We start from the raw sequence: 116,587 nt of genomic DNA on the forward strand, positions 1-116,587 counted from the left end.
TCACCGTAAACCAGCTGCTAACCCAAATCCATAACTGTTTGACTAACACTTTCTACAACTCCCCAAACCTACATTAATCCTTTACTAACAAATTACTTAATCCTCACTTGTTCGATACCCACTCTGAAGACTGCTCCATAACATATCCAATATCCTAACCCATCCCACAAAGTTCTTCCTTGCACGTTCCCAAACTAACTCTGAACCTAACTTTAACATGTATTTTAACCCTAACAGATTTCACAATAGCACTCTAATACATTACACATACTCTAGACCCTAACACATATGGTTAAAAATAGCCTAACACATACTCTGTAAACCATACATGTAACCTTACATGTACCCTGAATGTACCCTAGAATTCTCTAACCCCGACCTTAACATATACCCTAACATGTACTCTAACAAGCACTCTAAAAAACTGTAACCCTAACACACATCCAAACATATACTCTAATACAAGCTCTAAACACTTACATGTATCCTACAAGTACTCTAACATGTACTTCAAGTATTACATGTACCCTGAAGTGTGTACAACACAGGTAACCTTACATATACCCCAAATGTATAAGTACCCAAACATGTACTCTATAAACCTAACCTTAGCCTGACCCATTCCATAATCCAAATGTTAATCCCTTCCATAACTCCTAACTTCACCATATCCCTAACCCATTCTCTAACTAATCCATTATCATATGGTAACATTGACCCTAACACTAACTTAGCTCTTCATACAAACCTGCTCTGTTTGGCTAATTGAAAACCCAGCACCTGATCTAACCTAGTTCTGATCCATAACAAAAAATTTAATTCTAACTTCCACCCTGAGTAGCCCTAAAACACCCAAACTTAACCCTGCCCTTAGCATCAACAACCCTACACCTATAACCAATTCCTCAACAATTCTTTCATAATCTTATGCCTCTCATAGCTTTGGGAAGTTGGTCAAAGCTCCTGAATGTGTTAGGTACACACTTTGTGAATGGATTTGAATTAGCTCACAGCATAGGACAGAGGGCAGGGTTGGGACCTAGAGTCATCAAAGTTGTTCTGACAAGTAACAACTTACAAGCAGGAAGGAGTAGGCCTCCCTTCCTCACAAATGCCTTCACCCCTTCTCCAGGTAACATAAGCACAGATGAAAGCACGGTAGACATGAGGATGCAGACCTAAGTTGGGTCTCAGTCTGCCAAAGCATACATTGAGTTGTAGAGCAAGATTCTACATGCATAATTCAAAGTGTGTGAACTCTCCCCAGCTTCTCCTGACACTCAGTACATTTTCTCCTCAAAGTGCCTACAGGCAGAGGCAGGCAACCAGCAACAAAGGATAGGCATCCAGGAGCCCTGTCACAGACAAGGGGGACCTGGTATGTCTGACAAGGAAAAGAAAAAGGCTAGGTTATGCCTTCTGCTTCCCTCAAAAAATCCTTATCAGAATGTGGATATGACTCCAGTCTACAGAAACTGACTGGCTTCTAATGCATAAAATGGAGAGCTTAGTGTTGAGATGTTGCCCTAGCCTGTGAAGAGCCCTGAACATAGTATCACCAGAATTCAACAAAGCAAATTGAAATACCTTGGAATGCCTGACAAAATGTCTGTAAGGTGTATGTAATGAAAACAAACATGTGTCACACATCCTCTCACCCCCTAACCACCATACCTTATGCAGGACATAGCTGAAAGCTCAGTAAAGACTCGGTGACATGGATACAGGCCTGGGATGAGCCTAATGTGGTCAAATTTGTTCTGACAGGTATCAACTTACCAAGCAGGAAGGGAGAGGCTTCACCTCGTTCTCCAGGCCCAAGTGTAGACATGAAAGGATAGATGAAAACTTGATGCAGACTCCGAGAAATGCCAGCGGCAAGAGCAAGTTCTGATGGGATCCGATCCGTCCAGACCATCCCACAGTAGTCTATACACCATGAACCTATATTCGTGATTCCAAGCTTCCAGGATCTCCCCATTTTATCCTGACACTCTGCGTGTTTTCTTCTCAAAATGCCTATAGTCAGAGAAAGACAACATGCACCAAAGTCTGAAAATCATGGAAAACAGCTCCGGACACCTAGACAGCTCCGGACGCCTGGCTCAGGGCCTAAACGCACCGAAGTCACCTCAGGAAGGGCACAAATGACACACCGGGAGAGGCAGGCCGCACTGCTCCACCCTGTGCCCCTCCAGCACCACCCCAGGCCCCGTACGCACCTGGCCGGAGGCCGCTCGTCCTCCGCAGCCGCCTCACGGTCCGCTCAGCTCCGCTCGTCCTCCGCAGCCACCTCACGGTCCGCTCAGCTCCGCTCGTCCTCCGCAGCCGCCTCACGGTCCGCTCAGCTCCGCTCGTCCTCCACAGACAAGCTGACCGCGCAGAGCCCGCGTTCTTCCAGGCGCTTCCCCCGTAGAAAAGCCGCTGGCGCCTGACAGGACCGGGTCGGAAGCCCAGCCCGCCACAAGACCACAGCTCCTCAGGCCCGCACGTCACCGCGCGCGCGCTCGGAGGAAGGAGCTGCCCGCGGCCTCAGAAAGAACCGAACCAGACTAGTCCAGCCCTCCGGCCCGCCCCCGCCCTGCTCACTTCCTCTCTCCTGCCCCGCCCCTCACGCGCTCTGCCCCACAAGCCCCGCCCATATCCTGCTCACTCCCAATCTAGTTCTGCCCTTCCCATGCTCTATCCCCCCGAAGTCCCGCCCCTGGACCACTCACTTCCTCTCTCTAGTCCCGCCCTTACCCCCTCCTGCACAAGCTCCGCCCTGCTCCCCACAGGCCCCGCCCTGCTCCTGCAAAGCGCCGCAGGCTCCGCCCCGCTCCCCACAGGCCCCGCCCTAGCCCGGCAGAGCCCCGCAGGCCCCGCCCTGCTCCTGCAAAGCGCCGCTGACTCCGTCCAGCTCCCCACAGCCCCCGCCTTGTCAGGCAGAGCCCCGCAGGCCCCGCCCTGCTCCTGCAAAGCGCCGCTGGCTCCGTCCAGCTCCCCACAGACCTCACCTGGTCCGGCAGAGCCCCGCAGGCCCCGCCCTGCTCCCGCCCCCCCTGCTCCTGCAAAGCGCCGCTGGCTCCGCCCCCTCCCCACAGGCCCCGCCCTGCTCCTGCAAAGCGCCGCAGGCTCCGCCCCGCTCCCCACAGGCCCCGCCCTAGCCCGGCAGAGCCCCGCAGGCCCCGCCCTGCTCCTGCAAAGCGCTGCTGGCTCCGCCCCCTCCCCACAGGCCCCGCCCTGCTCCCAGCCCCCCCTGCCCCTGCAAAGCACCGCTGGCTCCACTCCACTCCCCACAGGCCCCGCCCTGCCCCTGCAAAGCGCCCCTGGCTCCACTCCCCACAGGCCCCGCTTGGTCCGGGAAAGCCCAGCAGGCCCCGCCCTGCTTCCGGCCCCGCCCTGGTCCTACAAAGCCGGAAGACCCCGCCCCGCAGGCCCCGCCCTGGTCCCCGCAGAGGCCCCGCCCACCCTGCGCTGAGAGGCGACCCAGCAGCAGGCAGCCAACCAATGGTGGCGGGCCAGCGCTGCAGGGTGCGCTGGTGGTGGTCATGGGAGTCCGCAGCGGGTCCGCGGCCAATCTCGGAGGAGGAGTGGCAGAGGGGGAGGAGGCGGGGTTAAAGCCAGCGCCCGTGGGCGGGGCCAGCAGGGTGGGCTGCGGGGCGGGGCCGGGATTTCCCGCCAAGGTGGTGGTGCTTGTGAGGCTTGGAGGCGCAGGGTGTGGTGGGCGGGGCCGGGATTTCCCGCCAAGGTGGTGGTGCTTGTGAGGCTTGGAGGCGCAGGGTGTAGCACGCAGGCAGGGCCTGGATTTCCTGTGGGGCGGGGCCGGGGAGGGGAGGAGATGCGGGGGCGGGGCTTGTGGAGAGGGGCGGGGCTAGGAGTTCCCGGGCGCGGTGGCCCGGGCAGTGCATCGGCAGTGGCGGGAAGTCAGAGGCGCCAGGGCCCACGGGCGGAGCACTGGACAGGCCAGCACCGCCTGCTTTCGAGACCCTACAGGAAAAAAGAAAAGCACAAATAAGTCCCGAACCCGCGTGATCCGACCCCGTACTGGAACTCAGCACACCCGTGCGGGAGGGGGGGGGGGAGGAGTCCGTGTCTGTGCAGGGGTGAAGGGAGGGGTACTGGGGTCAGGAGGAGGGCTCAGGTGGAGGAGGGCTCAGATGGAGGAGGGATCAGGTGGAGGGAGGTCAGGTGGAGGAGGGTCAGGTGGAAGAGGGATCAGGTGGAGGGAGGTCAGGTGGAGGAGGGTCAGGTGGAGGAGGGATCAGGTGGAGGGAGGTCAGATGGAGGAGGGTCAGGTGGAGGGGGGTCAGGTGGAGGAGGGATCAGGTGGAGGGAGGTCAGGTGGAGGAGGGTCAGGTGAAGGGAGGTCAGGTGAAGGGAGGTCAGGTGGAGGGAAGTCAGGTGGAGGAGGGATCAGGTGGAGGAGGAATCAGGTGAAGGGAAGTCAGGTGGAGGGAGGTCAGGTGGAGGAGGGTTCAGGTGGAGGGGGTCAGATGGAGGGAGGTTAGGTGGAGGAGGGATCAGGTGGAGGAGGGCTCAGGTGGAGGGGGTCAGGAGGAGGGGTCACGAGATAGGGGTCAGATGGACAGGGGATGGTAGAAGAGGGCAGGATCCCCTCCTCTGAGCCCAGGGGCATTTAGGGACAGGGATGAGTGGCCGTGGGGTGGTCAGAACTTGAAGACAAGGGACCAGGCAGGGGCTGAGATCAAAGGCGGCAGCAGAGATGTCTCCTAGACTTAGGGGACAGGGTGTCCTGGGGTTCAGGTCTCCTAGACCTGAGGGTCAAGGTCTCCTGGGGTCAGGGTCTCCTAGAGGACAGGGTCTCCTGGGGGACAGAGTCTCCTAGGCCTGGGGTCAGGGTCTCCTGGAGGTCAAGGTCTTTCTGGGGTTTCATGAATGTTCCTGGGTCATCTTCAGCGGCCTGAGGTCTGGAGTCAGTGTCTGCCCAAAGAGCAGCAGAGGCTGAGAGTGGGTACAGCAGGTGGCTGGCATGTGGCATGTGCTGGGGACCCAACCCTGTGCCTCAGGCTGCCCAGGATTCCTCCCAGATGACAGCTGCTGGGTATGGGGGGGGAGGTGCTAAGTGTCCCCATGGAGGGTCTGACTGCTAAGTATCCCCACAGTGAGCCTGAGTGCTGAGTGTCCCTGTGGTGGCTGAGTGCTGAGTGTCCCCACAGTGAGCCTGAGTGCTGAGTGTCCCTGTGGTGGCTTAGTGTCCCCACAGTGGGCCTGAGTGCTGAGTGTCCCCACAGTGGGCCTGAGTGCTGAGTGTCCCTGTGGTGGCTTAGTGTCCCCACAGTGGGCCTGAGTGCTGAGTGTCCCTGTGGTGGCTGACTGTCCCCACGGCAGGCCTGAGTGCTGAGGCACCCTTACTACACCCAAACACCAACTTCTTTCGTAATGCATACCCTAACATGTACCCTTAATATATACCACAACACATACCTAAACCATAACACATGCCCTAACTGTAACACAAACCCTGCCACATACTATAAATTTTACCTTACCCTAATACATACCATAACATACACTCTAAACACTAACATGTATCATAGCAGTAACTGTTATGTGAACTTTGAACCATACAGTTACTCTTACACATACCCTAGCATGTACCCCAAACACTCTAATGTATACCCTAACCGAAGATAAAAATTAAAAGATACGCTAACATTTACCCTAGACATAACATGTACCCTAACCCTATCATATACTGTAGACCTTACATATACCCTAAGTACCCTAAACTTATGGCAACACACATCCTAACATGTTGCCTAACCGAAATCATAACCATAACCATGAGACATACCCAAACATGTTCCCGAAATCTAACACATTAATGTGTCTCCTAACAAGTACTCTATCATGTACTATAAGCCATACATGTACCAGTATATTTACCCTAACATGTGCCAAACATACCATGTATCCTAGTATGTACCCAAAACACTTATTCATATCCTAACAAGTACTCTAGCACATACTCAAAACCATACAGGAACCCTTACATGCACCATAACATGTACCCCAGAGTAAACTAATATACACCCTAATATGTGTCCTAGCTTTAACATGTATCTTAACCATAACAGATTTCCCAATAGTATTTTCACTCTAACACACCAAACATGCTTTAGACACTAACACATATGGTAACAAGAACCCTAACATATACTCTAACTCATACAGGTAACCCTTACATGTACCCTGAATGTAACCTAACATACTCTAACCAAAACCTTAATCCTGACCTTAACATATACCCTAACATGTACCCTAGCCACTAACACATGCTCTAACAAGCATCCTAACCCATACTCTAATAAATACATGTGCCCATACATGTACTCTAACATGTACCTCCAACATACCCTAACATGTTCCTTAACCCTAAGATATACCCTAATATACACCCTAATATGCCCTAACAAATATTTTAATCTAAACAGGTACCCCAATGGGTACCGCCAATGTACCACAGCACATATCCTAACATGTGCCCTAACCCTAACAGTAACCATAACCCTACCCCAATTGAGTACCCTAACACTAACACATTCTGTAACATACCCTAATGTGTGCTCTAACCCTAACCCAGACCATAACACCAACAAATCCCTTATCAGTTATCCTAACTCTAACATATACCCTAACATGTACCCCAACACATATCCTAACACATACCCCAATACATAACAGATATATTAACAAAATGTACTGTAAACTATAGTTACCCTTACATGTACCCTAACTCATACCTTAACACAAAAACTAACCCAAACCTTAATACCCTTACACATGCCCTAAGGCAAACGCCAACATGTATACTAACGTGTACCTTAACCACTAATACATACGATAACAAGTACTCTTACACATACGGATACCCCCACATGCACCCTAATACGTACCCAAATGAACCTTAACACTAACTGAAACTCCAACCCGAAGTAATACCCTAATACATGCCCTAACTGTAAAGCATACCCTAGCCATGTACCCTAATCCTAACACATCATCTAAACCCATATCCTAATTAGTTCCCTAGAACATACTCAAAACCATGCAGGTGCCCTTACAAGCACTCTAACCCCAAATGTAATCTAACATATTCCCTAACACATGTGTTAACTTTAACAAAACCATAAACCTTATACAATGAAACATGTCCTAAACCTAACACATACCCCATCACATATCCTAACATGAACCATTAACATTAGCACATATCTTGATATGTAGCCTAACTATGAACACATACTCTAAATGATACATGTGCCTAACATGTACTCCAAATGTATGGCATAACAGTAGCCTATAACTTGCCATGATCCTAACATGTATCCTGACATGTTCTCTAACATATATACATATCCTATCTCTGGCCCATACTAACTCCCTAATTTGTAAACCTAACCATAACCCATACCTTGACATGTACCATAACTAACACATATCTTACCATGTACCTTAAAATGTGCTCTAACCTCAAAATATTATTTCAACATTAACATGTATTCTAACAAGCACCCTAACAGTACTCAAAACCACCCTTACATGCACCCTAACATGTACCCCAAATGCACCCTAACAAATACTCTAACATGCCTTAGCCCTAACAGGTACCTTAACCCTGTCATTTCCTACGCTAACATGTACTCTAAATCATAGCAATACCATTACATGCCCTGTAACATGTACCCCAAACCTACCCCAATGCATGCCCTAACATGTGTGCCAAAACCTAACACCCTAACATGCACCTCAAACCCAAACACTATCTTAACGTGTTCCCTAACATGTACCCCACCATACATCCTAACTCTGACCCATACTCACATCCTAGCATGTGCCCTAACCCAACTCATACCCTAATATGTACCCCAAGCTACTCACCAATCTTATGTCTCATTCTAAGCCATCTACTAACCCCAACCCATACATAACTGCACAACTAACACTTTCTGCAATCCTACCCTAACAAGTTCACTAATCGTCACCTGTTCCATAATCAACTTTGAAGACTATTCCATATCCATACCACATCCATAACCCCAACCCATCCCACAGAGTTCTTCCTCACACATTCCCTAACCCTAAACCTTTCCTGGACCCTTACTCTAACATTTCCTCAAGTGCATCCCCAACATCACCCTTTGTCTACCATATTCCCTACACCCTTTCCTGACCTTAAGCCTGACCTATTCCATAATCCAAATGCTAGCCCTAACCTCACCAGATCGATAACTTTAACCCATAATCCTAACACTGACAATGACCCTGACTCTGACCCTAACCCACAACCCTAACCCATACCCTAGCACATGCTCCAACATGTACCCTATCAGTTATCCTAACACATACCTTTACTCTAAAACCCTAAACTGTAACACATACCCTAATAAGTACCATAACAAATATAGTAAACAGTGTCACATTCTATCAAGTACCCTAACAAGTACTGTAAACCATACAGGTACATTTACATACACCCTATGATCTACCTCAAATTCACTTTAACACATACCCTAACACTTGCCCTTAACCCAAACTATAACCCTAATATACACTATAGCATATACCTTAACCCTAAAAATACCCAAACTCTAACACAAACCCTGACATATACCATAAACTTCATCCTAACTCAAACACATGCCATAACATATACTCTAAACACTAAAATGTGTGGTAACAACTACTCTTACATGCACTCTAATACATGCCCAAACATACCCTAATACATAACCTTAACCCTAAGCCAAACCCTAACAAGTACTCTAACATATACCCTACTGATTAACACAGACCCTAACCATTATCATGTACTGTAAAGCTTACATATACCCTAACAAGTACCCTAAACTTATCCCAACATACTTCCTAACATGTTGCCTAACCCAAACCATAACTGTAACCTTAACACATACCCAAACACATACTCTAACACACACTCTAAACATTTACATGTATCCTAACAAGTACTCTAACATGTACTTCAAGTCATACATGTACCCGAACATGTGACAAAACATACCCTGTTTGCTAGCATGTACTCTAAACACTAACTCATACCCTAACAAGGACCCTAACACTTATTCAAAACCATGCAAATACCCTTAAATACACTCAAACTTGTACCCAAAAGTAACCCAATGTACACCCTAATATGTGCCCTGACTTTAACATGTCTTTTAACCCTAAAAGATTTCCCAATAGTACTCTAACACATTAAACATACTCTAGACACACATACTCTAACAAATACCCTAACACATACTCTATAAAGCATACATGTACCCTGAATGTACCTAACATACTCTAACTCTGACCTTTACATATACCCCAAATACCTTGACCCGTACTCTAAAAAATAAATGTACCCTAACACGTGACTCAAACATATCCTAACATGTACCTTAACCCTAACATGTACCCTAACATGCACCTTAACATCCCCTAACAAGTACTGTAAACCACACAAGTATCCTTACATGCACCCTAACATGTACCCTCAATGTTCCCTAACATATAGCCTAACATGTGCTATAGTCTTAACATGAACCTTCACCCTAACGAATCCCCTGTGAAATATGCTAACTCTAATACATACCATAATATGTGCTCTAACACACACTCTAACATGTACCGTAACCCTAACAAATCCCCTATCAAGTACCCTAACTCTAACACATACCCTAACATGGACTCAAACACATACCCTAATACGTGCCATTACTTTAACATGTATGTTAAACCTAACAGATTCCCAATATACTGTAATACACTAAACATGCTCTGGACACGAACCCATATGGTAACAAGTACCAATTCACATATTCTATAAACTGTACGTGTACTCTGAATGTACCCTAACAAACTGTAACTTAACATGTACCCTAAACGTAGCACATCCCCTAATAAATACTCTAAATTCTAATACATTGTCTAAACCATACAGGTAACCTTATGTGTACTCCAAATGTGTAACCTGACACAGGCCCTAGTCCTGACACATAAATGTACCCTAAAATATTCCCTAACATATACCTCATCACACACCCTAACTGTGACCCATACTCACACCCTAACATGTACCCTGACTGACATCCATACGCCAGCATGTACCCTAACTCTAACACCCTATGTACCTCAACCCTAAAATTTGTGGTAAACATTAACATGTACCCTAACAAGTACCCTAACGTGTACTCTAAGTGAGCCTTACATGCACCCTAACATGTACCCAAAATGCTCCAGTGCTCTGCTTTTCCACAAGCCCTGCCCCTGGGCTGCACACTTCCCTGCTCTAGGCAGAAGGTGCTCTAGGCAGGTGCACTATCCATGGAGGACACTGGGTGCAGTGAGGGCTGCTTCCCACCAGAGGGCGCTCTAGGTATGCACACTGTCCTCCTCACCACCAGGGGTTGCAGTGACCACTGCTTCCCACCAGAGGGCACTCTAGCTGTGTGCACCGTCCTCCTCAGGACCCCGGGGCCTCCCACAATCTCCGCCCCTGGCCTGCTCACTTCTCCTTTGCCACACCCCTCCTGTGCTCTGCCTCCCCACAAGCCCTGCCTCTGGACTCGTTCTTGCCCCACCCCTATCACTCTCTGCCCCTCCACAAGCCCCGCCTCTGGACCGTTCACTTCCATGCTCTGTTCCTCCCACAAACTAGAGGGTGCAGTGAGCACTGATTCCCACCAGAGGGCGCTCTAGGCTTGCATACTGTCCTCCTCCTCTCAAGACCTGGAGTACATTAAGGGCTGATTCCCACCAGAGGGCGCACTAAGCAGGTGAGCTCCCTGCTGCTCTCCTCGGGACCCAGGGTGCAGTGAGAGCTGATTCCCCCAGAAGGTGTCTAGGCAGGCTCATCGTTATCTTCTCCTGAAGACAGGGTGAGGGGGGTGGGGTGCAGTGAGGCTGCTTCCCACCAGAGGGCGCTCTGGGTGTGTGCACCGTCCTTCTCAGGACCAGAGGGTGCAGTGAACACTGATTCCCACCAGAGGGCGCTCTGGGTGTGTGCGCTGTCCTCCTCTTCTCAGGTCCAGGGGGTGCAGTGACCACTGATTCTCACCACATGGTGCTCTAGGTGTGCACATCATCCTCCTAGGACCCCAGGGCCTCCCACTAGCCCCTCCCCTGAACCCCTCACTTCTGCTCCCTTGCCACACCCCTCCTGTGCTCTGCTCTTCCACAAGACCGGCCCTTGGACCGCTCACTTCCAAGCTCTTGCCCCTCCCTTCTCATGCTCTGTCCCTCCACAAGCCCCCATTGATCTGCTCTTTTGCATGCTTGCCCCATCCCTCTCAAGCTTTGACCCTCCACAAGCTCTGCCTCACTTCCAGGCTCTTGCCCCTCCCCTTTAGTGCTCTGCCAGTCCACAAGCCCCGCCCCTGGGCTGCTCACTTCTGGGCTCTTGCCCACCTTTCTCAAGCTCTGCTCCGCCCACAAAACCTGAGGGTGCAGTGAGCACTGATTCTGGCCAGAGGGCGCTCTAGATGTGGAGCCTTCCTGGTGTGGGGCCTGCCTGGTGTGGGGCATGGTGTGGGACCTGCCTGGTGTGGGGCCTGCCTGGTGTGGGGCCTGCCTGGCGTGGGGCCTGCCTGGCGTGGGGCCTGCTTGGTGTAAGGCATGCCTGGTGTGGGGCATGCTTGGTGTGGATACTGTCTGGTGTGGGGCCTGGCATGGGGCCTCCCTGGTGTGGGGCCTGCCTGGTGTGGGGCCTGCTACAGGGCCTGTCTGGTGTGGGGCCTGCCTGGTGTGGGGCCTGGAGTAGGGCCTGGCATGGGGTCTGGTGTGGGACCTTCTTGATGTTGGGCCTGGCATGGGGCCTGGCGTGGGACTTGCCTGGTGTGGGGCCTGCCTGGTGTGGGACCTGGCATGGGGTCTGGTGTGGGGCTTGCTTGATGTGAGGCCTGGCATGGGGTCTGGTGTGGGGCCTGGCATGGGGCCTGGTTTGGGGCCGGCCTAGCGTGGGACCTGCCTGGTGTGGGGCCTGGTGTGGGACCTGCCTGGTGTGGGGCCTGCTTGATGTGGGGCCTGGCATGGGGTCTAGTGTGGGGCCTGGTATAGGGCCTGCCTGGTGTGGGGCCTGCCTAGTGTGGGGCCTGGTATGGGGCCTGGCATGGGGCCAAGTATGTTACCTGGTGTGGAGCATGGTATGAGGCTTGCCTGGTGTGGGGCCTGGCTTGGGGCATGGTATGGGACCTGCCTGGTGTGAAGCCCGGCATGGGACCTGCCTGGTGTGGGGCCTGGTGTGGGTCCTGCTTGGTGTGGGGCTTGGTGTGAGGTCTGCTTGGTATGGGGCCTGGCATGGACCCTGGCATGAGGCCTGGCGTGGGGCCTAGTGTGTGACCTGGAGTGGGGCATGGTGTGGGTCCTGGTATGGGGCCTGGAATGGGGCCTGGAGTGGGGCCTGCCTGGTGTGAGGCCTGCCTGGTGTGGGGCCTGGTATGGGGCCTGGCGTGTGGCCTGGTGTGGGGCCTGCCTGGCGTGTGGCCTGGTGTGGGGCCTGCGTGGTGTGGGACCTGGTATGGGACCTGGTGTGGGACCTGCCTGGTATGAGGCCTGGTGTGGGCCCTGCCTGGTGTGGGGCCTGCCTAGCGTGGGGCCTGGTGTGGGTCCTGGTGTGTGGCCTGCCTGGTATGGGGCTTGGCGTGGGCCCTGGCGTGAGGACTAGAGTGTGACCTGGCATGGGGCATGCTGTGAGACCTGGTGTGGGGCCTGCCTGGTGTGGGGCCTGGCGTGGGGAATGGTTTGGGGCCTGCTTGGTGTGGGGCATGGCATGGGGCCTGGTTTGGTGCCGGCCTAGCGTGGGACCTGCCTGGTGTGGGGCCTGGTGTGGAGCATGGTGTGGGGCCTGCCTGGTGTAGGGCCTAGTATGGGGCCTGGCGTGGGGCATGGTGTGGGGGCTGCCTGGTGTGGGGTCTGCCTGGTGTGAGGCCCGTTGTGGGACCTGGTATGGGGCCTGGTGTGGGGGCCTGCCTTGTGTGGGTTCTGGTATGGGGCCTGGCATGAGGCCTGGTGTGGGACCTGCCTGGTGTGGGGCTTAGTGTGGGGCCTGCCTGGTGTGGGGCCTGGTATGGGGCTCCCTGGTGTGGGGCCTGCCTGGTGTGGGGCCTGGTATGGGGCTCCCTGGTGTGGGGCCTGCCTGGTGTGGGGCCAGGCATGGGACCAGCCTGGTGAGGGGCCTACCAAGTGTGGGGCAGACCCGGCACTCACCACTCCAAGTTTCTGAACTCGTCCCATTCTCTCACTGCAGCACCTGAGGTCAAGGGCAGTCTCGGGAGAACAAAGAATCAGCATCCTGCAGGCCCTCCACTGCTGAGCGGGATCTGGAGTATGGCTGAGAAGAAAAAGAAAAAGCCATCTCAACCACACTGTCTGCTCCCACCTTCTGCTACCAGACCCAGCTCCTAAGGAGACAGAACTCAGGCCAGGCCCGAGGCAGTGATGGTTTACTCCTAATAACCCTGCCAGTGAGAGAGTCCTCCAGGCACAGAGAAAGATAACAAAGGAGTTTTACTAATGGGTCTGCAACTACTGCGTCCTGAGCTCTGTCAGAACTAGGAGCAGCTGCAACCTACAAGGCTTTTGTTTTCTCCTTCCCACAGGTGTCAGCTCTCTGCAGGCCCCTCAGCTCCTCAGGCTCTCTGCCTCTCTGCCGGCCCCTCAGCGGAGCCCCGCCGGACTGAGGAGACCCTGCGCCGGCCTGAGGAGCCGAGGCCCGCCGGCCTGAGGAGACCCTGCGCCGGCCCCTCAGCCGAGCCCCGCCGGCCTGAGGAGACCCTGCGCCGGCCTGAGGAGACCCCGCGCCGGCCTGAGGAGACCCCGCGCCGGCCTGAGGAGACCCCGCGCCGGCCTGAGGAGACCCTGCGCCGGCCTGAAAAGACCCTGCGCCGGCCCGAGGAGACCCCGCGCCGGCCCGAGGAGTCCCCGCGCCGGCCTGAGGAGTCCCCGCGCCGGCCTGAGGAGACCCCGCGCCGGCCTGAGGAGACCCTGCGCCGGCCTGAGGAGACCCTGCGCCGGCCTGAGGAGACCCTCGCCGGCCCCTCCGCTGGTCCCTCAGCCCAGCCTCTCCCGCCTCAGGAACCCCTCTGCCAGGCCCTTCCGCATAGCCGGATCCCATACCACACTTCTCTCCTGAGCAGCTCCACAAACCCAGCCAAGCGCCGCTCACTTCCTGTCCTGCTCTGCTCCACAAACCCCGCCCTACGCCGCTCACTTCCTGTCCCTAACCCCGCCCCTCTCCTGCTGAGCTCCGCAGACCCCGCCCTGCGCCACTGACTTCCTCTCCCTAACCCCGCCCCTCTCCTGCTCGGCTCCGCAGACCCTGCCCTGTGCCGCTCACTTCCTCTCCCTAACCCCGCCCCTCTCCTGCTCTGCTCCGCAGACCCCGCCCTGCGCTGCTCACTTCCTCTCCCTAACCCCGCCCCTCTCCTGCTCGGCTCCACAGACCCCTCCCTGTGCCGCTCACTTCCTCTCCCTAACTCTGCCCCTCTCCCTAACCCCGCCCCTCTCCTGCTCGGCCTCGCAGACCCCGCCCTGCGCCGCTCACTTCCTCTCCCTAACCCCGCCCCTCTCCTGCTCGGGCCCCACAGACCCCGCCCTGCGCCACTCACTTCCTCTCCCTAACCCCGCCCCTCTCCTGCTCGGGCCCCACAGACCCCGCCCTGCGCCGCTCACTTCCTCTCCCTAACCCCGCCCCTCTCCTGCTCGGCTCCACAGACCCCGCCCTGCGCCACTCACTTCCTCTCCCTAACCCCGCCCCTCTCCTTCTCGGCTCCACAGGCCCCGCCCAGTGCTGCTCACTTCCTCTCCCTAACCCTGCCCCTCTCCTGCTCGGCCCCCACAGACCCCGCCCTGCGCCGCTCACTTCCTCTCCCTAACTCTGCCCCTCTCCTTCTCAGCTCCACAGACCCCGCCCTGCGCTGCTCACTTCCTCTCCCTAACCCCGCCCCTCCCCTGCTCGGCTACGCAAACCCCGCCCTGTGCTGCTCACTTCCTCTCCCTAACCCCGCCCCTCTTCTGCTCGGCCCCCACAGACCCCGCCCTGCGCTGCTCACTTCCTCTCCCTAACCCCGCCCCTGTCCTGCTCGGCTCCAGAGACCCCGCCCTGTGCTGCTCACTTCCTCTCCCTAACCCCGCCCCTCTCCTGCTCTGCTCCACAGACCCCGCCCTGCGCTGCTCACTTCCTCTCCCTAACCCCGCCCCTCTCCTGCTCGGCTCCAGAGACCCCGCCCTGTGCTGCTCACTTCCTCTCCCTAACCCCGCCCCTCTCCTGCTCTGCTCCACAGACCCCGCCCTGCGCCGCTCACTTCCTCTCCCTAACCCCGCCCCTCTCCTCTGCTCTTCCCACAAACCGAGAGGGTGCAGTGACCACTGATTCCCACCAGATGGTGCTCTAGGTGTGCGCACCATGCTCCCTTTCTCAGGACTAGAGGGTGCAGTGACCACTGATTCCCACCAGATGGTGCTCTAGATGTGTACATGATCCTCCTCATCTCAGGACCAGAGAGGTGCAGTGACCACTGCTTCCCACCAGATGGTGCTCTAGTTATGCACACTGTCCTCAGGACCCTTGGCCTCCCACAAGCCCCGTCCCTGGACCATTCACTTCCCGCTCCTGCCCCACCCCTGCAGTGCTCCACTCCTCCTCCTAGCCTGTAGCTGCAGCTACTTCTGCCCAGGACACTGCAAAACTTGAAGCCCTGATGAAGTGTCCCAAAGCCTCAGTGCCAAAGACAGACTAGCCTGTTTGGTCCTGCTGCAAACTTGAGCGTCCGAACCCCAGAGCAGTCTTGTCCCAGTGTTATGGAGAAAAGAGTCCACCACTCAGACAGCCTCACGTAAAAAGATGACTTTATTGGGGAAGTGGAGAGCTAACCGGCCAGGGACACAGCACAGATTCAGGAGCTGAAACTGAGACCCCGAACTACCCACAAGCTAGGGTTTTTAAAGGCAACATCCACATGGTCCAGCCTGGCCACACACAGGTAGCCAACGGGATTGTAACACCACATAAGGGTTGCATGTTTATGTCCGTGGCTGGTGGGTTACAGTCCGACTCCTAGGAACTGTTTGAACTAACCTATCATTCTGGCTTGAATTGGCAAGCAAATTTGGGGTACCCACACAAAGCAAGTGGATATTCTTACTCTTCGGGTTTGTATATTCCGGAAACATGATGTCATATGCCCCTGCATCCTTGAAGCTGGGGGCTGTTACAAAGACAGCTACAGGAGCTTTACTACAGAGATAGCTACAGGAGGATACACAATGTGCACACCGAGGCATCAATTCCCTTGAAGCAGGAGGCAATCGATCACAGGGTGGGATGCACAACTTTGCACCTCAGGCACGGTTCTAATTGGGCAGGGTATGACATAGGGCATAAGTCTGTGTGAAATATGTTCTAAGGTCTCCCTTCATGGCCTCTCTTTGTTTTTAGTAAAGGATCAATTTCTCGGCTTAGTTTTCCTCACACAGTCTGGGACCTTAACAGTCTAGGAGACCCTTCACCCTACACCATCTCTCAGTGAATCCTCACAGTGTCAGCTCAAGCCAGCAGTCAGGGCCTGCAGTGATCTGCTGGGTGCCAGGAAGGAGATGGGGCCCCATCAATAGGGAGGTCAAATGGGGAGGTAGAGGCTGCCGGCAGAGGCAGGAACATTGTAATGGGCTGTGTTCCCAAAGTTCATATACGGACGCTCTCATCACCCGGCACCTGTGAATGTGACCTTACATGGAAATGGACTCTTGGCAGGAGATCAACTCCACTTCCTGTTGTTATTGTCCCCCTAAAAGGGTCCCAGAAATGCACCCAGGGATGATTCTCTGTAGAGGGATGATCACTCTGCTCTCACAGGTTTAGCAGCTGAGAGAAGACCCAGAACTCACCATGCCTTGTACCTCCTCAGGGAATGTGGCCCAGAAGACACTGATTCCGTGCTGCTGGACTTCAGAGCTGTGAACACAGATCTCTAAACCACCCAGTCTGCAGTGGTGTGTCAGAGCCACACTAGGGAAATAACACACAAGTGTTCCACTCTTTCCACATGCTCTCCAGACCACAGTGCCTCCTCCAAGTTCACGCAAAGGGTTTTATGGAAAGCAGGGCCCTTCACGGGACATAGCCATGGCCAAGTGGTCACTTGCATCTGTCTGGCATCTGTGGCCTCAGCTCTCCACCTCCTGGGACTAGTGGGGAAATTAGGCCAAGAAACAGAGGTATGATGTTCTGAAGCTGGTGAGCCTCTATCCTACTGATGTTGTATCCACAGGATATTGGCGCTTGGGTCATCTGCACTTGGAACAGCCAAGACGTCCCTTGTAAACTCAGGAAGGTTCGTGAGGAGGCTTTTCCAGCTGGTCATGGCATTTTGCCAGTGTCCACCGAGCCCAGGCTGGCCCTTTACAGGGGGGAGGGTGGAACAGGCTGTGTATTCACACCTTGGTTCTCAGAGAAGTCTGGGGCAAAGCCACAGGGGGAAAAGAGAAGAAAGAGGCTGGGTGTCAGGATGCTAAGGTTAGGGACCCTCCCCACGGGGCTGAGGACTGACCAGGGGCCTCCTGCGCCATCAACATGAGGGCCTCTGACCAGTGTGGAGTGACCCTTCTCAGGAGCCCAGGCCCAGCAACAGTCAGCAACAGGGGCTTTCATCACTTTTCTCAAAGTGGACAAGAAGCAGCTTCCCAAGTCAGTTCTGGACTTCTCAGGACAGCCGCTGCCTGCCCAGAATGGAGAGAGAAAAATGCTCCAGGAGTCCCCAAGCAGCCCATGGCTCTGACTGTGACCCTTTCTTGGGTGACTGGGCTATGCTGACATAGGAAAGACCACGGCAAAGTCTGGGATGGGTTCAGGGTCCTGCATGGTTCTGGTTAGCTGGAAATGGACCCGTGGCTCACGTGGTAGAGCTGTAGCCTTTAGTACAGGCCCAAGTTCAAACCCCAGTACAGGCACAAGACATATACTAAAAACTGAAATGCTAAAAAAAAACAAAAAATCAAATATCAAATAAACACAGATGTAACTTTTTCATTGAATATTTAGTCAACTGTCTCCAAACTGATCATTGATTTAACACATTGATCAAAGTCCTAGCAATTTTGGACAGGGAAGACAAACTTATTTAACATATAAATGGAAAGGAAGAAAAAGTAAAATAACTTCAGCAGTACTGAGACTTGAACTTCTTAGACCAGAGCTCCACAGCTCAAGCCATACCTCCAGCCCTTACAATCACTAAAATAATAATGAAAAAGAATAAAGTGGGAGTAACTCATTCCACCTAATTTTAAGGTTTACAACAAACCAAAAATGATACTTCTGGCAAACAGACACTCTACCAATGGAGAGGCAGCAGCTCATTTCAGTTGAGGTTTGAAAACATTTCTAAGTACTGTATGTTAAAGAAACTCCAACTACAATAAATAGGAATCACACTAAAAGTGGTTACTGACTAGTGGTTAGTCCATAAGCTTCAGGGGAAAAAAAGTGAGCTTGATGCCAGTACTTTATGCATAAAATACTAGCTAATCAGGAAGCTAAGATCTGAGAATTGCAGGATAGGCCAGCCTCGTAGACAAATCCTCAAGACTCTCATTAACTAGCAAAAGAAAGTAAGCAAGGGTGTGGCTCAACTAGTACAGAGCCAGCTGTGTGCAAGAACTAAAAGCAAGCTAAAGTCCAGGGCCACAAGTTCAAACCTCAGTACCTAACAGCACACACATACACCCACAAAAAGCCTCTGCACAAGGTTTTTTATATGTAGTGCAGGGAGAGAGAGAATGCATGTACTGTGGAATCCTAAAAGACCTACACTGGCAATCCCACAAGGCTGAAGGATGGCTCAAGTGTACAGCATTTATTGTCAACCATATTCTTTACCCTCACTCTCTACAACTAGCCAAAGTATGCAAAGCCTATCTTTATAAATGTCTCACATTAAATACCTTATTTCCTTCTCAAACACTACAACTTTTTAAAAAGCCTCAAAGTGGCCTCAAATTCATGCTTTAATGCACTGATGCAAGAAAACTTCCCACTGATGAGATGAACAATGTGAAACCCACCTCATGCTCCACCTGGGATGTACATTCTCTACACTCTTTAAGCATTAAGTCTTTCCCTCCTTTAAACCCCAAATGAATGTCAGCCCCTTCATGAAAGTCATCTGGTGATCTTCATGTAAATGTAATCTCTTCTACCTCTTAAGCTCCCAGAAAAATGCTTGTAAGTATTCAACAGATCTTTAACATTCGTTTTCCTAACTACAATTCTGTGCAGAATGAACTTTTTTTTTAAGGGTTAGGATCTTTTAAGGCACCTCACTGGGTGCCACTGGCTCATGGCTGTAACCCTAGCTACTCAGGAGGCTGAGGACTGTGGCTCAAAGCCATCTTGAGAAGGGCAGTCTGAGACTTTAAACTCCAACTGAAAGTGGAACTGTGGCTTAAGTGGTAGAGTAGTAGCCCTGAGCAAAAAAATGTTAGGGACTGTGACCAAACCACAAGACTGCATTAAAAAGGGGGGTGCTAATGCCGGGCGCTGGTGGCTCATGCCTGTAATCCTAGCTACTCAGGAGGCTGAGATCTGAGGATCGCGGTTCAAAGCCAGCCCGGGCAGGAGAGACTGTGAGACTCCTATCTCCAATAAACCACAAGAAAACCGGAAGTGGCGCTATAGCTCAAGTGGTAGAGCGCTCGCCTTGAGCTGAAGAGCTGAGGGACAGCGCCCAGGCCCAGAGTTCAAGTCCCACTACCGACCAAAAAAAAAAAAAAAGGGGGGTGCTAATCTGCTGAAACCAGTTTTACATGCTTTTGCCCATCCTGAGGCTTGAACTCAGGGCCTGGGCGCTGTCCCTGAGCTTCTTTTGCTCAAGGCTAGCACTCTATCACTTGAGCCACAGCACCACTTCTGTTTTTTTCTGTTTATGTGGTGCTGAGGAATTGAACCCAGGGCTTCATGCATGCACTCTACCACTAAGCCACATTCCCAGCCCTTAAATGCACTTTTATGTAACAGACTTTAAGCTTTTTTGCTATTTTGTTCCAACAACAAAAGGCTTTGATCCATAATTCTAAATGTATCTGATTTGACACTTTTCCAGGAATATAAAAATTTTAAAGCCTTCCTCTAAGTCTAAAGGTAAATTTGATACTTCATACTAGTAACTTCCATTCAGGTCTCTGAAAATACTTGATTCTACAGTGTTTCATTATGGCCAAGTAACAAAACAGTATTGTTTCAATACAAATAGATTTGGTAAAGTTTTCTTTCTTGTGAAATATCATTGTAATACATACTAACTCTCTTAAATGTGACTCTGACTTCTTTAAAATATCTTGTATCTCCTCTCAAACTCCAGGGTAAACAGGGAGGCATTATCTGAAAAAGATTAGAAAGCTCAATACAAAAATTTTTTTTTAACAGATTCATCACAACTAGTGGTAGAAACAAGACCAATATCCAGGATGAAAAACTACAATGCACTGAAGAAACAAGCTTTAACACATACCTTCAGTTTCAAATATCTTTATTTAAAAAATTACCAGCAGGATTTGGGAGAAACTTCAAGAGTGATATGCACCATTACTTTCACACACAAACATCCTTCCAGAGCCATGTATATTTTCACACAAATTCTGTCAGTTAAATCTCAAAATTAATCCAAGAAAAAGCATTATTTTCCAATTATATAAACTGAAGCAAGAAATGCTCACAAGCTAAGTTTTGTTTGATGTGGCTTTTGTTGTTGTTGGAAGGGTCTGTCTTTTTTGTGGTGGTCCTGAGGCTTGAACTCACAGCCTGGGCACTGTCCCTGAGCCTCTCTATGTTCAAGGCTAGCACTCTACCATGAACCACTTCCAGCTTTTTGTGGTGCTGAGGAATCGAACCCAAGGTTTCACGCATGCCAGGCAAGCGCTCTGCCCCTGAGCCACCTTCCCAGGCCCTCCCTGAGCTTGTCGTGTTCAAAGCCAGAGCGCTACCGCTGAAGCCACAGCTCCATGTCCAGCATTCTCTCCGGCTAATTGCAGGAAGGAAATCCCGGGGTCCCCTGCCTGGGCTGGTTGCGGGTCAAGGATCGCAGGGGTGCGCCACGTGCACCTGGCCACAAAGCTGGTTTGACCAAAGACTTCAAACGGATGGTAAGGGGTTCGAAGCCACGGCTTCTCTGTAAACCCGACTCCGAGTCTTATTTCCATTGTATTTGAACTTAGTTCCATTTATCTCATCCTGCCGCGGTGGAATCGAGACTCGGCCTGAACCGCGTGGAGCTTTTTCCACCGTGAGACCCCAGGGCTGCTCCCGGCCAGGGCGGCGCGAGGAGCGGAACGCAGGCCGGGGCTGCTGCGCGGGGCAGGGCGGCAGGAGGAGCGGAACGCAGGCCGGGCCGGGGCTGCTGCGCGGGGCAGGGCGGCAGGAGGAGCGGAACGCAGGCCGGGGCTGCTCGGCGCGAGGAGCGGAACGCAGGCCGGGGCTGCTCGGCGCGAGGAGCGGAACGCAGGCCGGGCCGGGGCTGCTGCGCGGGGCAGGGCGGCAGGAGGAGCGGAACGCAGGCCGGGGCTGCTCGGCGCGAGGAGCGGAACGCAGGCCGGGGCTGCTCGGCGCGAGGAGCGGAACGCAGGCCGGGGCTGCTCGGCGCGAGGAGCGGAACGCAGGCCGGGCCGGGGCTGCTGCGCGGGGCAGGGCGGCGCGAGGAGCGGAACGCAGGCCGGGCCGGGGCTGCTGCGCGGGGCAGGGCGGCCCAGGGGGGAGGACCCACCCTCACAGAGCTGGGGGAGGCGCGGCTCCCCCACCGAGCAGCGCGGACAGACGGACAGACGGGGGTTAGGACCCCCAAACGCCAGCACACGCACACACACACACCGCACACGCACACGCTCACTCACATCACTCAGACTCACATCACACACTCACATTCACTCTCACACATCACACTCACGCACACACACTCGCACTCTACCACACTCGCACACTCGCACTCACACGCACGCACGCTCTCACTCACTCTCGCACTCACACTCACGCACGCTCTCACTCACACTCACGCACGCTCACTCACTCTCGCACTCTCACGCACGCTCTCCACACTCTCGCACTCTCACTCACGCACGCTCTCACTCTCACACTCACGCACGCTCTCCACACTCTCGCACTCTCACTCACGCACGCTCTCACTCTCGCACTCTCACTCACGCACGCTCTCACTCTCTCGCACTCACACGCACGCACGCTCTCACTCTCACACTCTCGCACTCACACTCACGCACGCTCTCACTCTCGCACACTCACACTCGCTTGCGCACTCACGCACACACACTCACACTCGCGCACGGCTAGGACAGCGCCGTCCGCTAGTGTCACGCAAGCTCTTTCCAGTGACCTCGCGGTGGATTCTGGGAACCGAAGGGACGGAGGTCACGGGGCGGGGCGGGGCGGGGCGGGGGCGTCCCGTGTTCATACAGGTCAGGGGTCACCCGGGTCCAACCGGAAACCAGCTCCGCACGCGCGGGGCGGCCGGCGGCGCCCGTCCCGCACCCGGCTCCCCGCGGCGGCGCCCGTCCCGCACCCCACACCCCGCTCCCCACACCCCGCGGCGGCGCCCGTCCCGCTCCCCGCTCCCCGCGGCGGCGCCCGTCCCGCACCCCACACCCCGCTCCCCACACCCCGCGGCGGCGCCCGTCCCGCTCCCCGCTCCCTGCGGCGACGCCCGTCTCTGAGACGATTCCCACACCGCCCCGCCCCGCCCCGCCCCGCCCCGCCCGGAGGGCGGGGGAGCACCGCGGCGGGCGGAGGGCGGCGGGCGGCGCGCGGTAACGGCTCCGCTTCTCGCGACACCTCGGCGATGACGCAGGCACGTGACCCCTGCGCCTCGGCGGCGAGCGCGGGAGCCAATCGCGGGCGGCGAGGGGACGACCCGGCAGCGAGCGCGCCGGCCACGCCGCGGTCCCGCGGCGGCTGCGGACCGGCTTCCGGGTGGGGCCGAGCCGGGGGCTCCGGCGTCCGGGGCCGCCGAGAGCGCCCCAGCGCCGTCCGGGCCGCGGTGCGGGCGGGAGGCCCCGGCCTCCGCGGGGCGGTCCTCACGGCCTCCGCGGGGCGGTCCTCACGGCCTCCGCGGGGCGGTCCTGACGCCCCCCTCCCCCGCACCGTCGCCCTGGTCCCCGGGTGCGCCCCGCCCCGCCCCGCCCGCCGAGAGCCGATCGCCCGCGCCTGGGGGACCGGAGGAGGCGTCCGGAGTTCCTACAGAGGACGGGTGCGTTCAAAGGACGGGCGGGGGGGGGGGGGGGACGGAGGAGGAGGGGGACGGAGCAGGAGGGGGGGACGGAGGAGGAGGGGGACGGAGCAGGAGGGGGGGACGGAGGAGGAGGGACGGAGGAGGAGGGGGGACGGAGGAGGGGGGACGGAGGAGGAGGGGGGATGGAGGAGGGGGGACGGAGGGGGGGGACGGAGGAGGAGGGGGGACGGAGGAGGAGGGGGGACGGAGGAGGAGTGGGGACGGAGGAGGGGGGACGGAGGAGGAGGGGGGACGGAGGGGGGGGACGGAGGAGGAGGGGGGACGGAGGAGGAGGGGGGACGGAGGAGGGGGGACGGAGGAGGAGGGGGGATGGAGGAGGGGGGACGGAGGGGGGGGACGGAGGAGGAGGGGGGACGGAGGAGGAGGGGGGACGGAGGAGGGGGGACGGAGGAGGAGGGGGGACGGAGGAGGGGGGACGGAGGAGGAGGGGGGACGGAGGAGGGGGGACGGAGGAAGAGGGGGGACGGAGGAGGAGGGGGGACGGAGGAGGGGGGATGGAGGAGGAGGGGGGACGGAGGGGGTGTACTGTTAGTAGAGTTAGCATAGCATAGACGTGTGTAACTGTGATAGTTACTGGGTAACACATACGTCCCCACAGAACAGCCACCGTGTAGTCTTTAGAACCCTGTGATAGAGACTGTGTAACAGGTGTAACTGTGACAGTTACTATATAACTATGTAACCGTATCTGATGTATATAACCACAGTACAGTTACTATATAATATATAATATATAACCATATAATAGTTACTATGCAATACATATAAGTTACTATATAACATGTATCTATACAGCTACTTTATAATATATATAACCATATAATAGTTACTATGTAACATATGTAACTATATGATAGTTACTATATAATATATAACTATAACAATTACTATACAATGTATATAGCTGTACAGCTACTGTATAATATATATAACCATGTAATAGTTACTATATAACATATGTAGATGATAGTTACTATATAACAGTTACTATCTAATTGCGCGTGAACTTCATTTATTGACATCCATGAAGTGCTTATTGAACTAATGTATGATCACCTCAGGAATCAGTTGGAGAATAAAAGCAAAAGTGGAAATCCAGTTGACCTGACAGAGCAGGAAGCAGTTACAGTGGGGTCTCTGAGTAGACTGAGGAGGTGGGCAGGACATTGAAACCCTTTGTGCATCCCTTCTTTACAGCTGCTGTACCCAGAGAGGTTAGAGGCCTCCAGCAAAAGTGGTAAGGCTTTAACCAAGTCGAATGCTGCCACTCACCCTCACCCATTCTTGAGGATTGAATCCGAGGCCTCCCACTGGCTAGGCAAACACAATCCTGGAACCGTGGTGCAAACCTTTTGTTTTTGAGAGAAGGTCTGGTTCACTTTGCCTGAGCTGACATTGAATTCCGGATCCTCCTTACTCCACATCCCTAATGACAGATTACAGACATGCACCACCACCCCTGGCATAATACTACAGATATTTCTTCATACCTGTTGTGTACAGGTGACACATAAACGTAATGGTGCCTGTCATTAAGTATGTAATCTTTTAAACACAAACTTAATGGGTAAAAAGGACAAATGATTGCACCATTTAAAAGACAAAACAGGGCTGGGAAGGTGGCTCAGTGGTAGAGTGCTTGCCTTGCATGCATGAGGCCCTGGGTTTGATTCCGCAGCACCCCATAAGCAGAAAAAAGCCGGAAGTGGTGCTGCCAGGGCCTCATGCATGCTAAGCAAGCATTCTACCATTAAGTCACCTTCCCAGCCCTCAAACATCACTCTTAACATAAAACCATCGTATCCAAACCATTAACAGTGTAAAAAATAAACATAAAAAGAGCTGGATCACAAGGATCCACATACTTACCTCTATCAGTTCCAGTATTTAATATTTAACAATTATCATGACAAAACCACCAGAATTTAGATACTCTGTGTGTGCAAGATTGTTATATACTCTGAAGATTAAACCTCTTATCATTTTGCTAAAAAAAAATTTGTGTTTTCAGATCTTGATGAACAAAGCAGACGTAATTCATCTCTAGAAGTCTACCTTAGCATAGAAAAAAAATTTAGTTAGAATAGTAAAAATGGAAAAAGAGAAAATAAATCATGATGAAAAAACAGATGCAGAAAATTCACCGGACTTTTCTGACCACTTTAACCAACTTGAACTGTTGAAAACACATGGACACCTCATTCCCACTGGTACTCAAAGTCTCTGGCTAGGCAATTCTGATGAAGATGAGGAACAAGATGAAAAAAGCGAAGAGTGGTATCAATTGCAAGAAAAAAAAATGGAGAAGGATCCAAGCAAATTGCTTCTTTGGGCTGCCGAAAATAATCGGGTAACATTTTTTTTTTAAGAAGGCAAGGACCATTACATAGTAGGAGAGCCATTGGTTTTATAGCTAGATCTTTTCCCCAACCCATTTGAATCATATCTTCAGGTTACCCAATTTTTGAACCTCTAGTTTCTTGTCTTTGAAGTTGCCATCACAATATTTGCCTGTTTATTAAGGTTAATGAGAATCGAACGAAGCGAAGTACAAAAAAGCACACATTAAGGTACCTTATTATTTAAGGTTAATTACGAAGCTCATAAGCAGTGTCATGTATTTTTAAATCCTTTATATGTCAAATCAGTTGTAACTAATCATTATTTTCTAGTTAAGTGTCATTTAAGATACAGAGAATGTTAACACTAAATACCAGTCCTCACATATCCCTACAAGGAAAATAAAAGCATTTTACATTTTGTAGACCTTTTTAATGTGCACTGCAATGTACTAGAGGTTCATAGATCAAACTGAAAACCACTTCCTAAAAACATGTTTATACAGTTGTGTTTCAAAGGAATTGAGCCCTTTAATCCCTGAATTTTCTTGTTCTTATTCTTCTGTTAAGAATAGTTTCAGTGGGGCACTGGTGGCTCACACCTGTAATCCTAACTACTCAGGAGACTGAGATCTGAGGATTACAGTTCAAAGCCAACTTGGGCAGGAAAGTTCATGAAACTCTTCAATAAACCACCAGAAAACCGGAAGTGGCATTGTAGCTCACGTGGTAGAGGGCTAGCCTTGAGCTGAAGAGCTGAGGGACAGCACTCAGGCCCAGAGTTCAAGCCCCATAACTGACAAAAAAAAAAGTTTCATTTTTTTTTTTAACTTTTATTTGCCATGTATATTGGTATAGTAATCCAGTCCTTTCATAAAACATGAATCACTTTTTTTGCAGAGGAAGTTTGAAAATTATTATAGTTATAATCTATATTGGTTCTCTCTGGGCAATACTTTGGGAAATAGGCCCTAATTGAACCTTAAATAAATATATGGTTTGATATTAGATAATCACACTCAAAAATGACTGACACATGTTCATTATGAAGTTACTTGTCCTCTTCTCCCAGTACAAAAACCATAAATTGTTTTTATTTTAAAGTCATCTGATAAAAAATTTGGGGGATTTGGTTTGTTTGTTTTTACTTGAGTCTAAAGCCACAAGACAGTTTAATTTTATTTGCTTTGAGTTGAAATGTGTGTGTGTGTGTGTGTGTGTGTGTGTGTGTGTGTGTGTGTGTGTGTGTGTATATATATATATATATACATACATACATATGTATTTGTGTATCTTTCTTTCTCAGCTTACTACAGTGCAGAGACTACTTTCTGAAAAGGCCGCTCATGTGAATACTAGGGATGACGATGAGTATACTCCTCTTCATCGGGCAGCCTACAGTGGACACTTAGACATTGTCCGTGAGTTGGTGGCCCAAGGGGCAGATATTCATGCAATAACTGTAGATGGCTGGACAGCCCTGCACAGTGCTTGTAAGTGGAATAACACCAGAGTGGCTTCCTTCTTACTTCAGCATGATGCAGATATCAATGCCCAAACTAAAGGCCTCTTGACCCCCTTGCATCTTGCCGCTGGGAATAGAGATAGCAAAGATACTCTGGAACTCCTTCTGATGAACCGCTATATCAAACCAGGTCTGAGGAACAACTTGGAAGAAACTGCCTTTGATATTGCCAGAAGGACAAGCATTTATCACTACCTCTTTGAAGTTGTGGAAAGCTGTACAAATTCTTCTCCCAAGTCTTAATGGTTCGGTTAATTTTCTTAAGTTTCCAAAATGCCAGTACATCATTTTTGTAAGATACAAAATATTTTCACAATACAAAGTAGACATCAATGTCTTACTGTAAAAATATGGGTTCTTATGGTATTCTTCCAAGTGAATTGCCTGTCTTTGATGTCCAAATATGTTCAAGAGTTGTTTGTGTACTTTTTTTTTTTTTTGGATCTGGTCGTAGGGCCTGAACCCTGGGCCTGGGCGCTGCCCCTCAGCTCTTCAGCTCAAGGCTAGCGCTCTACCACTTGATGGGTACATCTTTAATGATTTCTGCAGTCTGATTTTTTTTTAATTAAGAATAATTTTATCTGTTAAAATGAGTACTACAGAAACTAAAGATATTTCTGGTGCTGCTCTGAAAAAAAGTATAATTTAAAATAATATTCTGTATCTTGGGTCTTTAGTGAATATTTAGTGTATTGGCATATATGTTTATCAGACAGGATAATTCAGAATTTAAAACTCTTTTTAAATGTAGTGATGCAGTTATCTATCTTCTTTATGTTGCTTTCATTTTCTACCAGAAAACTAAATATTATTAGTGACTGTGATAGTGTTTTCCCTACTACAATCGTGAACAGTCTGGTCAACCTACATGGTCCTTCCTTATTCTTACAGTAAGTTAATACGACCTTTTAGACATGTAAAAAATTATGCCTTGGTCTAGGAGGTATAGCTCTCCAGCTGGTTTTAACTACCAGTTCATGCTAGGTTGAACACTGCTGGTAGACTTGAGTTTCAAGAAAGGTTGGTTTTCTAAAGTTCTCATTTTCTACAACCCTTGGAAAGGCAAAATGACAAGGCATAAGGAATTCTAAGTGAGAGAATGGTTATATGGGGACGAAACCAAGTAACTTAAGCTTTCTTGGATAGTAACCAAAAGCATGTGTGTGTGTTTTTTTTTTCAAGAAAAATAAAGGTTTTTACACACACACAGAAGACATGAATTCTTTTCTGTAACTGTATAACTTTGTTGAGTCCATAGCATATTTACTCAACCCTTATGTATTTATTCAATATCTACTCTTTCTGGCTTGTAAATGCAGTTTCCCATTGTTTATATGGCCACTCACTCTGTGACTATTCCCAAAAGGTCTCTGCTTAACCTCTCAACACTAAAACTAAAGGTAAACAAACCTTTCTTCAATATACATTTTAAACGTCTAATTCAGTTTGTCTATTGAGTCAATCATCATAGACTAAATCATAGTGATATTTAACCAATATTTGAGGTGGTTTCTTTTTGTTAAAACAAGCTGTTATTTCAAAACCAAAAGCTAAATGGTGATGAAAGAACTGAATCATTGGGACAAACAATCTCAAGAAGTTAGGAGAACTTCATTTATTTTGTGATCTGCTGCTAGGACATTTCTCAGTTTCATAGAATCAATATCTCATACAAAGATTTTGTCAGAATATGAAAGATTGCTTTCTGTTTAACTTGACACAAAGAAGAGATACTAAATGACAGAGACAGCTGGCAAATAAGTGAGGGTAGAATAGGTCCCATCTATCCAATGACGTTGCTGAACAAGGTTGCCTTGTGGACTGCATCCATGGTTTTGAGTAAACTTTGCACTTAACTTTAGATCCAAAGGAGCCTCCTTATGTCTGATTGACAGGTGAGTCCTCTTGTATTTTAAGCCTTAGCCCTCAAAAATGCTAAAGAACAAAATTCATATATGAAAAATTCCTTCTCCTGGAGGGGAGAATTTGTATTGTTTGCTCTCTTTATGCTTTCTTTGGTATTTACTAGATTAGTCTATCCACAGAAGGCATTCACTAATGCTGCTTTTGTCTTTATACCATTCAGACCATTTTCACCTTTTTTTAAAAATGTGTACCAGTACAGAGCTTAAACTCAAGGCCTCAAGCTCTTGCTTACCTTTTTCACTCAAAGCTGATGCTGTACTTGAGCCATACCTTTGTTGTCTGTTTTCATAGGAAATTTTTAGTAATGGAAAAAATGAGAACGTTTTAGTGCTATCAATAAAAGAAAATTAGGAGCCAGGTGTCAGTGGCTCAAGCCTGTAATCCTAGCTACTCAGGAGACTGAGATCTGAGGTCACAGTTCAAAGGCAGCCCAGGCAGGAAAGTCCATGAGACTTCTTATTTCCATAAACCACCAGAGAACCAGAAGTGGTGCTGTGGCTCAAGCATTAGAGCACTCACCTTGAGCTGAAGAGTGCAGGGACAGTGACCAGGCCCAGAATTGAAGCCCCATGACCGCCAAAAAAAAAAAAAAAGAGGAGCCTATCTCAGATTTTTCCCAAACAGAATTTAATAACTCATGAAGAATATGTAAACTGATGGCAGAGACCAATTCTGGGAAAAAGATAATAGCTCTACAGTCAGAATCATATAAATACCTGAATAAGAATCGTATGACTAATTTAGGGTGTTGAAATCTAGGAATTGCTGTTTGAAGCCAGCTCAGATAAATCCCAAAGATTCTTATTTCCAGATGCCCCCAAGTCCCCACTCCCTCAAAGAAGAAGAAAAAAGATCATTTGGGGTGTGTACCAGCAAAAAATACTAGTATTCGAATTTACTTTGATTTGCTGTTGCAGTGTGTGTGTATGCACCAGTCCTGGCGCTTGAACTCAGGGCCTAGGCACTGTCCCTGAGCTTCTTTGTTCAAGGCTAGTGCTGTACCACTTGAGCTTCAGCTCCACTTTCTGCTTTTTGATGGTTGATTAGAGTAAGAGTCTCTTGGACTCCTGCCTGGGCTGGCTTGAAACCAACAGTAATCCTCAGATCTCAGCCTCCTGGGTAGCTAGGATTACAAGTGAAAGCCACCAGTGTCCAGTTGCATTTTAAAAAATTTTAAGTTTAAAAGTATGTAATCACTACCAGAAGAATCAAAAGCAAGTGAAGGTATTAGGATCCTTTCATCATTCCTTTGATTTTATTTTATACCCTTGGGTAGTAGGCACGTTGGAGTCCATCCACACTGGTGACATTTGACGCCAAGTAATTTAATGGGGGTTGGAGGAAGCAGCATTCCTGGAACCTCACTCACTAGATGCCAGCGGCACCTCTCAGTCTCTCCCAGTTGTGACAACCAAGAACTTGTGCAGATATTGGTAACTGGCTTTTGCTGTACAGGATCAAAAGTCTGTAAGGCAACAGACTATACTTTCATAATTTTTAACTAGTATGCAAGTTTTAATAAAGCCATGGTTTTCTTAGACTTTGATGGGCCTTTAAATTTTTTCTGCTGGGTGCTGGTGGCTCATGCCTGTCATTCTAGCTACTCAGGAGTCTGAGATCTGAGGATCGGAGTTCAAACCCAGCCTGGGCAGTAATCTCCAATTAACCCCCAGAAAACTGGAAGTGGCACTGTGGGTCAAGTGGTAGAGCGTTTGCCTTGAGCACAAAGAGGCTCAGGGACAGTGCCCAGGCCCAGAGTTCAAGACCCACAACTGACCAAAAAAAAAGTATTCTACTTTAGACTTTTAATATTACTTTAATATTAAAGACATTCAAAAAGTTGTGCTTAAACATACAATTAGAAAAAGAGAGCTCTCCAGTAGTTAAGATGTTGTTTGGAAGAAAAAAACCATTACCCAGGGCCTCTAGGAAATTTTCCCTTACGTCACGAATATTTCAGAGAATTCTCGTTTCTATCAGTCAGTGGAGAGAACAGCCATCCTGACTTTTTCAATACTTGCATCCTTACAAATGTCAGGTTTTTACCTCATTGCTGAGTGAAACTGCAATGCGGCTGAAGGGGAGGGAAGCCAGCCACCAGCAACAGAACTCGGGGCCTGGGCGCCCCGCGCCGCTCCGGCTTGCTGGTGGTTGGTTGGGGATGGGAGCCCGGGCTTTCCAGCCCGGGCTTTGAACCGCGTCCTCGGAGCGCAGCCTCCGGAGGAGCGGGATGGCAGGCGTGGGCTCGCCATCAAATGCAAGACGCCCGCCCCACCTCGCCGCTCCGGCCGTCTGCTCCTCAGTCCCCGAAGACTGCCCACGCCTGCCATCCCAGCTCCTCCGAGGCTGCGCTCCGGGGACGCGGTTCAAAGCCAGCCGGGGCGGGAAGTCCGTGAGACTCATCGCCAAAGAACCTCCAGGAAACGCGGTCGAGCGCTGGCCTGGCGCTGAGGCGCTGAGTTCAAGACCCACGAAACTACCGACTGCCGCGGGTCCACATCTGAAAGCATGTCTCGGTTCCTCCCCTCGTTCTGCGCTCCGGACGGACTTCCACGCCGCTCCGCACACGAGGTGCCTGCCGCGGAAACGGGTAGGAAAGCAACTGACGGGAGGCCGGAAGGACGTCCCACCTGGGAGGGAGGGGCGGGGAAGGCTCGGGGGCGGGGCTCCCGAGGGGCGGGGCTCCCGAGGGGCAAGACTTCCGGAGAGGCTCTTGAGGCCGGGCTGGAGGGGGGGGGAGGGCTCGGGGGCGGGGCTCCCGAGGGGCGGGGCTCCGGGAGCCGCCGCTGGGCGGGGAGCGTTCTGGTCACTATGACAACTAGAGGCGTCGCGTTCCGGCAGCCTGCGGAGCCTAGGCCGGGACCCCGCGGCCCCCAGGCACCGAGCGGCATGAGGCTCCAGGAGGCCTCCGCGGCGGCGGCCGAGGCCGCGGCAGGGCCCGAAGCGGGCAGCGACGGGGAGCAGCGCGGGCCGCGGGCGGCGCTGGGAGGCGGGGCCCGAGCGGAGCCGGGCGGCGCCCCGGAGCCCCACAAGCCGTGTGAGTTGGGCTCCGCCTCAGGCCGCGGAGAGGCGCGGGCGGGCTGGGGCGCGGACGGTCGCCGGAGCCGGGCTGCGCTGCGGCTCGGATCGGCGGAGGGGCGGGCGCGGGGCGGTGAGCAGCGGCTTGTGTGAGAGACCGCGCGTGCGCCGCCGTGCACTCGTGTGCACGCATCCCCACACGCACAGGGCACAGACGCGGGGGTGAACCCGCGCACGCACGGCCGCGTCGCCTCGCCCTCACACACGGTCCCGACCCGGGACGATGCGCAGACCAGAGGAGAAGCAGTGCGGACACTCACACGCCGCGCTGTCTCGATCGCGCGTGGGCTCGGAGTCTCCGTCCCCCGCCTCATCCCGGCGCGCAGCTCCTGCACACCGCACACCCGCGGCGGAGAGGAGCCTCGAAGTCCCCGGCGCTCCCAGCGCCTCCCTGTCTCTGCGGAGGGGCCGGGGTTCGAGGCTCGGCCCGGGCAGAAGCTCTCAGCATCTGCGCCCTGAGAGCCCCCCCCGCAGGGACACCGCCCCCCGACCTTTGCCCCCCCCGCAGGGACACCTCCCACCCGGGACCCCGCGGCCCAGCACCGCCGCCCCAGCCCGGGGCGAGGACCGGCCGCGCGGCCCCCTGAGCCCGCGCCCGGAGCTCCCGCCGCCCGCCCCGAACCAACTCCCCGAAGGCGAGAGGTGGACCCCGGCGTGTCACACTCGGGAGGGGCCAGGAAACACTGGCGTTAGTAGCTGGGGTCAGAGGGCAATTAGGAAGCTTTGGTGCCCCCCCCCCCCCGCGGCCCGGAGCCGAGCCGCCCGCGGGGCTCCCCGGAGTCACGCCGGGGCCTCTTGAGCACCCCACTTCATCAAGGAGCGAATTCAGCCTTCGACCTGCAGGGCGGGAACTGCAGTCTGACCTGACGACGCACAACTCCTGGTAGGAGCTCCCTCGGTACCGGTACCGAGCAGACAGGCAGTGGTGACGTCGTGGTGCAGCCACCCCCTCTCCCCTGCTCAGGTCTCCTGAACCTGGACTGATCAGGTTTGATCAGAAATTTTCAATCTTGTACTTGCATGTTTGATCTGTTTGACACTAAGTACAAGTTATTGAATCTAGCCCCATCAATACTATCCTATAGATCTTCACACTTTGTTGTATGAATAGAAGCAGCAGCTTGCGTCCTGATTCTGCAACATAACCTTTCACTCACAATGTTTTAAAACACGTTCAAGTAAGTATAATGACAAGAAGATGGGGATGAAGTAAGAAACCAATTTTGTTAATGCCTTTACAGGGAAAAAATTTCTGTATTGTGAGCCACATAAGAGAATTAAGGAAGTACTGGAAGAAGAACTTTATATTAAGAGAGATGAGTGCCACATTAAAAATCCACCTGCAGGTAATCTCAATGACAAGTATATTTGTGAAATAAATGTGGAATTGTCTACTTAATCACAGGGTGATTACTTATTACAAAACTTGACCGGGCAATGATGGCTCACACCTGTAATCCTAGCTTACTCAGGAGGCTGAGATCTGAGGATCATGGTTCGAAGCCAGTCCAGACAGAAAAGTCCTCTTGAGACCCGTCTACAATTGACCACTCAAAAACCAGAAGTGGAATCATGGCTCAAAGTGGTAGAGTGCTACTTGAGCAAAAGAGCTCAGGGACAGCGCCTAGGTCCTGAGTTCAAGCCACGTCACCAACAAAACAAAAGAACATAATTATCAAAATAAAAAGTGAATTCTTGAGAAATTCTTTAACCATTCTGTGATTGTTCTGCCTGTGTCCAAATAAGCACTAAAGAAAAAAGAACTCCATCCTAATGATCTGTGTATTAACTAGCAAGTTTAGCCAGGTGCACTGGCTTGTACTGTAATTGTAACTCTCAGAAAACAGCCTGGGCAAAAGTTAACAAGACCTCATTTCAACTGATAAGCTGGAAATGGTAGCATGTATCTGTTATACCACGAAGGCATAAATTGGAGGACTGAGGTCCAGTCCTGAGGACTGGAAGCATGAAACTTTATTAGAAAAATATCTAAAGAAGGGGCTGGGAAGGTGCCTCAGTGGTAGAGTGCTTGCCTTGCATGCATGAGGCCCTGGGTTCGATTCCTCAGAACCATATAAGCAGAAAAAGCTGGAAGTAGCGCTATGGCTCAAGTGGTAGAGTGCTAGCATTAAGCTGAAGAGCTGAGGGACAGCACTCACACCCAGAGTTCAGGCCCCACGACCGACCCAAAAAAAAAAAAAAATCTAAAGAAAAAAAAAGAGGTGAAACATGGTTTAAGAGTAAAATGGCTACCTAACAAACATGAGTTCAAAGCACAATATAGTTGTATACCCAGTTAACAAAGCCCATTTTGTGCCTTCATCTTACTCCTTCTTACAAAAAAATCTGGCTAATAAAATAGCCAGATTTTCTCCGTATCTTCCGAGAAAGTTTTAGTCTATTTTAACTCTATGAATAAATACAGAATGAGCTACTAAATTTCTGTCATGAAACCGAGTCTACATATACTATTTTTCTGGTGTTTAAAAAAATGAGCATTATGATTATTGTAATACTACTAGGTATATGTTGTATCTGTGCCTGTCACGTGTTGTACCTTTCTAATACATTTGATTGTGACACAGCCTGAGAGGTAGGAAATGGGTCATTTTTCTATGCAACCTTTTTCAAATATGCTTCATATACAGTCAGCTGGGTTTTTACAAGACCCACCAGAGGGCACTCAAACACACTATTTTATTCTAGAAAACTGAATGCCAAAACTAGATCCTTTGAAAGAGCTATCCTATTTAGAAAAAAATAGAATGAAATAGAAATTTCTCTTTTTCTCTGTCTGGCTAGAAAGCCCAACTCCTTAGCCAAAATAGGGAACCTGTACACAAAAAGAGTAAAAACTTTGTTCCTTCATTCATTGCAGTTCACCTTTTATTCCCATTATTCAGGAAAATTGTTCTTTTCCAGATTGCAAATAACTTTCTTCTCAGTGATTTCCTCCATCATATTCACATCTCTGTAGCATTGGACACAAATTCCCTCAAGTTGACCTTTAGGTCACCAGGCTACTTTGTCCTGGTTTTCATTTTACCTCTTTGGCCACCCTCTCTACATGTTCTTGGATGACTTTATCCCCTCCTGGCCTTTACAATGTGAAGAACTTGATCAGGCCGTTTTCTCTATCTAAACTCAACTCCTTGAGTGGTCAGATTCATCTACATTGTGATAATGACTCCAAAGTGTGTTATCTCTTGCCTTTGCTTTTTTCAAGCCCCTAAAAGCCTACTTGGCTTTTCACTTAGACGTCTGATAGACACCACAGTTAACAAATTTACAATAGAGCTCTAATTCTGTACCCCAGACTTCTAAATACCCACTCTTCCACAGGCCTTCTCCATATCAAGAAATACCATCTCTCGGGGGCTGGGAAGGTGGCTCAGTGGTAGAGCGCTTGCCTTGAGCTGAAGAGCTGAGGGACAGCACCCAGGCCCAGAGTTCAGGCCCCACAACCGGACCCCCCCCCCAAAAAAAGAAAGAAATACCATCTCTCTCATGTGTTGGATTAGGAGAAACTCTTCAAAGGCAAATCCTCAGACTCTATATCCAGTCCATCCACTGGTTAGTCCCGTTGATGTTCAGCATGTGAAATATTTTCTGACTTCTAGCTGCCCCATCGCCTAGGCTTTCGGGCTTCTCAAAGGCTAAGCAACAGTTCAGATAGTAGTTACTATAGACTGGTTGCCTGCATCTCCCCACTTCATCTTGGTGTGTATGTGCTGGTACTAGGACTTGAACTCACAGCCTGTCACTCTTGCTTGGTTCTCTTCAGTAAAGGCTGATGTTTTCAGATTTGTCTACGGGGGCTCAGACCCCTGAGCAGCTAGGATGTGTGAGACACAGACATCTGGGCTTCCCTTAGTTTTTCTTTCTATCTCTTGGAATGAACGAGGAGGGAGCACAGTTTCTCTGAAAAGAAGCAGCTGTCTCAATGGGTATCTATGCTTCTTTCTAGACCTTTTTTTTTTCTTTTCGTTTCTAGACGGTTTTTAGGGAAATTGAATATATCACCTCCTCTAACATCTTCATCCAAATATCATATCCTGCAAAAAAATAAAATAAAATAAAAAAACAGTGATGATTTTCTACCTCTGAATGTATTTCAATGATTTCTGTATTTTTTTCAGGTTAAAATCTGCAGAGATTATAGTAGTCTTAAATTTGATTAATGAAGCTTGTTTCTTTCCCCTTATACATTTCCTTTTGCAATGAATGTAAATAATATACTAATCAATCCATTCATTTGTGTGTATAACTTAATACATGAAAACATAATTTTAGACTGGTTTATTTAATGCTAATTTAGAAAACACAAGATGTTACTAAACAAGTATAGACAATTTTGTTATTTGCTATTGCTTTTGGTGATGTTTTGTACACCTAAGTATGCAAAGAATTTACTAGACACCAACTGATATGTCAAGATAATTTTAGAGCTTAGGAATCACCAAACATGAACTACAATTACTTAGTTTTTTTACCCTGGTCCTTTCTGAAAATGTTTACACAAGAGAAGCGTAGAAGATATGGCTCTAAACTGGCTTTTGAAGCTCTTATATTCATTACTGGAGTCCACAGACACAAATTACGGTTTTGTAACTTTTATATCTATAATAAAAACATACCTGGAAAGGTTTTGGAGGAGAAGGGGTTGGAGGCATAAGAGGACAGAGATAGGAATTTCTAGCAAATTCTAGGAAAAGATTTGATTGCTTTGTCTTTGCCTCTCTCCTGTGCCTGCTACCCTTTACTTTTTTAAGCTAGGCATATCTGCTTTGAGGTCTTCCTGGCTCTGCTCTTTCCTTTGTCTTTCTTCCACCTTCTGAGATGTGCCTGGCCCAATCTGAGGGAGTATGGTTTCTCTGCAAAGAAGCAGGTGTCACAATGGAAAATCTGCTGCCTACTAGATAGACCTCTTTTTCTCCAATCTAATATATCACCTTTTGTTAACGCTTTCAACAAACATCCTATCAAGTAAAAGTAGTGCCATTTCTCTCCAGCAATCTCACTGAGTTTTCCAGCAACAAATACGTATGCATATCTAGACTGGCTTTACAGTTTTTAATGAATTTCTTAACACTGGGATTTGTGTTCAGGTATTTTCTCTATTTGGCTATGACTAAATTTGACCAGTACAATTATGCCATAGTCTGCAGAGCTATGCTTGCAGATTTTAAACTGTACCAGGTCTTCCCATAGTGTGAAACAAATCTGTTTATTCCTTTGGTCTCTTGTATACTGTGGTGTGCAGGGGATGTCTAAAAATGTTTGTGGGCACCTGATTTGGACAATCTATTGCTAGGGGCTGGGGAACAGCCAATACTACTCTAAACAGGAAAAGGAAAATGGCTTGAATGACAAGACAGGATTTAAGTTACATATGAAGAACAGCTTCAACTTTGTAACGTCTTGACTAGAGGAGATTGAGGAGTTTTCCTTGAAGGCCTCTGGAAGGAAGAAACTAATCTTTTACTCTACTCCCAAGTGAGAAGGGAGAGGCAAGTGTTGACACTGACACAGGCTCAGTAATGGAATCCAAATTCATTCATGGAAAGAAAAGCCACTGCCCCATAAAAATAAAGACAGCTATTTATTAAGCCCAAAGCACTTCATATGTATTTTATTCACATCCTAAATTAATCTGTCAAGGTGGATAGTATATCACCTGGGCACTGGTGGCTCATGCTTGCAATCCTAGCTACTCAGGAGGCTGAGATCTGAGGATTGCAGTTTGAAGCCAGCCCAGGCAAAAAAGCCTGTGAGACTCTTATCTCCAACAAATCAATCCCCCACCCCCACCCCCACCCCAAAAAAACACACATGAGTGGAGGGGTGGCTCATTGATAGAGTACTAGCCTTGAGTGAAAGGAGCTCAAGGGCAGGGCTATGCCCTGAGTTCAAGCCTGAGAACCAACACACACACACACAGATAGTATCTCTATTTAAAAATAAGGAAAACAGACAGTTTCCCAAACACAGACTTGCCCAAAACGGAGGTAGTAGAACTGAGACTGAAAATCCTATTTTGCTTTGAACTAAAGGCTATGATCTTACTCATCACATGATGTGACAATTTGTTAGGGCAGAGGTATAAAGTGTCAGTACCAATGCCAATGTACAGCTATGATCTATGACAGTTGCCATTAAAATTTGCAGGCTAAAGTCAGCGCCAGGGACTCACACCTGTAATTCTAGCTGCTCAGGAGGCTGAAATTGGAGGATCAAGGTTCAAAGTAACCAGCCCAGGCTGGTAGAAAATCCATGAGACACTTATTTCTAATTAATCACCAAAAATCCAGAAATGGAGCTGTGATTCCAGTGATAAGAGCTCCAGCCTGAGGCAGAAAAGCTAAAGCTAAGTGAAAGTACCCGGTCCCTGAGTTCAAGCCCCAGTTCTGACACCAAAAACGTTTTCTGCAAGCTAAAAGACTAGAAAAACAACTTATGGTAACTAATCTGAATTCACTAACTTATTTAAAATTGGTTGTAGTTTTTCTTCAAAGAAGTTCTTAAAATGGTGACTGACTTGAAAGATCAAAGCACAGTGACTTTCAGGGTAGAGAGGTTAACTCAATGCAAATCATTACTAAGCTTTATTATAGTTTCAGGACTTAGGATCTAGATTTTATCCTGTATCATTGTATAAGTAACACTTTCCAACTGCTGTGGTGTTTTAAATATAGGAACTTGTGATTTGGCTATTGCTTCCTTCATGGAGGGATTAAATAGCATCTAGTTTCTGGCTCTCAGAGGAGTCTTGGGTTTGTGGAAATATTTACAATTACTTGAAGAATTAAACTAAACTACATAAAGTCTTTGTATTAACTCTGGTTCCTTCCTGATACTTTTCTGTTATAAATATATATATATATATATATATTCTAATATTATTGACTCTTCATGTATTTGTTTAAGATCAAGCTAAATTATATAGGGGCATTCTTTTTATTTAATTGAATGGGAATAATTGAATGCATACAATGGAATAAATGATGAAGACTTTGAGTGGTTTAAGACAAACACCTGCCCAAATAACTTGAAAAAAATCACTAAGTACCTACTTTAGAAACACTTTGTATTAAAAAAAAAAAAGAACACATTAATACTATCATCTTTCTTTTGCAAATGTTGACAGTGGCCCTGGAGGGGATTTGGAGCATTAAGAGGAACCTCCCTGTGGGAGGCTTGAAGCAAGGACTGCCCAGCAGAAACACTTTACTGCCACAAGCCAAGTACTATTCAAGGCATGGAGGGCTGAGAAGTAAGACATAATGCTTCTGATTTCAATGGAGGCCTCTGAGATTACTGCAAACATTTAAAAACCAGTGGTATATGTTCTGTTTAAAAACCTCAACCAAAGTCCAATCACTTTTTTTTTTTTTTTGTCGGTCGTGGGGCTTGAACTCTGGGCCTGGGCGCTATCCCTCAGCTCTTCAGCTCAAGGCGAGCACTTTACCACTTGAGCTACCGCGCCACTTCCGGTTTTCTGGTGGTTTATTGGAGACAGGAGTCTCACGGTCTCTCCTTCCCGGGCTGGCTTTGAACCATGATCCTCAGATTTCAGCCTCCTGAGTAGCTAGGATTACAGGCGTGAGCCACCAGCGCCCGGCTTTCCAATCACCTTTTGATTCATTTCTCCTAGGCTACTCTTTGGTCATCCACATTAAATCACTGTGGAAGTCAAATGGTGACAGTTGAGCTAACCAGTATACCCTTATGGATACAAAAGAAGCCATACTCAGATTTGTACTCTTGACTTTTTCATGTATTTCTTTTTTTTTTTTTTTTTTTTTTGGGTCCGGTCATGGGGCCTGGCCTGGGTGCTGTCCCTCAGCAATTCAGCTCAAGGCTAGCGCTCTACCACTTGAGCCACAGCGCCACTTCCGGCTTTTTTTTTTCTGCTTATGTGGTGCTGAGGAATCGAACCCAGGGACTCAAGCATGCAAGGCAAGCGTTCTACCACTGAGCCACCTTCCCACCCCTTTTTTCATGTATTTCTTAGCCACAAAAACTTTCTAGCATACAGTTAGCCTTTGAAGGGAGGAATCCTGCACTGTCCTTTGTTCTAGATGGATGATCAATGTTTACCCATGAAGGTGAGGAAAAGGAGGTGAAATAATTAAGGAAGAACAAGACAAGTACTTTGCTTGGCTCCCTTGGTTTCATTTTATTCTAAGTAAGTGACCGCTAGTCTGGGGATATATCCTTTGCAACAGACTTAAACTTTGGAACAAAGCACTCCACTTCACACTGTCACAGAGAATTTTTTTCCAGAAACATGTATAGCAGAATGTGAGGAAGGAGCAGATCTCAACATGAAGCATAATAACCAGATAATGTAGAGACATGCAAATGTGTGCATGAGTCCTGGAAATCAGCCTACAACTGGTGGGTGGTCTTGAGTGAACAGAAAGAAGCTTGCCAAAGCCAAGAATGGGCACTCTTAACCAAGTTATGAGTCATAATGGCAAACGCTATCTAGTGTTTCTTATTCTAGATTCTTCATCTATCTATATCTATCTATCTATAGATAGATAGATATAGATATATAGTACATATTATTGTATTTAATCATTACAACAATCACATGAAATAGATGTGATTTGTTTTATGGGAAGAGATCTTGAGGCATAGCAAAGCTGAACAATTTACCCATAGTTTTGTAGTGTAAAAATGTATATGGTTTGGCTACTAATTATACAGCATACAAGCACAGAGGTGAAAGCCAGTGGATCTACCATCTTCATTATGTGAATTATGACAAGTTATGTATAGACAGCTTAGAACTAACATTTTAAAGAGAAGTTTACTGTGGGTCACAGTATTTTCAGGAATGTATGCCATGTGATGTGCTTCAGTTAGATACTTTAATTAAGACTTTTTTCCTATTCACTTGTGATTTATTTTTTATTTTCAATAAGTATTATAACCATATGGCTCTTCTAGTTCCTAATATAAACTTAAGGTTTACATGTAGAGTCATGATCATCCAGTTGGAGTTTTTGAGCATGTTTTGGCTTGAACTACAAAGTATCCTCTGCCCTCATCATATTAACAATCTTCATTCATTTGCTTTTATCATTTTCTTCTTATTCTTTGACACTTAACAAACTAAACAGAAAAACAAAAGTCATCTACCCAGGAAAAAGTTTGAAGGTATCTATAAGCCATGTGTATATCTTATCAAAGTTCAGCCTTTGATTTGAAGGTCTGAGGGTCTGTGTTTATATATCAGTGCCCAGATGCTGCTGATACTGCTGTTTTGGAGACTTCACTGCAGTATATAACATTCCCTGCCACGGGACAGATTAAATTCTAGATTAAAATGAGATTGCGATTAAAGAGTATGTCCCTTTTACTTATCTGTTCACATATTCTTTTTTCACCCTAGGATAAGTTGAATACAATTTTCCATTGAGAAGGAGCTATTTATTCCTCATGTCTGAAGAACAAGGAAGAAACCTAAGCATTTTTCTCAATTTATAATGAGCAAAAATATGTTATTAGTCTCTAATATTTCTAAATTAATCCAAATTAATGAAAAAAACTATTAAAGTTTTCTAAGTACCTGAAAACAATGAAGAAAAATATCATGCTTTTAAGTTTTCATAGTTGGGATACATTGGACTTCTAATTCAGCTTATTTTATTAAATATGTAAAACAATAATGAAACAAAGACTGTCTATTGAGTCTTTATTTTAAAGTAAACATCATAAACCTCAACCTTTTATTATATGTGCTAACTAACTTTAAAAAACACACAAAGATAATGATTAATAAAAGGGGTTGAGCGGGGCGCTGGTGGCTCACGCCTGTAATCCTAGCTACTCAGGAGGCTGAGATCTGAGGATCATGGTTCAAAGCCAGCCCGGGCAGGAGAGACCGTGAGACTCCTATCTCCAATAAACCACCAGAAAACCGGAAGTGGCGCTGTAGCTCAAGTGGTAGAGCGCTCGCCTTGAGCTGAAGAGCTGAGGGACAGCGCTCAGGCCCAGAGTTCAAGCCCCACGACTGACAAAATAAATAAATAAATAAATAAAAGGGGTTGAATCAGAGACAATAATTTTTATGCCATTTTTATACCAAGTAGAGCTCATCATTTATCTAGAATATGTTTACTAAATAGTAAGGAGCCAGAAAGTTTTGTAACGAACATTGGTATATTTAATGATACTTCTTGGTTTAAAATAAAAAGAATCACCCCAAATTCAAAATAATTCATTTGCCATATCGAAAAATTACAAAATGAAAAAAGATAAAGAAGAATATCTGCCAGGTGCCGGTGGCTCACAACTGTAATCCTAGCAACACAAGAGTCTGAGATTGAAGATCAGTTTGAAGCCAGCACGGGTAGAAAAGTCCCCATGAGACTCATCTTCAGTTAATCACTGTAACACCAGAAATGGTGCTATGGTTCAAAGTGGTAGAGCACTAGCCTGGAGCAAAAGAGTTCAGGAACAGCACCCAGGTCCTGAGTCCAAGCCCCATGACTGACAAAAAAAAAGCCATACTGTTAAACCAGACTGAATATACCATTTCGATTATATTCACACTAGATGAAATCCTACACAGAGGCCACCAATATGTTTATGGAACATCACTGCTACTTCAAAACCAGTGTTATAAACCAATGACTAAAACTGAGTAATTAAATCTCAAATTTATTGGGAATATAATACCAAAACTGCCCAGAGTTAGGATAAAGGATTTACTATTCCTCCAAGCCTAAAATCTTATGCTGCCAAAATTTTTATCAATTTTTTACATGTATTTTACTCAAAAAAGTGCAAGTGGGTGAAGAATATTGACTTCATCCATTAGAAACAATATTCTGTTCCTACTTGAGTTCCAGTGTGACTTTATAAACATATTAAGGATTTTTTGCCCCTCAGTTCCACTCTACTTTTGACTCTAGTCTTGTTTATTAAACAAGCTCTCCTTGTGTACTTTCAGACTTGCTGCCTGGAATGGCTGGTGTGAATCACGGCCTCTCATGCTAACAAGGACAGACCACATGACACAGTTTCCTGGCTAAGGTTTCTGTCCTTATTTCATTCTGGCTCCTGGCTGCTTTCATAGTTAAATGTTGTTACTCATTGTCCTGTTGTCTTTTTCCCAAAGTGAATAAATGCACAGGATTATTCATGCCAGCATTATTTTTAGTAATGAATAATCAAACCACCTAGAGAAGGTGGTTTTGTTTTTTTTTTTGGTCAGTCCTGGGGCTTGAACTCTGGGCCTGGGCGCTGTCCTTGAGCTCTTCAGCTCAATATAAGTGCTCTCCATTTGAGCCACAATGCTACTTCCGGTTTTCTGGTAGTTTATTGGAAATAAGAGTCTCCAGGACTTTCCTGCCTGGGCTGGCTTTGAACCATGATCCTCAGAGCTCAGCCTCCTGAGTAGCTAGGATTACAGGGTAAGCCACCAGTGCCCAGCTGAGAGAAGATGATTTTTTAAAAAATACTATATAAGATGTAACTATTTTATTTTGCTACTTAAACATTTTTAAATAAAAACTTTAAAATCAGAATTACAAGATACTTCTTTAAAATTATGAAAATATATAGTAATTTAAGAGACTGGAGGCACAGATCAATTGGGAGAACCTAGCAAGCATAAGGCCCTGAGTTCAACTCCAGTACCAACAAAATATGTAAGTGTGGGACTGGGAAAATGGGTTCAAAGCCCAGTACCACTACAACAGAACAGATAACTCTTAAACCAATACTCATTTTCACAGTTAATAATTTAATACACAAGCATTTTCTGAGACTCCCTCCAAAATAGAACGAAATTGCTATTTATTACAAAAATGTTTGTCGCTTGCTCTCTTTTAATTTTACAGAGTCCTTTGATATTCTCAGTTCCTGTCAGTGATAGTAACTGCAGGTACTACATCTTACACACCAATTTCTAATTTTGCCAAAGAGTTGTGGTGAATGCATCTGTGAACAAAAATTAGAGGTAAGGAAAAAAGGTCCAAACAACTTGGAAAACTGTTTCCTTTCAGTTGCATCAGATGGGCCTTAAAAAAAAAAAAAAAAGACCCAAACGATCACAAACTAGGCCATATAAAGCTACCAGCACAGCTATGTTTTCACAGCATTAGTCACCATAAGTAAGATATGGAACCAACCCAGATGCCCCTCAGTAGATGAATGGATCAAGAAAATGTGGTATGTATGTATGAATGAAATGGAGAGACTTAGAAAAAATTATATTAAATGAAGTAAGCCAGGCCCAAAGAAACAGGTCCCATGGTTTCCCTTACTTGTAATAACTAGTATATATCTAGGACAAGAAGAAAAGGTCAAAAGCTACGAACATATGACCATATAAGATGATGCTAAGCAAAATGAACACCAAAATAGGGACACAAGTGGTTTTTCCTTTCTTGCTATGGTTTTTATATTTATATTTTATATTTATATTTTATTTATATTTTTATTTATTTATATTTATATTTTATAAATATATATTTATATTTTATATTTATAATGTACTATGTGATTTTTTGTTTCTTTGGTAAGTTCCTCCCCCATGGTATAACCCCTGTTGTTACTGTATTTGATTCTGGTGTCCTGCATCTTGTATATACATTTTTTCTAATTTGGGGAGGGAAATGGAAATAACAAAATGTTGAAATAAGGATACAGGTTGACCCATTGTAACAATGAGATGTACAAGACACTATGTTGAAAATGAACTTTACAACTTGGGCAGGGAGGGAAGAGGTGGGGAGAGAAGGGATGGTAGGGGAAAAACAAAAGAGGAGGCAACAATGCTCAATAGGAAATGTACTCATTACTTTTCTCATATAACTGTACAGTATCTTTACAATAAAAAATATATATTAAAAAAAGACAACTTGTATTCTTATTTTTAAAGATCTCTATCCCCTGGTTCACCTTAATACATCTCCTGTCTCACCAAAATTTATAGATAGCGAAATACTTATACAATAAGATTTCTGGGTTTAATGAACCTACAGACCTATAGCCATCTAATCTTCGATAAGGAAGCTAAAACAATAGAATGGAAGAAAGACAGCCTCTTCAGTAAATGGTGCTGGCAAAATTGGTTAACTACATGTAGAAAACTAAAGCTAGATCCTTATATATCACCCTGCACCAGAATCAACTCCAAATGGATCAAAGACCTTGAACTCAAAGAAGACACTCTGAAAACATTACAGGATGGAATAGGAGAAACCCTAGGTCTCCTTGGCTCAGGCCGAAATTTTCTGAAAAGAGACCCAGAAACACAACAAATCAAAGAAAGGTTGGACAAATGGGATTGCATAAGGTTGCAGAGCTTCTGCAGGGCAAATGACATAGCTAGCAAGATCAATAGAAAGCCCACAGATTGGGAGAAGATCTTTACTAGCCATACAACGGACAAGGGTCTCATATCTAAAATATACTTGGAACTCAAAAAATTAAACCACCCAACAACAAATCCTCAAAGAAACAACTGCCCAATAAATAAGTGGGCTAAAGACTTAAAGAGAAGCTTCTCTGAAGAAAGAAGGATGGCCAATAGACACATGAAGAAATGTTCAACATCCCTAGCCATAAAAGAAATGCAAATCAAAACGACATTGAGATATCACCTCACTCCAGTTAGAACAGCAAAAATCAAGAACTCTAAAAACAACAGATGCTGGAGGGGATGTGGACAGAAAGGAACCTTACTTCACTGTTGGTGGGAATGTAAACCTGTTCAACCACTTTGGAAAGCAGTATGGAGGTTCCTCAAAAGACTTCACATAGATCTCCCCTATGATCCAGCAATCCCACTTTTGGGCATTCACCCAAATGTTTACAAACAAGACCACACTAAAGCTACCAGCACAACTATGTTTATTGCAGCATTATTTACCATAGCTAAGATATGGAACCAACCCAGATGCCCCTCAGTAGATGAATGGATCAAGAAAATGTGGTATATATACACAATGGAATTCTATGCCTCCATCAGAAAGAATGACATTTCCCCATTTGTTAGGAAATGGAAAGGCTTGGAAAAAATTATATTAAGTGAAGTAAGCCAGGCCCAAAGAAACATAGGTCCCATGGTTTCCCTTATTTGCAATATCTAGTATAGGTATGAGTCAAGCAGAAAAGGTCAGATAATGTGATGTTAGGAAAACGAACCCTTAGATGTGTATTTTAATGTTTTTGTTTCTTTAATGCATGTGTTTCTAACACATTTATAAGATTATCTCTTTGTTGCTTTGTATGTCCCTCCCCCACAGTGTAACCCCCGCTTTCACTATATTTGATATCAGTATAACATGTGGAGGAGATGGGGACAAACAAGTCGTTTAAGGATTCAGGTGGACCTGTTGCAACAATGAGAAGTACAAAATGTCATGTCAAAACCAGCTTTACAATGTCGGTGTGGGGGGGGGAGGGGGGTATGATTGGGTGGGGTGGAGGGGGGAGGCTGGGAAGGGAGGTGAAGGGTAAACAAAGGAGGAGGCTGCAATGCTTGGTAAGAAATGTATGCATTATCCCGCCCATGTAATTGTAACCCCTCTGTACAGTATGTTCTCAAATAAAATAAAATAAAATATTAAAAAAATAAGATTTCTGGGTTTATTTTAATAAAAATACATATAATATATACTTTATAGCCCACATCTCTTTCCTTAGCCAGACATTATTTTTCTTATTGTAATACAAGCTCATCAGGATTTTTATAGGATATATGTCATAATAGGGCTGTAACACAATTTACTAACGTGGTCTCTATTGAAAAACATTTATTTTATTTCTAGTTTTTCTACAATTGGAATTTTAATGTATATTTCCATCTCTTCCCACTCAAATAACAAGAAAAGAAATCCCTTAGGTTTTCTTTATGAATGGAAGGAAGAAACTAGAAACCAGAAAGAAAATAAGAAAATGAAGTTGATGGTCAACCTTGTCCATTTTAGGAAATGGACATGTCCATTTTAAGAACACAATCATTTTAGTTCCCAGAATGTGTCAGCTAGATTTATACTTCTGTCTAAACACATACACACACACACACACACTTCACAGGACACAAAATTAAGAAGTAAGCATGGATGAATTTTGAAGGACATCCTGTTATGTGGGATAAGTCACAGAAAGATGAGTACTGCATGCTTCCACTTATATTAGGAACTTGAAGTAGTCAAGACAGAACTAACAGTGAAAGGGTGTTTGGAGGGCAGGGGGACTGGATGGGAGAAAAGGAGAGCTGATTAATCCAACATGAAATTTCAGTTTTGTAAGATGAGTAAGTTGTATGGATCTGTTAAGCATTTTGCCTATAGATAAAAATATTGTACTTAAAAACCAATTATAAGCATAGGTCTTTTGTTAAGTCTTCTTACCATTAAAAAATGAAAAAGAAAACAAATTAAAACACTTTAAATAAATCTCTACATAGTCAGGACTTGTTAACTGGTCATGTCCCTATTTAGTGTTACAATGAAAAGATTCATTAGTAAGATAGCTAGTTTTATCTACTTAATTATAGTTCTTCCTTGGAGTACACTGTGTGGGCTAAAGAGCTTCCTTCTAATTTGCAATTCCACATTTCATATCTATAACTAAAGCAGAGCAAGTGACAACTCTTGAGTTGGACAAGTTATGTCAGCCCATAAAACTTGTTTCCCATTTTTTATGGACAGTCTGACAAACCTTGTCTAACAAATGTAAAGGTAGATGAGAACAGTGTGAAGACAAGTGCTGGGCACAGTGGTACTGACCTGTGATCCAAGCTACTCAGGAAGCTAAAGTAGGAGGGTTCTTTGAGCCAGAATTCAGCACCAGCCTGAGCACTCAGAAAACAACCAGCCAACAGTGCCACCGCCCCCCCTCCCATATGTTCTGCTCTAGATCAATACAAAAGTAACAAAGGACAGAGTGGTTGTAAAGCAACCAAGGAAAAGCTGCTGGAAAAGCCGAGTGAGCAGGGTTACCTTCAAAAGAGTGAACACAAGCAGTCTCCAACATCAACCTTTGGACTTTCAAGTCAGGGATTGGTAACTGTAATTTAAATGGGTGGGTTAAGTATATTGGCTATCTTGACTTCCAAAGATTGAGAATTGTGTTTGTTCAGTTACACCCACATAGCTGGAACATAGCTGTCAAACATTAGAGCTTTTGCAGTTTTGTAAGACCAAGTAAGAGCTGATGTGACTGTAGTTTTGCAAATGTCAATGTAGAACAATTCTTGATATTGTATTACTTGGAAACACTTTAGAAATCCCTTTGCAAGCTTGATAATGGCAACAGAGTGGTGCTACAATACATAACAATGAAGAATATCTTTGCAAGATAATGAATGGGGAAGTAAAAAGACTCCCAAACAATTTGGTACAGAATGGGTAGACATTGGTAGAAACCAGCAGCTTCTGTGCATGGCCCCAAACATGCTACAAATATTAAAATGGTCCTTGAAGAAAGTTTCTCCACCCCTGTGGGGTCATTATTTAAATCTTCTATAGACAATCCCCACCAGTATTTCTCCAACTATTATTTGGAAAATGGAGCACAGGAAAGCTTCCAGAACCCATTCAGGCTCCTGAGTAGATAGAATTATTAGTGTGAGCTCTAGCACCCCACAAATACTTTTTTGGAGGGTTCGGTTGTGGGGCCTGACCTCTGGGCCTGGGCGCTGTCCCTCAGCTCTTCAGCTCAAGGCTAGCGCTCTACCACTTGAGCCACAGCGCCACTTCCAGCGTTTTTTTTGCTTATGTGGTGCTGAGGAATCGAACCCAGGGCCTCAGGCATGCAAGGCAAGTGTTCTACCACTGAGCCACCTTCCCAGCCCCCCCACAAATACTTTTTACTTTAACTGATCTTTCACTATGTATATTTCTTTGGATGCATGAAATTATTGCATTACCTGTTCAGTCAGTTTCCACCCCAAACTGAATGTACAGGGAACTTGAGTTTATAAAGTAAAAGCCATAAAGTAAATGTAAGTTCTTATATTAACTATGCATAACATTTTTTTCAAGTCAGTAAATTATTCACTTGAATAAAAAGAAAAGAGCTTTGTTTTAGGCTTATATTTCAATCAAAGATTTAGCAGGACATAGAAAATATATTGTGGATTGCTGTTATTTTATACACTTCCTAACAACTTGTAACATGCTGTCCATTCTATACCTAGTTGCTCATTATGCTCTTAAAAAATGTGACTGGCAAAGCAAACTATCTTCATCTACTTGCCTTTCCAGCCATATCTGCTCAATGTTCTCTTGTCATTTCCCACCAAGTATACAATAGTGAAAGGAACTGTGAACTAAAGATTCAACTTAAGGCTCTGTCACAGAAACCTCAGATCCAACCAAAAATAGCCCTTTTGTGTCAGCCTGGCTCTCAGAGAGCTCATGCAGACAGAGACTGATCTGGCTGGCTGAAGAAGCTATCAGAACATATTCTGGGGCATCCATAGGAAATAAGGACTCTCTCTGGTAAGTAGCAGTAGGATAGGGTTACAATGAGCTATGGTGGATTTACTACCAAATGAACTCTTTCCCTGGGAGGAATAAGGTATGAGTTTAAATTTTAGGAGCGGAAGTGGCGCTGTAGCTCAAGTGGTAGAGCGCTTGCCTTGAGCTGAAGAGCTGAGGGACAGTGCCCAGGCCTAGAGTTCAAGCCCCACGACCGACGGAAAAAAATAAAATAAAATAAATAAATTTTAGGAGCCACATCGGTCTGGTTCTTTCTCCCATAGCATTCTGTTCCATACAAAATATTGGAACTAAACAGGTCACCTTGGCACATTGTGAATTGTAAATTGAAAGCTCACCTTGGCACATTAAGCTTTCCATTATGGAGTTTTCTTCTACACTATTCAGCAACTTAGAATTTCAAAGCCTTTCTTTGTATTTAACCTTGGTATAGTCTTCAGGCTTGCAACTAAAAGCCAGCCCGTTCCTCCTATGCAATGTTTTGTGGAAAGTAAGTAGCCTTAAGCACACGGATCAATTATCTACTGTCAACACATTAGAATGCATAATGAAATGTTTCTAAGGTGATTAAGAATTATTTAGTCCAAGCCAGGCTCTGGTGGTTCACGCCTGTAATCCTAGCTACTCAGGATGCTGAGATCTGAGGATCGCAGTTCAAAGCCAGACTGGTCAGGAAAGTCCAGGAGACTCTTATCTCCAATAAACCGCTAGAAAACTGGAAGTGGCGCTGTGGCTCAAGTGGTAGAGTGCTAGACTTAAGCAAAAGAAGCTCAAGGAAAGTGCCCAGGCCCTGAGTTCATGCCCCAGGACTGGCAAAATAAATTAATAAGATTAAAAGGCCCTGGCAGCAATGTAGGAGGTTGTAGTGTGTTGGGGGAAATATTACTAAGTTGGTGGGCACAGACATAGTGTCTAATGTTCTGCATGGAGGGGAGGCCTTAAACTACTGTTGAAGCCTGGTAAGCAAAGGACACTGTTACAGAAGCTTTTGTGCTTTACTCTTGATAAAGAAAGAAAGAAAGAAAGAAAGAAAGAAAGAAAGAAAGAAAGAAAGAAAGAAAGAAAGAAAGAAAGAAAGAAGAAGAAAGGAAGAAAGGAAGGGAGAGAGAGAGAAAGAAAGGAAGGAAGGAAGGAAGGAAGGAAGGAAGGGCTCTTAACAATAAATCCAGATGGTGGATAAGTACTGTAGATATTTTTTAAAGTGAGAAGAAAACATGTTGAATGATATACATTTACCTTGGTTAGAACATTACTCAATGTATGTTTAAAATATGAGGGGCTGGGCAGGTAGCTCAGTGGTAGAGTGCTTGCCTTGCATGCTTGAAGCCCTGGGTTTGATTCCTCAGCACCACATAAGCAGAAAAAGTCAGAAGTGGTGCTGTGGCTCAAGTGGTAGAGTGGTCACCTTGAGCTGAGGAGCTGAGGGACAGCGCCCAGGCCCAGATTTCAGACCCCACAACCGACCAAAAAAAAAAAATCATGTAGCACTCCATAAATATGCATACATTTTAATATCTTTAGAGACTATGAAAACAAGACAGACTCAGATGGCAAGTCCAGGTTCAGTCTCCATGCACATGACATCCCATACAGGCTGGACGGTCCAGTGCCAGGTGTTGCTCTCTGAAGCCGGGAGCTCATGTTGCTCGCTCCACTGGAGCCCCAGAATCGGATCCACCACACATTTTCTCAAACTGCCCCTCCTGGACAGCCCAGGCTGAGCTGAAGTCCACCAGGTGAGAGCTGAGGAATGGACAGGAAGGCTGGAAACCAGGGGGCCCTGTCGTCCACCCTTCCCTGGACACCACCTGGCCTCCCCAGTCCCTGCACAGTTAACTGCACAGTCCTTGGGACTGGGCTGAGCTTCCTGCGGCAGGACTCCACAGCATCTGGGTGTTGAGTGAGGTTACTGTGTCCTTCACTGAGGGATCTCAGTGGTAGTTACTGTGCCCTTCACTCAGGGATCTCAATGGTAGTTACTGTGTCCTTCACTCAGGATCTCAGTCGTAGTTACTATGTCCTTCATTTATGGATCTCAGTGGTAGTTAGCGTGTCCTTCACTCAGGATCTCAGTCGTAGTTACCGTGTCCTTCACTCAGGGATCTCAGCGGTAGTTACCGTGTCCTTCACTTCTCTCTCGGATCTCACCTGGTCGTTAGGGCCTCGCCATGGGGTTTTGTTCCCTCTGGGATGGGCTACCAGGAGGGGAAGAGTTTAGGACTGCTGGGGAACACAATGCAGCAGTGTCCATGGGCCCAAGCTCAGGGGCCGGGGCTCGGGGTGGGCTTAGGCTGGAGGGAGAGGGGTCCAGGTCAGGGGGGTGACCCCATCCGCAGGCTAGACTCGAGGTGGGCCTAGGCTCGGGGTGGGCTCATGCTGGGGGGAGAGGGCAGGTCAGGGGCGTGACCCCATCCGCAGGCCAGACTCGGGGTGGGCCTAGGCTCGGGGTGGGCTCAGGCTCGGGGTGGGCTCAGGCTGGAGGGGTCTATGTGGGGGTGAGACTCCATCTGCAGGCCAGGCCCGGGCCATTCTGTGGGCGCACCTTGGCCTTCCTCCGGGCCGCCCCCGCCCCGCCTGTCCCCCAGCCCTGGGCGGGGCCGGGGCCGCTGCCACGCGGCTCGCTCTGGGCCGGGCCTCCAGATCCCGAGCGCGCCGGGGTCGGGAAGGCCGGACGCGGGCCGCCGTGGCCCGGGCGGCGGCGGGCGGACCCCTCTCCGGCCCCGCCCCGCCCCGGGTCCGCCCCTCCGCCCCTGCCCGCGGGGCCGCTGGGCGGCGGCGGCGGCAGCTGAGCCGCTGGCCGGGTCCCGGGCGGCCGCGCCTGAGCCCGCGCGCTGCATGGCGGCGCCCAGGGCCCGGCGGCGCGGGCGGAGGGCGGGCGCGGGGCCGCGGGGCGCCTGGGCGGCGGCCGGGCTGCTGTGCGCCGCGCTGGTCGCCCTGGCCTGCTGGGCGCAGCTGCCCCCGGCGCCGCCATCGCCGCCCTGGGCGCCCGGGGCCCCGCGCCCGCCGGTCGGCGTGCTGCTGTGGTGGGAGCCCTTCCGGGGGCGCGGCGCGGCCGGGAGGCCGCCGCCCGACTGCGGGCTGCGGTTCGGCCTGCGCGGCTGCCGCCTGCTCACCGACCGCGCGGCCCTCGGCGAGGCGCAGGCCGTGCTCTTCCACCACCGCGACCTGGTGCGGGCCGGCGCGCCGAGCCCCGACGGCGCGGGCGAGGCGGCGGCGCTGGCGGCGCTGGCGGCCGCGGGCGCCCGGCCGCCGGGCCAGCGCTGGGTGTGGATGAACTTCGAGTCGCCCTCGCACTCCCCGGGCCTGCGCGGCCTGCGCGGCCTCTTCAACTGGACGCTGTCCTACCGGGCCGACTCGGACGTCTTCGTGCCCTACGGCCGCCTGCGCGCGCGCGCCGGGCCCGGGGACCCCCCGGCCGGGCCGCTGCCGCCGCTGGCGCGGAAGCGCGGGCTGGCCGCCTGGGTGGTGAGCCACTGGGACGAGCGCCAGGCGCGCGTGCGCCTCTACCGCCGGCTGAGCGCGCTGCTGCCCATCGACGTGTTCGGGCGCGGCGGGCCCGGGCGCCCGGTGCCGCGCTGCGGGCTGCTGCACCTGCTGGCGCGCTACAAGTTCTACCTGGCCTTCGAGAACTCGCGGCACCGCGACTACATCACCGAGAAGCTGTGGCGCAACGCGCTGCTGGCCGGCGCCGTGCCCGTGGTGCTCGGCCCGGACCGCGCCAACTACGAGCGCTTCGTGCCGCGCGGCGCCTTCATCCACGTGGACGACTTCCCCAGCCCCGCCGCGCTCGCCGCCCACCTGCGCTTCCTCGACCGCAACGCGGCCGTCTACCGCCGCTACTTCCGCTGGCGCCGCCGCTTCGCCGTGCACCTCACCTCCTTCTGGGACGAGCCGTGGTGCCGGGCCTGCGAGGCCGTGCAGGCGGCCGGCGGCCGCGCCCAGGTCGTGGGCGACTTGGCCGGCTGGTTCGAGAGCTGACGCCGGGGACCGGGGTGAGGGGTGAGGGCCGGGGTCCGGGGTGAGGGGTGAGGGCCGGGGTCCGGGGTGAGGGCCGTGTCGGGGTGAGGGCCGGGGTCCGGGGTGAGGGCCGGGGTCCGGGGTGAGGGCCAGGGTCTGGGCCGGGGTCCAGGGTGAGGGCCGGGGTCTGGGCCGTGGTCGGGGTGAGGGCCGGGGTCCGGGGTGAGGGCCGGGGTCTGGGCCGTGGTCGGGGTGAGGGCCGGGGTCGGGGTGAGGGCCTTGTCCCGGGCGAAGCCCTCCCACCCCGCTTCCGCTGGCGGAGGACCCGGCCCGCGGGCTCCCGCGCACTCGCGGCCCCTCACAGAGGGACAGGTGAGAGACAGCCTGGCTGTCTTTCTCGGCCACTTTGTGGCCTGCGCAGCGTCGTCTCCGCCGGTGCCCGGACCCGGGCGAGGCTTCAGAGCTCGCGTGAGGCGGTGGATCGGCCGGAGCCGGGGTGGGGGTGGGTGAGGGTGTGTGGGGGGGGGTGAGGGTGTATGTGGGGGTGTGTGTGAGGGTGGGGGGTGAGTGTATGTGGGGAGGTGGGTGAGGGTGGGGGGGTAAGGGTGTGTGGGTGGGGGGTGAGGGTGTGTGGGGGGGAGGGGAAGGGGGAGGGTGTGTGTGAGGGTGTGGGGGGGGTGGGTGAGGGTGTGTGGGGAGGTGAGGGTGTGTGGGGAGGGTATGCGGGGGTGGGGGTGGGGGGTGGGGGGTGGGTGAGGGTGTGTGTGGGGGGGGTGAGGGTGTAAGTGGGGGTGTGGGGGGGAGGGGAAGGGGGAGGGTGTGTGTGAGGGTGGGGGGGTGAGGGTGTGTGGGGAGGTGAGGGTGTGTGGGGAGGGTATGCGGGGGTGGGGGTGGGGGGTGGGTGAGGGTGTGTGTGGGGGTTGAGGGTGGGTGTGGGGGTGAGGGTGTGGGGGTGAGGGTGTGTGTTTGTGTGGGGGTGGGGGGTGGGTGAGGGTGTGTTTGGGGGTGAGGGTGTGTTGGGGTATAGTCCTTAATCCGCCGAATTCCTCAAAACCTCGGATCCTAGGCAAGGGGAGGAGGGCCAGCCCGGAGGCCGCAGACACCCTTAAGAAGCGCTTTCGTCCTCCACCCCGTGAATGGAAAACCTTGTCCTTGGAGGAAAGTGAAGATGGATTTCTGGTGTACCTCACCGTAAGCCAGACACAGTCCTGGAAAGCTGCACTTAAATCAGATCCTAAGGGAGTTCAGTATTTAATGGAACTCTGCGAAGAATCCTTTACAATGTGAACAATCATGGCCTAATTTCTTCTTTGTGTTTTCCTGTAACCTGGATTTAAAAAACAAAAAGCATTGATAATGTAGGTGTGAAAATAAAATGTGAACAACCTTTCTGTCCCTTTTCCTGACTAACCAGCCTGCATTTACAAACAAGAGAAGGAACCAAAAATGTCACCCAGCATAAGATTAGTTATGTCTTTGCTGGGTCTGAAATTTAAACTGGAGCATGTGTCCTTTGGACAGGCAGGCCTTACCTGTGCAGAGCAATGAAAATGATTGCACTGCTTTGTGGAATCATACAAAGGGAGAAAAGTAAATTTCATGATGTCTAGCAGTGGCAGTTTTTGTTTTTTGTCAGTACTTAAATGTTTGGATCCTATGAAATGGAAACAAGTAACTGTCTCTTGTTACAGGATAAACCCCAGTCCGCCTCCTTGTCTGCCTTACATTTTGGGTACCTTGAGATTTATGTAGGACCAATCTTGGAATTTTAGTGTGTATCTACATGGACTAATGTATTCACTCATGACTTGTGGGGCTCAGTTTGAGTTTCCTGGTTCCAAATAACTGAACTGTGGTAGTTTGGCTTATCCTGAGTTTGTATCAAGTCCAATTAAGCTTGTCCTCTGGCTCTTGTTTGCCCGACCTTTTGTCACTTTAACCTGATGACGCTTCTCCACACACACACACACAAACGTGCTGTAGTCACCTCCTATTTTGCACAGGCTCCAGCTCTTGGCCACCAAATCAAATAATTCCCTTTTATGATGGTGGTTTTATTTTTGTAGTTCTGGGATTTGAGCTCAGGGCGGACTTCTTGGTAGGCATTCCATAGCTTGATCTACATCCTAGTCCAAATAATGCTACTTTAAAAAGAGGTGAGATGAAGACTGAACATGATAACAGAAAGAAAAAAGAAGGGGCAAACGGTCTTCTCTACAGAGGGAGAATGCTGTGCTTGTAAAGGAGGAAATGTGAACTTGGAACTCGCACTGAACATTCCTTTTGTCCTGCCTGCCCCCTCGAGCACACACATGTAGGTCCATGTAAATACGGACCTGGAAAAGTTACAACGGCCACTAAGGGTAAAAGCAGGACCGGCACGAAAAGAAGATTCAGTAATGAAGGGAAGCGTGCCTTACAAAATGGGGAGCAAATGGAGACTGTGGGTGGGAGTGAAGAAGGAAATAAGGAAAAGGAAACGTCTTTGGGGTCAACAAGTTGAGAAGAGAAAGTGAGAAAAGTCGAAGAAAGCTAAAGGACCAAGCGAGACGCGGAAGACACTCCCACTGCAGCTTGGGACGGCATCGGTCCACGCCAAGTGGAGGTGAGATCCGACCCGTGGAGCTGCGGCTCGGGTGGAAGAGCATCGGCCTCGAGACATGAACAGAACGCCTCAGGACAGCACCTGGGCCCCGGGTTCAAGACCCAGCCCGGGTCAGAACAGCGCGAAGATGAGGCGCAGGTGCTCTGGGCCTCAGCTCCTCCTCCTCACCTGCCCCGCTGCCCCCGCTGCCCCCCCCCCGCCCCGCCACCGTGCCCCGCCCCTCTGCCCCGCCCCGCCCCTCTGCCCCGCCCCATCCGCCCCTCTACCCCGCCCCGTCCCCCCACCCTGCCCCGCCCTGTCCCCCACCCTGCCCCGCCCCATCTGCCCCGCCCCGCCCCATCCGCTCTGCCGTGCCCCGCCCCGCCCCTCTGCCCCGCCCCGCCCCATCCGCCCCTCTACCCCGCCCCACCCGCCCCGCCACCGTGCCCCCCCCCCGCCCCATCCGCTCTGCCCCGCCCCATCCGCTCTGCCCCGCCCCGCCCCATCCGCTCTGCCCCGCCCCATCCGCTCTGCCCCGCCCCGCCCCATCCGCTCTGCCCCGCCCCGTCCCCCCACCCTGCCCCGCCCCTCTGCCCCGCCCCCGCCCCGCCTCCCGCCCCGCCTCACCGACCCTGTGCCCCCGCGCCTCCGCCCCCTCATTTCCCGCCCCTTCCCTGCCCCCGCCCCACCGCCCCCTCATTTCCCGCCCCTTCCCATCTCCCCGGGGTTCAGACCTCACCGCGCGGGAGCATGAGCGGACGCGCGCGGGTGAGAGCCCGCGGCTCCGCCCGCAGCCCCGGCGCCCCCAGCGTGGGCCGCCCCGCAGCCGCCTCGCCGCCCGGCGCCCCGCAGCCTCGCCGCCCCGCAGCCTCGCCGCCGGTAAGCCCCCTCCTTTCTTCCCGCCGTGCCCTCCGGGGGCCTCCTTCTCTAAGGACAGCACCTTCGCCCAGCTTGAGTCTTCCAGACGCTTCTCCCCGTGTTCCTTCCAGGGCCGCGTCCGAGCAAGACAGAGTGTGGCCGCGCGAGCCCCTCAAGAGCCTCTCCTTGCTGCGTTCTAACTTGGCCGTACATTTTTGGGGAGAAAAGTGGCCCTGTTCATTCCATGATGTGGATTATAGTCTGGTACAGTTCGGCCTTGTTTACCGGGTACATCAGTCATCCCCAACACTCACCAGTAATCCCTAACACTCACCAATAATCCCTGACACTCACACCAATAATCCCTGACAGACCAAAAATCCCTAACACTCACCAATAATTCCTGACACACCAATAATCCCTGACACACCAGTAATCCCTAACTCACCAATAATCCCTAACACACTCAAGGTGGTTGATTCAGCTGCTGTCGCTTGGTTAGCCACTTTGAGCTGGTTGCTAGTCACGGGTGGTAGATTAGCCACTTTGAGCCAGTTGCTGGTCTTGAGTGACAGATCGGGCGGACCCTCAGAAAAGCACAGTTTAACTCTATCTCCAGAATTTTGAGCCACCTTTTAGACTTAGAGTAAAAGTGCTCAGCTGAGTAGTTTGTGGTCATTTTATTTTCATTTTCATGAAAGTGGTCTTCTCTTGATTTCACTCATTTTGTAGTAATTTCTGGAACAAAGACAAGCATTTTCCATGAAAAGAGAAAATGTGAGTGGTTCTCTCTCCACTGTTTTTAAAGAAGTTGGCCAGTTTATGCAGAGAGAGTTGTCTTCTAGACCTGTGCCTAGAGGCCCCGTCCAGGTTCAATTTATGTCCACGTCCCATAGTCCCAGAGGCAAACAGTCCGTGCATGTTTGTGCCCCTTCTTTCTGACAGGTTTCCTGAACACAAAGATCAACCCGCACACATGGGTCTGACACTGTGTTTTCCTGTTGGTACTGAAAGCAGTTTCATGCCCAGAATGGGCATGGTTTCCTCATCAAGAGCTTTACCCATTCATATTTTCTTTTCCTGGATCATCTTTGTCTAAGGATTTAGGACGTGACAGTGACTGATCTGACCTTGTAATAATGTTCTGACTGAGACTCCTATCTGAACAAGATGTTTTCCCTTTTGATAGACCACATCAGTTGATCCTGGTGACGGTGAAGTGGCCTCAGGCAGTGGCTTCCTGGGAACCAGCGGGACTTCACAGCAAGGTAAGCTCTGCTGAGGCTGTTCCCCTGAGCTTTGTTCCCTGGAATGGAGCAAGAGGGACTTCATTCACCCAACCTTAGAGACCTAGGCTTGCTTTGTGAACATCTTTTTTTTTTTGAATGCCTATAGTCATATACTTAGAAGTTCCCTAACATGGAGTCAGCTGCTAATGCTTAGTAAGTGGTAATTCGATGTCTTGAGGAAGTCAGTGTTCTGATTCTGTCTATTCAGTGAAGAGTTTTGAGAGGAAAAAAACACTCTAGGAATCTATGACATCCAAATGCAATGCTATCATTACCTGCTGGGATGGCAGAAGCCTGGCAAATGCTGCTGCTGACTTTGCATCTTCCCTGGGACACACACCCCTGTCGGGTGGTAGTTCATTTCCTTGCAACCCTGATGTGGTCTTGGGATCTTTGTCAACATGCCACTGTAAGTACACTGTCACAATAGGAGTTGGCATGCCCAGTGCATTAATTATAAGTTTGCATAACAAGATAACAGAGACTAGGTGCTCAAATAATAGAAATGTATTTTCTCATAATTCTGGAGGTATCAAATCTGAGATCAAGGTGTTGGCAGGGTTATTCCTTTTGAGGCCTCTCTCCATGGCTTGTAGATGGGCTTGTTTCTCCCTGCTTCTACGTAATGTTTTTTCTGCATATGTTTGTGTTCTAATTCCTCCTCTTATGACATCAGACTGATTAGTAGTCACTTTAATTACTTAACTTTAACTTATCTTTTTAAAGATCTGTCTTCAAATAACAGTAACATTCTGAAGCACCATGGGTTCAGATTTCTACATATGCATGTATGGGGGACACAGGTCACCCGATAACCTCAGGTGAAACCTGTTAGTTCCCCTGTTCTGGCCACCAAATTCGTTTTTCAATTTCTAACAAATGTGAATGCCCTGGGCACCTAGGACCTCCCAAACTGGGAGTCTGGGGCTCTCACCCATCACATGATTGGTTTTTCATTCCTGGCGGGAGATTCTCTGGTTCCACTTAGACGCACCTTCTTTTCCTGGCAGGAAATTCTCCAGACCCCTTTCACACCCACCATGTAATTCGGATTTACACAAAGAGAGGGAGTACACCAGACCCTGCACCATTCAGGCATCATTCCACCTTCCAGACTGTTTTTCCATGTTGGCTGTACATTCTTATAAATAGCAAGTGATGGAAATCCTTCATAAATCTATTCCCATTAAATGATAAATTCCCCTTTTCCCTCAGCCCTTAATATTTACCATCCTACAGTAGCCTGAAATTTTAGAAAATGTCCAACATCTTTTGAAATCCGGAGCATTGGATGATATAAGACAGTCTACTGAGGTTAATATAATTTGAGAATAGAATAGAATTCATAGGATAGCATTATATTGAAAGTAGAGTTTGAATAGATTTTTAAATTAAATTTTATTTTCTTCATTTAATAAATTGTGTGTCATGATTAATATTATGGCCTCTGGATTTAAGATGTATAATTTCTACCTCTCAATTTATTGATCTGTAAAATAAAGAAGTGACAAAGAATTTTTAAAAGTTTATTTTCTTGAGAAACAGACTCTATTGAGAACGATAAAGCCAGTTGTTCTGAGCAGGTAAAAGTGACGACATCTGGGAATTGCATTTAGTATCTATCTCACAGGAGATTCCAAGCCAGGGTTCTAGAGATTCATTACTCATATTATTTTCAAATAATATACTTTAATATTTTGATTTTTGGCATTCTGTTGTCTTCAAAGTGTCAAAGACACATCAGAAAACCCCAGCACCTCTTCATACTATTTAAACAGGGAACATTCATTTTGAAATAAATTTTAAGCCAGGCGCTGGTGGCTCACACCTGTAATCCTGGCTACTTAGGAAGCTGCTATCAGAGGATTGCATTTCAAAGCCAACCTGGGCAGGAGACTCTGTGAGACTCCAATCTCCAATTAAACACCAGAAAACTGGAGTAGAGCTGTGCCTTAAAGTGGTAGCCTTGAGCAAAAAGCACTCAGGGACAGCACTTGGGTCCTGAGCCCCACAACTCATGAAAATAAAAAAGGAAGGAAAGAATTTTAATGTGTTTAATTTAAGGTGTTAATTTAATGTGTTCAGGATAGTTCCTTTTCTTTTCACTGGGAAAAGAAAGGGTTCCAACCCCACTCTGTGCAGACACTGGTATGGAACTCCAGTGTGCTTTCAAGAAGGAAAACAGGAACAGTTTTACAGAGCTAGACATAGGGAGACAGATTTCTCGCCTTATAAAAAAAAAAGTTTAACATATAATGAAAAGGGCATGGGTGGGATTGGGACAGTTAGGGAGAAATTATGGAAAGGATGACACTGATCAAAATTCATGATACTCATACACTTACATGTTAAATTGAAATCCCTTTGTATAACTAAAGATAATAAAAATTAAGAATATAATTAGAACACTAACTCTGCATATTTTATTTATTTCTAACAAAATGTTCCATACTTTATTCACAGTCTAATTCTTAGGTGAAAAACTTTTGCATAGTTAAGAACATTTTAAAATTCGCAAGCATCTGGGGCTGGGAAGGTGGCTCAGTGGTAGAGTGCTTGCCTTGCATGCATGAGGCCCTGGGTTCAATTCCTCAGCACCACATAAGCAGAAAAAGCCAGAAATGGTGCTGTGGCTCAAGTGTTAGAGTGCTAGCCTTGAGCTGAAGAGCTGAGGGACAGAGCCCAGGCCCACGACTGACAAAAAAAAAAAAAATCACAAACATCGGAGTTTTTAGATTCATTATTGATCCTAGTGGTAGACAATATCATCAGAATGATATGTGAGTTATTATTGTGTTCTCATATTTTAGACAAAGATGGTTTATCTTTGGATAATGTTAGAAGTACTGTTGCAGAAAGAAGTGTGAAGATGAAACGGGACTTCATGGACCTGGGTATCTGTATCAGACAGAAATTGGCACATGTGAAAGACTGTAAAACAGGTATGCAGTAAGCATTTTTTGTGTGTGTGTGGGGGGGTCTGTCGTGAGGCTTGAACTTGGCCTGAGCACTGTCCCTGAGCGCTTCACCTCAAGGTGAGCACTCTACCACTTAAGCCACAGCGCCATTTGTGGTGTTTTGGTGGTTAATTGGAGGTAAGAGTCTCATGGACTTTCCTGCCTAGACTGGCTTTGAACCGAGATCTTCAGATCTCAGCCTCCTGAGTAGCTAGGATTACAGGCATAAGCCACCGACACCCAGCTCATAGTACTTTTTTTTTTTTAATGGTACCAAGTCTTGCTTAAAAAATTTCCATTCCTAGATGTAAGATAAATAAGTTCATATGCTTGTAGAATATGTGCTGTGTGTGAAGTACTGTCTAGATACTTTAGATGTTATGCCATCATCTAGCAAACTTACTCATGCATGCACAGAGAGAGAGAGAGAGACAAAAAAGAAAATATTTTGTGAAATAGTCCTTACCTTACCACCTGTCAGGTATTTTCATCCATTCTGCAGTGTGTATGAGGGTGATATAGAAGATCTTAAAAGATCTCATCTGACATTCTCTAGGTTGGCTTCCCTTTGTCCATTTATATGGGATGCTATGTTGCCATTTCCTGGGGATCTGAAAGAACAAAAGAGATCTTTCCTTTAAAATAGCCCCATGACTCCTGGCTCCTAACAGATCTATACAGAGACTGAGAAAACACTGAGGGACACAAAACATGTTTTTCTTCCTCACCACTTCGGAGGCTCATGCTTCTACTTCCTCCATGAGAAAAGAAAAGTCATGCTTATTTGATATCATTCTTTTCTGTAAGTCAGAGTACAGGAATCATACATTCTATAATGCAGACTGTGAGTGTGTTTTCATGAAGAGAGAAGAGGTAAGAAGAAACTCCTTAGTCATCTCTTAGATTTTGTCCTGAGGCAGAATGAAGATTGTCATCCTGAATACTGACTATGCCATGTTTATCTCTGATTTTATCCTATGCACTTTTAAGCTGTAAGTAAAAATTTCTTTAGGAGGAAGGAACTTCTATACACACATATGGTCTCCCTACAGAAACTAGAAGCTCCAGGCCCTGTTGACTTTTACACAGAAAAGATACAGTTCCTTCCTAACTCCTATCTTACTCCTCCATGTCTCAGGGGCTTGTTAGCTGTTTGTCTAATGATCTTATCACAGATGGAACCTTTCCAAGACTTACAGAAGTATGGTTACCTTTTGATTATTTTGGGTTTCCCAGAGGTTGGGGAGTTACACTATTAGATGTAAGAACCTGTCAGTTTCTTTGTAATCTGACTTTAAAGCAGCATATGCAAATGTTACTGCAGCAGATTTCAATTGCAGTGATTGGAGCTGGAGGCAGGCTTGGGAGGAATTTGGGTTCATTAACTTCTCCCAAAGTTAAGAATGTTAGTTTCTGCTTCCATGTTTCTCTGTTGCCTTGCTTCACAAATGAAAGCACGTCAGTTCACAATGTGGTATGGCCGAGCTTCAAGTTTTAGACATCAGCTGCTACCACTGACTAAAAATGCTTGCTTTATAGCAACTATTATGCAAATATAAGTTTAAATATGATTAATGTTAACAGGTGTAATTTTTAGTGAAAAAATATTGTTATTTTTGTTTCTTTCCCCAGGTTCGAGTGGAATACCTGTGAATCTGGTTACAAATCTCTTCAATTTAGATATTCCCCGAGACTGGCATCTATACCAGTACCATGTGACTTATAATCCAGATATCGAATCTAGAAGGCTGAGGATTGCTCTACTTTATAATCACAGTGAACTTGCCAACAAAGCAAAAGCATTTGATGGTGCTATCCTTTTTCTTTCACAAAAGCTAGGAAAAAAGGTAGAATATGGTTTTCCCCACATATGTGCGTATGTATATGCATGCAGACATATGCTTAGACATGTATATTTAAAAGATAGCAGCTAGGCGGCCGTGGCATATGTCTGTAATCCTAGCTACTCAGGAGACTGAGACCTGAGGATTGCAGTTCAAAGCCAAACCAGGCAGGAAAGTCCATGAGACTCTTACCTCCAGTTAACCATAAGAAAACTGGAAGCAGTGCTGTGGCTCAAAGTGGAAGTGCTCAGGGACAGCGCTTAGGCCCTGAGTTCAAGCCCCACTACTGACCAAGAAAATAAAAAAGATAGGATAACTCTTCACTTTTTCCTGTTCCCAGCTGGAAAGCTCAGAGACTTCCTAAGTTATCAGTATTTGATTACATGATTAAGCCACCGATGTTCTAGCACTGTAAAAATAAGAGCTACAACTATCCTAAAAATAGGCATCATTTAAAACGTTTCCATAAACTATCCTAAAAATAGGCATCATTTAAAACGTTTCCATAAATGGGAAATACCTTTAAAAACACCATGTACCTGTGTCTTCAGAGCTTTTAATTTGTTCTGTTTCATTTGCATCAGCAAATGAAATCTCAAATCTGCAAATCGCACCTGAATTACCAAACAGCTTCAGTCTTTGAATACAGAACTGACGTTTCTTTTATGACTTGTTCCATCATATGAAATATATAGTGATGTGTTCTAAAAGTATTTTTAAGTTTGACCACTAGACATGAAAATTGATATTTTGTTATATCTACTGTTATGCTTTCAACATCTTCATTCTTAAAGATATTGATGTTCTTATCATAAATCTTGTTCTACAATAATATTAAGATTACTACAAAGAAAAAAAGAACCAGTTTCTGTATGAAAAGTTAAAACGCAGAATTAAATACTTATGTTACTTAGAAAGTGAATCCTTGGGCTGGGAAGGTGGCTCAGTGGTAGAGTGCTTGCCTTGCATGCATGAAGCCCTGGGTTTGATTCCTCAGCACCACATGAGCAAAAGAAAAAGAAAAAAAAAGCGTGAAGTGACTCTGTGGCTCAAGTGGTAGAGCCCTAGCCTTGAGCTGAAGAGCTAAGGGATAGTGCCCAGGCCCAGAGTTCAGGCCCCACTACCAAAAAAAAAAAAAAAAGTGAATCCTTAAACTCAGCATTTTAAGTAGCACGGTATAATAATGTAAGTTTAAATTTCCAGATTATAAGTACATATTTGGAAATTTACTCAAGAAATATAAGCAAGCCGGGTACTGGTGGCTCACGCCTGTAATCCTAGCTACTCAGAATGCTGAAATCAACCAGCCCGGGCAGGAAAGTCCATGAGACTCTTATCTCCAATAAACCACTAGTAAACCGGAAGTGGCGCTGGGGCTCAAGTGGTAGAGCGTTCGCCTTGAGCTGAAGAGCACAGGGACAGTGCCAAAGCCCAGAGTTCAAGCCCCACAACTGACCAAAAAAAAAAAAAAAAAAAAAAAAAGAAATGTAAGCATTCTTGGGGCCTTTATCCTTTAATGAGACCCTGTGCTTTTATGCTTAAAAATTAGTCAATTTCTAAGCCAGTTTCTAACTTGTTATCCTTGGAAAAAAATCTCTGATGATAGATTGATACTTACTTGTTTTCTGAATTCTTACATTAAAAAACGAATACAGTGCCAGGAGCTGTTACAGAAACAAATGTTTGCATTTTTATATTGTTAAAGCATGGTTCTAGGTTAGAAAAGTCCTAACAATTTCCTCAGTATCTTATCTTTCCTTCTTTTCTTTTTTTTTTTTTTTTTTTTTTTTTTTGGGTCCGGTCATGGGGCCTGGCCTGGGTGCTGTCCCTCAGCTCTTCAGCTCAAGGCTAGCGCTCTACCACTTGAGCCACAGCGCCACTTCCGGCTTTTTTCTTTTTGCTTATGTGGTGCTGAGGAATCGAACCCAGGGCCTCAGGCATGCAAGGCAAGCGCTTTAACCACTGAGCCACCTTCTCAGCCCCATCTTTTTTTTTTTTTCTTAAGGAGGAAAGATTTGTTTTGGCACATGGTTTTAAAGATTCCTTCTCAAATTTTCAGAATGAAATTTCTGGAAGTTATTCTAACTTCTACCTTTATTCCTCCTCTCCTCATTTTTACTTTCTCTCTTGACTATATACTCTCTTTTACTTTGTTTCTCTTCTCTGCTTCTCTGTTTTATGAATAAGCTTTTGAGCATGTGTAATTCACAAACTTGACAGAAGCAGTACAGTCCTCTAAGAGACTTCTGGGCATCCAAGCGGTCCCTGAAAATGGGTGCATGTGTACTCTTGTGGTATATACATATGTGAAGCTTTCTTGGGAGGATATTTTTCATCTTTATAAGACTCTTAAAGTAATTCATGATATGTCTTCTTCTTGCTTACCAAAATGGTTACAGTCCACTGTTCTGGAATTCTTTGTGTATCAAATCGTCTAGCTATGCGTCTGGCTTTAATTTTCCTTTTGTTAAGTTAGAGAATAGAGTGATAGATCATATCATGTAAATGTATATATAGAGGGGGGAGAGAGAGACACACACACACACCAAGGAATTAAATACCCCTCCCAACATAAGATGAACATTAAGTTATTCATTATATAGGAATATCTGTGGTTCTGTTTTCACTCATGTATATGAAACATGAGTGGCTTTCTGATACCTTCATTGTACATATTTGAGGAAGCCCAGCAGAGTGCCTTTTAAGTGCCTATTTTCCCAGGTCACAGAACTGTCAAGTAAAACTCACAGAGATGAGACCATAAAGATGACTGTCACTCTAACGTGTGAACTGCCCTCAAGCTCTCCTATGTGCATCCAGTTCCTCAATATCATCTTCAAAAAGTAAGGAATTTTAAATGTAAATTTAATTTGTACTATCAATACTTCTCAGCATAGAGCCTGGGTATTAAAATACTCAGTTGTTTGTGTTAGGTCTCAAGGCCCAGGTCCTTATCATAAGTTCCAGACCAGTGCTTTGAGTTAGAAATACTGTTGCTTTACTCCCTCCTCTTGTCTGGCTTTTTCTGAGTAAACCTGTGCTGGTGTTGGGCCCATCTACTTGTCTACTATGTCCCTTTTTTTGAGGGGGTGAGGGGACAGTCATGGGCTTGAACTTGAACTCAGGGCCTAGGTGCTGTCCCTGAGCTCTTTTTGCTCAAGGCTAGTGCTCTACCACTTTGAGCCACAGCTCCACTTCTGTTTTCGAGTGCCTGGGCTGGCTTTGAACCATGATCCTCAGATCTCAGCCTCCTGAGTAGAAAGGGTGAAGGTGTGAGCCACTGGCGCCGTTTAGTGTGTACCTTTTTAACCTAACAATGTGTAGGCTGTGCCCCAGCATCATCACTGGGACAGTTTCTTTTTAATATGTACTTTTATGTATTTGACAGTAATGTGCAAGCATCTGTCACAGCCTCTGGTTAGCACAAATCATCATTATCAGAACTGAGTATTAGGAGAACTGAGACAAGGCATTGAAGGGTTATTGACATTCCATTGGTAGAAGGAGGGTGCCTTTTTGCTTTTCTTCATTTCTAGTACTCCATTACATCTCGACCCCTAGACATCAGTTCACTGTGTTTGGCTTAATCAGCTGAAGGACTTATTTTTCTCCTAGCTGGTTGATTAGAATATAAAAGGCAACCGCCATCTGCTTTCTGTCCTGGCAACACCTTCTTCCCCTCCCCTTGATCACATAGACACCTGGGGTAGAAGGAAGGAACTAAACTATTCATTGTTCTTCAGGCCTAATATAAGGATCATTTGTTCCAAAATCATCTTGGATAGGATTTGATCAAGTGCAAATTCTCTAGCTCCACACCAGATCTAATACATAGACTATCATGGGTGGGGCCTGGGAATCAAAGTGCTTCCCAGCTGACTGGTGGATACTGTAAAGCCTATGCACAGTTAGGAAGAGCTTGTATGAGTCATTCGGATGCACTGCTTAGAAACCTTAGCCAACCACCCATTTGCCCAGGCCAGCCTCTGGAGAGGACAGACTCAGGCAAGTTTTAGCTTTGGTGAGTAGGGGACATACATAATGAAACACCACAAACAGTTACACTCTTTCCTAATTCTAACCCTAAACTTGTCTTGTCTCTCTTGATCATATCTGACATTTCCCTTTTCAGAAGCCAGTCTGGCTTCTGAAATAACCCCTCTCAGGGGATTATTGTGAGTCAGTTGACACTTGTAAGATGCCTTCCATTGGCGAAGCGTTTTCAATTGTTTTATCTTACAACGTGCTTACTGAGCACCCCGAGGAAGGTACTTGTTATAGAAATCTGACTTTATAAATAGGGAGATGATAATATTCAGGCTAGTGGCTGAAACCCTAACTATTCAGAAGGCTGATATATGGGGATTGTGGTTCATATCCAGCCTAGGCAGAAGAGTCCATGAGACTCTTATCTGTAGCAAAAAGCAGGAGGTGGTGATGTTGCTCAAGTGGTAGAGTGCCAAGGAGAATAACCTAGCCCTGAGTTCAAGCCATAGCACACACACAATAAAGATAATAAATAATAAATAAGCAAGACTTGAGCTTGTGACATTTGGTAACCCACATCACAGAGGTAGAACCCTTTCATTCTGACTTGGACTCAAACTCTATTACCCCTCCCCTCCCCCCCCCCCCCCCCCCCCCGCCATGCAGTCACCTCCTTTTGTGATCTGAGGTACTGGAGGTGACTGGGCAAGTGGCAAAGGGTCACACCAGTGAGGTAAGATCTTTGGGCAGCTTGAACAGCTTTATCAGAAATCTTGCCTCTTCTCAAAATGGGGAAGAGGCAGGTTGCCTCACCCTTTCCAGCTTACTACAGTAACCACAGCTGCAGTTCAATGTTAAAGTAACCACAGCTGCAGTTCGGTGTTACAGTAACCACAGCTGCAGTTCATAATGGACCACAAATTTATCATTGCAGTTAAGCTCAGAGAAAAATAACTTCACTATGTCATTCTCAAATGCAATGACAGTCCAAATATAGATGGATATTTATTGTGTAAATATTCTAGAAGAAAAAAAATCTATGCATTCTAAGTATTTTGTGTTTAGCTTGAGTACAATTTTAGAACTATACTTTATTGACTAATATTTACCAAAGATTCAAAAAAATACCCTTGCAGGATATTAAAAAAGTTGTCCATGTACCAAATTGGAAGGAACTTCTATAACCCTTCAAAGGCAGTGGAAATTCCCCAGCACAAGTAAGTTTGTATTTTCTGTTCCTCTGAAATGGTCATAGTGTGAGCAGGGTAGTTTATAATGCAATATAACATACCTCCTATGAGGGTCTCTGTAATTTGGAATGTACTAGACTTTTATAATTTTTGAGTATTTTTTAGAGAATGGTAGAGTGAAATGTGAAGCCTTGTATTGTTCTATACAAGGACAGTATCATAAATTCTAGAAGGAATTCAGAAATTGAATTTTATGAATATAAAAATGAAAAAAAATAAGATAAACTGTGTGCTGTAACACATAGCTGGTTTCCTGTGGTCTTATTGAAGTTAGAACATTCAAGGTGGTTGGCATGAATGACATCATTGTGGGTAAATAGAGAATTCAACAGAGCTACCTTAGTGAAGGCAAAATCATTCAGAATACTTGTATATTATTTCCAAACTGGGAAGTTGGTGCTGCAGGGAAAGTGTCAATCCTGCCTTATACTCATTAATACATAGCTCTCTGGAAAAAATACATATATATACACACATATATATAATATAGATTATGTGGGCATGTATATAAATAATACATATGGTTGTTCTCTGTTATTCTTTATTACCTTATATTAGTACATAATTCTCCAGAAAAAAGTACATATATACACATATATATATAATGTGTGTTTAATATAGATTATGTGTGTGTGTGTACACACAATACACATGGTTGTTCCCTATTATTCTTTATTACCTTAAACTGGTTGGTACATAGCTCTCCAGAAAAATAAATACACATACACACATGTACAATGTATATTTAATATACATTGTATGTTTATGTATAACATATAGTTCCTCTCTATTCTCTATTACCTTAGACTTTCTCCAGAAAAAAAAGAAAAAAGTACATGTGTATATATATGACATGTATATATAAAGACAGATATATAAACAAAGTGCATAAAGGATTGAAAATCTGTGTGGATAGGAATATCCATGGGTTCATTGTTGAGCTAAGTTACAACAAGTACCGGTACATATGCTTGTCCTGCAGATTGGCTAGTATCACAAACTAAGCTCTCAAAGGGTAGACTAGAATGTTCATGTCATTTCTGTAACTTCTTATTCAAGACTTTTCAGTCCATATAGAAAGCATCTATAGCCTGGACTCTGGTTTCTTTTTTTTTTTTTTTTTTTTTTTGTCGGTCGTGGGGCTTGAACTCTCGGCCTGGGCGCTGTCCCTCAGCTCTTCAGCTCAAGCCGAGCGCTCTACCACTTGAGCTACAGCACCACTTCCGGTTTTCTGGTGGTTTATTGGAGATAGGAGTCTCACGGTCTCTCCTGCCCGGGCTGGCTTTGAACCATGATCCTCAGATCTCAGCCTCCTGAGTAGCTAGGGTTACAGGCGTGAGCCACCAGCGCCCAGCTCTGGTTTCTTTTATATCTCTGCAAATGAAATCACTCAGGGCTTCAAGCACTCCCTTGGCTTTCACTGGAGGCTAGCACTCTACCACTAAGCCACACCTCTACTTTGAACTTTTGGGCAGTTAACTGGAGACCAGTGTCTCACAGACTTTTCTTCTAAACAGTGCTCAGATCTCAGCCTCCCGAGTAGCTAAAATGAAAGGCATAAGTCACATTTTTGGCTCTCACTGCTGGGAGCATGATGCTGAAATCCAGTGGGTAGAGACAAGGAATGCTGCTCACCATCCTACAATGCAAAGAACAGCTCCTAAGCAAGAATTATGCAGTCTGAATATCAGTAGTACCAAGGTCCTACATGTATACTAAACACTCCAACAGAAAATAAACATTTTAGTTAGCAACTAGAAGAAATTACACTAAAGAAAAAGTTACCCGTAGAAAATTAGAGTGAAAATCATCACTTAAAAATCACTGTTGTGTCAGGTACGGGTGGTTCACACTTGTAATCTTAGCGAATCAGGAGGCTGAGATCGGAGGATCGTAATTCAGTGCCAGCCCAGGCAGGAAAAGTCAATGAGACTCTTATCTTTAATTTGCCACCAGAAAACCAGACATGGAGCTGTGGCTCAAAGTGGTAGAACACTAACATTGAACAAAACAGTTCAGGAACAGTGCCTAAGCCGCCCTGAGTTACAGCCCCACAAACCACACACACACTCACACACACACACACACACACACACACACACACACAAATCTTTATTTTTCTGGTATAACATTTTAAATACGATATTTTTTCTTCTTTCAATTTATGTTTTTAAAGATTATCCCTTTGGCCTGGGTTTGCCATTTCTGTGTCACATTATGAAAGCAGGCTCCTGTTTAGTGCTGATGTAAGTTATAAAATTCTCCGGAATGAAACTGTTCTGGAGTTTATGACTGATCTCTATTACAACGCTGCTATGTCTGACTTCACCCAGATGTGTGAGAAACAGCTTATAGGGCGCATTGTCCTTACAAGGTAAACATCTACTCAGTGTTTTCTGTAGAGTGAATGACTTAGGTTTCTTTGAATAAGAATTTCATGGGAGCACTGGCCACAGCACAAGTCTGATAAGTTTGGCCACCTGTGCAAAAGATGTGGCTACTCTCCATTGTCTAAAGTTCAGGCTGTCCCAAGCTGGCATGGTCCCAACATTATTACTTGTTGTATACCCTTCTTCTGTTCTGACCCTCAGCAGCCTGAACTTTGTTACTTTAGTGCTCCTGCCTGGGCTCCCTGCCCCAAGTTCTGTATTTCAAATTTTCACCTCCACAGATGAAGTAAGTATGTTACTCACCTGCCTGTTCCCATAAACACTTTGCTCTCAGCCAACTCTTGATGATCATTATATTGCATTTTATTAGGTTATAGTACTGAACAGGAGATCCATAGCAGATTTAAGGTCTTTTAGATCAAGAGCACGTTTTACTTTTTGTAAACTTCTACATTTATATATATATATATATATATATATATATATATATAATTTTCCCTCCATACACATTGAACTGGATTAAAAACTGGTGGGTTAAATGACTTCCTGAATTCAAAAAATTCAAAAATTCAGCACATCCTTTTTTTTTTTTTTTTCTGATCCTGAGCCTTAAACTCAGGGCTTGGGTGCCGTCCCTGAGCTTCTTTCACTGAAGGCTAGCAATCTACCACTTGAGCCACAGCACCACTCTTGGCTTTTTCTGGGTAGTTTATTGGAGATGAGAGTCTCACAGACTTTTCTTCCCAGGCTGGCTTCAAACCATGATCCTCAGATCTCAGCCTCCTGAGTATTAGCATATACCTAGTAAGAAATAATTTTATTACTATTAAGGTATAGTACAGAGGGCCTACCATTTCCTAAGTCAGGTAATGAGAACATTTCTTTTTTGGGCATTGTCGTCCCTTCCTTTGCTTTCCCCCGAGATCCCCTTCCCTGCCCAGACAGCATATAGTTTTGCTGATCCAAAGAGGTGTCTTAGGGACTGTGTTAGTCTTCGCCTTCCACTTAAAGTTACTTTCTGGGTCATATAGGAAAGGGGTAGTTCAATTCTATACTGCTGGGCCAGGAAGATCTCCCTCTTTGATGGGTCAGCATACCACACTTTCAAGAAACCTCCTTTCAGGATACCTAGCTCTGGAGAAACTTGCCTTGGAGATTTCTGCGGGCTGGAGCACATTACAGGATGCTGCAGGCTACACAGTTCTGGTGGGGAAGAGTGGTCTTAGGCAACCTGACCCACGTTGATTAAACAAGATGGCAGATCTGTGTGGTTGCTTAGCCTACTTGGTATTTATTATCAGAAAGGATCCCTAGTTTCAGAGCAATTTGAATGACATCAGAGCAGATGGGAAATTTTGAAGTAATGCTTCTTCAATTGAACATTTAACCATGATTTAACATTTAACAGAAATGTCTGTCAGTGAGAAACACACATTGTAGTCTACCAACTTTCTCACTGGATTTGTTGGAATACAAGATCTTGTATGCCAAAAAATGCAACTATCTTATGTTACTGTCTCATAATTTCTGACATTCTGGTCTATCTTACACTTTAAGTAACAAGTGTAGTGAAATGGCTGCTTGTCTGCATGATCTGAAAAACTTTCTTAAAAGTTTCCTGTGTTTACCAGGTACAATAACAGAACCTACCGCATTGACGACATCAGCTGGTCGGTGAAGCCGGTGCACACCTTCAAGAGGCGGGACGGCTCGGAGATCTCCTACATAGATTATTACAAGCAGGTATGGATGTGTGTATTTCCTTTCATCTTAGCTTAGAGAGCTTTTCATGTTCCTTTCCAGTGCAGGAAGTTCCCCCAAGTTACCAGGCGGAGTCTGCCTTCCAATAACATTACATCTTCTCCCTTCTCTATTCCCTGTCCCCTAATTGGCTGAGATTCTCATTCTGCCTCCTGCTGCTTTCTGGTAGTCTCAGTATTCTCCTGATAATATCACTCACAAGCTTAAAACAACCCATGATTTTTTTTATTGCTTTAGTAGTCAAATATGAGCTCTGCACACCTTTCTTTTTTTTTCTTTGTCAGTAATGGGACTTGAACTCAGGATCTGGGTCCTGTCCTTGAGCTTTTTTTTTTGCTGAAGGCTAGTAATCTACTAAGCCAAACCTCCACCTCTGGTTTACTAGTGGTTAATTGAAAGAAGAGTCTCATAGACTTTCCTGCCTGGGCTGGCTTCAAATCATGATCATCTGAGTAGCTAGGTTTACAGGTGTGAACCAACAGTGCCTTGCAGGCTTTTTAAAATCCTTTATCATTTGGTCACTTTCTGCCTTTAAGCCTCATCTCGTGTATTCTGTCCCTTCCGTGTTTCTTGGCTGTTTCTCTCCTGTGTATTTTCACAAAAATAGCTTCCTTTACCCCCCTATTGTTTTAAACCAGACAACATTAAATATTCTTGACTATTTTTAGCTCAACAATCAGCTCACAGGGAAGCTCTGTGACTCTCTTTCCAGGGCTTAATGAACTTAGCTACATTAGATCATCTTAAGCAAGATATGAACATTCTGATCTCTCTTAAACCTTAGTCTTTCTAAAGTATGACTTAAGCTCTTTGTTTCTGGACACCGACAGTTAGCACAGTTCCTTGCATGTAGCAGATGCCCAAAGGACATTTACTGATGGTCTCCTGGTGCCTCTGGACACTGGCCCTGAGTCAGCTCCGGGGAAGTCACTGGACTGTGTACAAATCAGCTGGAGGCTATTCTGAATCTGGATGAAACCCAGAGGAGCATGAAAATGGCTTTTTAAAAGTCTTATGACGCCCTCCCCCACAGTGTAACCCCCGCTTTCACTATATTTGATGTCAGTATAACATGTGGAGGAGATGGGGACAAACAAGTCGTTTAAGGATTCAGGTGGACCTGTTGCAACAATGAGAAGTACAAAATGTCATGTCAAAACCAGCTTTACAATGTCGGTGTGGGGGGGGGTATAACTGGGTGGGGGAAGGGGGGTGGCTGGGAAGGGAGGTGAAGGGTAAACAAAGGAGGAGGCTGCAATACTTGGTAAGAAATGTATGCATTATCCTGCCCATGTAATTGTAGCCCCTCTGTACAGTATGTTCTCAAATAAAATAAAATTAAATAAAAAAAAAGTCTTATGACATTATAAAAGATAATTAAAATCATAAAGCTGAACCTTAATATTTTAAAAAAGTAAGTCCTTAAAAGAAAGTCGTAAAGTTCAGGAAACTGAGGGACATTTTTTTCTTCCACTAAAAAGGCTCATTTATGTATACATTTTGGGATTTGCTTCTTTCTTGCAGTGTTTCCATATTAACTTTCTCCTCATTAATCTTGCATTTTATAGCAGTATGGTATTACTTTATCTGACCTAAATCAGCCAGTGCTTGTTAGTCTGTTGAAAAGCAAGAGAAATGACAACACTGAACCTTGGATTGTCCACCTGATACCAGAGCTTTGCTTTCTAACAGGTAATGTTTATCTTTTAAAACTCTGCTGGGCTGCAGACCACAGGCTCCTGAACCTCAGCAGTGGACACAAACTACTTTATGGTGGCTGAGTGCCAGGGCAGTAATTAAATCATGGAGACAATAGTAAAAACAAGTGAAAGGACATAGTCCCCTTTGAAATCTATTTACTCTATCCCATGCATTCCACTTGTTACTTTGGTATAAAATAGGCCTCTAGATATTTTGCTAAAATCTAGCTGCTTTTTGCAGTATTTCTTTTTCCTGTTGGTTGTGGGGCTTTAACTCAGGACCTGGGTAATGTCCCTGAGCTCTTTTGCTCAAGGCATACACTCTACCACTTTGCACCACAGCTCCACTTCCATTTTTCTGGTGGTTAATTGGAGATAAGAGTCACGTAGGACTTTTCCTGCCTCATCTGGCTTTGAAGTGCCATCCTCAGATCTCAGCCTCCTGAATCACTAGGATTACAGGTGTGAGCTATCAGCACCCAGCAATTTTTTGAATTTTGGTAGTATGGAGACCAATATACTTTTGTTTTTCATCAGGTGTATTATTACAGTGACGCCACAATGACCCTTAGTTGATTCTTTTGTGTTTACAAATGCTGCTGTATTTCACAGGTCTTACTGCCCAGGCAGCCTCTGATTTTCATCTGATGAAGGCCATGGCTGCGGAAACGAAGCTCAGTCCTCTGAGCAGGCAGCAGCACCTGGCCAGGCTGGCTGACAACATCCAGAGGTACTGGGGTGTGTTTACGTTTCTTCCTTGATGAAAATGTCTAACCTTGATGGCTCCTGACATCGATGTCTAGAGTCTAGAGGGTCAGCCCAGATACTTAGCAGTTCCAGATGGAAGCACAGCAGTGGGAACCTGTGCTGGTAGGCTTTAAACTCTGCTTCAGCTGGACAGCTAAGCTTTTGTGTTTAATACGTTAGATCTGGGCAATTGGAATGTGGTTAGTGACATCTTCAGTTGACAGTATTTTGGATATTCTAGGTCAAATAACATGTTTATAGACTTCATTTGTTACTTTGTTAAAGTGTGTAGTAGGAAATTTTAAATAGTTTTGAGGTTTTGATTTTTTGGTGGTACTAAGGCTTGAATGGAAGGCCTTAGGTTGGGTAGACAAGCACTCTACTGCTGAGCCATGCCTCCAGCCCTTTTCTGTGCTGGTTGTTTTCTTAATTTTAATTTTTTATTGTTAATATAAAGGTAATGTACAGAGGGTTAAAGTTTTGTAAGTCAAGTAAAGAATACATATCTATTTTTGGGGGGGGGGTTGTCGTGGGGCTTGAACTCTGGGCTTGGGTGCTATCCCTGTGCTCTTCAGCTCAAGTCGAGCGCTCTACCCCTTGAGCCACAGCGCCACTTGTGGTTTTCGAGTGGTTTATTGGAGTTAAGAGTCTCATGGACTTTCCTGCCCCGGCTGGCTTTGAACTGGGATCCTCAGATCTCAGCCTCCTGAGTAGCTGGGATTACAGGCGTAAGCCACCAGCGCCCAGTCAAGAATACATACCTTTTTGGACAGTATCACCCTTTCCCTTGCTCTTTCCCGGTTTTTCCCTCCTGTCTCCACCCACAAGTTGTACAGTTTATTTTCAATATAGTGTCCAATGAGTACCACTGCAGCATCTTCCCTCTATTTCTGTCCCTGACTTGGGCTCCTGAAAAAAGACAACAGTGTGCTGGTTATTTATGACGTAGAGTCTTGCTTCCTGCCTGGGCACACACCTGGTCTGCACTGATTCCTGTTGCCACTGAGGTGGCTGATGCCATCCCCATTCCCCCTTCTCCCACTGAGAGGAGAGCCCACACCCTCTTCTCCTACTGAGAGGAACCCACACCCCCTTCTCCCACTGAGGGGCCCACACCCCCTTCTCCTACTGAGAGGCCCATACCCCCTTCTCCCACTGAGGGTCCCATACCCCCTTCTCCCACTGAGGGTCCCATACCCCCTTCTCCCACTGAGGGTCCCATACCCCCTTCTCCCACTGAGGGGCCCACACCCCCTTCTCCAACTGAGAGGAGCCCACACCCCCTTCTCCCACTGAGAGGCCCACACCCACTTCTCCCACTGAGGGGCCCACACCCCCTTCTCCCACTGAGGGGCCCATACCCCCTTCTCCCACTGAGAGGCCCACACCCCCTTCTCCCACTGAGGGGCCCATACCCCCTTCTCCCACTGAGAGGCCCACACCCCCTTCTCCCACTGAGGGGCCCAAACCCCCTTCTCCCACTGAGAGGAGAGCCCACACCCCCTTCTCCCACTGAGGGGCCCACACCCCCTTCTCCCACTGAGAGGCCCACACCCCCTTCTCCCACTGAGGGGCCCATACCCCCTTCTCCCACTGAGGGGCCCATACCCCCTTCTCCCACTGAGGGGCCCACACCCCTTCTCCCACTGAGAGGAGCCCACGCCCCCTTCTCCCACTGAGAGGAGAGCCCACACCCCCTTCTCCCACTGAGGGGCCCACACCTCCTTCTCCCACTGAGAGGAGAGCCCACACCCCCTTCTCCCACTGAGAGGAGAGCCCACACCCCCTTCTCCTACTGAGAGGAGAGCCCACACCCCCTTCTCCCACTGAGGGGCCCACACCCCCTTCTCCCACTGAGGGGCCCACACCCCCTTCTCCTACTGAGAGGAGAGCCCACACCCCCTTTTCCCACTGAGGAGCCCACACCCCCTTCTCCCACTGAGAGGAGAGCCCACACCCCCTTCTCCCACTGAGGGGCCCACACCCCCTTCTCCCACTGAGGGGCCCACACCCCCTTCTCCCACTGAGAGGAGAGCCCACACCCCCTTCTCCTACTGAGAGGAGAGCCCACACCCCCTTCTCCCACTGAGGGGCCCACACCCCCTTCTCCTACTGAGAGGAGAGCCCACACCCCCTTTTCCCACTGAGGAGCCCACACGCCCTTCTCCCACTGAGGGCTCCACACCCCCTTCTCCCACTGAGGGCCCCACACCCCCTTCTCCCACTGAGGGGCCCACACCCCCTTCTCCTACTGAGGAGCCCACACCCCCTTCTCCCACTGAGAGGAGCCCACACCCCCTTCTCCCACTGAGAGGCCCACACCCCCTTCTCCCACTGAGAGGAGCCCACACCCCCTTCTCCCACTGAGAGGAGAGCCCATACCCCCTTCTCCCACTGAGGGGCCCACACCCCCTTCTCCCACTGAGAGGAGCCCACATCCCCTTCTCCCACTGAGGGGCCCACACCCCCTTCTCCCACTGAGAGGAGCCCACATCCCCTTCTCCCACTGAGAGGCCCACACCCCCTTCTCCCACTGAGAGGAGCCCACACCCCCTTCTCCCACTGAGAGGAGAGCCCATACCCCCTTCTCCCACTGAGAGGAGAGCCCACACCCCCTTCTCCCACTGAGAGGCCCACACCCCCTTCTCCCACTGAGAGGAGAGCCCACACCCCCTTCTCCCACTGAGAGGAGAGCCCACACCCCCTTCTCCCACTGAGAGGAGAGCCCACACCCCCTTCTCCCACTGAGAGGAGAGCCCACACCCCCTTCTCCCACTGAGAGGAGAGCCCACACCCCCTTCTCCCACTGAGGGGCCCACACCCCCTTCTCCCACTGAGGGGCCCACACCCCCTTCTCCCACTGAGAGGAGCCCACACCTCCTTCTCTCACTGAGAGGAGCCCACACCCCCTTCTCCCACTGAGAGGAGAGCCCACACCCCCTTCTCCCACTGAGAGGAGAGCCCACACCCCCTTCTCCCACTGAGAGGAGCCCACACCCCCTTCTCCCACTGAGAGGAGAGCCCATACCCCGCTTCTTCCCCTGAGGAGGAAGCCTTGCAGACTTGTCTGCTCAGTCTGCTTTGGAGTTGCTATCCCCCAACCCCAGCTTTCCACATAACCAGGATGACAGATGCACACTATTGTACCCAGCTCTCAGTGGAGAAGGGGTTTTATGAACTTCTTTGCCTAAGCCAGCCTCGGATTACAGTCCTCCTGATCTCAGCCTCTCAAGTAGCTAAACTTCTAAGTGTGAACCACTAGCATCCAGCTTCATTTTTTTAGTAGCTCATGGAAGAATTTGGAAATTTACATAAAATGATGAGGGAGGAAAGAAGAGAGGGAAGGAGAGAGAACTCAGTAATTATTTGTTTAATAAAACATTGAATCATTCTTGATTAAATGACTTTTATTTCACTTATAGGGTGATATGCATTTGCAAATATCTCTTTTAGGAAAATGGCATAGGAATATGCATGCCTTGCATCTTTTTCATTTAAAAGTTTTTCTTAAGTGTTTATATATTATGAATGTGCATCTCTATTCTCATTCTAGTGGATTCCATCCTAGTAGGTTCCATTCTGTTGATAATCCCCTTGATTTATGCCTACCCAAGAAAAGATTCTGGTGTGTTCTTCTTACCTGAGTCTATAGCTCAGTCTTCCTGATTCCTCCACCTGCCAAATCTCACTAACACATTTATCTCACCTTGTTTCCCGGCTGGTGATGGCCGCCCCATCTCATCTTTAGCAGGTACTTGTGAAGAAAATTACGGATTCAGAGAATTCAGAGATAAAGTTAGTAGATGGAAATTGTGGGCAGTTGTGGAGTGACAGTGGTGAAGTTTAACCTCCCTAAGGAAGACATGGACCTTTACCAGGAAATCAAAGTGTGAACCTCATCTGTGTCCTGTGAGTGCATGCCTACAGCATGCTAGGGACAGAGACAGGCTCCATATGGTGGTTGCTCTCAAGGAGCTACAGCTCAGTAGAAATTGCTCTCTGTCATAGGCCATAACACCAAACTCTGATTGAAGCAAATTAAATTACACATTCAAAGTTGCCAACACTAATCTCCTCATATTCTTCCCTGTCAAGCCTGTGTATCTTCTCAAACTGAAATCCTTATATTTCCTTCTTTCTCATCCTTCATCTACTCCCTCCTAGGCAACAGTTTCACATTCAGAAGCTCTGCAGTATCTCCCTGTTAACAATTTCTTACTAGGAACAGTACCTCACATCTATTGCACTCACAACATGTGGCAGCCCGTACGATGAGTACTTCTTAGATATTAGCCTGTTCACATCAAGTCTGTGAAGAAGCCACTTTCCTTATATTTGTGTTTTACTGGTGAGAAAACAAAGGCTTTGAAATATGTAATAATGGTTCAAGGTCACATGTTACTCAGGTTAGATCTGGGCATTAAGCCTGGGCCTTCCTGGCTCAAAGCTATCTTTCCCAGTCAGTGCTCACAGGGAACCTGTTCCCATTCCTGAGGAACCCCAACAAGCACAACTGTTTGCAGTTTCTTTTAGCAGGGAAAAAAATGACAAGAAACAGGCCGGGCGCCGGTGGCTCACACCTGTAATCCTAGCTACTCAGGAGGCTGAGATCTGAGGATCGCGGTTCAAAGCCAGCCCGGGCAGGAAAGACCGTGAGACTCCTATCTCCAATAAACCACCAGAAAACCGGAAGTGGCGCTGTAGCTCAAGTGGTAGAGCGCTTGCCTTGAGCCGAAGAGCTGAGGGACAGCGCCCAGGCCGAGAGTTCAAGCCCCATGACCGACAAAAAAAAAAAAAAAAAAAAATGACAAGAAACAGGAGCTAGAAGCACTAAAGACAGGAGATTGGCCCCTGAGTAATTCAGTAATCTATAATTATATCTCTAGTGGTTAAAACAAAGGTAAGGGAAATTAATACTCTAATGATTTAAAATAATTCTGCCCACAGAAACAAGGCTGCTCGATTTGAGCTAGAGACCTGGGGATTAAATTTTGGAAACCAAGTATCTCTGACAGGCCGGATTGTGCCTTCAGAAAAAATATTAATGCAAGATCACATAGTAAGTGCTGTGATTTTATTTTTATTTGGAAATATGTACATTTGATCATTAGCCAGAGTGATAGAGGGCTTGTAATATTTGTTAGGTTTCTCATTGGCCATATTCCTGCCTCCCCTTTTTTTTCTTTCTTTCTTTTTTTTTGGTCGGTCGTGGGGCTTGAACTCTGCGCTTGGGTGCTATCTCTATGCTCTTCAGCTCAAGGTGATCACTCTACCACTTGAGCCACAGAGCCACTACTGCTTGAGCCACAGCACCACTTCTGGTTTTCTAGTGGTTTATTGGAGATAAGAGTTTCACAGTCTTTCCTGTCCAGGCTTGCTTCGAACCACAATCCTCAGATCTCAGCCTCCTGAGTAGCTAGGATTACAGGTGTGAGCCACTGGCACTCTGCTCCCTTTTTCCTTTTTTCTTTTTTCTTTTTTTTGGTCCGGTCGTGGGGCCTGAACTCCAGGCCTGTGTGCTGTCCCTTAGCTCTTCAGCTCAAGGCTAGTGCTCTACCACTTGAGCCACAGCGCCACTTCCGGCTTTTTTCTTTTTGCTTATATGATGCTGAGGAATGGAACCCAGGGCCTCAGGCATGCAAGGCAAGTGCTCTACCACTGAGCCACCTTCCCAGCCCCATCAGCTCCCTTTTTTCTTAAGACTTAAGGTCTGCCATGATTTCCTTTTCAGTATAAACTTAATTGACTGAAAATTACAGCACCCAGGAGACATGGTTTAGGTTCATTAGAAAATGACATATTTAAAAGACCTACCTATTATTGCCTGTCATTCTAGAAAGAAAAAAGGAAGAAGGAAGGAAGGAGGGAGGGAAGGAAGGAAGGAAGGGCCACTACTGAGAAAATTCAATTTTCTGGTGAAAGATAACTAACAGACTATGTTTCCTTTTACCATAGTTAGTTTTCAGTTGCTGTGTCAGTTGTGTCTGTTAATCTTTCAAATTAAATGATAGCTGTCACTCCAGACAGTACTTAAGAGGCATACTGAAACCTGAACAATCTGCTGCCACTTGAGAGTTTCGATTGGCAAATGAACATATCACATGCAAAATTACATTATTCTTCACTCTTTTCCTTTAAGGCCATTGTATTTCATTTCACTTTAAAAAGTTCTCTTGTCTTTATTGAGTACAGTAAACTGGCATATCTCTAATATAACTGAGCATCAAATGTTTTGTGTTGGCATATAGAAATTTTTCATCATTTAATTTTGATAATCTATCCAAATTACCCTTTTTGGAAAAGCTGAGGGGAAAACTGATTTCCAGAACCTTGTAAAGCACTAAAATGTAGGCCTCCATATTGCTGTAATAAACAGGAATTAACCATATTTTAAAGAAAAAATTGTCTTAAATTATTCTATTGGAACAAACAGCCCTTCCATATTGTCTCAATTGCTGCCTAAATAAATCTGTCCCATCCTTTTATGATCTTTATTTGCTCAGTGTCAACCTGTGTCTGCTGCTGATTGGTCCAAGGATATACGAACCTGCAAGATGTTAAATGCACAGTCTTTGAATAAATGGTTGATTTTATGCAGTAACAGAACTGAGAATGTGATCCAGAGTTTTCTGAGCTGTTTGAGAAGAGTCGGAAGTTCCATAGGATTTAATGTGGGCTACCCTAAAATGTGAGAATGCATTGAATACTTTCAATATATTAATTTGGTTTGATTAGAAGGCATTATCTGCAAAAAGATTTGTTTTAGTAAAAATTTTCTAATACAAAGTACCAAGAGATTCATTACAAGAAAACAGATTTGATAACTTTTTTTTTTTTTATAAAGACTATGTTTTACCTTGATCTTTGAAGACTTTTATTTTCATAGTTCTTCTTAGGAAAGTTTCATACCTCCAAATCTTTTCATTATTGGTTGGGGTATAATAAATCTTTCTTTTTTGCCAGTACTGGGGCTTGAACTCAGGGCCTAGAAGCTATCTTTTAGCTTTTTCCACTCAAAGCTGGCATTTTCCCAATTGCACCACGCCTCCACCTCTGGCTTTTGATTGGTTAATTAGAAATAAGAGTCTCATGGATATGCCTTCCTAAGCTTGCTTTGAATCATAATTTCCTGCCTTGGTTGTCTTCAAACAGGGATCCTCAGATTTCACCTTCCTGAGTAGCCAGGCTTATAGGAATGCGCTACTGGCACCCAGCTTAGTTGGGTATAAATCCTTAGTAAGTCCAAATTTTGCCACCTTTGCCTTTGTCCTTATTAGTTATTAATGAACCTTAACAGCAAACAGGCTACTAAAAAATAAATGTTGTATTTCATGATTTACTTGATAGATCTTATGATGTTTCAAAATTCAATTATAGAAATAACTCCAAACTGGGAAAAGAGCAAAAAAAGAGGTAACATTCTTCAAAAAGAAATGTATTAATTACCTGACTTATGAAATAGTAACCCCTCTGTACATCATTATAATAACAAGAACAAAATAAAAGCAGGACACTGGTGGTTCATGCCGTAATCCTAGCTATTCAGGAGGCTGAGATCTTAGGAACACAGTTTGAAGCCAGCCAGGTAGGAAAGTCTATAAGACTCTTATCTCCAATTAATCACAAGAAAACTGAAAGTGGAGCTGTGGCTCAAAGTGGTAGAGTAATAGCCTTGATCAAAAGAGCTCAGAGACAGTGCCTAGGTCCCGAGGTCAACCCCCATGACCAACATAAAATGAAAATAAAAATATAAAACATAGGGCTGTGAAGGTGCTCAGTGGTAGAGCACTTGCCTTGCATGCATAAGGCCCTGGGTTCGATTTCTCAGGACCACATAAGCAGAACTCCCCCCCAAAAAAGTAAAATAAAATAAGCCTTAATGTTTATATATATATATAAATCTAGGAGAAGGTAGCTTTATTATTTATTTTTTTGGGTCCGGTCGTGGGGCCTGAACCCTGGGCCTCGGGCACTGTCCCTCAGCTCTTCAGCTCAAGGCTAGCGCTCTACCACTTGAGCCACAACGCCACTTCCAGCTTTTTGCTTATGTGGTGCTGAGGAATCGAACCTCATGCATGCAAGGCAAGCGCTCTACCACTGAGCCACCTTCCCAGCCCTTAAGGCTTATTTTAAAAGAAACAAATCTAGCCAGGTACCAGTGGCTCACACCTATAATCTTAACTACTCAGGAGACTGAGATCTACGGACCAAGGTTCAAAGCCAACTTGCACAGGGAAGTCCTTGAGACTTACAGCTCCAATTAACTACTAAAAAGCCAGAAGAGGAGCTGTGGCTCAAGTGGTAGACCAGCCTTGAGCGAAAAAGCTCAGGGACAGCACCCAGGCTGAGTCCCAGGACAGGCATGCACCCACATGCGCGCATACACACTATCTAAAATAAGTCTTGTTGATTCTGTTACATAAGGTTAGTTATTTAGAGGATTTTTTTTTGTAAAGCCACCTAGTTATTCTTTGAACATTTATGGAGTAGTTATTATGTAGTTGATTCTCAGTGGCTGAGAATAAGAAACACAAATTTACTCAAAATGAGCAGGTTTCCTTTAGAACCCATTCGTTGTTGTGCCTCTTTATATTGAACTTGATATGCTTATAAAACTGTGGTTACTTCTTTTTCTTTGTTATTGTGAATGTATGACATTCCTAATTGGAAGGTGAGAAGTTCTTTTTTTTCTTTTTTCTTTCTTTCTTTCTTTTTTTTTTTTTTTTTGTCGGTCGTGGGGCTTGAACTCTGGGCTTGGGTGCTGTCCCTGCACTCTTCAGCTCAAGGTGAGCGCTCTACCACTTGAGCCACAACGCCACTTCCGGTTTTGTAGCGGTTTATTGGAGATAAGAGTCTCCTGGACTTCCCTGCCCGGGCTGGCTTTGAACCGCGATCCTCAGATCTCAGCCTCCTGAGTAGCTAGGATTACAGGTGTGAGCCACTGGCGCCCGGCTGAGAAGTTCTTTAAATGGAAGTTATGTTTGTAGCCTTTTGCCCCTAACATAATGTTACATGATTGACTGATTAAGGTTGCTTAGTCCAGGCTCCAAAACAGGTTACTACCGTGGTTAAAAAAACAAATCAAACCAAAGAAACCACCCCTTTTATTTTCTTGAATTATGCAGGAACATAGTTGAATACTTTGGCTTCACTAACTTGATGGTTTCTGAAACTTTAATTTAAAAATTGTCTTAGACAGTCAGTACTAGAGAAGTTATATTTTTGCTTTAATATGAGCCCTGTTTTAGAATTTGATAACCTGAGCTTGTAAATTTCAAAAGTTCACTTTCAACCCAGTTTTGAACAATATAAATATTAATTGAGGGCATTCTGTACAGGCGAAAAAGTGTCATTTGCCTCAAAACAATGTTTATGGTAATAAAAATGGTTACTAAAAATTGATTGCATATTTTGTACAATATCTTGAGAAACAATTTTATCTTCAAAAGATTTTTATATTTCATTAGTGGCTTTTTCCCTAAAACTAGTAGTCCTTTGCAAATTCATTAATGTTAATTCTAATATCATATGATTATGTGCTACTAAGAACACCTTAATCTCTTTATTACAGCATAAACATACAGGAAAACACAGCTGCGTTCATTAGAGCTATTCAGCTACATGTGGACCCTAATGTTCAGTTGGTAAGTACAGGGCATTTTTTGGATTTTTTTGCAAATTACTATGCATTTCCCTAAAATACTTAAGAAAGTATTACTATTTGTCAGTGTTTTATTTTCTTAGCTCTACCAGTTTTAAGTGTTTATTATTAGCCTTCTGACAGCGTCTGCTGCTTGCATTTTTTTCCAGCTTGTTGAGGGTCATCTTTTACTTAAATTGACTCCCATTTCTTCTCATACATGTTAGGGTACCCATGGCTCCATGTTTCTGCTTCCTATGAAACCCTGCCATCTGTGTACTATATCTTCTATGAAAGCCATTTCCTCTGGCATTGTACCACCATGTTGGACACTTGCAGTTGCCTTATTTCCCAAAGTTGTATGTGTGACCTTGTGTGTGTTTGTACCAACTACATGCAGGTGTAACAGAGTGGAGCCAGAGTATGATTAAACCATACTCCAACTTTGTTGTTTGTTTTTGTTGCTGTTGTTTGAGGCCAGAACTCTTAACTCTGTATCTGACACTTTCACCCATAGGCTGGTGTGCTACCAACTGAGTCAAGCCTCCAGCCCCTAAACTCCAAGTTTTTAGACATTCTGGATATTCTTACTCTTCTTAACAAGATCGCTGCCTACCCAGATACCACATGGTTTTTCCTGATATTTTGCTTTCTCTTTAGCTTCCCCAGTTCATTTAGCCCACCTCCAACATGCTTGTTCATATCTCATGAAAAACAGTATTAGCCATGTTTCTCTTTCAGTCATACACACACAAAAATGTCTATGTTATACTAAGTGAATAGGATTCTCACTGTGAGGTTTATTTTTTATGTAAATGAAACAAAACTTTGAGAAACATTGTGAGAATATACAAAGAACTTTCATATACCTTTCCTAGAATCTTGTCTGACATGTAACCATATTTCTTTATCATTACCATGTTTGCTAGTATCATTTCCTAAACTATTGGAGGGTAAGTTACACACAGTTACTCTTGAATCCTTGTTGCACATTTCCTGAAAAAGAGCCACTGCCTTGCAGAGCCATGGAAAACCAACTGACCATAGGAGAAAGCAGTAATAGGAAGAGACTTTGAGAACACAAACATTCAATTCAAGAGAAAAGTGAGGAGGAAGGGAAAGCAAAGAGAGATAGCTAGAACTGGCTAGAGAAGGGCTTTGCTTGATTCATTTATCAGTGGTTTAAAGGCCATTTAAGACAACTGTAGGTACATTAATATTTGTTTCTTGGAAACTTAGGAGCAAAAGATGTTTAGAGGCTTCACTTTTTTCCAGAAACTCTTCCCAGACATAAGTAAACTGATTTCATCTTGTGTTGCTTTCTTTGTCTTTAGGTCATGTGTATTCTGCCTTCCAATCAAAAGAACTGTTACGATTCCATTAAAAAATATCTGAGCTCCGACTGCCCAGTCCCAAGCCAGTGTGTGCTTGCTCAGACCTTGAGCAGACAGGGGATAATGATGAGTATTGCCACCAAGATTGCTATGCAGATGATCTGTAAGCTCGGAGGGGAGCTGTGGGCCGTCGAGATTCCAGTGAGGACTCCATTACACTTTTCCTTTCAGTGAACAACTTTTAAATCAAAGTAGGCTCCCCTGATACCCTTGGGAGGCTGGCTCCAGGAACCCAAAACCTGCAGATGTGATATCTGCATATAACCTATGCTCTTTTTCTTGCGTACCTTAAATCATCTCTAGATCTCCTCTAATAGCTAATACAATGTAAATACAAAACTCACGGACATGCAGGACCAACTGTGTTTTGGGGGCCCTGGGTTGTGGAATTATACAACCACTGCAGCAGTACCCCAAGAGAAGGTGAAGCGTGACCCCTCTTCTCAAGGAATTTTAATTCAGCTGCTAACATAGAAGAAGAATGAAATTTTTTTCATGAAAAAGGATCTAGTTCATCTGCTGGTGGCTCATACCTGTAATCCTAGTTACTCAGGATCTGAGGATCACAGTTCAAAGCCAGCCCAGGCAGGAAAGTCCATGAAACACTTTATCCATTATAAACCACCAGAAAACCAGAAGTGGCGCCGTAGCTCAAGTGGTAGAACGCTAGCCTTGAGCTGAAGAGCTGAGGGATAGAGCTCAGGCCCAGAGTTCAAGCCCCACGAGCAACAAAAACAACAAGAAAGGCTAAGCAAGAGCACAGGGTCCTTAGTTCAAGCCCTAGTACTGCCACAAAAAATAGTCATTTTAACCATTAATCACAATAGTCATTATTCATACTGAAATTAATCATAACAGAGTCATAGTAATCATACTAATCACTGGCTAAATAATTGAATTAAATCATGACAAATTTACTTTTTCAGTTAAAGTCCCTGATGGTGGTTGGTATCGATCTCTGTAAAGATGCCTTCAACAAGGAGGAGGTGGTGGTTGGATTTGTGGCCAGTGTTAACCCCAGAATCACCAGGTACTTTTAAAGTAACTATTGCAGTCTTAAATTAGATCCTCTTGCTCTCTTTTGCTTGAGAAAACACCTTGCTGTGTCTGTCAGGCTTATAACCCAGGCTGGCTGACCTTGTCATCCTCCAGCCCCCAGGTGCCTGATTACAGGCATGTGTTATGCCTGGCTTCAACTAGACGTTTAACTGTAGTTCAACGAAAAAATGTAAATGATTTGCTCATTTTAAACACTAACACTTAATGATTATAAAAAATACTTACATATAAAAATATTTTTCTCTGGGCTTTGGTGGCTCATACCTATAATCCTTGCTACTCAGGAGGCTAAGATCTGAGAATTACAATTTGAAGTCAGTCTGGACAGGAATGTCTGTGAGATTATCTATAAATAACCACCAAAACTTGCAGTACAGCTGTGGCTCAAGTGGTAGAATGCTGGCCTTGCACAAAAGTTCAAGGACAGTATCCCAAGCCCTGAGTTCAAACTCCAGGACTGGCACAAATTTTTTTTTACAATATTGGTGTAGTGTGTTGCCACACATCATGGTTCAAAGCCAGCCTGGACATGAGAGTCCATCAGACTTTTATCTCCAATTAGCTACCAGAAAACTGGAAGTGGTGCTCTGGTTCAAGTGGTAGAGCACCAGTCTTGAGGAAAAAAGCTTAGGGACAGTGCCAAGGCCCTGAGTTCAAGCTCCACAACTGACAGAAAAAAAACCTATATATATATATGTATATATGTATATATACATACATACATATGTGTATAATATATAATATGTGTGTATGTATGTATGTATATATGTTGTCTTGGTTTTTACTACAAAAATGTCAAAAATGTACTGAAAGTTGTCCATCAGACTTCTCGACTTCCATGGAGACACTCTGATCCATGGGTAGTTTTCAAATGCTTTTATCTATGTGTGTGTACTTGTATCTGTACATATATGTATGTGTATGTATATATTACATATGTGTATATGTGTGCATATGTATGTGTATATATATGAGTGTATGTGTATATGTGTTGTGCATATATGTGAGTGTATTATGTGTGTATGTGTGTAAGTGCATGAGTACATAAAGGGGTGGGAAGAGAGATGGGGAGAGACAGAGAGCAAAGGTGACCCCAGTGACCATCCTCAAATGTAGGTCATACCTCCTAGTAACATTCAGCCATTGATTCAGTGGTTTAATTTATTGATAAAATTAGCACCTTCACAATCCAGTCACCTTCAATAGCTCTGCCTACTAAAGAATAATCCTACAACACACAAGCCTTTTAGGGGGCATTTTATACCCAAACCATAGAGTATATTCTGTTGTGATATTCATTTTCCAAGTGCTTTTAACTAATGACTTTATCATGAGAACTTCTTAAATTTAGATAGGTTGATGGCTAAATTCAAATGAATCACCTATAGAAATGGAGGCTAATGCCTGAGAAATTCTTGAAGATTTTAAAAGCATAAGAGCTACTGCTAAACTAATATGTCCAATAATAATAATAGTCCAATTATTATTATTATACAGCAGCCTCTGTTAGTGTTCACCATATTCCAAATTCTGTCGTAAATATTTGTATATATCATTGAGCTTAATGTTTATCACAGACCTTGGAGGTAGTAAGTACTTGACTGTTTTGGCAATCTCTTTGGTACAATTGGAGAAATTAAGATGAAGTTCACATAGCCAGCCCATCTAACTGGTGAGTAGCCAGGGCTGGCACCCCAGTTACAACCCTGTGGTTTCAAAGTAACAATAAATTAATTCTTGGATGAGGTTCTTTTTAATATAATTGTGATCACATAACATGTACCAAATTATGAACATTGATTTTCATGTCTACTTCTTAGTTTAGTATTACTACATATTTAGAGTAGGAATATTGAAGCTGAACCTTACTCTTATCTTTTGCTTGCTTTAGGTGGTTTTCTCGCTGCATCCTTCAGAAAACAACAGCCAATATTGCAGACTGTTTGAAAGTCTTCATGACTGGTACTAAAATTACAGCAGTAGGGTGGGCTCCAAGGATGGTCCTTTAGATTCAAATTTCACAAGCTTATAAACAGACCAGCTAGGCAGAAGCAAACTCACTAAACCTGCCAACTGTCACCTCATTGGGGATCCCAGATTTATGTGCTGACTGTCACAGCTAAAAAGTTGAAAAGGGAAGGAAGTTTGTTATCGCTGGTGGGCTCTGGAAAGCAGTCTGAAGGCCAAAAGAAAAAGTAGATGTATGGCAGAGCTGTGTAAGTCTAGACACAGGAGACGAGTCTTTGGCTCTAGCATATCCATGCTTACAGGCAAAGTGGGCACAACAGGAAAAGATGGAGGGATTGCAGAGGAGAAAGGAGACCCTATTAGCAGTGCAGGACTCCCAACTGTGTACAGATCTCCTCTCCTCCAGTGTGTATTTTCCAAGCTGTAAGCAGGGGTGAGAATTTTTTAAATGAATTTGGTGAGCACTTTGATCATCTTAGCTATATGATTAGCTTCTGTCAAACTAACATGAATTTTTACAAAATAAACTCTTCTAAAGTAATATTTATAATATGTACTTGAAAAGAATTACTGCATTCTATTACTTTGCCCCTCATTTCAAAAGCTGGTAAATTTAGCACTTGTTACAATTCTTACTCTTAGTTTCTACTGACAGTAGGTGGAGAAGTCATTTTCATATGTTTTCATATTTATTCTCATTAGGGAAGAAAAAGGTACAAACATAGCAAAGTCTATATCTACTGAGAAGTTGAAGATTAGAAGAAAAAGACAAATGAAGCTGGGCGCTGGTGGGTCATCCCTGTAATTCTAGGCTGAGATCTGAGGATCTTGGTTCAAAGCCAGCCCGGGCAGAAAAGTCCGTGGGACTCTTACCTCCAATAAATGAACAGAAAACCAGAAGTGGTGCTGTGGCTCAAGTGATAGAGCGCTTATCTTGAGCTGAAGAGCTGAGGGACAGTGCCCAGGCCCAGAGTATCTGGCTTTAGGCACTTGTCTGTCGAATAAATTAAAATTTGAATTTGTTGCCTAAATATGAAAATTGGTCTAAAGACATATGCTAAATTTAAGAATATATCATGTCATAGAGATCCTCAAGTAGAGATGAAAGATGCTCTTAAAATCTTCCACTCTTATTAGACTATAACACAACCTTGATATTTCTCTATTCTGAATTACCCAAATTAGATATTAAACCAAATTAGATATTGCTGTTTTTTTTTTTTGTTGGTCGTGGGGCTTGAACTCTGGGCCTGGGCGCTGTCCCTCAGCTCTTCAGCTCAAGGCGAGTGCTCTACCACTTGAGCTACAGCGCCACTTCTGGTTTTCTGGTGGTTTATTGGAAATAGGAGTCTCACAGTCTCTCCTGCCTGGGCTGGCTTTGAACCGCGATCCTCAGATCTCAGCCTCCTGAGTAGCTAGGATTACAGGCGTGAGTCACCAGCGCCCGGCTTAGATACTGCTGTTTGTGTCTGAAATAGCAAAGTATTTTTAAAACACCAAAATATGTGGTAATGCTATTTTTGGTTGGCATCATTCTTTACTTACACCAACTATTGCAGGAGCACTGAAAAAATGGTTCAAGCACAACCATGATTTGCCAGCACGGATAATCGTGTATCGTGATGGTGTTGGGAATGGCCAGCTAAAAACAGTTCTTGAATATGAAGTCCCACAGCTGCTGAGCAGCATCAGGGAATCCGGTTCAAGTACCAGGTATTGCTCTTTCTCTGCCACTTCCAAAGATAGCATGTCCACTTGCAGCTATTAAACCAAAGTGCACAAACACGACTTTCTATGCAGCATGCTTCTGCACTGTGCCAGTGTGGCTGTATGGGTTTTCTGTGAGTGGTCAGGACGGCCTCACATCAACTGCAAACAGAAGCTGTGGGCTTCAGGTGGGTCGCCTAGAGAAAGATACCTCGGAGGCAGCAGACACAGACAGAAAGTCTTCAGGGATGCTGTCAAATAAAGATGCTTATTGTGCTTACCATGTATAAAAAGTATATTAATGTGCCTAGAAAACAACCTGTGGTTTCAGATTGAAGGCACAAGTAATACATGAGGATAAATTACAGGCATTGAGTTGCTGTGCTGAGTTATGGTGCTGAAAAGTGCTGGAAGGCGTGGGAACCATGAAAGAAATCCAAGCTACAGATGGAAATCAGACCATCTTGAACACAGCGCCACTCCCTCATTGCATTTGTACATTCAGCATTTCAGTACAGAATTTTCCTTGGTGAGAATGTGAAGTGGCAAAGGCAAGAAAGATAGTAAAAATGCAAAATTAGGGCTGGGTGCCATGACTCATGCTTATAATCCTAGCTACTCAGGAGGCTGAGATCAGAGAATTGTGGTTCAAAGCCAGCTTAGAAGCAAAATGCTGGACTGGAGGAGAGACTCAAGTGTCAGAGAGCTGGCCATGAGCAAGCAAACCTAGAAAACACAAGGCCTCCACGTTCAAGCCATGGTACCGGCAAGTACATTCTTCCTGCCCTTTAAACATCATTTAGCCAAATGATTTGGCATAATACTTTTTGCAGCTAATGAGAACAATCTATTTTAAAAGTTGAGTATTTCTCTAAGGAAGGAAGTACTTTCTTTGTTTTGTGGTGTCTTCTGGTAAATTTTATTTATTTAATATTAAGATTACAAAACTACATGGATTACTCTTCTGTTCCTGACTTCTGCCCCCAGGCTGTCTGTGCTCATGGTCAGGAAGAAGTGCATGCCCCGGTTCTTTACAGAAGTGAGTCGCACCCTTCAGAACCCTCCTCTGGGCACTGTTGTAGATTCAGAAGCAACACATCCTGAGTGGTAAGAGATCCTGGAAAATCAGTTTTAGTGAGTATTCATGTGTCTTCCTTAGGTTTGGGCTCATTCTGTTTAATTTCATTTTATGACCTTCAGGTATGACTTTTACTTGGTCAGCCAGACTGCCCGTGGGGGAACTGTCAGCCCCACCCACTATAACATCATCTATGATGACAACAGCTTGAAGCCTGACCACATGCAGAGACTGACATTCAAACTCTGCCACCTGTACTATAACTGGCAGGTACGTAAGGCTGTTTACTGATGGTGCTCAAGAGTCCCATCTAGCTGGACAAAACTCGGAAAGAAAACAAGTGCTTCAGAGAACAAAGTTATTTCTTGATTATCATCTTGTTTTCCTTCCTCAGGGTCTGATCAGTGTCCCAGCACCATGCCAGTATGCACACAAGCTGACCTTTCTGGTGGCACAGAGCATCCACAAGGAGCCAAGCTTGGGCCTGGCTGATTGTCTCTTCTACCTCTGATGACATCGCCATCAGCATCACTTCATGCAAATGCAACAAGTAGTTGATACACTTCATACAAATCTGCCAACAGCTCAAGGCTGTCATGAGGGAAAGGGTTCAAGCTTAGTTTTAACTTCTGAGGGGAAAAAAAACTACAAATGCCTTAGTTTGAAAAAGTTATAAGGACAAGCCATTGGCTCCACCTGTAATCTTGGCTACTCAAGAAGCTGACATTTGAGGAGTGAAGTTTAAAGTCAGCCCCAGCAGGAAAGTCCTTAAGATTCTTTTTCTCTAACCACCAAAAGCCAGAAGTGGAGCAGTGACTCAAGTGGTTGAAAGCTGAGGGACAGTGCCCAGGCCCTGACACAGGCCCTGAGTGTACACGTGCACACAAACATGGTACAATATTTTAAGTTTTATGCTTGAAGTAAAGTCTTAATGTAGCATGCGATTAAAATATCCCCTCACCTAAAATGATCTCACAAAGTTAAGAATTGCCTGTTGTGTGCATGCTGGTAGATGAGTGGGGTCTGATTTCCCTCCCTGAACTGATGAGCGATTGAACCAAAGGGCTTGTGCTTGCTAGGCAAGTGATCTGCCACCCGAGCGGTGTTCTCAGCCCCAGAGGCTTTCTTAAGTAATGTTATAGATCATCTTTTGGAATAGTTTAAATAATTATTAGAAGATAAGGAAATTTAGAACATCACACATGTTTATTGTTTCTGGGATTTTAAGTTGGCATTTAAGTGAACCCCTCATCACTTTCTAGTTTTATCAAAACCCAACCCACTTGCTCTTATGATGTATCTTTATTTCAACTAATATCAGCCATTCTGGGTGTTGTCTGTGATTCTTTGTTCTGATTCTTTACTCTCTTTTCTGCATCAACATTTTTCCCCTTAATAATCCCTTTCTAGGGGCTGGGAAGGTGGCCCAGTGGTAGAGTGCTTGCCTTGCATGCATGAGGCCCTGGGTTCGATTCCTCAGCACCACATAAGCAAAAAGCCGGAAGTGGCACTGTGGCTCAAGTGGTAGAGCGCTAGCCTTGAGCTGAAGAGCTGAGGGACAGCGCCCAGGCCCAGAGTTCAGGCCCCACAACCGGACTCAAAAAAAAAAAAATAATAATCCCTTTCTATTGTTGTTATAAATAACTGTTATCTCTTCCATCTTAAAACATAAACCATTTATATATCTAGGTGTGCCACTCTATTTCTTTGCTGTTCTTCATAGAGACATGTCTGAAACAATCTGTACCTGATGCATCCAGTTCCTATTAAAACACAGCACTGCATGGAACCAATAACCTCCACTTGGCACATTTGCCAGTCAGCTGTCAATGTTTTCTGTGTGTCATAGCCTTTGACCCAGAGGTCATCAGAAGCAGGCTGCACCTCGCCTCTAGGATACTATGCTCTCCATGCTGGGTCACTCAGTCTTTCTCTCCCATTAGCATATTCTCTTCTTAACCCTTCCCTACCTGATGGTGAGAGCAAGTCTATGTGCAAAAGATATTTTCATGAAGGGAAATTTACAATGTCAAAGAAAGATGACATGGAGGGCCCAGTTGGGGGGGTGGCACATTCGCTTCATGGACAAGGCATAGCCACAGCCAGAGGCACCAGTGCAGCCATCATTCCACATTGCACTGAGACACCATTTTCAAGGGAAGATGATCAAAGCACATTATACACATGCATAGAAATATCACAACGAATCCCTTCTGTGCAGTTGGTATACACTAATAAAAGAAGAAATGTTCTTTTCCAGTTGGAGAGTTTTGTTCAGATTGGTAGAAAGGCAGCTGACCTGGGTGTACTCTATAAGAGTAATGGCCTTCAATAGAGCATGAAGATAGAGTTTAAAAAGTGCCAAGCACTTTGCATGTGTACTTAATTTCACAACTTATGCTTTAGACAAGAATGGCCATTTTACAGGTGGTCAAATGAAGATTAAAGATGTCACAGTTCCCTGGGTGCTGGTGGCTCACACCTCTATGTAATCCTAGCTACTCAGGAGGTTGAGATCTGAGGATCGCAGTTCGAAGCAGCTCAGGCCGGAAAGTCCATGAGACTCATCGCCAATGAACTACCAGAAAACCAGAAGTGACACTGTGGCTCAAGTATTAGAGTGCTTATCTTGAACTGAAGAATTCAGGGACAATGCCCAGGCCCAGAGTTTAAGCCCCACAACTGATCAAAAAAACCAAAAACTCATACAGTTCAAAGGTGATGAGATTAACAATTCTTAGAATGGGAGTTTGTCCTCATGTTTGTTTGACTGCAAAACCTGTACAGTAAACTGCAGGACTCTGCTGCCTTAATTAAACACACACACACACACACACACACACAAAACACAGCAAGAGTAAATTTTCTCCCAGAGCTCTTCTATAAGGAAGAGCACTGTATACCACGCCTTTGAAACCAAGGTACTGCACTGATACAGTGGTTGTCTTTGTTCATGGTTTGTTGGTTTGGTTTGGTTTTTTAGTCTTGGGGCTTGAACTCTGGGCCTGGGCACTGTCTCTGAGCTCAAGGCTACCACTCTACCCCTTGAGCCACAGCTCCACTTCCAGCTTTTTCTGAGTAGTTTATTAGATACTGATACAAGTTTTACAGACTTTCCTCACATCTCAGCCTCCTAAGTAACTGTAATTACATATATGAGCCACCATCTCTTCTCATCTTCAATGTGTTTGTTTTTCTGTTGATGTTTTCTTCCTTCAAAGCATAGGGTCCTGTACAGCAAGACCACCTAATCAGACCACTTGTATTTTGGTTAGGCAATGCATACCTATGGATACTGCCTAAGATAATGGCTGCTTACCCTCTTCACCCACCAGGGGGCAGACTAGGACTGCCTATGAACAAGCCTGTCTCCATCTGATCAGTTTAGCTTTTTGTCTGAAAGAGCTATCAGAAAAAAACTGAATAAGTGGATGGTTTTCTGTTCTACTTGCTGATGTGGTACCTAGGGTTCTTACTCCATGCTGTAGCTACTAAACTTGTCCTTCCAGAGCTCCCTCATTCTACACATTCCCTCGGGGAAGTGGTCTGTTCTCCAGAAGAATTCTACCTTTTGTAAATCTACCCATGGATCTACCGGTAGCTGATATGGAGCCTGGGGGTATGGAGACTGGGTTCAGGCCTCACAGGCCCAGGGTCAGTTTCCACATAGCCCAGCAGTGAAAGGTTTCTCTTCCCAGAAGTGCTGTGAAGCCCACCAAGATTGCATATCTGACAGCTCAAGAATTTGAGAACAGCTTAAAAATGTGGGTGACACATTTCCAAGCAAGTCCTTCTGGTATCGTGAAACCCCAGATCTGCCTGTCTTTCTGAACTGAAGACCACCAGCCCACTGCTTCATTTCTGCCCATGTCAGCATCTGGTCTGGCAGTGAAACTATCCTGACGTGTGCTTCTGACAGAGTAAGTTCCAGTTATGAGCCTGTCCTGAGCTTACACTGGGCACTTTGCTTGCCTTCACCTTCTGCGATCTTCACAACATCTTGATGACTCAGGACAGGTGTTAACACCCCTGTTCCATAGCTCAGGGAACCAAGCTAACAGTGTGGAAATACTTGTTCATGAGCACAGAACTAACTGGCTTCAACGTCCCATTTTTCAAACTTGAAACTGTTCTCCTATCCTTTGTAGACCAAGGTAATGTATGACAAGGAGTCTTTGCTCCTTCACTCCTTTCCCTTACTGACTTTTTTTTTCATTTGTTAGAGGTAGGAACACAAAGTGACAGTCTTCAGGGTGTGGAGCTGAGAGGTAGAACCATGCGTTTCCAAAGGATGTATAACAAATACAAATACTCATAACATTTAATACAAACGCTTTGTTATCAGGGGAGAGGACAATCATGATCTGAAGAGGAGAGCTTGCTTCAGTTTACCCACTTGTATTAGACTCTGCTCCCCCTCAATATGAAGGAGAACAAGAGGTCCCTTTCCAAGGAGGTGCCTCTTTCTAGAGGCTGTTTTGGAGAGAGGCCTGCCAGCCTGGCTTTGAAAGATACTGGCATTCCTCTTTCATGCTGACTGGGAGTTGTCCAGACCTGTCCTAGCAGCTGCAAGCATAGATCCTTGTCCTCTACCTCCCTGAAGAGACAGAAGTAGTTGTGTGCAGACAGATTCAACAAGGGCCTAGACATCTCTTAAAATGAGCCCTAGACATCAAAAGGAAGGAGACTCAGAATTCCTCCTTGCCAAACAACCCTCCCCCCCCTCTCTCTCTCTCTCTCTCTCTCACACACACACACACACACACACACACACACACACAGCCTCTCACCCCAGGTTCCCTCCTTCAAGTCCTCTAGACATCACCCCACTCACCACCTGGTCCCCGGCTGGGGGCCATCTGTATGATCTGTTCTGTGCATAATGAAGGGCTCTGGAGCAATCAGCAAAATTATTTAGCTAATTCAGAACTGATTACACTAATGACTGTTCTTATATTAACACATTGGTTTGCTAGTTTGGGCCACGTGACTCAGGTAAGGAAACAAGACAGTTTTCAGAAAATCCACAAGAGTATAGAGTATGTGTTGATTAAAATGTCCCTGGCAGGCTGGGGATGTGGCTTAGTGGTAGAGTACTTGCCTAGCATGCATGGGCCTTGGATCGATTCCTCAGTATTACAAAATAATTTTTTAATTAAAACAGAGACATATAAAAAATGTCCTTGACAGACCTTTCAGCTGGAGAGTAAAGTGGGTTTCTTCACTCCCAAGGAAGAATACAATATAGAATGCCTGTGGCCTTTTGCTGATGGAATGGAGATAGAATGGAACCTCCACTTTAAGGATTTCCTTACCCCCTTTAGAAAACAGCAAATAGAAAAGTCAAACCAGACATCTGGTTTACTTTTGAAAGAATATCTGCCTTCCTGCTGACATTAATTGGTACTCAGCATAAGTTTGATTGCTCAGCAGAAGCCCTATATGGCCAGAAGAGCACGTTTCCCAACTTTGTAAAATGTGGCTCAAAGGGGAAGAAGCTAAGAAATGGCCCCTTCCTCCTAGAGCAAAGCCCACCTAAACCACAGAAGCATGCATGTAAGCACTCATTAAAAGGAGACCTAGAAATACCAATGCCATAGCTTGTGAGAGCATCTTTATGAGCCCTACCACTCCTGAGTAAGTTTGAGAGCCAATTCAAACATGGCTTTCTGTTGAAATCCAAGCAATTATCTAAGGAAGCTTAACTGTATACACTGGTGGGTTATACATTACTTACCCATTTGCTACTTGTGGGATTCAGCAGTTTTCTTATCACTAGTTTAAAATGTATTTATTCCTTTCGTGTGTTTTGTGTGTGCGTGTGTGTGTGAGAGAGAGTGTATGTGTGTGTGTGATTGTTGTTGTTGTTTTGTTATTGGTCATAGGGTATGAACTCAGGGCCTGGGTGCTGTCCTTGAGCACTTTTGCTCAAGGCTGGTGCTCTACCTTTTAAGCCACAGCACCACATCTGGTTTTCTAGTGGTTAATTGTAGATCAGAGTCTTACAGACTTTCCTGCTCTGGCTGGCTTCGAACCATGATCCTCAGATCTCAGCCTCCTGAGTAGCTAGGATGACAGGCATGAGCCACCAGAGCCCAGCCATTTCCTTAGTTTTTGTGAGGAATTAATGTGCCTGACTTGTAGAAGGTATTCAAGACATTCTTATCATTCTGAATTGCTTCACCTAAGAAGTTTGCATTCTGGAAGGAAAACTGTAATAATTTGAATTTGTCATGAGGAAGTTAGTCCAATTCAAAACCTAGGAGTCACTCTTCACTCTACTCTCCCTTTCTCTCATTTGCCAATACCACATGTACTTTCAGTTATCTTTCCTATCTGTTCCTTTTCTAAAGTTTGTTTGCCAGTTCAGACCATTATCATATACAATGTCAGCCTCTTTATTAATCAGCTTTTTCATTAAAATCTATACACCAAGGAAGTGGTACTGTGGCGCAAGAGGTAGAGCGCTAGCCTTGAGCTAAAGAGCTCAGGAACAGCACCCAGGCCCAGAGTGCAAGCCCCATGACCGACAAAAAAAAAAAAGTAAAATCTATACACCTGACAACTGGAACATCAAAGGAGATTACCCATGTTTCTAAAAGAAGCCGAATGAGAAGGTTCTAGAGAGCGGTGGAGCAGGGCTGAGGGTTGCCTCAGCACCTGTCAGAGGCTGTCAGGGTCTGTCTCTGTCTCTCTGTGCGTAGTCCTTCATACACTATTTGCTTTTGGCTGGGCAAGCTATGCTCTCCCTCAGCCTAGACGTGGGGGGAGCTGGTTGGCTCTTCTAGAAGTGCTGTAAACAGATACTATCTAAGACTCTTCAGAGCCACTCCCCCCCCCCCCCCCCCCCCCCCCCCCCCCCCCCCCCGTGTTCCCACACCCTTCTCATTTCCTGGTGCCTGTTCTGTAGGCCCTCTGAGGTTACTCCTGCTCAGAACAGCACTGGAGGCTCAAATCTGAACAGACTGTGGAGCAATTCTGTTTTTCTGGTACTGAAGCTTGAACTCAGGGCCTCAAGCTCTCACTTGGCCTTTTTGCTTATAGCTGATGCTAGACCACTAGAACCATGTCTTCACTTCCAGCTTTTTGCTGGTTGTAGGGCAATAAAAGTCCTTCGGATTTGTCTGTGGGGTGGCTCTAAACTGAGATTCTCAGATCTCAGCCTCTGGGGTAGCTAGGAATATAGGCCTGAGCCCTGGCACCCAACAAAGTAAATGATTTTATGCATTGAAATTCCATATAAGGCCTAGTGTCCATGGTTCATGCCTGTCATACTAGCTACTCAGGAGACTGAGATCCACGGATCACAGTTTAAAGCCAGCCTGGGCAGGAAAGTCTGTGAGACTCTTATCTCCAGTAAATCACTGGAAGTGATGCTATGGTTCAAGTGGTAAAGCACTAGCCTTGAGCAAGAAAGAAGTTCAGGAACAGTGCACGGGCCCAGAGTTTAAGGCCAGAGTTTAGGACTGGCAATAAAATAATAATAATAATTTCCATATAAGGAGGCTGACATGAGGTAGACACACAGCTCTGAATCAATAACTCCCAGCCTTCTGCAACGTCTACTTCTAAAAGACTGGGAAGGTAGGTTGGGCTTGCCTGGCCTTGCCTTGAATCAGATGTAAGTCCTGGACAAATCTAAACTTAGCCATACTCTCTCCCCATGTTGAAACTCAGCTGGAGCAGCAACAGCATAGGAGCCAGCTACTTTTAGAAAACCATCTCCTTGGGGTGTAGTTCTGAGCAACAGAAACAGGTGATGGAAACTAGGTCCAGAAAGAAAAGCCAGATCAAATTCAGAAGCTGACCCAAGAATGAGGACTACAAATCCAGGCTGATATTGTGGCTACTGTCAGTCAAAAGAAGCAGGTCAGAACCAGGCCAGCTCTCCCATGGCTGTTTTTGCAATGTAGAGAGGGAATGGCTCTGATTTTTATGAGGATTATACTGTGTGTTCACTGCTTTCCATGTGGTATCTCATTGGTAGCCACTTTTATGGTTACTAAATGGAAGATCAGAAATGTTCAGCAACCGGCTGGGAAGGTGGCTCAGTGGTAGAGTGCTTGCCTTGCATGCCTGAGGCCCTGGGTTCGATTCCTCAGCACCACATAAGCAAAAAGAAAAAAGCCGAAGTGGCGCTGTGGCTCAAGTGGTAGAGCGCTAGTCTTGAGCTGAAGAGCTGAGGGACAGCGCCCAGGCCCAGAGTTCAGACCTCATGACTGGACCCCCCCCCAAAAAAAAAAAAAAAAAGAAATGTTCAGCAACTTACCAAATGTCATGGCCATAAAGCAAAAAGCAGGTGTTCAAACCTTGGCATATTTAACATAAACTCTTAGCACTTTCCTCTAGGCTGCCCCCAGAAAAGCAGGAAGGTGATTTTCAACTTTACTTGAGACACATATGAACGGATCTCAAATCTTACCCCTCAAATCACCTGGGATCATATCCTAATGATTATTTGGGTATCCATAAAAAAAATCACTTTACTGTTGCTCAAGCATTGACATCAAGAAGTTCTAAGTAAATTGTAAAAATAGGTGTTTCACAGTCTTCCTGGGGACCTATTGCATAGCTTCGACAGGAACTATGCCGTGTGCTTAGAACCAGCTGTATCCCCTGGGCAGGCAGAGGTAGGGTGGCCAGAGAAGGTTATGCCCAATTCACCCGGGTTCCACACTGGACAGTCAAGATACCTGGTCAGCAACGGTACATTTCCACAAAGCTACTCTGGCTAAAAGTGGTCTCTTAAAATTCTCAAACCAAGTAAAGAACAGCATTCCCACAAAGAGGGGGTCGACAAGATGGTGCCTTCATGTATTTTCAGCGGATCTGTTCCTGAAACCAGTGGGAAAGGGACTGTCTGACACACTTGCTCTCTGCCTGTGGGGCTCCCACTTGTTAGGTGTGGGGAATACTGTGGTGCACGGTGTGAATGTGACCTCTGCCTTCACAGACTTTGCACTTAATGAAGCTGTCCTCCTCTCTGCTGTCTAAATTTCTATCTATACACCCAACAGAATCTTGCAAATTTCTGTTAGCCACTTTGATATATCTTAAGTGCTTAAGTTCAAAACACCCTTTCTAATGTTGTATGTGAATTCTGTTATCTGAGTAGAAAGAGATACTTTATTGTCAAGTTCTTTCTGGAGTGAATCTTGACACAAGAAGATCTCAGAACCTCAAAATAGCTCAGCAAGAAATTTAATACATGTCCAGTGACCCAAAGTCACCTATAGGCCCCTCAGCAGAAGGGTGCCGGCTGCAACACTGATCCCGAGCTCCTCTTCAGTTCAGGTCACGCATGGCCATTTCTTCCTGTGGAGTCCCAGACAGAAAGCCTTTATTTGTGTGCCCATCCTGGGGCTTGAACTCAGAGCCTAGCACTTTCTCTGAGCTTTTTTGCTCAAGGCTGAGCTAAAAATCTTTCAGTTCAGTCTAAAGACCTAGCGTCTGGTTGAGGGAGTCGTTTGCATGGCCTTGAATCTCAGGTTAGAAATCCAACTGGTGTATCCTCGACCTTTAACACATAGGGGGAAAGAAAACAAACCCTTATTTAGATGTCACTTTTCTAAACTTTCCTGGTCAAAGTAGACACATTTTGCTGGGCACCAGTTGTTCAAGCCTGTAATCCTAGCTACTCAGGAGGCTGAGACCAGAGGATCGTGGTTTGAAGCCAGCCCAGGCAGGAAACTCCATGAGACTCTTATCTCTAACAAACGACTCAAAGAAACCAGAAGTGGAGCTGTAGCTCAAGTTGTAGAGTGCTCGGCTTACGCAAAAGGAGCTCGGAACAGTACCCAGGCCCTGAGTTCAAGCTCCACGACCGACAAAAAATATAAAATTAAAAAAAAATTGATCTCCTTTGTTGGTAAGCTTGCTGTGCTTTCTTTCCTAAAATCACTCATTCCTGTTCTTAAATGAATATTTTTCCCTTTGCAAAATCCCAACAGTCATCCCTCTGTCACCATTGTGCACTTACAAATCCACCAGTTCTGAGAACAGCTTCTGACAGCTCCTCCCCAACGGGAGTAGCGTTGCCACCTCTCCCTCTTTGCCACCTTCTGAAATGTTCGTGTCTGTCAGAAGTCTAAATGCCTTCTCCCTGCCCTAGAGGGATGTTTTCAGAGTTGGACTCTTACAGATGTTATAACTCAGGGCCGAGGTGCGTGGTGCTCCTCTCCTGGCTGCCAGTCCAGACGATTGGTGCATTCGTACCTGGTGAGCTCTGAGAACAACAGAGCGAGTCAGGTTCCAGCCATCCACCTTCGTGAGGCCGAGCGTGTCTGGGCACAGCTGCGTGGTTTGGATGGCGGCATCACTGCCCGAGCAGAGTTGGCTCAGTCAGAGCACTCCTGCTCTTTTTAAAGTCTGGGGCCCCAGGCTGAGATCACCTTTCTTCTTTTGACACAGAATAGATTTGCCTCCGAGTCCCTGTCCCTTCTGCCCTAGGATTTCCTCTCAAGTAAGCAAGCTTTTACTTAACTGGTGCCCAGCCCGGGGAGCTTAACTTGGGGGGCACCAGGAGAGCACTGAGTACTCAGGAGCGATCAGGAGACGCTTGATGAGAACAGCTGGTGACTCCAGAGCTGCACCCCCGGGTGAGCCCGGGGCCTCTGGGCTGGTCGTGAGCAGCAAGGCTGGCCACAAAGTCAGACTGAGGCTTGGGTTCCTACTTTAGTTGTGTGAGGAGCTTGCCGGTGAGTCAGGTGGCAGTGGTCTCCTTTGGTCTACGGCCATCCATACCCCTTTTGCCCCCATAGTGACTGGTTTTGTGTTTGGATCCACCCTTCTAGAGTCTTGCAGAAAAGCAGAAGCTCGCTGGATAGCTGTGGCTTGGTTTCACTGGGGTGAGTGCTTTCCTTCTTCCCCAGGCATATAACAAGACACAAAGGGGTCCAGGAACCTGCCCCGACATGCAGGCAACCCCTTTAACAGGGCTGTGCTGCTGTGTGTTGGGAAGAAGTACTTGTTTACGCATGTGCTTTGAAGAAAATGAGTGTGAAATGGGAGGGGAGATAGAGGGAGAGAGGGGAAAAAAATGTCTCCAGGAGAGAATCTGAATGAGAACTTCTCAACTCAGACTAGTCAACCCAAAAGACAGCGATATGTTGAATGGTCTGTTTGGGGGTGGGTTTGGTGCATTCAGTTGCAGGGCATCTGGACTTGGCTATGATCAAAAGTGCCGCGATGAACACAGGCGTGCAGGTGCCCTGCCGTACCTGGCACACATTCCTTTGGGTCAATGTCCAAGAGTGGTATCAATAGGTTGTATGGTAGCTTTATCTTCAGGTTTTTTGGTATTGGTTTTGTCTTTTTATTTTTTTGAGCATACTCATACTGATTTCCATAGTAGCTTTACTGGTTTACATTCCTACCAACAATGTCCTAATGGTTCTTTTTTCTCCTTTTCATCACTCTATCCAGATTTTGTTATCCATATTCTTAATGATGGCCATTCTGATTGACATTTCTTTTCTTTTCTTTTCTTTTTTTTTGTTGGTTGTGGGGCCTGAACCCTGGGCCTGGGCACTGTCTCTGAGTCTTCAGCTCAAGCTAGCACTCTACCCTTTGAGCCACAGCGCCACTTCCAGCTTTTTCTGTTTATGTGGTGCTGAGAAATCGAACCCAGGTCCTCATGAATGTGAGGCAAGCACTCTACCACTGAGCCACCTTCCCAGCTCTGATTTGCATTTCTTTATGGCCTGAGATGTTGAGCATCTCTTCATGTTTCTGTTGGCCATTTGTAAATCTTGTGAGAAGTATCTGCTCAGTTCATTTGTCCATTTCTTAATTGGTTTATTAATTCTCTGGGAGTTTAGATTTGAGCTGCATTTATACTCTGCTTACTAATCCTCTTTCGATGTATAACTGGCAGAGGTTCCCTCCCATTGTGTAGGCTGTCTTTTGAGCCTAATGACAGTCTTTGTTATGCAAAATCTTTTTATCTTTGTAAAGTCTTGTCAATCCTTGTTTTGAACTCTAAAATAATCCAAATACAAAATATATTAGAATAGCTGTGTCCATTCAAGACATAAAATTCAGATGCACTTATGCATTTATAAGAATGTTATAACTGATTGGAAAAGAGAACGCTTTAAGTATCCACTGTGGAAAAAAAAAGCCCCTTTTCATGAGTCAAAAATATGCAATGCTAGACGAAGACAGACCGCTTCTATCTGGAATGGCTGATGTTTGAGAGTTGCAATGATTGTCCTGGTATTCTTATTTTCCAAGCATTCTTAGCAGCTTTGTAGAATGAAAAGTTTCAGTAACTTGCAAACTGGCTTATCCAACCGGACAGGTGTTTATAATGCTACTATGGAATTTATTGATGTGAATATTTTAAGTATTCTAATTAATAGTATGTGCCGCCACTCTGAGGATCCAAAACCTAATGAAGTTAAAAAATGATGAGGCCTTTGGCAGAACTCTCAGTAACTCAGGCTTTTTGTCTCTAAGTTTGTCCATTAAAGTCTAATTCAGAAATCTCCCTCCCCCTCTGTGAAACCCCCCAGGCATACTTTTCCTTCTCCCTGGTGTTTCTCACAACTTTTTTGTTTTCCTTTGATGGATCACTGGGCTTGAACTCAGGGCCTGGGTGCTGTCCCTGAGCAACTTTTGCTCAAGGCTAGCACTCTACCACTTTGAGCTACAGCTTCAGTTTCCGTTCTTGAGTAGTTAACTGGAGATCAGAGTCTCATGGAGACTTTTCTGCCTAGCCTGGCTTCAAACTGTGATCCTAGGATTACAGGCAGGAGCCACTGGCACGCAGTTCTCAGACCTCTTAATAGCCACTAGACACTACTTTTCCAATGGGCATCATACTCTAAGATGATTGTCTTTCCCGTTAGAATGTCATTTCCACAGGGACAGACACATCTTACCCACCCTTCTATTCTAACACAATGCCTGACCAGATTTGACATATCTTCAGCTAAGACATGACACAGTTAAGCTGGAAGCCACAGAAGTATATTTATCACTGAATGAAGCCGTCCAGTCAGCTCAGTGCCCAAGTATGCATTAATGAGTAAAGGAAAAGGATTTAAAGAGAACTGGGTTCTCATCTAGTGCTTCATCTCTAAAGTGCAGGGTTTCCAAGATAGGAAATAGGACACAGAGGCCTTCCTTCCTTCCTTCTTTAGCACAGTTTTGTGAAAAAATCACATAGGTCTAGATAATCACCAAAACAATACAAAAAGCCAAACAGCACTAGTATTTCAGCAGATTTGCTTATGTTCAGAAGTGAATCTCATTTTGTTGCTCAACTTGGGAGGTGATGTGGTGTGTGGGAGTCACTGTGAACATAGTAATGAAGACCAGGGGGTCAGGATGATCTGGGCTTTATCTCACACCCACCATTTCCTAGCAGTAGGCTGTGGCAAGATGCCGAACGCGGGGACTGATTTTAACAAGGACTCCCGGTAATGCTCTGTTAGGAGTTGGGAGGATCTGGTGAGTCCTATCTGTAATGAACCTGGAGAAATCCAAGCCCCCAAAAAACTCAGGATGTAACAATAGGCACTTAGTCGTTAGGAGTTGTTTTTATTATTGCCAATATTAAAATTTTAGCAGAGGCACTTGTGATCCCGTCCTTCACGTCCTCCCATGGGTGAATGGAGCTGCTGTGTGCCAGTCCTTGAAAGGGGGTGGGGGAGAAGGCAAGGGGGACAGGCAAGAAGAGGCCGAGGGCAGGAAAACTGCAGGCAAGGGTCACGTGCACTATCAGAGAACCTGGGAGACAGCAGCCCAAATGGGATGAACTACCGTGGCTCTGGTTACCAACCAAGAAGAGCGTGTGACGAGCCGGCCACTGCAGTGCACACACACACACCTTGCAGCCACATCGGGGCAGGAGAAATAGCTGGGTCACCATCCAGCTCAATGCAATCCATTAGAAAGGTGTGCACCACATACCGTGTTTCAAACTCTCTAATACTACATTTTAGCAAGGTCAAAATAGCATAAAAAGCACTACAATGTGTGAGGCTTAAACCACAGACACTTACTGCTCACAGTCCTGGAGACTGGGAAATCCAAGGTCAGGTGCCACCGATTCTAGGAAAGCACCTTTTCCTGGGCTGTGGGTGGTAACCGTCTCCCGGTCTTCCTGCTACAGAGAAAGTGAGAGCAATCCAGCCTCTCCTCCCTTCCCTCTCTCCTCCCTTCCCTTCTCCCTCCCTCCTTTTTTCCCTCCTCCTCTTCCTCTCTCTCTGCTCTCTTTTCTTTCCTTTTTGGTGGTATTGGGTTTAAGCTTAGGGCTCCAGGCTTGCTCGGAAGTTCCTCACCCACTGAAAGGTGACTCTTGCCTTTTTTGCTTTAGGTTATTTTTATTTTTTAATCCTGGAGCTCTTTGGGGGATCGTTACCATTCACAGCGTGAGTGAGTGAAGTTCTTGGCTGTTCTTGGTTTTCTATGAGATCCTTGTATCTTTTTTTTTTTTTTTTCTGTCTGTCTTGAGGCTTGAACTCTGGGCCTAGGCGCTGTCCCTCAGCTCTTCAGCTCAAGGCGAGTGCTCTACCACTTGAGCCACAGCGCCACTTCCAGCTTTTTCTGTGTATGTGGTGCTGAGGAATTGAACCGAGAGCTTTATGGGTGCTAGGTGAGCACTCTACCACTGAGCCACATTCCCAGCCCTAGGCTCAACCTTTGCTAGACAAGTGCTCTGCCAGTTGAGATACACTTCCAGCCCATTTTACTTATTTTTCAGGAAGGGCCAGCCTTGGACTGCAATTTCTCCTTTCTTCCTTCTGCGTAGCTGGGATTATGGTAAGTATACCTGGCAAGATGGCAGTGCTCTAACTTTCAGTCTGAACGTGGATCTGAAATTCAAAGGCTTTTAGCTCCATAAGAGAGCAAGAATTTTCCCTTCCTCTACACTTTTTTTTTTTTTTTGGGTCCGGTTGTGGGGCCTGAACTCTGGGCCTGGGCGCTGTCCCTCAGCTCTTTCAAGCTCTCTACCACTTGAGCCACAGCGCCACTTCCGGCTTTTTTCTTTCTGCTTATGTGGTGCTGAGGAATCGAACGCAGGGCCTCTGGCATGCAAGGCAAGCGCTCTACCACTGAGCCACCTTCCCAACCCCTCCTCTACACTTTTTGTTCCAGCAAGTCCCCCAAGACAGTGGGACTACAGATTTTTCAGTCTGTCCACTGACTTGTTAATTTTTTGGGGGAGGGGTCGGTTGTGGGGCTTGAACTCTGGGCCTGGGTGCCATCCCTGAGCTTTCTTCAGTTTAAGGAGAGTGCTCTACCACTTGAGCCACAGTGCCACTTCCAGTTTTTTGAGTGATTAATCGGAGATAAGAATCTCACGGACTTTCCTGCCTTGGTTGGCTTTGAACCTCGATCCTCAGATCTCAGCCTTCTAAGTAGCTAGGATTACAGGCATGAGCCACCGGCACCTGGCTTGCTTGTTAATTTTCTGGGACATTTTCACCCTGCTATGACAGGGTGGTAGTGGGATTATTGTTGTTCTTGGTTTCCCTCAAGCATAGCCATCACACTTTTGTTAAGTTGTTTCTTCACTGGGCTGATCAGTTACTCTCTTTTAATGGACTGTCCATTGATTAATACAAAGAAGACACTGATATTAGACTCTAGTGTTGAGAAACGCTTGAATATAGTAACCATCATTAAATATCTTCCTATCCCTAGGCAGATGCTCTGACACCTTTAGGCATGGCCAAACCCTAGGAAGACATTTTATATACACACATATTATATACATGTATATTTACACATTTCATATGTGTCAAATGGCATTTCTCCTCACTGCCTCTCCATGCGACACTCACTGTGTCAGGACTCAGGCATTGTGAACAAACCCAGCTGAGTCAAATACTCTGGGCCAGGAACTTGAGATGGTAAACAGCATGCGAGCTTACGAGCGTGGGATTTAAATCATCTTACCCATTAGTATTTCCATATAATTTCCAAGTGTCCGCTGCCCGTATTACTAAGAGATGAAGGCTTTCTTGAAGGCGACACTCCCACTTCGTGTCCGGCCTCAGGGTGCTCACCTGCACGCATTGTCAGTCCTGGCTCTTCTGGCTTCTTGTCCAGAGACAGGAATTCGGTGGACCCTAACGAGCCCACGAACACGAGGGTAAATGTTCCACAGAATGCAGTGCTGCTGTCCCTGCCCGCACTATACCTGGCGCTTGGTGCTGACGCGCTGAGAGCCTGTTTCCTGCTGTCCTGTCCTCTGCCGGCTGAAGAAACAAGGGCAGCTATCTTCGGGCTCCTCTGAAGGCCCAGAGCGGGCCCAGGACCTTTAAATCACTGCAAAGCGACTCACCGGGGGTGCAGGACCCACTTGGCCTTCAATCCGTGCTGGTCGCCCTCAGATCTCCCCACCCTCTGGAAGCCTGTCTGGGCCCCAGAGCTGGAAGGGAGGCGGTTTCCACTCCATTTTAACTTTTTCTCAGGATGATTGAGGGTGGAAAATTCTATTCCCTTCACAGGAAACCTCACCCTACCACAGGGTGTGGTCCAGCCTCCAGGCTCCAGCAAAACAATCACAGATTTCAGCCTGGCTGCAGTTCCCACATCTGGGTAGCATGGTCTCTCCCTGACTTTTGGGGCATATAAACTCATTTCACCTCCAGAACAACTCAGTTGAACATTTCTCCCTCATTTTATAAGGGAGAAAAAAGAAGCTTAGAGGAGTTAAATTCTCTTCCTGGTGTCACGCAGTTACTTAAGAGGTTTAGATTGAACATATCTCTAGAGTCAACCTCAGTTTCCTACAGTGAAGAATACACAAGTTCTTCTTTTTTCAGGGAGATCCTGTTGTGGGCAGAATAAAAGAATCTTTGCAGAAATACAGTGTACCTGTACCTATGGTTTCTACATCTGCCGATTCAACCAACTCTGTTCAAAAAGAAACCTTCATTGAATGTGTACACACTTTTGTCATTATTCCCTTAACAATACTGTGTAACTGCGGAATAAGTAATCAAAGGATAGAGTTTTTAGGAGGCTGTGCATAAGCTATGTGCAAACACTGAGCCACTTATCTGGAGAACTAGAGAATGCGTGGATTTTGGTGTCTCTAGGGAGTGTCAGAGAGCCATTTCTTTAGGGGTAAAGAGGGTTGATAGTATGCAGCAGAGAACTTGGAGAAAGTGGCTATTTAGGACACGCTTGTTAATCAATGAATGGACCGTTGTTCAGATAGGTGTGGCTTTTATTTTAGTCAAGTTTTCAGTAAAGGAATTTTCCAATATGGACTCTGTAGCAGCCTCCACACAAACACTTCTGAGTTCACTCATTGAACCCCTGCTCTGTACAGCAGCAGTTCCTAGACGAACATAAAATTTATCATGGTTCCTGACAGTATGTGCTGATCACTTCTCTTTCTTTTTGACACTGGGTCCTGAGAGTTTGTAGACCTGGCTGGCCTCGACTTGGTGGTTTTCCTGCTTCTACCTCCTAAGTGCTAGGGTCACAGGTGCTGGCAGCACTCCTGGCCCCTGAACCACTTACGTGGGAAGCCAAGTGTTAGCAGAGCATATATGGGAGCAGGGGGTAGAAGTCTGGCATGGGCCAGAAGTACGGTGGAAGGCAACAGGGACAGAGGAGTGTGGAAAGTGGATCACTGTGACTTCCCCAAATTTGCTTGCAGTGATGGTATGCCTTGTCCAGAAGGTGAAGTTTCCAAGTTGGGAGAGAGAATGAAATTGGATAATTAATAAAAGGGAATAAGGGTCATAGATGGTTATCTACCTTGATTGAAACAATAGAAATAGAGCAAAGAAAGAATATGGAATTCTGAGATAAAATACACACATGCATACACATGTACATATACACGTGCACACATTTTCCTTGCCAAAGATAGTGACCACTCCTTCTCAAATTCATAAGCATGATTCTACAGCAAAGGCGATATTTTACTAATTTTGGAACACAAGAAGTCTTGGTTATTTCCAGGCTTCAATTTTCAGTATGGCTTCTGGTGACCTTCTTACTGGATGATAATTCTGGAAGATGACTTGCCTGTTTCTATCACGTTCCTCTAACCCATTTTACTTATGGAGGATGCATTAAGTTGACTTGCTGTCATTGTTTGGTCTTCCACTCGCGCCCTTGACCCATTTCTCTGGTCTCTCTTTCTCCTTCCCATGGCTCCCCTCTGTCTCTCTCCTTCCCCATTTCTGTCTCTGTTTCTGTTTCCTTCGGTCACTATTCCCTTCTTCCTCCTCTTGCTCTCTAACCCTCCTTTTTCTACCTGAAGTTTATTTTTCTTTAATTCTGTTTTCCTTGTCCCCTCAAGTCTAGCTTTGGTAATATTACTGACTATCTGGTATTATTTTCATCATCTTTTCAGAGCTATGAAAAGTACTAAAAAAGTACATGCTATCCTTTCCTCCCCTCCTCCCCAAATAAAAGGCTACTAGGATAGGAAGAGTGGGCAGGTAGCGGCTTTCAGATTGCTTTACAACAGTCAACACACTATGGAAACCTCACACTCTCAAGAGACTAGAAGGGAACTGCAGGAGTTGAGCTGGTCTGGAGTAACGCCTGAGGAAAGCTGAGGCTTGTGGGAAGGGAGGATGAACGGATGTTCATGTACCTGTCGGCTCCTTTGCTTCCATCTCCAAAGGTTTGCTGTCTCTGGCTGCCAACCACAAACAAATGCCCATTTACTGCTCAAATGGTGGGGCAGACAGAAAGCTTAAGTTTTCTCCTTACAAAAAGTATTTCTCGGGCTGGGAAGGTGGCTCAGTGGTAGAGCGCTTGCCTTGCATGCCTGAGGCCCTGGGTTCCATTCCTCAGCACCACATAAGCAAAAAGAAAAAAGCCGGAAGTGGCGCTGTGGCTCAAGTGGTAGAGCGCTAGCCTTGAGCTGAAGAGCTGAGGGACAGCGCCCAGGCCCAGAGTTCAGGCCCACGACTGGACCCAAAAAAAAAAATTATTTCTGTTTGGAGAGTCAGACCCCGACTCCAGCCTCTGAATATTTCATATGAACGACGATGGCAAGTCAGCTTTCCTTTCGTTGTTATTCCACCCTCCCCCGCCACACACACCTTTTTTGGTAACCCAGGTTACCTCGGGCCTCGGCGGCTTCCTGAGTGCTGAGGTTCCCGGTGTGCAACCCAACACCTGGGTGGGTGGACGTTTTATGTCCTCTGAGAGCTTGGTATGTCTGTGCACTCCCCCTCAGTACATTACACCCTCCTGCTGCTCTCCTCTCTTGCCTGCTTTCCTCTGCCTCCCTCATCGCAGTTGAGGACAACCCCTTTCCCACACGTCCAGGCTATTTCTGTTCCCACTTCCTGGGCTGTCTCTGGTTGCTCAGGATGGGGTCTCCTTCTTTCTTGCGGATCCCCACGTTCATGGGGAGCTGTGCCCGGGCTGGTGACTCTTCTTCCTCTGGGGTTAAACCTTCCTGGAGGTACACCTCAGGAGGTGTAGGCAGACACTACAAACACTTGGCTTTTCACAGTGGCTTTTACATTGCCATGGTTTTAGGAACTCATTTGTTTCTAGTTTTAGGATAAAAACACTATGTCTGTGTCATTGCTGGAAATAAAGGATTGGTTTTCTTGGTTCATGAAAAGATAACACAGCAACTCCCATCACACGACATGATGATGGTACACAGAGAGAAACCCGAGATTCACTGACAGAGACTGCTTTCTGTGAGGGGACAAACGGATCACTCAAGAGCTCAGGGGAATGGTCGATACAGCCTGGAGTTTGGGAGCCTCTTTTCTTCAAGCCAACTCAGCTGTTTTCAGCCAAGGGAAAATTAAGGGACTAAAGATGATTTGTTAGAGTCTGGAGATAGTTTTGTTTTTATCAGTGGGTAAAGGGAGAGGCTGCCACCCACATCTGATCGGCAGAGGCTGTCCTAGAATGCACAACAAAAAATTCTCAGCCCCAACGTATGTAAGTGCCCAAGATTAAGAAATCCTGAATTAACCAACCAGTCAATATTAAGAGCTTTTTCTGAGCAATCAGAATGATGATCATTTGTTGACGTTACCAAGTGCCAGGTTCTTTATTCACAGCTCTTCCATCTCATGCAGGGTTTGACCCCAGGTTAGTTTGTGACTATTGTCTCTACTCCTTTTACTTATCTAGTTGATGTAGGTGTAATTTCTTTGGACATGATCATTATCTGGTGTGTGTGTGTGTGTGTGTGTGTGTGTGTGTGTGTGTGTGTGTGTGTGTGTGTGTGTGTGTGTGTGTGTGTGTGTGTGCAGATCCTGGGGCTTGAACTAAGCCTTGGTGCATTCCTGAGCTTTAGTGTTCAAGGCTAGTGCTCTAGACCTTTGAGCCACAGCTCCATTTCTGGCTTTTGGTGGTTAATTGGAGTCTTACTGACTTTTCTGGCTAGGTACCTTTGAACCTCGATCCTTAGAACTTAGCCTCCTGAGTAGCTAGGATTTCAGGCATGAGCCACCCATGTCTGGTATATCTTCCTTTTCTTTTTCTTGGATTAGGCATAGTTCAAACTATATGTTTAGTGCCTATTAGGTAATAAAATTCATAGGAGAAAGCAATGGGACGAGAAGAGACTGGTGTGTCACTGGGTTTGAAACTGGAAACAACCAACAGGCTTCCTATTTAAAACTTAGCCAGTGAGCCAGGCTCCCAGTTGGGATACTTAATATTTATTGGGATTTTTTCCATAATTGAAGCAGAATCCTTGGAGAAGAGTTTCAGAATGATCCATTCAGTTATGTAACATTTAATTCCTCCTAGGAGTTGTTTCTTTATCCATAGGCACCTGCTGCCTTTTTTTTTTTTTTTTTCTTTTTCTTTTTGGGTCCGGTCGTGGGGCCTGAACTCTGGGCCTGGGCGCTGTCCCTCAGCTCTTCAGCTCAAGGCTAGCGCTCTACCACTTGAGCCACAGCACCACTTTTGGCTTTTTTTTTTTTCTTTTTGCTTATGTGGTGCTGAGGAATGGAACCCAGGGCCTCATGCATGCAAGGCAAGCGCTCTACCACTGAGCCATTTCCCAGCCCCACCTGCTGCCTTTTTTTCTCTTAACTCTTCCATTCTTAGTCCATCTGGTCCTGGCAAGGGCTCCTCCTCTTCACAGCACTGATGTACCCCCGGCACCCAGGGTCACTGGGCTGCCCGTCAACCATGGCACGGGGGACAGGGACTGTGTCAGGGGTCCAGAGCAGGCTGTGCTAGGTGAAAACCCTGTTCAAGGACATGACTTGTCTTTGAAAACAAGCTGGGCGGGCTGGGAGGGCGGGGGTAAATAGAGGGCTGAACAACCACTGTCTTCCTGAAATACAGGACTGAAAGAAAAGCTTGGAAAAGTATTTTTGCCTGATGATAACACACTTGTGTTCCTCATGTAGGGAAGATCTGTTCCAAGACGGCCAAGCAGGTGCTATCTTTTTTCACATACATACATATGATAAAGTTGAACTTACAAAATAGGCACTCTAATAGATTGAGTAAATTATGAAAAACAATAAGGAAATCTTTGGAAGTGCTATTTTTTAGAAGCGTAACAGAGAGTGACGGAAACTGATTGGAATACAATGTGAATATGTGGAGATGGAACATCTCCTGTATAACCAAGCCAAGGGAAGAGTAACAAATAATGAGCTAAAATAATTATGACAAGCTCCTGTAGTAGAAGGAAGTGTGTGCAGAGGTCTGTCTGAGGTGTTCTGCTCACCCAGACCCGTGGGTGGCAGGTTGGGAACGCACACCTGGACGAAGGAGAGCAGGCACTCAGAGCCTTCACACTTCACAAAGTATGCACATCATAGGCATTTTTTAAATCGTAAAATATTCCATTTAGTTTCTGGACTGCAGCTGGCTAACTGCCACACAGAAAGAGAAAATACAGATAAAGGAGGACTTATTATCTGTGAGGACATAAACAGGGACTTACCAAGTCAGGTTTTGGTTTGACAGTTCTATGTTTACAAAGAGGGTAAAAGTATTGACTATAAAATGTAATATATGCCTTCCCCCTTTCTTTCTTTAAAGAAAGCACATTGTGTATGCATGGTGTATGCTGCTTTTTGTGGGTTTATGGCTTTGCTAGAAATATACTCCTTTCAGCACTTGGACTGCTTGGAACCTATCCTTTTATATTTATGCCCCTAGATGCTTTGTTTTTAACCTTTAATAAGCTCCATCATCCTTTGCTTCTAGGGGTTAAGTTCTGATGTAGTCAATGCTTCTGAAGGAGAAAGAGTTGTTCACCAGGACAAGGGAAACTGCTGAATCCACCCGTGTGGGTTCTGGGACTCTACCCCTGAGCATTCTGAGATCTGGAAGTGAGACAGGAAGGGCTTAAATTTTGACATGGTTTGGACAGCACTGGGGAACTTGGACTTAAAATATCCTAACTTAATCTGGGCACCAGTGGCTCACGCCTGCAATCCAAGCTACTAAGGAGGCTGAGATCGGAGGATCGAGGTTTGAAGCCAGCCCAGGCAGAAAAGTCCGTGAGACTCTTATTTTCAAATTAACCACACAAAAGACCGGAAATGGCGCTGTAGCTCAAGTGGTAGAGCATCCTTGAGCAAAGAGCTCAGGAACAGCACCCGGGCCTGAGTTCAAGGCCCACGACTGAAAATCCGTGTGTGTATACAACTTGTTCTCTAAAGAAAACGTTGTTTCGGGTAATGGCCTGACACACTCAACTGTGTGCTCATGAGAACCCTGTGACCCTGACACACTAGACCGTGTGCTCGTGAGGACCCCGTGACCCTGACACACTGGACCGTGTGCTCCTGAGGACCCCGTGACCCTGACACACTAGACCATGTGCTCATGAGAACCCCGTGACCCTGACACACTGGACTGTGTGCTCCTGAGGACCCCGTGACCCTGACACACTAGACCGTGTGCTCGTGAGGACCCCGTGACCCTGACACACTAGACCGTGTGCTCGTGAGGACCCCGTGACCCTGACACACTAGACCATGTGCTCATGAGAACCCTGTGACCCTGACACACTGGACCGTGTGCTCGTGAGGACCCCGTGACCCTGACACACTGGACCGTGTGCTCGTGACCCCGTGACCCTGGCACACTAGACCATGTGCTCCTGACCCTGTGACCCTGACACACTAGACCATGTGCTCCTGACCCCGTGACCCTGGCACACTGGACCGTGTGCTCCTGAGGACCCCGTGACCCTGGCACACTAGACCATGTGCTCCTGACCCTGTGACCCTGACACACTAGACCATATGCTCCTGACCCCGTGACCCTGACACACTAGACCATGTGCTCCTGACCCCGTGACCCTGGCACACTGGACCGTGTGCTCATGAGAACCCCGTGACCCTGACACACTGGACCGTGTGCTCATGAGAACCCTGTGACCCTGACACAGTAGACCATGTGCTCATGAGGTCCCCGTGACCCTGGCACACTGGACCGTGTGCTCCTGAGGACCCCGTGACCCTGACACACTGGACCGTGTGCTCCTGAGGACCCCGTGACCCTGACACATTAGACCATGTGCTCATGAGAACCCCGTGACCCTGACACACTGGACTGTGTGTTCCTGAGGACTCCGTGACCCTGACACACTGGACCATGTGCTCCTGAGGACCCCGTGACCCTGACACACTAGACCGTGTGCTCATGAGAACCCTGTGACCCTGACACACTGGACCGTGTGCTCATGAGGACCCCGTGACCCTGACACACTGGACCGTGTGCTCGTGACCCCGTGACCCTGGCACACTAGACCATGTGCTCCTGACCCCGTGACCCTGACACATTAGACCATGTGCTCCTGACCCCGTGACCCTGGCACACTGGACCGTGTGCTCCTGAGGACCCCGTGACCCTGGCACACTGGACCGTGTGCTCCTGAGGACCCCGTGACCCTGACACACTAGACCATGTGCTCATGAGAACCCCGTGACCCTGACACACTAGACCATATGCTCATGAGAACCCCGTGACCCTGACACACTGGACCGTGTGCTCATGAGAACCCTGTGACCCTGACACACTAGACCATGTGCTCATGAGGTCCCCGTGACCCTGACACACTGGACCGTGTGCTCCTGAGGTCCCCGTGACCCTGACACACTGGACCGTGTGCTCCTGAGGACCCCGTGACCCTGACACACTGGACCGTGTGCTCCTGAGGTCCCCGTGACCCTGACACACTGGACCGTGTGCTCATGAGAACCCCGTGACCCTGACACACTGGACCGTGTGCTCCTGAGGTCCCCGTGACCCTGACACACTAGACCGTGTGCTCCTGAGGACCCCATGACCCTGACACACTAGACCATGTGCTCCTGACCCCGTGACCCTGGCACACTGGACTGTGTGCTCCTGAGGACCCCATGACCCTGACACACTAGACCATGTGCTCCTGAGGACCCCGTGACCCTGGCACACTAGACCATATGCTCATGAGAACCCCGTGACCCTGACACACTGGACCGTGTGCTCCTGAGGTCCCCGTGACCCTGACACACTGGACCGTGTGCTCCTGAGGTCCCCGTGACCCGCCCGGCGCCATGGCTGTCTGCGGAGGCCCCAGCCGCCCTCCTGCCTTCACCTTTGGCTCTCTTGCTCCTAGGAAGTCCCGCCCACCCTGGGGTCCCCAGGACCACCGGCCGGAAGGGCCGCGACCGCCCGGTGGGCAGTGAGGAGCCGGTGGGCGCTCCGGTCTCTCGGCCTCGGCCACGCTGCCCTAATAAACCCAGAACCCACGGCCTCGGCCAGGCGGCAGGGGAGGGGCGGCCATGTGGGCGCTGCGGCCGGGGTCCGGGCTGGGGTCGGCGCGGGGGTCACCGGGCTGGGGTCGGCGCGGGGGCCGGGC

The 116,587-nt window shown here is 46.5% G+C and overlaps 4 protein-coding genes and 3 long non-coding RNA genes across 8 annotated transcripts; 4 read left to right on the plus strand and 3 right to left on the minus strand.

Annotated features, from left to right (window-relative positions):
• Positions 1 to 3,536: 3,536 nt before the first annotated feature.
• Positions 3,537 to 14,179, minus strand: LOC138809388 (uncharacterized). The gene is made up of 3 exons (XR_011366827.1): positions 14,122 to 14,179; positions 13,213 to 13,336; positions 3,537 to 3,969 (listed from the first exon to the last, which is right to left on the minus strand). It is a non-coding gene; the product is annotated as an uncharacterized lncRNA (long non-coding RNA).
• Positions 14,180 to 22,953: 8,774 nt separating this feature from the next.
• LOC138809681 (ankyrin repeat domain-containing protein 49) lies at positions 22,954 to 28,360 on the plus strand. 2 transcript variants are annotated; one of them, XM_069996502.1, is made up of 4 exons: positions 22,954 to 23,249; positions 24,489 to 24,528; positions 25,303 to 25,641; positions 26,937 to 28,360. In XM_069996502.1, exons 3-4 carry the CDS (start codon positions 25,384 to 25,386, stop codon positions 27,396 to 27,398), a joined length of 720 nt encoding a protein of 239 aa, XP_069852603.1. In that variant the 5' UTR covers positions 22,954 to 23,249; positions 24,489 to 24,528; positions 25,303 to 25,383; the 3' UTR covers positions 27,399 to 28,360. The 2 variants fall into 2 exon arrangements, with proteins under 2 accessions (XP_069852603.1, XP_069852611.1); XM_069996510.1 differs by lacking the exon at positions 24,489 to 24,528.
• A 3,555-nt stretch (positions 28,361 to 31,915) lies between these two features.
• On the plus strand, positions 31,916 to 41,825 carry LOC138809692 (uncharacterized protein C11orf97 homolog). Its single transcript, XM_069996525.1, has 4 exons — positions 31,916 to 32,118; positions 33,401 to 33,505; positions 39,307 to 39,432; positions 41,563 to 41,825. Exons 1-4 carry the CDS (start codon positions 31,971 to 31,973, stop codon positions 41,565 to 41,567), a joined length of 384 nt encoding a protein of 127 aa, XP_069852626.1. The 5' UTR covers positions 31,916 to 31,970; the 3' UTR covers positions 41,568 to 41,825.
• A 10,643-nt stretch (positions 41,826 to 52,468) lies between these two features.
• On the plus strand, positions 52,469 to 54,977 carry LOC138809592 (alpha-(1,3)-fucosyltransferase 4-like). Its single transcript, XM_069996301.1, has 2 exons — positions 52,469 to 53,625; positions 54,657 to 54,977. The coding sequence occupies exon 1, from the start codon at positions 52,469 to 52,471 to the stop codon at positions 53,609 to 53,611; it is 1,143 nt and encodes a 380-aa protein (XP_069852402.1). The 3' UTR covers positions 53,612 to 53,625; positions 54,657 to 54,977.
• Positions 54,978 to 56,911: 1,934 nt separating this feature from the next.
• LOC138809696 (piwi-like protein 4) lies at positions 56,912 to 93,979 on the plus strand. The gene is made up of 20 exons (XM_069996538.1): positions 56,912 to 57,053; positions 58,222 to 58,300; positions 61,132 to 61,263; positions 62,911 to 63,125; positions 65,844 to 65,965; positions 68,246 to 68,326; positions 70,536 to 70,733; positions 72,381 to 72,492; positions 74,079 to 74,202; positions 74,823 to 74,940; positions 79,905 to 80,016; positions 81,461 to 81,645; positions 84,529 to 84,601; positions 85,932 to 86,132; positions 86,918 to 87,021; positions 88,942 to 89,012; positions 90,578 to 90,731; positions 91,713 to 91,832; positions 91,926 to 92,073; positions 92,198 to 93,979. The coding sequence occupies exons 1-20, from the start codon at positions 56,925 to 56,927 to the stop codon at positions 92,312 to 92,314; spliced, it is 2,595 nt and encodes an 864-aa protein (XP_069852639.1). The 5' UTR covers positions 56,912 to 56,924; the 3' UTR covers positions 92,315 to 93,979.
• LOC138809708 (uncharacterized) lies at positions 57,457 to 72,539 on the minus strand. The gene is made up of 3 exons (XR_011366927.1): positions 72,400 to 72,539; positions 61,745 to 61,889; positions 57,457 to 58,338 (listed from the first exon to the last, which is right to left on the minus strand). It is a non-coding gene; the product is annotated as an uncharacterized lncRNA (long non-coding RNA).
• A 6,808-nt stretch (positions 93,980 to 100,787) lies between the features above and the next one.
• Positions 100,788 to 108,214, minus strand: LOC138809703 (uncharacterized). The gene is made up of 3 exons (XR_011366926.1): positions 107,713 to 108,214; positions 101,783 to 103,782; positions 100,788 to 101,320 (listed from the first exon to the last, which is right to left on the minus strand). It is a non-coding gene; the product is annotated as an uncharacterized lncRNA (long non-coding RNA).
• Positions 108,215 to 116,587: the final 8,373 nt, after the last annotated feature.

Source organism: Dipodomys merriami, unplaced genomic scaffold, assembly GCF_024711535.1.
Source record: "Dipodomys merriami isolate MVZ:Mamm:240054 unplaced genomic scaffold, mDipMer1.0.p SCAF_103, whole genome shotgun sequence".
In the NCBI taxonomy this organism is placed as follows: Eukaryota; Metazoa; Chordata; class Mammalia; order Rodentia; family Heteromyidae; genus Dipodomys; species Dipodomys merriami.

Bases quoted from the DNA above. Each gene is read 5' to 3' on its own strand.
- LOC138809681 (XM_069996502.1), top strand. From the start codon at position 25,384: ATGGAAAAAGAGAAAATAAATCATGATGAAAAAACAGATGCAGAAAAT. The intron at 25,642-26,936 runs GTAACATTTTTT...TTTCTTTCTCAG, and splicing joins GGGCTGCCGAAAATAATCGG to CTTACTACAGTGCAGAGACT.
- LOC138809692 (XM_069996525.1), top strand. From the start codon at position 31,971: ATGAGGCTCCAGGAGGCCTCCGCGGCGGCGGCCGAGGCCGCGGCAGGG. The intron at 32,119-33,400 runs GTGAGTTGGGCT...ATGCCTTTACAG, and splicing joins CCCGGAGCCCCACAAGCCGT to GGAAAAAATTTCTGTATTGT. The intron at 33,506-39,306 runs GTAATCTCAATG...AAATGTTGACAG, and splicing joins CATTAAAAATCCACCTGCAG to TGGCCCTGGAGGGGATTTGG.
- LOC138809592 (XM_069996301.1), top strand. From the start codon at position 52,469: ATGGCGGCGCCCAGGGCCCGGCGGCGCGGGCGGAGGGCGGGCGCGGGG.
- LOC138809696 (XM_069996538.1), top strand. From the start codon at position 56,925: ATGAGCGGACGCGCGCGGGTGAGAGCCCGCGGCTCCGCCCGCAGCCCC. The intron at 74,203-74,822 runs GTAATGTTTATC...TGTATTTCACAG, and splicing joins AGAGCTTTGCTTTCTAACAG to GTCTTACTGCCCAGGCAGCC. The intron at 91,833-91,925 runs GTAAGAGATCCT...TATGACCTTCAG, and splicing joins GAAGCAACACATCCTGAGTG to GTATGACTTTTACTTGGTCA.